Source organism: Lissotriton helveticus, chromosome 2_1 (genome assembly GCF_964261635.1).
Source record: "Lissotriton helveticus chromosome 2_1, aLisHel1.1, whole genome shotgun sequence".
NCBI classification, from domain to species: domain Eukaryota; kingdom Metazoa; phylum Chordata; class Amphibia; order Caudata; family Salamandridae; genus Lissotriton; species Lissotriton helveticus.
Genome location: NC_136059.1, coordinates 2,004,659,169 through 2,004,803,347, shown reverse-complemented (window position 1 = coordinate 2,004,803,347; position 144,179 = coordinate 2,004,659,169).

Below are 144,179 nucleotides of genomic sequence, written 5' to 3'. Positions count from 1 at the left end.
ATCAGCAGTGGATTGCGGGCGCGCGATATATAGTTAGTGCAACTAACTATATATGCGAATTTCAATGGTTTTGTGTGAGTAAAATAAGGTTTTGTAAATGCTAATTCCTAACTATATATAGTCTATAACCTATGGTTTTTTCAGTGAATTTTCAAGGTTTTGGAAATGCTAATTCCTAACTATATATGGTCTATAACCTATGGTTTTTTCAGTGAATATATATATATATATATATATATATAAATATATATATAGATATATAATACATATATAGATATATAAATACATATATATATATATATATCTATATATCTATATATATATATATAGATATATAGATATATATATATATATATATATTCCTTGGATTCTCCACACTAATCCTCACACGGCGAAGTCACGGCACAGCAGACAGGTAAAGTTTACAACATTTTTTTCTTTTTTATTCACACACCATGTGCAAATATGCGTGCGTAGATATGGACGGCCTACGTGTTTTGGCTACTGCTAGCCTTCCACTGGACCATGGTATATATATATATATATGTATAAAAAGTGTGCGTGTGTTGAAAGGGATTCGTGATGGATTACATCCTTCTGCTATCTTGCTGGATAATGGGGTTTGTTTCAGGCAAAACAAAAATCGACAGTAACACGCAAGGATTACCAATTCACCTGACTGCTTTTATCGAAGACCCCACACCAACAACAGTGGTATTGTCAAGTAAGAACTTTGAATCCACAATAATGGTGAAGTAAAATGAGACCTTTCAGATGTTTCATCTGTAATGATTTTACAATGCACTGTGGGACTTTTATTTTTAACATCCAGTACTATGACTATCATTTTAGAAGCATGCACAAACGCACTTTGCAATTCAAGTGTCTCTACTTACAGCTGTGATCAAGGCCATTACCGCCGAAACGTTAGATAATTGAAGCATGTTGTGCTGCTGAATGCCTGAATAAAAGCCTCATTTCCAGTATTGGGCCTCACTTTTTGTTCTACACTTGATGGTATTTTGATGGGTTACTCCGAGCAAATTGTCTTGAGGCTGCCCTGAAGGGTCGGGGCTCCAGTATCGGGGAATGATATGTGTGTGTATATATATATATATATATATATATATATATATTACCTACTGGCGGTCGCCAGTAGGTATATATAGTTAGGATTTTTTCTCTATGGGTTTTTTGAAAATTCTATGTCTAATAACTTTGGCGTTTGTGGACGGAATTGGCTGAAATTTTCAGGAAAATGGCACATTTTGTTTCTGAGCAGCCCTTGAAAATTTGGGGGGGGGTTCGTCCAGTGGGGGCCGAGAAAAAAGGGGGGTCCCAAAACGTGTTTTTAACATTGAGTTTTCCATAGGGCGGTTGGCCTCACTTTTAGCCCGAACGGCTGAATGGATTTGCACGAAACTTGGCAAAATTGTAGGGACTGGTAGCCCGATGTGCCTTTTGTAGGTCTCAATATATGTGCTCCAGTGGATTTTGAGAAATGAACGTTTAAAAAAAGATATATATCTGTAACAGCGGACCGGGCAGCGCACTGGTTCGCGGACTTTTCGCGCAACGGAGCTTTGTGAAGCGAAGCTGATTGGTTCTCCGGCGTCTGTCAACATTCCAAACAGTCCGTAGCGGCCGCCATCTTGTCTCTCGGTAGGATCGAGAGACAAGAGGAGGTCAAAACAAAGGGGGAAATAACTATAAGGGGGCATAGTAGATCCTCGCTGACCCCCTAGGTTTGATGTGGAGGTTTTAAAAGGGCCCCGCGGGGCAAAAAAAAATAATAATAATAATAATTGAACGGCTGAATGGATTTGCACGAAACTTGGCAAAATATTAGGGACTGGTAGCCCGATGTGCCTTTGCTAGGTCTCAATATATGTGCTTCAGTGGATTTTGAGAAATTAACGTTCAAAAAAAGATATATATCTGTAACAGCGCTCCGCTTCGCGTAACGGAGGTTTGCGAAGCTGATTGGTCATTCTGTCACTGGGCTATAGTTGGGCTACATCTGGCTGATATTTGGGCTACATTTGTTTTTTTGTGTGTCTGGCGGCCATCTTTGGGCTACATTGGGCTACATTGGGCTTCATTGGGCTACATTCGGCTAATTAGCAAATAGCTCATCGCAAACTAGGAATGGTAAAGAATCGCTATTTATTCCTTAAAGTTCGCTATTTAGGAAATGCAAATAACTTTGATGATACATATGGCGGTTCATCTCTAACAAGATAAGAAGCATAGGGATACATTTATGATGACTGGCGCATCACCAGGGATGTGTTAGTCATTTTGTGCCGCTGTTCCGTCACCTATGGTGTGCTGCATTTACAATGCGGCGCATCATGGGGCAAAAACAGCACAGATGCGTGATGTATCTGTGCCGTAAAGGTGGCGCATTGCTGGAGTTGTATCGCAAGTGTGATGAAGCTCCAGCAAGGGTCGGGGGTGCCCCTGTCGCAGGGTTTCTGTTCTCACACAGAACTGTGGACAGAGGATTGGAACCTCGGCGAATTAGGGTGTCCCAAAACTCACGTTAGTAATCAAAAACTCCTTAGCAAGCTAGGTACAGTGTCACATTGGATATAACAAACTCTCAATGTTTAGACAATCCAGAATATGAACTTATAGTACCTCAGGATACGTGGAACTCATGAACAGTCGGTCGTTATAGATTTCTTAGAAACCAGAACATGGAGTTAAGAAGAACAGATGTGTATTTGAAATGTTTATTTACTAATGCCGTCTTCTCAGGCGTAGTACCTTAGATAATAAAAGTACACATATTATCAGTAGCAAAATTACCAGCATAGTTACTAGTACATAAAAAGTGAATGGTGATAGTATGTTAACATGCTGTAAATGAATAAGAGTTAGCAACACTTATAAGCAGCCGCGGGCCGTGGAGGGAGTTACGGTGAGGCAGGGAGGCGGGGAGGGGGAGAAGCAGGGTGGAGAATACAAGTACACATATTATCAGTAGCAAAATTACCAGCATAGTTACTAGTACATAAAAAGCGAATGGTGACAGTATGTTAACATGCTGTAAATGAATAAGAGTTAGCAACACTTATAAGCAGCCGCGGGCCGTGGAGGGAGTTACGGTGGGGCAGGGAGGCGGGGAGGGGGAGGGGCAAGGTAGAGAGGGCTCCACCCTGCTTCTCCCCCTCCCCGCCTCCCTGCCCCATCGTAACTCCCTCCACGGCCCGCGGCTGCTTATATCTCACCCTCCCTAATACACATATTATATTATTTGCTAAGAAGGTCTCTTTGTGTTGGTTTAGGGCGTGCCCATACTTTAGTGTCTTAGATTTGAAGGAATCACATCAGCATACACCAGCTCTCTCTTCATGTGAACCGCATCAACTGTTGTGTATGTGTGTTCGGCAAAGCAATATAAAACCCGCCTCATGCCCAGAATTGGCAGAAGTTGCACTTATGTTATGAGTATGAAGTCGTGGAGATCAGACCTCATAACAATTCTGTATCGTGTTGTTCTTGAAACTTTAGCACTCGCTGTACAGATATAGTTTAACAAGTAAAGCAGATAGTAGACCAATAACATATTATTCTCATGTAAACCACGATGAACTACTAGGTGGAAAGCTAAAGCAACAACTAAGTGTCGTGTGCAGAAGTTGCAAAAAAGGAAAAATGGCGTTTAAACCGGTAATGAGCCCATGCTAACTTAACACGGTGTAAAGATATCCAGGACCTAGATGACACCTCCTCATGATCCGGAAACGAACTGAATAAGATAATAGAAGTGCCATCTCATGAGAGCAGATTGCAAGTTTATATGTGGACGGTCCGCAAGGTAAAGCATTAAAAACTAGGAAAATTTAATGCTAAAGAAAAATAAAACAGCCAAGTACTTTATCGAGTCTTAAGCCAATAGGCAAGGTAAATAATAAAAACTTGACAAATAAGTCAATGAATTGTCAATGAAATGCTAGTACTCAGCATATCAAACATGAAAAAGGTCTATGACATAACTGTGTATGCAAAATAAGCTGCAACAGCCTCCAATAGGAAGTCACCGTCTTCATCCGAAAACAGTTCAGCCATCCAATTTAAAAGCGGAAAAGAACATACGTGCTCTCCCAGCACCGGATCCTCTATCACCATCAGAGGACAGCTCGGTGGGTTTTCAAGAAAGCTCTGTTCCAAGAAAGACTGTGCTGCCGCCAGTAAATTCCAGGGACCAAGTAGTCCATGCATCAATGCCACAGCCATAATCCTTTCGCCAGGACAAACCAACTCGTGAGTAATGATAGGAGTCATCAGCTGATTAAAGTCGACGTCAGGAGAAACCGGTCCGCAGAGACACAAATCAATGGCCCAATCGAAATCACAGGTCAGGCAGTGAAATACAGGCTGGACACAGGTGAAGTAGGAGAACCGAAAAGATAATCCATATGCCGTGCTTAATATCGCCAACGGCATTGTGCCATAATATTCTAGCATGCGATTGCGGAACAGTGTCAGCAGCTGCAGGGTCGGAGGTTGCATAGGAGGGACATCCATATTTAAAAATGTAAAAAAGCACAAGAGCGTCCGCTGGTAATGCAAGTAAAAATGCCAATCTACGAACCAGAGTGCAGAAAATACAATGAAAGGAAGCAGGGATGACTCCAAAGATTTTCTCAAATGAAGTCACGAGACCACTGGTAACAACTTTAAAAAAGTGTGCCAGGGACTTTGTGGAGGATGCGTTAAAGATAGTCGGAAACATGTTGCTGAAATTGAAAGGCAAATCTTAATTGAAAAGGGTGTGCACCTCTGTATGGGTGTTCGCTATGTGAAGTACGAAAGTTTCACGGGCCGAACTCAAGGCCACCTCTCTCTGAGACAAAAGAGCTCTTATTCTTGCCATGCCGTTGAAACGTGTCCCAAGGTTGGTATTTGTGGCCAGATTGAAAACTCCCTATGTTCATGTGTGGGAGGAAATAGAACATTTCTGCAGCAAATAACCCGTTCACTTACTGTTACGATAAAAGGAATACTTTTAATTAACTCAGAACAATCTTCATTATTGAGCATCAAATAACTACCATTTTCCAACAACTTGAACGTGGGGATGATAGCAGGAACTGGCGTGCCTTGCAACACGCAAGCCATATTTGGTCGGTGTTTGTTGCATGAACCGTGTAACTGTATGTGCCTACACATTAGTGAATGATCTGGCGTCTCAGTGCATTCCTCTCCATTCAGATAAACTTCTTGATCATCTTTGAAACATCTGTATGTGTATGGAAGCGACCAGACCTCATGAAGAAAAGCACTACCTAAAGGTTCATAACGACCTATTGGTATATATTTCATACAATTTGAAAACTTATATAAAGCAAAAGGCAGCGTTATTAAACCGTGGATAAGGCATGTTGCCAAAAAACCCGCAATCCTCTGCTGATGATGTCACTGAGCATGTCATGAATGATGTAATATGTGACATCATCAGCAGTGGATTACGGGTAATGGTATCTCTAGTTTACTCCCTTATAGCTGTGTTTCTTTTAACATAAGTGTCTGTTTCCTTCCCTTATACTTACTGTTTTTGGTTCGCTTCCGGTTCGCGTACCAGCGAGCGAACTAGGAAGCGAACTAAGAGAAATAGAGGTTGGCACAATTCCAAATATTGTACCAATTTTTTAATAACGGGGAGGTAGTTCTGAAAAGAACTTTTTTTTTTATTTTTCTGAACATTTTTTTACTGTTTTTGAATTTTTCGGAACAGTTTTATATTTTTTTGGGTTTTTCTTGGAGGGGGCAATGAAAACGATTCATTGTAAAGGGCTCAACAGGAGCAACAAAACAAAAAAAAGAAGTATTTATTATTTTGGGCGTTTCGGACAAACTTGCATATGATAGTCAATAGCTCTGTTGAGAGTGATGCTTTTTTGTCCGTAGGAAATGAATCCATCGCAAAATGCGCAGATGTGTTTTACATCACCAAATCTCATTTGTATATTTGGCACCATCTCCCTGCCCTCTGGTCCCGTTACTTCCGGTACAACAGATCTTCTGGCCATAATAGGGAGATTATCTAGGTCGTTCCGAAACTGTGCAGCACTGTAGTTGTTAGGATGCCACCTAGTCATATGGCGATGCATTGTGTAGTTTCCGAAACTGTATTTTTTGTCGGTCCCTCTGGACAGTCTATCTTGACATATAAGGCAAGTTACGTATCTTGCATTTACTTTTTTCTGACCTTTGGGAATTTTAAAAAATTGCCAAATGAAGTTTTCTTTCCGGTGAGACGTCCTGGGCTGCTCAGGCAAAAACTGCCTATCTTCGTGCTCGTCCTCCTGTTCCTCTTCTTCTTCTTCTTGTTGAATTAGAACTTGAGCAGGTGGTCCACTCTTCCTTGGATGTGGTGGAGGTGGTGGGGAAGCACCAGCTGAAGCTACTAAAGAAGCCATTGCTCAGTGATCACAAAGGGTCTTTCTCTCACAATGATGAAAGTCAGAGTGAGGAAAGAAGGAGGGATTTTCATCATTTGGGAAAAACAAGAGTTCTCAACCAATCAAAAGTGTTCATTTTAGATTATATGACCTAGTCTTACATCATTAGGAAACCAAAAGTGAAATGAACCAATGAAAAGTGTTATTACCAAGTCACATGACTTGCTGTGTTTACGTTAAGCGCTTTGCAGGGCCTCCCGGTTTGCTTCCAGAAACCTGCGCTTTGCGACTCGCTTCGCGTACCAGTTCGCTAACGTAGCACGTCATATGACGTATTACGCGACAACGTGAAACGTCATGCGGACGGGAGGCGTCACGATGTTGTTTTCTAACGCGGCACTTGCGGTAAAGAAACGTTTACCGGCTCGCGGTCTATTTCGCGGCATCAAGGTCAGCTAACGGGAAGCTTCCCGATTCGCGAAGCGGGAACGAAGAAAAAAAAATATTTAAAAAAAAAATTATTCATAAACATATAAAATATATTTTTGGATTTAAAGAAGAATACATTTTACAGCTACAGATATTAGCTGTTAAAAAACCAATGAAATTCACAGAAAAAAACATAGGTTATAGACCATATATAGTTAGGAATTAGCATTTACAAAACCTTGAAAATTCACTGAAAAAACCATAGGTTATAGACCATATATAGTTAGGAATTAGCATTTAGAAAACCTTATTTTACTCACACAAAACCATTGAAATTCCATATATAGTTAGTTGCACTAACTATATATCGCGCACCCGCAATCCACTGCTGATGATGTCACATATTACATCATTCATGACATGGTCAGTGACATCACTGATGACATCACTGATGACATCTCAAATGACATCACTGATGACATCACTGATGACGTCTCATTTGGCATCATTCTTGTGCTAATACGATAAACTTCTTCAGACTCTAATATAACCTTAGATACACTCAGTGTATACAGACACTCACACACTGCCACTCATCCATGGAGTTACTCACACACCCAGTCAGTCATGCAAAGAAACAATCTCACCTCCATTTCTTCAACTATACAGTTATACACACCTTACTTATTGAAACATATACTAACACATATTTACTCTCTTATACAATCCCTGATACAAGTTCACAATGATCGATACAACCACTCACACAGTGGCTCTCATGCACAGTTATTTATATATGCCAACTCTCACATGTACTGTGTTTTACATATGTACTTACTATGACATGTAGCATTGAGATATCCATTCACTCATCAATACACTCATGCACACAGTCAACTGCCCATGTAGCTGTTTCCACATGCACTCTTGAACTCATACACCTAGTGAATAAACTGCTCACACATCTATGCAGAGAGTCATACACCTCCCAGCCACCCACACACACACTCAGTCTCCCATACAAATGCTTGGGCAACCAATCAATAACCCATACAGTTAATCATATAGCTAATGATCAACACATGCAGCAGTTTACAGAACAACAGACATAATGATGCACAAATTAAGACAGTTTAGTCACTAACCCGTGCATTCAGTAAGACGCATTTAATCACTCACTCATACAGTCAATCACGCACCTACTAAAACCTTCATTCAGACACTTATACATCCACTCATTCTTCAATATGTAAAACATATTTAAACTTTACAGAAACACATAATCACTGGATGTTGTCATCAGTGATGTCATCAGTGATGTCACTGACCATGTCATGAATGATGTAATATGTGACATCATCAGCAGTGGATTGCGGGTGCGCGATATATAGTTAGTGCAACTAACTATATATGGAATTTCAATGGTTTTGTGTGAGTAAAATAAGGTTTTCTAAATGCTAATTCCTAACTATATATGGTCTATAACCTATGGTTTTTTCAGTGAATTTTCAAGGTTTTGTAAATGCTAATTCCTAACTATATATGGTCTATAACCTATGGTTTTTTCTGTGAATATATATATATATATATATATATTTATACTGCCAAATAGTGCAAGCACTGTAAACACCGTTCCCCTATCTCTCGTGATGGCGGCCCGCGGCGAGGAGGCGAGCCTCGTAACTCCAGTATCGGGGAATGATATATGTGTGTATATATATATATATATACATATATATACATATATATATATATATATATATACATATATATATATATATATATATATTCTTACTGCCAAATAGTGCAAGCACTGTAAACACCGTTCCCCTATCTCTCGTGATGGGGGCCCGCGGCGAGGAAGCGAGCCTCGTAACATCAAATAAAAGCCATAAATCCTTCTTCTAGGTAACAGCAAGCCTTGGACAACAAATGCTTTAAAGCGGTAATTTATTTCAAAAGCAGCAAACCAACTCGATGCGTTTTGGGAAAAACCCTTGTTCACGGGTTGGTTTGCTGTTTTTTAAATAAATCACCACTTTAAAGCATTTGTTTTCCGCGGCTTGCTGTTACATAGAAGAAGGATTTACGGCTTTTGTTTGAAATATATATATATATATATATATATTACCTACTGGCGATAGCCAGTAGGTATATATAGTTAGGATTTTTTTCCTATGGGATTTTTGAAAATTCTATGTCGAATAACTTTGGCGTTTGAGGACAGAATTGGCTGACATTTTCAGGAAAATGGAACATTTTGTTTCTGAGCAGCCCCTGAAAATTTGGAGGGGTTTCGTCAAGGGGGGGCCGAGAAAAAAGGGGGGTCCCAAAACGTGTTTTTCCCATGCAATTTTCCATAGGGCGGTTGGCCTCACTTTTAGCCTGAACGGCTGAATGGATTTACACCAAACTTGGCAAAATTGTAGGGACTGGTAGCTCGATGTGCCTTTGCTATGTCTCAAGATATAGGCTCCAGTGGTTTTTACGAAAATTAACTTTGAAAAATATATATTGGGCTACATTGGGCTATATATATGTTGGAGCCCAAATGTAGCCCAATGTAGCCCAATGTAGCCCAATGTAGCCCAATGTAGCCCAAAGATGGCCACCAGAGACAAAAAAAAACAAATGTAGCCCAAATATCAGCCAGATGTAGCCCAACTATAGCCCAATGACAGAATGTCCCAGAGTGTTCTAAAGAACAACTAGAGTGCTAACAGTCCTACTTATTACAAAGGTATGGCACACCTGAAGCCATCTTGATTGGAATAAAGTGGTAACTCTTAAAACATTTAATTTAAAAAGGAACAAAATGAGGGGGTTCATTTTGCCATAGAAAGTATGATTAGCGAATATATGACGAAATCCCGCATACCATCAGTCCGCAAAAAAAAAAACGCATGTACTATTAGGCCGCAAATTAAAATAACGAAAACTTTTAGAACGAATATGCCTTTAGCATACACTAAACAACTAAACTACCCTAAACCCTAAAACACTACCCCCAGCATGACCCTACACTACACAAACACTACAACACAACCCTAAACCCTAAAACACTACCCCCAGCATGACCCTACACTACGCAAACACTACAACACAACCCTAAACCCTAAAACACTACCCCCAGCATGACCCTACACTACGCAAACACTACAACACTACCCTAAACCCTAAAACACTACCCCCATCATGACCCTACACTACGCAAACACTACAACACTACCCAAAACCCTAAAACACTACACCCCAGCATGACCCTACACTACGCAAACACTACAACACTACCCTAAACCCTAAAACACTACCCCCAGCATGACCCTACACTACGCAAACACTACAACACTACCCAAAATCCTAAAACACTACACCCCAGCATGACCCTACACTACGCAAACACTACAACACTACCCTAAACCCTAAAACACTACCCCCAGCATGACCCTACACTACGCAAACACTACAACACTACCCAAAACCCTAAAACACTACCCCCAGCATGACCCTACACTACGCAAACACTACAACACTACCCAAAACCCTAAAACACTACCCCTCCAGCATGACCCTACACTACGCAAACACTACAACACTACCCAAAACCCTAAAACACTACCCCCAGCATGACCCTACACTATGCAAACACTACAACACTACCCAAAACCCTAAAACACTACCCCCAGCATGACCCTACACTACGCAAACACTACAACACTACCCTAAACCCTAAAACACTACCCCCAGCATGACCCTACACTACGCAAACACTACAACACTACCCTAAACCCTAAAACACTACCCCCAGCATGACCCTACACTACGCAAACACTACAACACTACCCAAAACCCTAAAACACTACCCCCAGCATGACCCTACACTACGCAAACACTACAACACTACCCAAAACCCTAAAACACTACCCCCCAGCATGACCCTACACTACGCAAACACTACAACACTACCCAAAACCCTAAAACAATACCCCCAGCATGACCCTACACTACGCAAACACTACAACACTACCCAAAACCCTAAAACACTACCCCCAGCATGACCCTACACTACACAAACACTACAACAATATCCTAAACCCTAAAACACTACGCCCAGCATGACCCTACAATACGCAAACACTACAACACTACCCTAAACCCTAAAACACTAGCCCCAGCATGACCCTACACTACGCTAACACTACAACACAACCCTAAACCCTAAAACACTACCCCCAGCATGACCCTACACTACGCAAACACTACAACACTACCCTAAACCCTAAAACACTACCCCCAGCATGACCCTACACTACGCAAACACTACAACACAACCCTAAACCCTAAAACACTACCCCCAGCATGACCCTACACTAAACAACCACCACAACTCTACACTACACTAACACAACACTACACTACACAACACTACACTACACTACACAATCACTAACCCACGAAAAAATTAACACAAACCCACTTACCTCTCTCGTCATCGTGGTTTTCACAACGCAAATGCATTTACCATACATGCCTTTAAAACGTAATTCTTTGTAAAGGCATGCGCGATAAATGCACATGCGTTTTGAAAAAATGCGGGATAATGGTATGCGAGGTCAATGACCTTGCGGGATAATGGTATGCGGACTGAAAGTCTGCGGGATAAAAAATGCGGGAAAATGGCTGCAAACCATGATTAGCAGCAGACTTCCCTGGTGAGCACTAGCTTTACTACAGTGATCTAATGAGCAACTAGAGTGCTAACATTCAGAATTTATGGCAAATGTGTGACACATCTGAATGCCTTCTTAATAGAACCAAAGTAAACAAGCATTGAAAATGCAATAGATCTCGCCCTAAAGCCATTCTGTTTGTAATGAGGTGGCTTTTTAGCTTTGCTTTTATTAGTGTTTTTAAAACTTTCATGTAAATAACATGCATATGTATGCATATATGTATATGTATGCATGCATTTATATTTATATAGATATGCAGATTATATATGTTTATATATGTATATTACCTACTGGCGATAGCCAGTGGGTATATATAGTTAGGATTTTTTCTATATGGGATTTTTGAAAATTCTATGTCTAATAACTTTGGCGTTTGTGGACGGAATTGGCTGAAATTTTCAGGAAAATGGCACATTTTGTTTCTGAGCAGCCCCTAAAACTTTGGGGGGGTTTCGTCAAGGGGGGGCCGAGAAAAAAGGGGGGTCCCAAAATGCGTTTTTCCCATTCATTTTTCCATAGGGCGGTTGGACTCACTTTTAGCTCGAACGGCTGAATAGATTTACATGAAACTTGGGAAAATTGTAGATATGGTTTGCCCGACATGCCTTTGCTATGTCTCAATATATGTGCTCCAGTGGATTTTGAGAAATTAACGTTTAAAAAAATATATATATCTGTGACAGCGCTCCGGTTAGCGCCCCGGTTCGCGTACCTGACGCGTAACGGAACTTCGCGAAGCGAAGTTGATTGGCTCTCCGGTGTCTGTCAACATTCTAAACAGTCCGGAGCGGCTGCCATCTTGTCTCTCGGTACGATCGAGAGACAAGATGTGGTGAAAAACGAAGGGGGAAATGAAGGAAAGGGGGCAAGGTAGACCACTCCTGAGCCCCTAGGATTGATGAGGGGGATATTAAAGTGCCCCGCGGGGCAAACAATAAAAAAAAAAAATTTTGTTGCGATTTTACGCCGTAGAGGCGCGTCCCGGTACGCGAACCGGGGAGCTCACCGGGCAGCTCACCGGGCAGCTAACCGGGCAGCTAACCGGGCATCTAACCGGCAGCGTAGCTGTCAACATTGTAAACAGTCCGGAGCGGCCGCCATCTTGTCTCTCGGTAGGTTCGAGAGACAAGATGTGGTGAAAAAAGAAGGGGGAAATGAAGGAAAGGGGGCAAGGTAAACCCCTCCTGACCCCCTAGGATTGATGAGGGGGATATTAAAGTCCCCCGCGATTTTTCGCGGTAGAGGCGCTTCCCGGTACGCGAACCGGGCAGCTAACCGGCAGCGTAACGGGAGTCCCCCATCTTGTGTTTTTGGAGCGTCCGGTTCGCGTACCGGGTAGCGTCCCAGTAAGCTTAACAAGGGGAAAACCAAGAGAAACAGTAAAAAAAAAATTAAGGGAATAGATTTCCAGCAAACTTGGCAAAATTGTAGGGACTGTTTGTTTGATGTGCCTTTGCAAGGCCTCAAGATATGTGCACGTGAGGATTTTGTCTAATTAAGGTTAAAAAAAATATATATATCTGTAAGCGTGCTCCGGCACGCTTACGTTACGGGTTTTGTTTGCGCTGCAGAGCCGATACGTCGCGGTTATGCGACGCGTCATGAGGCGTCTCACGTGGCTACGTGATACGTCACGTAATAAAGAATATATTTTACAGCTATAGATATTAGCTTTTAAAAAACCAATGAAATTCACTGAAAAAACCATAGGTTATAGACCATATATAGTTAGGAATTTGCATTTACAAAACCTTGAAAATTCACTGAAAAAACCATAGCTTAGAGACCATATATAGTTAGCTGGACATTTTATTGACATAAAACCAATGAAATTCCATATATAGTTAGTTGCACTAACTATATATCGCGCACCCGCAATCCACTGCTGATGATGTCACATATTACATCATTCATGACATGGTCAGTGACATCACTGATGACATCACTGATGACATCTCAAATGACATCACTGATGACATCACTGATGACATCTCAAATGACATCACTGATGACATCATCTAGTGTCTGTGTGTTTTTGTAAAGTTTAAATATGTTTTACATATTGAAGAATGAGTGGATGTATGGAGAACTGAGTGTGTGTGTGGCTGGCTGGGAGGTGTGTGACTCTGTGCATATCAATGTGTACTTGTATCAGTGATTGTATAAGAGAGTAAGTATGTGTTAGTATATGTGTGAAAAGTATGGCGCGTCCCTGGGCGTGTTTCGTAAGCGCATCAGGGCATTTACGTTGCGCGATCGTATGCGCTTCCGGGTGCGCTTATGCGGTGCGTCGTAAGACGCATCTCGCGGCTACGCGATACGTGTCTTATGACGCAAGGCGTGGCGGCTACGCAATACGTCACGATGTTGTTTTCGTTCACGGCAATAGCGCTATCGGGACGCTCATCAGTACGCGCCCCGGGGTGCGCCACAAGATTGCGCTTACCCGTGCGTTCACCGGTCCGCGCCCCGGGAGCGCACCAAAAAGAATATAAAAAAAAATGACATAATTATACAATATAAAATTCGATTTAAAATGTATTATTTTTTAAAACTATAAAGATTTGCTATTAAAAAAACCTATGAAATTCACTGAAAAAACCATAGGTTACAGACCATATATAGTTAGGAATTAGCATTTACAAAACCTTGAAAATTCACTGAAAAAACCATAGGTTATAGACCATATATAGTTAGGAATTAGCATTTACAAAACCTTATTTTACTCACACAAAACCATTAAAATTCCATATATAGTTAGTTGCACTAACTATATATCGCGCACCCGCAATCCACTGCTGATGATGTCACATATTACATCATTCATGACATGGTCAGTGACATCACTGATGACATCACTGATGACATCTCAAATGACATCACTGATGACATCACTGATGACAACATCCAGTGACTGTATGTTTCTGTAAAGTTAAAATATGTCTTACATATTGAAGAATGAGTGGATGTATAAGTGTCTGGATGAAGGATTTAGTAGGTGCATGACTGACTGTATAAGTGAGTGATTAAATGTGTCTCGCTGAGTGCATGGGTTAGTGACTAAACTGTTTTAAATTGTGCATCATTGTGTCTGTTGTTTTGTAATCTGATGCATGTGTTCATCATTAGCTATATGACTAACTATATGGGTTATTGATTAGTTGCCCAAGTATTTGTATGGGAGACTGAGTGTGTGTGTGGGTGTCTGGGAGGTGTATGACTCTGTGCATAGATGTGTGAGCAGTTGATTCACTAGATGTATGGGTTCAAAAGTGCATGTGGAAACAGCTGTATGGGCGGTTGACTGTGTGCATGAGTGTATTGGTGAGTGAATGGATATCTCAGTGCTACATGTCAAAGTAAGTACATATGTAAAACACAGTACATGTGATAGTTGACATATATAAATAACTGTGCATAAGAGCCAGTGAATGTGTGAGTGGCTGTATGGATTATTGTGAACTTGTATCAGGGATTGTATAACAGAGTAAATATGTGTTATTATATGTTCCAATAAGTAAGGTGTGTATAACTATATAGTTGAGGAAATGGAGGTGTGATTGATTCTTTGCAAGACTGACTAGGTGTGTGAGTAACTCCATGGATGAGTGACAGTCTGTGAGTGTCTGTTTACACTGAGTGTATCTAAGGTTATATTAGAGTCTGAAGAGGTTCATTGTATCATCACATGAATGATGTCATCAGTGATGTGATCAGTAATGTCAAATGAGATGTCATCAGTGATGTCATCAGTGTTGTCATTTGAGATGTCATCAGTGATGGCATCAGTGATGTCACTGACCATGTCATGAATGATGTAATATGTGACATCATCAGCAGTGGATTGCGGGTGCGCGATATATAGTTAGTGCAACTAACTATATATGGAATTTCAATGGTTTTGTGTGAGTAAAATAAGGTTTTGTAAATGCTAATTCCTAACTATATATGGTCTATAACCTATGTTTTTTTCAGTGAATATCAATATATATAGATATATATATATTACCTACTGGTGGTGGCCAGTAGGTAATTATAGTTAGAACCTAGTTTCCATAGGAAAAGCGATTTTTGATTTACTAATAACTTAGGCGTTGTTTGACAAATCTTCGTGAAATCCTCCAAAAACAAAGTCTATCCAAGTCAGCTCCTATCCTGAAAGTGTGGGGTGATTTATCAAGCGGGGGCTGAGAAAAAAAGGAAATTTTTAGACAGGCTACAGCCCGAGCTGCTGAATGCAATTACCCCAAATTTGACAAAAAGGTAGTACTTGGTTCAGAAAGCAACCTTTTTTGAAATGGTGTAAATCTGTTCAGTAGTTGCTGAGAAATTAAAAAAATAGGAGTCAAAAATCAATTTCCCATAGGAAACTTTAGGTATCAGTGTGGTCAATTCTGTTAGGAAAGATGCTATCAATGGCACGTTGTGAGTAGCACAAAGCGTCTTTCCGAATGCACTGTGCTACCTTTCTTTAGATAATTAGTGTTAGGGAAGGGTCCTGCTTGGCTACCCATCTAAGAAGTATTTAATTAATTTAGATAAACCTCCACCTCTTCTGTTTCCTGTATCTCCTGAGCCTGCCCCAAGATCAGATCTTCCATGGATGCATGGCTTGGTTGAACCCGTTTCTCTGGGATACGAATATTCCCCCTAGTCTAACAGTGCAATTAATACACTTTGTGGTGGCCGTTCATGGTATGGTTTGGTCTTTTTCAGCCAAGGAAGGAGATTTGCTGCCACTAGCCAGTACCAGCGCACTAGTGGATGCGGCAGTCTGGTATATAAGGCTGTTACCATTATTTCCGATGGGGTGATGCTGTCCACTCGACCAGAAGGTGGAGCCCTGTGAAAATACTTGTCCTGATGTAAGTGTCCGACATGGAGGAAATTTCAGCTGCACTGGCACACTTTTCTGTTTTGTTCTGGGCAACAATGTCAGACGGGTCAGAGACTGACTGGATGCCTTGTGGCACTCAAGGGATTAGCAGGCCCTCCTTTGAAGCAGCAGATTAGATGGCTAGGTTCTCGCCACCTCTTTGGATGATGGGGGTCCAGCCATATCTCAGTTGGTAGGGGCCCTGCACTGCGAGCACACTCAGAAGGCATGCAAAAAGTGCTTATGACGTACAGCGTCTTTGTGCATCCAGGGGGAAAGAAAGCCCCCCCTCCTCTTTGTTCACCGAAGGCTCACTCAGGGCTGCTTGCAAGGGTGGAGATCACAAAGCAGGTTGGTGCCTTACGCATCATTAGATGGTGTTCGGTTTTCTTAGCCAAGTTGAGGGGAGGTAGATTGAGGGCAAATTCTCTTGGTGAGGAAGACCCTAGCGGGATGCATTTTGGCTATTCCCCACATACTGAGCAGTTCTTCGATAGATTGACAGTATTTTCGGCCTCCTGTTTTGGGGGCAGTATTAGGGGCCTTGCAGAGCGATTGAATTGGTAAGGGCATTGCTAGGTTGCTTCACCTACAATAGGTACAGTCTAGCAGTAGCAGTGCAAGTTTCCTTCACCTAGAACAGGTACAGCCCGGCAGCAGCAATGCAAGCTTCCTTCACGTAGAAAAAGTGCAGTGAGGCAGCAGTGCAAGCTTCCTTCACCTAGTAGAGGTACAGCCTGGCAGCAGTGCACACTTCCTTTACCTAGAACAGGTACAGCCCGGCAGAGGTGCAAGCTTCCTTCACAAAGAGCAGGTACAGCCTGGCAGCAACAGTGCAAGCGTCCTTCACCTAGAACAGGTAGAGCCTGGCAGCAGATGAGCAAGCTTCCCTCACATAGAGCAGGTACAGCCTGGCAGCAACAGTGCAAGCTTCCTTCACCTAGAACACGTAGAGCCTGACAGCAGATGAGCAAGCTTCCTTTACCTTGAACAGGTACAGCCTGGCAGCAGTGCAAGCTTCCTTCAGCTAGAACAGGGGCAGCGTGGCAGCAGTGCAAGCTTCCTTCACCTAGAACAGGTAGAGCCTGGCAGCAGTGCAAGCTTCCTTCACCTAGAACAGGTACAGCCCGGCAGAAGTGCAAGCTTCCTTTGCCTGGAACAGGTACAGCCTGGCAGCAGATGAACAAGCTTCCTTCACTTTGAAGAGGTAAAGCCTGGCAAAAGTGCAAGCTTACTTTACCTAGGACAGGTACAGCCTGGCTCCAACAGTGCAAGCTTCCTTCACCTAGAACAGGTACAGCCTGGCTGCAACATTGCAAGCTTCTTTTACCTAGAAGAGGAACAGAGGTGTTTGGAAGCCACGCTTACCTTTCTCCACCACTCTGCAAATGCGACTGCTACGTTATAATTATTAATTAGCATTAAAAAAACCTTTGAAATTCACTGATAAAACATAGGTTTCAGGCACGTTATAGTTAGAAATTAGCTTTTAAAAAACATTGAAATTCACTGAAAAAAACATAGGTTTCAGGCACGTTATAGTTAGAAATTAGCATTTAAAAAAACATTGAAATTCACTGAAAAAAACATAGGTTTCAGGCACATTATAGTTAAAAAATAGCATTTAAAAAACCTGAGAAATTCACTGAAAAAACCATAAGTTCCAGGCACGTTATAGCTAGTTGGACATTTCACTTGTACAAAACCTGAGAAATTCGGTGTTATAGTTAGTTCAGATAACTATAACTCGCGCCCCTGCAATGCACTGTTGATGACGTCACATATTACATTATTCATGACATGGTCAGGGACATCACTGATGGCATCACTTTTCATTTCTATTTCAGGATGGACTTTTACTTGTATTGCTATCATTTTCAATCACTTAGGCCCATATGTACAACATTTCCATTTTGTGATTTCCAAATACCGAATCTGTAGAAATCGCTATTTGGGAATTGCAAAAGGGAATGTATGTAATTTCCGATTTGAGATTAGGAAATTGCAAATGTACCCCTGGGCATGTTCCTTATTGCAAGGGAACAGGCTTGATGAAAGTGTAACTATGGGCATCCCTTTACCCGTATGTACTCATGGTGCCTGAATTAGGCTGATAATATTTTTCCAAGTAACAGACCAATTAGGTGCTGGATGTATATTTCTCTTGATATTTTATTTGGTTACCATACCACATAAAGTAAACTTTAAGACTTAGAGTAGCAACAGGGATTAGTTTCCCTAGGACTTGAAGAAAACCCTTGGGGTAGGGCTTGAAACTAATTGACCAAAGAAACCCAGGGACATCACCCCGTAAAGTTTCTTGTTTTCCCCTCATTTTAACCATCCCAGTTAGAGATGCTAATGATAAAAAAAATCCTACTAGCCAGGTATTTTTAAATCCTTTATATTAAACCCACTCACTCAGAACCCTATGATGAAGCATGCCACAAAGGGGTAACACTGGTGAGTGAGGGTTATTTAAAGAAATTCTTCTTTCTCCTTTTAATACTTTGGGAGTCTATGAAGAAAGAGCAGAATTCCCGTTGGTCGTATTGGCTCTTGATAGTTTTGTAGTACGACATTTTGGAAGATGAACTCTACACACAGAAAATTGGACGCAGGTTGAGCCAGATAAATCAGGCAGGCTTTCTCAGAAAATCCCTATCAAGGATGGCCTTTGGCAGGGGAGTGTCCCAGCCCCCCTGCTTTTTAGCTTATTCCAAGCTGACCTCCCAACATCTATAAACCAAGTAAAGGCTTTCTGCCCTAAAGATGGGGATCAGCATATTTGTTACCTGCTTTATGCTGACGGCAGGTGCTTCTGGAATCGCCCAATAGGCTTGCAGAGGAATTTGTACTCTCTTGAAGCACACAGTAAGTAGAACCAGTTGAACCTGTGAAAGAAACAGTCTATTTGCTTTTCATCAAGCACACTTTGCCTTGATACGGTCTTCCTCTACCTGGCACAGTTACCCAACCCCAGATTGTGAAATGGAATGACAAGGGTGAAAGTGGGATGTAATCCTATCTACTCGTCTCGTATCCAAGCTGCTATGATCCAGGATAACAATGGTCTCTGCCTTTGTCCTCTGAATGTAAATTATTCCTTATTAAACATACTTATGGATTGTGCTTTTTATATTTCTATCCGGTTCAAGTTTTAAAGGCATTTCTTTTTAAAATATAGAATAGTACAAACGGTTAAAGCAAAAGAGCTGCTGTCTGAAATGCACTATTTTGACGTGGCAGTAGAAATTGCTTGTTTTATACTTATTGTCAAACAGAGCTTTAATGATGGGATATAGTAGGGCGGAAGGTTAATGGAAGGGATATGTAAATTGTATATTGCATGGATGTTTGTATTGTTTTAGAATTTTTATGGACAATTGTCCCAATAACCTTGTTTTTCACCTACCTACCTACCTACCATAGTCTAGCTGGCAGAGGTGTCGCCTAGAGCAGTGACAGGGATCTCATACACTGTGACCTTGTGGAAGGGATCCTTCCCAGCCTGAGGGATAATACCTCACCCTTTGAGTCTATCTCCCAGCTAAAGGACTGTAGGGCATGTTCTACGACCTTCACATAGGGACTATTTCCCGCTAATGACACATTGGCCTCCCCCTTAGTGATCCCATCAGTGGGTGGTTTATTATGACAGACAGAGTACCCCTGCTTGTGTCCTAGCTCAGAACAGTCAAAGCACCAAGGCTCCAAGGACTTGACCCAACCACCTCCGCTGCATACTCCTCAACACCCCCTCTGCAAGCAAACACGCCGTCGAGCTCTGGGATCTGCTCAACACCTCTGCCCCAGTCGTTGCCTTCCTGACCGAGACCTGGTTGAACGACTCCTCAGCACCCGACATAGCCATAGCCATCCCGGATGGCTACAAGATCACCCACAGGGATCGCACCAATGGAACCGGAGGAGGAATAGCCATCGTCCACAAGTCCACCCACCAGGTCGCCACCCACGCAGACGACACCCTCAACACCGCCGAACACCTACACTTCCGGATCCACACCGACCAGAACACCACCCTCAGAGGAACACTCATCTACAGAACCCCCAGACCCCGGGCTCAGTTCAGCGACTCCATCGCCGACCTCGCCAGCACCCACGCACTCGCCTCCATGGACTACATCCTCCTCGGGGACCTGAACTTCCACCTCGAGAACAACAACGACGCTAGCTCCGCCACCCTGATCGACAACCTAGCCAACCTCGGCCTCAGAAAACTTGTCACCGCACCCAGCCACGCCGCCGGCCACACTTTGGACTCTGTCTTCTCCACAAGCACCCACGTCACCTTCGACCACACCACCGAACTCCACTGGACCGACCACCACTGCATCCATTTCACCTTCAAGAAACCAACCACGCACCACAGCACCCAAAAGCTGCCTCGCCGCTGCTGGGGCAAAGTCACCGAAGACCATCTGATCACCAGAACCAAACCACCGACCCCACCAACCCAGATACGCAGCCCCCAACCTCAGACAGTGGATCGACGACTGCGCCAACACCCTCGCCCCGCTCAAGAAACCCTCCAACAGCGATGCCAGCAAGAGAGCCACCTGGTTCACCGGCGAACTCCAGACCTCCAAACGCCCATGCCGGAAACTGGTGAAAATATGGCCTCACAAACGCAGACCGGACAACCACGCAGCTCACATGAACGCCACCCGCAGACATCACCACCTCATCAGACTAGCCAAGAGATCCTCCTTTAAAGATCACCTGGATAACAACGCACCCGACAGCAAAGAGCTCTTCAGCATCGTAAAGGAACTCTCCAACCCCAGTGCCAACACTAACGACATCCCGCCCTCGCAAGAACTGTGCGACTCACTAGCCATCTTCTTCCATTGCAAGATCGCTGACATCCACGGCAGCTTCAACACCACGACCGCCCTGACTACGCCAGACTCCACCTCCCCTGTGAACACCACCAGCCCCATCCGCCTGACCACCTGGTCCAACATCAATGACGACGAGACACGCAAGGTCATGAACTGCATCCACTCAGGGTCTCCCTCAGACCCGTGCCCACACCACATATTCAACAAAGCAGACGCAGCCATCGCACCCCAACTATGGAAGGTCATCAACATCTCCTTCGAATTAGCGACATTACCGGAAAGCTGGAAGCACGCCAAAATCAACGCCCTCCTCAAAAAGCCCAAGGCTGTCCAAAAGGACCTCAAGAACGTTCGGCCCATCTCCCTGCTCCCGTTCCCGGCAAAGGTCATCGATAAAATCGTCAACAAGCAACTGGCCCGCCACCTGGAAGACAACATCATCCTGGACCCATCTCAATCCGGATTCAGATGAAACCACAGCACCGAGACAGCCCTCATCGCTGCCACAGATGGCATCAGGCGCCAACTAGATAATGGTGAAACATCAGCCCTCATCCTCCTGGACCTGACGGCCGCCTTCGACGCGGTCGTCCATCGCACTCTAAAGACACGCCTCCTGGAAGCCGGAATCCAAGAGAAGGCCCTTGATTGAACCACCTCCTTCCCCTCCAACAGAACCCAGAGTGTCGGCCTCCCATCCTTCCAATCCGAAGCCACCAACATCATCTGCGGCGTCCCCCAGGGCTCATCCCTCGGCCCGACTCTGTTCAACATCTACATGGCCCCCCTTGCACAAGTGGCCCGCCATCACAACCACAACATCATCTCCTACGCCGACGACACCCACACATTGCCAAAACCAACCTTCACGAGGGAATGAAGGCCGTCGCCGACTGGATGAGGAGCAGCTGTCTGAAGCTGAACTCAGACAAGACGGAGGTCCTCATCCTCGGACCCACCCCCTCAGCCTGGGACGACTCCTGGTGGCCGACCACACTGGGAACAGCACCAACACTCACCGACCATGCACGCAACCTAGGAGTCATCCTTGACTCCTCCCTCTCCATGTCTAAACAGGTCAACGCCGTCTCCTCCTGCTACAACACCCTCCGCATGCTCCACAGGATCTACAAGTGGATCCCGACCGAAACAAGAAAAAAGGTTACACAGGCCCTCGTCAGCAGCAGACTGGACTACGGCAACGCACTCTACGCAGGAATCCCAGCCAACACCTACAACGCATCCAAAACGTCTCTGCCCGACGATCGTCAACGTCCCCCGCCGGAGCCACATCACCCCCCACCTGAGAGACCTACACTGGCTCCCCGTCGATAAGAGGATCACCTTCAAGCTCCTCACCCACGCACACAAAGCACTCCACAACACCGGACCAGCCTACGTAACAGCAGACTCAGCTTCTACACCCCCACCCACCAGCTCCGCTCCACCAGCCTCGCACTCGCCACTGTCCCCCGCATCCAACGAACGACCTCCTGTGGCAGATCCTTCTCCTACCTCGCCGCCAAGACCTGGAACACCCTCCCTACCCACATACGACAGACCCAAGACCTACTCGCATTCAGAAGACTCCTCAAGACCTGGGTCTTTCAGCAGTAGCAGCACCCCCCCCCCTCCCCTCAGCGCCTTGGGACCCTCACGGGTAAGTAGCGCGCTCTACAAGTACTCTGATTGATTGATTGATTGGAAAGGGGGAAACCTGGACCACTGCCCACCAGAACCTCCAACCTGTTTCTCAGAAGGTGCATAGGAACCTTCCTGTGTCTCCATGGACCTTCCTCCAACTCTGCTTGGATAATCATAATCCACCCTTCTTGGGTTCTCTACCAATTACTTTCTTAGACACTCTGGTAGTAACCCACAGGATTGCCTCCTTTGCAAGCTCCCTGCGGTCAGCCAGCTTGCTGTCAATCAGGTGTTGGTGCAGCTTTGCAAAGCAAGCACTGAGCATCTGCTCTCTCAAAATTAGATTGTGTAGCTCATTACAATCACTCACTTTACTGCCCTTCACTCACTCACTCAGTGCCTTACTGGAGTAGCGCAGGATATTCACCCAAGATTGGTTTGGCAGGTTATGGCTGTCCATCACCTGATACAATATTCAGAGGTCACCCCAAACTTTGAAAGTAAAATGGCTTTCATGGGAATGCACCTAATATGATCCCTCCCCCCTGATGTAACAGTTGTATCCCTCTACACTGGAGGGAATGTGTTTCCACAGGCTGACTCTTCAGTCCTCCATTCAGACCCTGTACATCTTCAGAGCTATCTCGTAGGCAGAAAAACATGCATAACTGGGCACCAGGTCTTGTGTTATGCAGATTATTCTCTGTCAATGGTACACTGGATGAATGCTCCCACCTTTGGTGCTGTCCCCAATATCAGGTTCCTTCAGGTTCCTATCATGAGCCAGTGTATTTTCCTCGACGGAGGACAGGCCTGGAGAGAATATACTGCTCACCGCCTTAGCTAAGTAATGCATTTTTTGCCCCACCTTGTCCTCATTCACCTGCTCAGGCTGCTGCATTTCAGGGTCTATGGCCAGGCCCTCCTCCTCCCTAAAGTCCGCTTCCTCCTCCTCAAGGTTGTCATTCCCGCACTCCTCTCGGGTGGACTGCATCCTTCTGACCTCTTCATAGGCATGTTGGGCTACCTAGAGTTTCACCTTTGTGGCCTTCCTTCTTGCATCCAGCCACCTCTTTTTCCAGACCCTCTGCACCTCAGTCTTGCTAAGGTCATGCACCTTCTGCAGCTCCATCTCCTTTGAAGCAAAAAGAAGATGAGGGAAACTTCAATTTTAAAATAAGACAACAATATCCAAATACAAAAATAAGGGGAATTTAAAAAGAGGTTGACTCTGGTACCAAATTATTTTCTGGAATTGCAGTGTTGCACCAATCACTGTATGGTGCTGTATCCCACCATTGCCACCAATGTGAGACAACATGCTTTTGGTTGAGGAGTGTGTGAGCCATCCCCAAGCAACAACCTCAATCCCTGTCAGGGTGAACCAGAAAAAGTCACCTAATCAACCTTTGCTTAACCCTCTAGTAGTTTGGCACACAACAGTCATGCTTAACAAAGGGGCAATGTGTAAAGTACTTTTGGAATACTTAAACAATAAGTTGACTGCCTTCTCCTACTACACGTGTCCTACTTATACCACTGAACTAGCCTTAGAGACATTTTTCTTTTTCCAAGTGTACTGCAGAATGCAGCACACTTGGAAAGAGGATCCAACGAAGGGAAATACATATATATCTCCTTGTTGTGCCTCTATCAGGAAGGCATACAAGTCTGACACATACCCAAGCCGACCAGTGTTATTAAGTTGGAAATGCTTCAGAATGAATGGATGGATGCGTGGAAACACTGACACGCCATCCATGTAACTCCTTCCAGGCGCAGTGTAACACAAAGCACCGACTTGCACTGCCTTGCATTACACCAGATTTATCAAGCCATGCAGGGTGCATCTGCGTGACGTGGTAAATCTCATTCTGGTTTTGCATCACGCTGTGCCTCATTGCATTACTGACACAAGGGCGGAAACACCTTGATAAATCTGGGCCCCAATTTATAATACTGGGAATTAGTTATTTTATTTAGGTCTGACACAGCTATTGGTTTGGTCAATAAGGCCAAGATTTACTTGCACCATCACAAAGTGATGCAAACTGAAGCCAAAGCAACGCCTTGATATTTTACTTTCTAGCCCATAAAGTATTTTGTGCTGCAGAGGTGCTATTTTCTTAACAATGAAAGGGGCATATTAACAAGGAACAGGGAAAATTAACTCTAAGGTGGTTTAGCGTAAAAAATGTTAACGCCCGCTATCGCTGGATAATATCACCTGGTTATCGCGTTATTAACAACGCTAACCGCCTAGGCGATAAAAAATCCAGCGATAGCGGCATTTTGGGAGGTTATCACTGGTAATGCAGCGATAGAACTACAAGGATAGGGATATCCTTGTTGATAGCCCATGGTTGACTTAGCCATGTAATCCACCTTCCATTGGATTACATGGCTAAGTCTGAAAATTAGCAGACGTAAAAAAGCAGCGTTAACCGTGGTTAGCTCTGCTTTTTTTGTCTCTAACTGGGTTAGCGTGAAGCTTGATAATAGGAGAAATGTTGCTTAGCTACATTTCTCCTATTACTTTGCTCTGGAACGCCCACTTTGCATCTCATTAGAGATGCAAAGGGAAGCGTAGTGAAAAAGGGTGCTAACATGTGATTTTGCATGTTAGCACCCTGTTGTTGATAGGGCGATATTTTTATCTCCGCTTCTTTGGCTTTTAAAGCCAGAAAAGCGGAGATAAAGCCTTGTTAATATGCCCCAAAGTCTTTTGGCATGTTTTGCTCCACTTCCCGAGCTCACTGTGGCATTATTTGGACAGGGCAGCGAAAACGCCCATAGGTTAACATGTGGATGCCATGCCCGATCTGCTTATATAGTCAAATCCGTCTTTGCGTCAAAAATTAAGACCACATTGTTCCATGCATCACATGTTTACTGAAGCGCACAACACACGTACAATGCATGTCATACTTTTAAAATGGGCCTAGGTATAGTGTTCGCCTGACAGAAGGCTGCACATCCAGTAAAAATACTATGCCAGGTGCAGTGCACACTCACCCTTGCACCATGGTATGAGGGTATGTGTTCGTTCAAAGCAGCCTTCGGGAGCACCAGCGTGGAGATGACAGCATCAGCAGACCAGTCTCAATAGATATTGCTCTGCACTGCTTCCCCCGTGTTTAACACCGCACAGTAAATTTGGTTTCTCTACTGTGTTGCGTGAAAATGTGTAAATGTGCAATGAGATGTCCATATTAATTTCAAATTAGACTGTGGTAAATTCCCAAATGTGAAAGGAAAAATAATCCTTTAAATGAACGTAACACATTAACGCCATCATGCACATCAGTAACTCTAAAACGTTGTGGTCACTTGTAACCCAATATTACTTGAGATATATATATACAAAACAGGAAAAGATGAACGAGGATATTTTTTTAATGTAAGTGTGCAAAGCATGTAATTTTTTATTCTGTCTGTTATGCTCCTGCTAGTTTTTAAGTCTTAAACAATAATATTCACATACGATTTGGCATTTCTAGTTTAATTTGTCATTTTCTCTGTTTCAGTGAGATGCTTAAAGATCAGAATAAAACAGCATAACCTAATGTTCTCATTTGCACAAATATGCTTCACAACGCTGTTCAGTACAATGGCACACATATATGGAGCCAATCTGCTACTCCTTCATAACTCAGTGAAGGATGACGAACAATGAAATGTTTTAAAATACTGATGGAAACAGCCCTGAAGGAAAATAAACATCTAAAGATTTCTAAAGCCTTCATGAATCGTTAAATCAAGATGAAGCATTGTGTTTAGGGAGAGGAACCTTGCACACTCGTTTTGACAAAAGTTAACAATAGTAAATAAAAATAGTATTAACTACTCTTTTTTCATAACACATATGTTATAGCAAGAAAGCATGGCACAATACGAATATGTAAAGTTCCAATATCATCAAATCGTCAATTTCCCAGATTAGAGTGCTACCAGCAACAAGATTCAAAATATATACCCAATGTGACCCTCGTTAGTAAAAAACCTCTATACAGATATCTCAATTGGAAATATTTGACTTTTATTCCATTACAAAGAAATGACATAACATATAAGTAGAATAGTAGACAACGTTCAATTCTTTTAGGAATCACACAGAGTATGACCTCTTGATAATGTAAAAAGGGAAGAAATTAAACAATACAAAACTGTGACAGGTGTTGAGGCATATAATAACTCCTAAGAGGTAGATCCTGCAACTTTCTATTACACAATCCCCATAGCAATTTAACAATGGTTCATTCTTCATTTCTGAGCCTTTTTCACTTAGTTCTCTGTAGTATACAAAGCAGTGCAATAGGTTCTAGTTTTGCATCAATAGGGCTCTTAAAAATTCCTTCTCGCTCAAGCATGCTTAAGTATAATGGCAGAAAATACCTAGTTGATTGATTGATTTATTAAACCGTTCGATTAATCAAAATCATTACAGTAAAAAAAATGAAATACAATTAGAACCCCACCCACCCTTTCCACCCCCCTCCCGGTGCCTCCTGTGAAAAAAAAAAAAACATTCCAACAGTCAATCTTGTGTTGCAGAGACCTTTCAGCTTTCTATCCTGGTACTTAATTTTGATGCGGCTGGGTTCCAGGCAGAGCACTTGAAGTGGTAGGTAGGCTCTTCTTTGCCGCTTGGTGTTTGAGGGAAGCCATTACTTAGCACGTTTATCAACTCTGATTTTGAGAGCTTTAGGCCAGACCTTTTTTTTGTTCTATTGCACCTAGACCTTGTCCGATTTGAAGAAATACGTTTTGCTACTCTTGCAAGATGGTGTGTTTTTGTTTCCGAGAAGCACCAATCTGAAGCCTCCTTGCAAGTTCTGATACCTTGGGCTCTTAGGATGGGACGGAGAAGCCTCTGTCGTTCATTGATGAGTTTCGGACAACAACACAATAAATGGAGCCAAGATTCCCGTTGGTAGTTACATAGGCGTCATGAAATGGCTTCATCTGATCGTGTCCATGCTGGATTAAAGTCTCAAATTCTGAGAACCTTTAGCCTCATGAACAGAATTTTCTTGCGGGCCTGGGCCCATAGTGCTTCCATTAGGTATGGTTGGACTTTCCCCAGGATGTAAGATTCGTCCAATGCCTTCGTATGGTTGTTATTTCGGAGTGCGGTTAGATCCTTTCATAATTAACGGAGCGGATTTGCCGTCTCATGATGTTCAGCCAGGCCTTATACGGGATTTCTGTTAGGGGAAGACTGTTTCGATCTGTTTAATGTCTCTATTGTCCAACTTGGTGTGCCAGGGGGAGACCGCTTCTTTGAAGATTGTTGCCAAATTATGTTTTAGGGAGTTGTGGAATGCTTTAAGGACTCCAATGTAATACTTTATTAAGTCTCCCTGGAGGGCCAGTTCCGGTCTGGCAAGCCCTAGTTCCAGCCGTAATCTCATATTCCTAGCATTCCTGGGTGCTTGCAGCATGATCTTGTGGGCTTTGACCTGCGCTGCTGCTATGAGTTTGTCTAGAGCTCCTGGAAATGCCAGGTGTCCGTAGTTGATGGCTGGAATTAGTTTTGCCCTGAGGACCTTTAGCATGGGTTCGGCTGTGGGGCTGGTCAGGCATGGCTCAGTTGTTTTATTGAAAAAAATACTCTGTTGATTTTCGCAGTTAGATGTTTTGTGTGAGCGGCCGATGTTGCCCTCTCATTTAGCCAAACTCCGAGGTAGGTGTAGGCTATGGTGGTCCCAATTTGCTGGTCTCCAATCTTCCAAACTGCTTGTTTTTTTGTGCGGGTATCTGCCAAATATCATTATCTTTGTTTTACCTTGATTAACTGTCAGGTGATTTTCCTTGTTGTACTTTCCCAGCTCTTTAATGGCTCTTTGGAGACCTACCCTTGTGTGGTCCATGACTACTGTGTCATCTGCATACTGTAGGATTGCCAGTCTCGCCTTGCCCAGTCACGGTGGAACTAAACTTGCCTCTTTCAGGGCTGCCATCATGTCTGCTGTATAAAGATTGAATAGAAGGGGGGCCAGGACGTAACCCTGCTTCAGTCCGTTGTCTTGACTTGTACCCAAGTCTCCTCATGAAGGGCCATGATGGCCTTCAGTAGCTTAGGAGGTGCCCCCCAGGATGTCTGTCAGACTCTAGACTGTATTTTTACACAGGAACAGAGATGCTAATTCCCAAATCCACCCCAACAGCAACTTGGAGCTTGATGTAACAAGTCTCCACAGAGGCTATTATGGGGGAAGGGGGATATTGGATAAAATAACAAAAGAGAAAGAGAGAAGAGACGTTTCTGGTGGGTTCCTTCGGTAGTCCGCCCTGCAGACCTCTATGCCGAAGACCTGTGAACAAGAATTACATCAATATAATTCTACTTCTTCTATGGCTTCTAAAACTCTTATCTCTCACTACCTTACCCTATGACTTCCAGAACTCTGCTCCTCTTCAAGTTGTGTGTGTGCGTTTTTAATGCGTGCTGTAGTCTAATGGCAGGAGATTTCTGTTTGCAATTACAAGATAACACCTATTAGATGACCCTTTATTCCTATTCTGCCTCTTATTTCCCTATTGACCTTTACTTACTTATTTATCTATCTTTTCCTTGTGTCTCCTTTCTTTATCTCTTGCCCTCTGCCTTAATCTGGTTATGGTCCTTTCTGGCACACCTGTAATGTATTAATATTTATTAGTTACCTAACCTTCTTATTAATCCTGTTGTTTTTTCTGTGCTTGCTATCTACTAACTTACTGTGCTTGTCTTTGGGGCTTTTCTTATTAGTATTAATCCTTCTGTATTTCTTTTATTTTCTCTTTCCAGTATTTGTTCGTATATTGTTCATGAAGCTTGACTGGAAAAGGATTACTTCTTGCCTTTGGTAAGTATCTGTCTTGCTTTAATTACTTTGTCGATTTGCAAACAAACGTGTTCCTTTTACTCTATATATTTTACTATTCCTCGATTTCTCTCAGATTGTACTAGACTTGACTAAACTGCATATTGATGCAATCTCTTCCAACAATGAATTAGTTCACATGCAGTTCATTTACGCCTTCTTTGAAATACAAGGTGCTTGTGATTCTATGACTAGATTATCTATTAGTCACTTAGCTCTGGTTTTCGTCTTCCTCGACCTTTCCTCATGACAGCTGAGGGAAACGCTCGTGACTCGACATCTTCTCTTCAAATCACGCAGACACGAGCTTTCTTCAAACAACCACTCGGGTTCAGAATTTGGTGTGCTTCGAAATTCTTTTCCTCTCAGAATAATTATTTTAAAATAACAAACTTGAACTCTCTGGCTATAAATTACGGACACTTCAGTATCGCTTCAGTTCACGGTCAAATCCTCGGTGAAGTGCGCAGTTCTCAAGCAGTGCGCGCGCCTCACCAGGATTCGCCAGCGTTCTCTGCAGAGACTAGAACGCTAATGGCTACTCGATTCTGGCGGCCTTCTCAGGCGCCATTTTCGAGTTAAATCAGTCCAGGTCTTATTCCTAGTATGGAAATTGTCATTCCTGAGCCTTTCTTGCGTTAACGACCCTATCTGCAACTGAAGAGGCCTGACAATGACAGTTTTCTCCAAAGTTTGCCCCTATCAACTCTGTCAAAAGCTGTGCTGTAGTCGATGAAACAGCAAAACAGTGGCGGCTGCCTGACTTTCAAAGCATGTTTTGAGAGGTAGGCCAGGGCCATGATGTTTGTCTGTTGTTGCACTGTTTTTCCTGAAGCCAGTCTGGTAGAATGGGAGTAGATCGTTGTTAGTTACCCATTCCTCTAGATCTCTCAGTAGTAATTTAGGCAAAAGCTTTGGCTTCTACATCCAGGAGGGCCACTAGCCTATAGTTTGAGTGGTCTCCTTTCTTGTGAATTGGGAACAGGATGGATCGTTTCCATGAATGTGGAATTAAAAACCTTGGTTGGAATGCCGTTTGGGCCTGGCGCCCCATCATTCCTCATTTTCCTAATCTCCAAAGTTATTTCGGCTTCAGTGAAACCAACGCACTCGTACTTCATTTTTCCTGCTTCATATGGGTGCTTAAGAAGAGTAGCTCTCTGGATGCTTGCTCCCCGATTGCTCTTCGCTTGGACTTTCTCTTTAACTGGAGTACCTCTGGTATATAAATCCCTTACATGATCCTCCCACTCGTTGCTTGCAATATTGTTCTCCTTGCCCCTAGGTTGGGAGCTCAGACGGTTGATGTACCTCCATAATTTAGCAATATTCTTTTCCTTTAGCAGGGCAAATACTGTAACCCATTTTTGCTCCATCTCTTTCCTCTTTTGATCACCTACTTTCCTCCTAAGGGTGGCTCCCAGTGCAGCTATGGAGGATTCCTCTGCTGATTCTCGCCCTTTCTTCCTGCTACTAAGTGCCTTCATTAGAGCTCCTTTGCATTGTCTCAGGCACTTCGGTGGCTGTGGGTTCTTTAAAGAGTGGGCCTTGAGAATGAAGGTTTTCTTGCATTGATTTTTACCCAGCTTCCGCCATTTATCTTCTGTCAGTTCTTCCCAGAGACTGATCACATCTGATTCGGTCTCCCATGGTCCCCTGACCTGCCACGTAGATGCCCACTCCTGTAGATTCTCTTTGAGAGAGTTTGTTCATTTTATTCTTCTAATGGCCCTGAAACGTTCATCTCCTGTGGTTTCTCCTAGCGTTTTCAGAAGCTCTGCTGCTTCCATTCTTAAATTAAATCTTGCGCGTAGAGGCCTAAGATAACTTTCTCCTCTATCATCAACCTGGAAATCTTCCAGCCTGTCTGCTGTTTTTTGGTTGATTAAGATGTAGTCTATGGTGGATATGTTCCGAAAGGATGGTTTCGAGCACCACGAGGGTGAACGTAATTTCTTCAGGAAGTGGGTAGAGTAGAGTCTGACATTCTTAAGAAGACAAAGCAATTGGCTTGCCTTGTGCCCTTTCATTTGTTTTCCCGGGGCGCTTTCCAGAGCCTTCCAAATTAAAATCTCCTGCGATGATTACGTGGTAGAGATCGTATTTTATCAGTTTGTCTTCCAGCGTGTTAGTTAGAGATTCCATGCTGGCAATAGTCAAAGATGGGTTTATGTAGCAGTTTATGAGCAGCAGATGAGTAGCAAGTGGCCCTCCCTTAGCCCAGCAATAGTCATGGCTTGCAGGTCGGGGGATTTTACTTTTATTTCTCTGGGCTTGAGTTTTTTCACGTGGCTTATAAAAATGGAGAGACCCCCCAATGGACAACCGAAGATGTTTCTTTTTGTCCCAATAATACGATGTTCATGAAATCCCGCTATGGGTGTTGCTGTCATTGACCAGGTTTCTTGACAGCAAATGATGTCCCCTTTTGCAAAGTAATCCTGTACTTCCTTGATCCCTACTTTTTTGTTTAACCCTGCGATGTTCCATGATATAAGGGTTAGTTATTCTGAGGGGTCCAAATAGTGGCCATGGGAGGGACCTTCCTGCACCACAGTTGCCCTTCCTTCTCTGGTGAGCTCTTGATTTTGGCTAGGGGTGCTTTTGCAAGCTGTTGTTTCCTGTGGTCTGTTTCAGTGGGCCCGTTAGCACTCTTCGCAGGTTGTCACTTTGAAATATAGAAATGTTTAGTGGAGTTTTCAAGTGGTCATATATATGGTCTCCTTGTTTCCTGTTGTGGGTGGTGCCTTTCAGGATTGATGTGGGCCCCAACTTCTCCTTTTGAGGTATAAGGACAATGGGATAATTGGATTGGGTGGGTTCAGATGCTTCTATGCCCCAATTTGCTAATTGTTGGGCTTCTCCAAGTACTGCCTGTTGGAGTGGGCGCTCGCAAAAGGCCAGGACGGTTGAGTCACCGTGGCTGTCTCCCTGTGTCCTTCTAACCTTTACCCACTCCATATTTTCCGATATAATCTGAGACAGTGATTTGACATGTCCAAAGAGTCGGAGGATATTAGTTCTGTTTAAGATGCCATGAGGCCCTTCCATGTGGTACCTGGGGGTAAGCACTACCTCGTGTGTTGTGGCTGGTTCCATAGAATTTATTATTTGTGTGTCCCTCCCATGGCACATGCTGTTCGAATTTGGACTGTGAGGGGGTTTGATATGGATATGCCAATGTTGTTCCTCTTCCACCCTGTTGTTCATTCCCTGCGCGCTAGCCGTGTGTGTTAGCTCCATTGGTGGAGATGTGGTGTACTCCATTGGGCCTTTGTGGCCCTCCAGTTCCAATAGGTCATAGAGCCAGATTTGTGTGGTGGCGTCCTCCTTACCCGTGCTGACCCTGTTTGTTGTCGCCTGGACGGCGGTTTGTACAAACACTTTTTTAATTATTTGACCTGTAGCATGGAAGGGAGAGAAATGTCACTATTAAACCAACAGGTGGCTAAATAGAATAAATGATGTGCTGTATTGTCGCTGGCCTTGAAAATAACTTGAAAAGAAACTTCATTATTTGCCTAGGGGCTGGCTAAATAGTAGACAGTGAGCACAATTTGGTAAGTAGCCATGCAAATAGCAGAGAAACTTTACTATTTACCCAGCTGCTATCTAAACAGCTTGAATTGTGTTTTATTATGTCTTATGCACATTTTAACAGGTGTTTACCCTGCCTAAAACGTTTTGTATATAAATGTTAAGCACTTTAGTGTTTACAACAGTCTGAGTTTGCAACATGAGGCACATAGTGCTAAAACTGGCTTAGATGCAGGCACTAAGTTATAGGTCTAAAGGTAAAAAAAAACTTGAATGTTATCAAGTTATTTTGTTGGACATGACACAGAATGTCATTCCATTACACCATGGGTCAAGCAATTGATGAAATAGTGGCAGCTAGGTATACTCAGTCACTACACAACTCAATATAGTCACAAATACGTTTCTTAACACCAATATTGCCCTCCTCAAATGGCGAGCTGCCAAATGGTCATCAATCATACATTACAGAACAAAGGGGATGCGAGGCAACACACAAGCAAAGAAGATCAATTTAACATCAGGTCAACTATTGAAATCATTTCCAAAATTACACTTGCGTAGACATAGACACGGCAGGCTGGACGGCATTGCCAAACAACGTACTTATCTAACTGGGATTATTGTCTCCCGTATTGAATATCCATTTGTGCAAACCGAGACACACATGGCTCGTTAAATGCTGCAGACCTTCGAAAATAATGGTTTGAATGTAAACAGTGGTTAGTAAAGGATTTGGGATTCTGGTAGGACTTTTGCCGCTTACCAACTATATTGCTACCAGTACAAGACTTTTCTTGCCCTAAAGAAGCACTTGTCTGGAGCGAAACGTGATTATTGCGTCTGCTTGTAATACTTTACAGATTGAAAAAAAGAAATAAAAAAGAGCATTCAAGCACAATTTAGGAAATGATGTTGATAGTTGACCTGATGTTAAATTGAACTTTGCTAATGTGCTGCCTCTCATTCTTTGTGTTCTGTAATAAATGGGCCAAGAAATAGTGATTAGCAAGGCCCTTTAAGAAACTGCCTTGTGCTCTACAAATACTCCTACTCCTGTATGCTTAACTGCAGAGGTGACGATGGATAAATATGATTAAAACCTATACAAGACTAGTTATAGCGGTTTACTGTTCTAAAGCTATGTACTCGCTCTCACTCACAAAGCAGTGAGTATGTACAGGGCCAAATATAGGATTACCTAATGGCTCCATAGTATCAGAACAGCATCTCTTTTTCAGCAGCAAATCAATGCATTTCAGAATTACTGATTCTGGTTCAGTTCAATTAAATGAAAATGCCTGAAAACAATGAACTTTAAAAGCAAGAACCAGAAATGGAAATGTTGTATCATAGGGGGAGATCAAGCCATCTAATATTTAGGGTAATTTAATTAAAGTAGAAAAATTGCATATGACCCCTTATAAGGTAACCAACACAGATTGAGAGCCTTATTTCCAATCTTATGACAGAAGGAAGAAAAACTATGGTTTGATTTAAAGTTTCAAGGACAGCGTTAACTCCGTTTGGATGGCAGAGGACACTACCTCTGCCATCCTAAGGGACTTCCGCCCACCTTATTTCAAGTTGTCTACTGGATTTGTGGACAGCTCTGTACATTGACAGGAACTGCTGTCATGCCTGTTCCTGTCTATGTACAAAATGTTTGAAGGACAGTACCATCAGACATGATATCCAGCCAGCAAACTTTGCATAATTTTTTTTATTTTTCAATAAGAGAACCCAAAGTGGGAAAAAGCGAATGGTTCCATACACTGGGAGTTTTCTTCCAGGATGACGTGGTCACTATTTATTATTCCTGTCCCTTACAGCCAGGTTTTACTTTAAATAGGATAGATTGTAATAAGTCCTTCCTTCAAGGCCCATAATCTGTCAGGCCATCAGTAGAAATATTCTGTTGAGGAGTCACAAGCAAAGGAATAGTACTATAATTAATTGAACTAAATATAATTGGAATATCACTTTTTTTTTCTTGTGTCCTCATACTGCCAAAAACTCTTGATGGGATTCCTCCAATCGATCCATGCCATCCTTTTCCAGCCCTTGGGAGAGGCAAAAGGAGAGAAACAGGAGCTGTCCCTCTAAGATCATACCGTTACCCTCTTCAACTTCTGTTCACATTTCATGGGGCGCCAGATGTTACTTAGGAGACCGGGACCGACGGTACATTGGCTTAATCATAGGACCCGCTCTCCTTCTCCTCCAGTCTACCAGAGCTGCCAATATCTTACTTTTGCTACTTTGATCGCAAGCCATATCTGATTCACTAGTATAGATATTACTCTTCAAACATTGAGCAAAAGTCGGGGGATTTCTGATTTCCATGCCCTGCGGTTTTCCCTCCTTGCAGGAATTACCACAAAAAACACAAATTTGAAAGCAGATGCATTAAAAGGGTAATCGTTCCGAAAACCGAAAAAAATCATACTGAGACTTACTTCTATCTGTTGATGCAGCACGGCTTCCAAAAAGTCACATACCTCCACCCAATTAGGTTTAATTCTTGTACATTCCATAAAATGTGAATGTCGTTGGATGCAGGGTACTTGCACCTGGGGGAGCTGTATTCTTTCCCTGTACCTTTAGATAACTTTTTTGGGGACCAATAAACTCTGTGGGCAGTGTACAGATGATTCCTCCTAAGTGCGGCTGGCTTAACTATAGCCTGCAACATAAGAAAAGAGTCAGACTAGATTTTATACACATCCTTTTCTCTATCTCCAAATCCTTCACCCCACAGTCTTATGACTTCAGATTCCTCATCCTCCTCAGCTTCGAGGAGGGCCCTGTACCAAAACAAAACTTCCCTTTTCCATATACCTGGTCTAGTAACTAGATTTAATTTCCAGTTTGCCTTCTCATTGCACCAGGTCTGCGTCGCCCACCAGGAGGATAACTGATAAAACTTAAACCTTGTCAGTGTCCCTCCAGTTAATCCGCTAAGCACCTCCCAACTTATTAGCTTCGAGTCTTCTTGCAAGTCACCCCAGCATCTTAACCTGTCGTTTTTAGCGGCTGATAAAGTTGATCTTGTAAGCATTCCGGAGTGCCGAGGGAATCCCAGACTGGAGCCTGAGCTGCATAAAATGGAATTTCCATTCTTTTTCTGATGTACATCCAATTCTTTAAAGCAGCCCCTAGAATCTTTAGTCTGACTTTTTTATAGAACTTCGGGTCTCCGTACCTATATAGGAAAAATTCCTGCCCTTGCTCCACATCCTTTAACATTGCCTCAAACAATAAGCCTAGTGATGAGGAGTCGGTTTTATTGGCCAACAACCTAAACATTTTTAACTGGAAAGCGTAACAGTAAGTGAGTAAGTCTGGTAGCGCTAACCCATCCACTGTAAGGCCTCTCCTTAACTTTTCCATGCTATCCTGGGGCTTTTCGTAGCCCAAATGAAGGTACCTATTTTACCTTGAAATTTAGCAATATCCTCCACCCTAAATAGCAATGGAACAGAGTTGTATAGAAAGGTGTTTTTTGGCAAGATTATCATTTTAACAAGATTAGCCCTTCCGCAGATGTTTAAAGGTAGATTCACCAATTGTGTTAGTAGACTGACAACCTCTTATGAAACCCTCTTCCAGTTAACTTTAGGGATATCTTCTAAACTCTGAACTAACTGAACCCCTAGGTACCTCATTTGACTCTTTACCCTCTGACTTCCAATGGCTTGATTCCATTCCATTATTTCGGTCTTTTCCTTATTAATTTTATACCCTGAAACTTCTCCAAATTTTTCTGCCTTCTCGAATAACCTGGGTATTGCCTCTGCTTGATTTGATTTAAATTTAAAGAGGAGCAAGTCATCTGCATAGAGAGCAAGTTTTTGCTCTAACTCAGCGATTTTGAAAGGGTGAATGATGGGATCTGTCCTGAGCCAACTGACAAACGGCTCAATGTACAGGTTAAATAAAAGTGGTTACAAGGGGCACCCCTGCCTGGTACCTCTTGAGATACTAAACCAATCGGTCAGAGCTCCATTTACCAAAACATTTGCATTTGGGTTAAGATATAGGCACTTCACGGCCTGGACAAAGTTGTTAGGAATACCAAAGCTCTTTAATGTCTCCCAAAGGTATACCCAGTTGACCTGGTTAAAAGCCTTTGTGGCATCTATTGCTACATCTATTGCTACAATCATTAGAGGGACCTTCTTTTCTTCAACTACATCTTTTGCCCCCATTACCTGAAAGGTAAGCTCGTTTAACTGTCTCCCGGGTATGAACCCTCTCTGATCCGGGTGAACTATAGACTTAATAACTTTTGCCACCCTTGCTGCCACTATTCCTGCAAACACCTTATGATCTGAGTTTAATAAAGATATTGGTCTGTAAGACTCAATCTTCTGTGGGTCTTTGTTTGATTTTAAGATCAGAGTCACTGTTACTTCTGCCCATGAGCCTGGAGTGCATTCCTCCTCTATGTATATTTTAATAAACAGGTTGTTTATTACTGGGACTACCTTATCCAAAATACCCAAATATACCTCAATTGGAAGCCCATTTGGGCCTGCAGCTTTACCCCAGGCCATTTTTTTTTACATTGTGCTCTAACCTCTTCCTACTCCAGACCCTCTTTGAATTAGGTTCTTTATCAAGTTCCTTACCCTATTCATTTTCGCCTTTCAAGCTAAAAGAGAGCTACATTTCTCTCCGTATGCAAAGTGCTGGAGCTTACTAGCTTTCCACCTATCCATAAGTTTCTTATCTAAATTGGCATGGAACTCAGCCTGTAAGCCCTCCAACTCTTCTTCCAAACGCGATACTGTACTCTCAGTTGCCAATGATGCCTTCTGTAATTCTATCTCTTTTTCCTTTATCTTACTCATCTTATCTGCTTCTTTTTTAAAAGCTTTCCTTTTGCTTATCATTATAGTAACCCTCTTATATAAGCTTTGAAGGCATTCCAGACTATCTGATCTTTAGCTGTGCCTGTGTTAAACTCAAAATACTCTTCTGTTTTGTCTTCTAACTCCAACATCACTCCTTCATCTAATAGCATGGTCCTATCAAGAGTCCAACTTCTTTGAATCTCTTTTTGCTTAAACCCCAATGTGACTTACTGATTCAACTTCTGAGAACATCACCTGAACAACAACAAAAAATCGATTCTTGAATGATGCCTATATTTCTTGCTGTAAAAAGTAAAATCCCTAGTTTTCCCAATTTTACATCTCCAAATATCGAGCACGTTGAAATCTTTAATCATACTTTTCAGCGAGGCAGACATTTTTGTTGGGGTATTATATTTTGCTTTTTAGGTACAATCTATCTTTTTATTTAACGCCTGATTAAAATCTCCCCCAATTATAATCAGTGGGGTAGTGTTCAGCAAGCTTGCCTCTATTTTTAGGTGCGCTTCCGGACTATCTTCATTTGGCCCATATTATGCTACACAAACTAGAGGCATACCCCAGACTGTCAAGGTGGCCGCCAACGATCTCCCTGACTGATCTGTCTGTTGTTTTACTACATTTATGCCTACATTGCCTCTAATAATTAGAGCAACTCCCCTTGTACTTCCTTTTTGGTCTGAACAAAGACTCTCTTGGATCCATCTGACCTTACTAAAACCCTGCTTACACTCATGAGCCTCTAAAAGGGTTTCTTCTAAAAAAAGATGTGAGCCTCGCTGTTCTTCAGGAATTCAATGACCCGGGATATATTCCTCCTACTCCTCAGTACATTTACGTTCCATATTATTAACATAACCTTATTTGACCTGTTCATTTTCACAACTCCCTGAGCTCTTCCCCCGCAGCTCTAATGCATTAGACCATACGTGGTAGGAAATGGGAGGAACATGATGGCGGGCTGACACCGGACGCTAGACCTCCCGACGCAGCGAGGCAGAAAAATCTAACCGACAACGAAATGACCTACAGCGACGCGCAGAGAAAACATTGTTAGGTATATAAGAATTAGGATTCTTTTTTAAGATACTCCTAGACTCTAAAACCTTTTTTGTTTGTTTTTTTCCATTACTTTCTTGCCGCCGTGCCGTGCTGCCAGTGGAGCCCCTCTGTATTCCCCGCATCATCGTCTTGGCGCATGGGGCAGGAAGTGGCGGTATGCGGTGGGTTCGGAGGACGCTGAACAAAGCTGTGGCGGAAAATACATGCCACTGTTGCCCGGATCAGTTTCAGGGTTGTGGAGGGCAGAGACAGCACAGTACGCCGGCAGGCGGCCACGCTGTAGGAGGTCCTCGCAACACAGGACTTCTCCGGCTCCCTGACTGATGGGGTAAAGCGGGCATTAAGCAGGGGAAGGTTTGGCCCATGAAAAAGGAACCCTGCATTTCCCACCTGGTTCTGTCTCCCGGTCCCTTTGAGTCAGCTCTAGGAAAAAAGGCAGGAAGAAGAGGAGAGGATACCAAGCCTGTATTATTACAGGAGCAGCCTGTGCGAGGGGTTCTGGCTGGGTCTGGCAAATCTCTTAATACTCAATCTAGTAAAGGATTGTCAGCCCCCCCAACAAGAAGCAGATATCAGCTGTGTTCGCACCTTGAGACAAAAAATAAGGGAAAACCAGTTGTGGAGGGGAAAGATGTTGGGGAAGTACTTCCAGTTGCCCCACCAAAAAAAGCTGATAAAATCGGGGGAAAGTAAAAAGCAAAGGGAGACCAAGGAAGCATGCCTACCAGTCAAGACTACCCCCTCATTGAAAGCTTATTTTAAAATAATGGAGCAGGTTGTAACTTCGAAGGGGCCGCTGCTAGGAGCTCGGCAGACCTCTCCCCCGCTTCTGTTGGGAAATTGCTGCACACCACTAATGTCAGATGCTGAAGCTGAGAAAGAGGTCTGTCAGGCTTCACCCGTAGAGATACCTAGGGAGGGAGACACCGCTCGCACGACAGATCAGCTTTGCAACACACCATCAAGGTCTGTGTCGGCTAGCAGGTAGGCAGACAAAATATCGAAATTAAAATATCGATATGCGATAATATCGAAGTTTTAATATCAATGGTATAGTATATCGATGTGCCATAATATCGACAGACAGAATATCGAGATTAAGGTATGTATGTTAGTGATATCGATATTTTGTTGTTTAGTGTTATGTATTTTCTTTTGTTGTTTATATGTTTGCTAAATATGTTTAGAAATGTATGTTTGAAAATTAGTAATTTTGTTAACATTTTGCGTTTTAGTATTAGAGCGGGTTGTGGGTTTATAGGGGAATAGGGTGGGAAGTAATGTAATAATAATTAATTAATTAATATATGTGTGTAAATATTTTTAAATAATAATTAATTGGTAATTAATTAATATTAATTAGTCAATTCATTAATATAGTTTTGTACATATTTTTAATTAATAATTAATTGGTAATTAATAAATATTAATTAGTTAATTACATTAATTAGAGTAATTTTTTAATATATATAATTTTTTTATTGTTAATTAATTATTTGGGAAAAATTAATATTAATTAGTAAATTAAATTAATTATAGCTAATGTGCTAATATATTTACTTTATTGTTATTGTCAATTAATAATTAATTGGTAATTAAATAATGTTAATTAATTTGGGTAAAGGAGTATTTTTAGGGTTCAGGGTCAGTTTTCAGTTCTTGGGTAAAGGGGTATTTTTTGGGTTCAGGGTCAGTTTTCAGTTTTTGGGTAAAGGGGTATTCTTAGGGTTTAGGGTCAGTTTTCAGTTTTTGGGTAAAGGGGTATTTTTAGGGGTCAGGGTCAGTTTTCAGTTTTTGGGTAAAGGGGTATTTTTAGGGTACAGGGTCAGTTTTCAGTTTTTGGGTAAAGGGGTATTTTTAGGGTTCAGGGTCAGTTTTCAGTTTTTGGGTAAAAGGGTATTTTTGGGGGTCAGGGTCAGTTTTCAGTTCTTGGGTAAAGGGGTATTTTTAGGGGTCAGGGTCAGTTTTCAGTTTTTGGGTAAAGGGGTATTTTTAGGGTTCAGGGTCAGTTTGGGGTTTTTGGGGTACAGGGGTATTTTTAGGGTTCAGGGTCAGTTTTGGGTTTTTGGAGTACAGGGGTATTTTTAGGGTTCAGGGTCAGTTTTGGGTTTTTGGGGTACAGGCGTACAGGGTAAAAATACAATAAATTTAAATTTATTTTAAATCAATTAAATGAAATAAAAAAAAAAAAATTACATTAAATTATTACGTTTTTAATTTATTTTAAATGTGTATGTATTACTTTTAATTTTTTAATTATGTTTTAATGTTTTTATTTAATATTTGTTAAATTATATGTATTTTAAAATTATTTTTACATTATTATTAATACATTTAAAAAACAATATTTTTAATTTCGATATTTTTGTACTACGATATTATTTTTTCGATATTTTTGTACTTACCATTATGTAGATATAATTTCGATATTTTTGATTTCGATATTTTTGTGTCGATATTTTTGTATGTAGATATTCTGTCTGTCGATATTATGTCAGACATTCGGCTAGCAACAGCGCCTTGGATGGAAGATATACAGATATTTCTACAGGAGCAGAAGCTGGTCAGACTCAATTAGAGTCAATGCTCTTAAGTCTAAGAGAGGATATACTCTCACAATTTGAGATCTCTGAGGCCAATCAGAAAGGGATACATGAAAAGAGTGAGACTTTAGAGGGGAAACTGGATGATATAGTATTAAGAAATGGAGTTCTTGAATCTGAAGTTAAGACCCTCTTGAAAGTTGTTCTAGGGAATACTAAAGACCTAGAGAAATTAAAAGTCCAAAATAAAACTTTACAAGAAGACCTAGAAAGGTTAGAGATGCGGGCAAGGAGAAATAATTTGAGAGTTCTCAAAATACCGGAAGGTGCCGAGGGAGGAGACATTAAGGTGTTTATATGTAAAATTCTAGGAGAGGGAATTCTGAAGGACAGACTGGATATAGACCTGGACAAAGAGATTCAGAGAGTCCACAGAGACCCGTTTAAGTTGCATCCTGAGAGAAAAGCCCCCAGAAAAATCTTGATCAATTTTCATACTTACGCAGTTAAGGAATTGGTTCTGGGGAGAGCATTAAAAGAAACGGCACTTCAATTTGAATCGGTTAATTACCAAATCAGATCAGACCTTGGCAAGAGAACGGCGCAAAGGCAATGGGATCTTGGATCCAGAATGCCAGATTTAAGAAGCCAGGGGGCCCAGGTTCAAATGAAATTCCCGGCCTTATTAATGGTAATGTGGAAAAATAAGATGCACAACTTTAGCTCTCCCGAAGAAGTAGATGTTTTCCTGGCAAAAATGAAGAATTAACCTTTATTTAGATTAGCACATACACTGAAATGTAAAGCACAAGATAGATAGTTAGGTAATATAAAATGAAAAAGTGTGTACATTATAGTGAGGAAGAGGGGAGGAAAAAAGAAAAAGGGGAGTAAACAAAGGCAATAATTTAACAAGGATGGGTGAGTCTTCTCTTTTTCTTTTTTTTTCAGGGTAGATGCCTCAGCTGCAAAGGGAGGGTCCTGAAGAGGTCATCACCAAGGGAATAGCAGGAGGGTTCCTTATGGGTGGGAGGATGGGTGGGAGCACATGGTGTTGGGAGCAAGAGGGAAAAATAAAACATGTAGTCCTCATACAAGTCTTAAAGTGTTAGAGTTGCGAGGGAAGAGCTCAGGGAGTTGTGATTGGAATATGAATTATTGTTTCCAGTATATCAGAGAAAGACATATATTTATTACGAATACTGTAAGAAATTAAACACCGAATAAACAGACATTTAGTTACCTCCTTTCTTGTGACCTACAGAGTGATAATTTCACAGTTACACTTTAATATTCATTTTCCAGACAGGGGATGTGGATCCACTACTAAGGTTTTAGAACTGATATGGGGTGATTCTCTTTCAAATATCATTTTTTGGCTGTAGCTCAGGCACATCTGTTGTGCTAGGGGATGGCTGTCACAGCAGTAGTGCAAGTGCAGGCTCCAAACTGATATTTTTAAAATAGGGAAACCTTTAACTGGAGAAACCTATGGCCTACCCAATACTCCTACCATTTACCCTATGTTGTCTATCAGAAATAAGTAATCAGCAGCCCGTTGCTAAAAATGACCTCAAATAATTTTGCTGGGTATAATTTTCTCCATTCTTCCTCACTGCAGTTTTGGGTATCCACGGGGATGCAGTCTATATATTTGCCACTGTGTAGTGAAGCTGTATCTACTCTCCATCACGTTGTGCAATATAATCCTATCTTTGCACAAGGGGACTCGTTTATGAGGTTTTGCAGTAGGGCAGCACCACAGGTCTTCCTGCTGCACTGTCCTACGGCAAAAGAAAAGGGCAGGAATGCGCTGTATTTATCAGTTACTGCTCATGAATGTCATTTTCCCCTGCTCCAGTGCTCAATGGGCTGCTGTGGCCAATGCAGGTATCTTAGCACCATGTTGCAAGAGTGCCTGCATTGCTGGATGATTATTTCTACGCAGTAAGGACAACCTTCCTGCACAAAAAGTATCACAACAGCTTTTATCCTCTCACATTGTGTGCTGCAGAATGCAGCACACATAGAAAAAAGAAAAATGAGGAGAAATAAAGATATTTCTCCTTGTTGTGCCTCCCATATGCCTTCCCTGGGGAGCTTTAATTAAACTCCGTGGTAAAATGTGAGGCTATGGCAGTCATTCACATTTCTTAATTTTTGGGGATATACCAACCCTTGTCCCTGCCCAGGAAGCATTCTGTGGCTGGCAGAACCTTCTCCCTAAGCTACCTTTAGTTGCCATTTCACTGTAACCCTACCCCCAGTGCACAGGTTCAGTTCTCTGAACAAGCAGAGTACTAATGGGGTGAGCGTCTAACACACTGACCCACATACGAGTAATGAAAAACCATTTGATTACTTAATGCATACTTTGTCATAAAGTTCAGCAAGCATTTACAATCTTCCCCCACCACTGTTTAGTCAGGGTTACTTTGCAGCACAGTAAGTGATAAATAAGAGCTGAGGAGAAAGGTATTTTCAACTAATATGTGCAAATAAGGATATTTGGATAACATTTTTAATTCAAGCGTGAAATGTTTTCTGCGCAGGCCGCCTTGCTACCTGGAATCAAACTAGAACTTGATTTGGGGGCCTCATACTAACAGAGAGCAGAATGCAACTCTTAAAAAACAAAACAGAAGAAGGACAATTTCAAGGCATATTAGATGCAAAGATAAGAAGCATTCAGCAACTAAAGTAAGTGTCCATAAGATATTTGGATCAACTGTACAAGGGAATAAAACCCTGCTTGTCTTTTTGATCAATTTTACGGGGAACAAATACAGCAGCCCCCTTCTAAAGGGGCCAGTAGAAATGTGCAGCCAGGGTCTGGAGTGTCACAGTGGGGAAAGTTAGTGTGGCGCGGAGACTGTGGACAATAAAGATAACCCAAGATTAGCATTATTACACTTACTATTCCCAAAGACAAGGCATCAAATCACACATTCTTGCATCCATTCCTACTTGTGACGAATTGGAAAAGGTGGGATCAATGCCTGTGAATGATGGACAACTGCCTTCACGCAGGGATGAAGGCTCCAACGCCTGAAACCATAATGCTAAAAGCCTCACTGGCCTACAGTGGATACTGCCATAGACTACAATGAAAATGAGAGGCTTCAAAACTGTAAGCCATGCGTCATGCATCACAGTTCTTCATAGCTGTCAAGGTTTCAGATTGCTATGTGTGATATTTTCATAATTTCAGTGCAATTATGAGTGACATTTTAATGATTATGAGAGACATTTTCTTGCTAACAGAATCAAGCAAACAAGACAAGGGAAACATACAAATAATAGAATTACACCCCGTTGAGCAATGAGAAACTCGAAAAAGACACTGAACTATTCCTATGGGAGGCAGCTGAAAGCTGAGCAGAACAAAGTTACACTGTGTGATGCTATTTTATGCACTTGAAGGCACAGGGTGTAATAAAAATTAAGGATCCCAGTTTTCAATTTTTTGTGAATTATACGGCTAAATGCAGACAGAAACCATTGTGTTTACTGTCTACTTTTTTAAAAACAGAAAAATACTGAAAATTGTGCTTCTTGTAGGATACTCTCCATGCTACTTTTAATAGACTCAAGGCAAAAGCTGAACAGATAGACAGCATAGGAAGTCAAAAAACAGGAAGAGATCTCCTTAAATACAGGCATACGTTAAGATACATTTGTAGAATAATGCTAATATGTACTGGTGGGTGTAGTGCTATGTTATATGTGGCTTCTTTACTTGCTAAAACATGACAGGCATCCACATATGAGTGCACTTGTTGGCGCTAAATTAATGTGGAAATATACCATTTTGCGACTCCATTAAGTCTCAAAACACAAAATAAATATGGATTAATATCAGTAAGATGGCCAAAAAATAAATATGGATAAATACAGACAGAAATGTTAAAAGAAAATACAATAAAACCTTAATAATAATGCAGACAGTGATGTCATCTGTGTGGTTCTTTAAGGAAGCAAGCAGACTACTTCAAAGGGTTAATGATCTTGAGGAAAATTGAATTTTGCCTTGTCATGTGTGCCTACGTGTTCCCCATCCTATGATATATGTGCATGATCGATATGCATATATCCCCCTATGATCGATTAAAGACGCAATTATAGTTGTGTCCAACTCTAGTATGCCAGTTTCCAGTTCTCGTGAAAGCAACAAGTATTAGGCCTATGTTGCCCACGTTGTACAGTATGCACGTTATATTCCCCGCATTGTCCCCGTTTTTAGGCCTCAAAGGGCCTGAGCGCCAGATTCAAGCTCCAGTCTCCTGAACCCACTCCGAGGAGCGATGCAGCCCCCACCTGCATCCCTGACCCTTCACTTACTTCCTGCCGCGCAGCGCGGTGCCCAGCCTGGCTCTGCCTGCCTGTCTGCCAAGAATATGCTATGCCTCTAGTTATCAGTTCAGCTCTCAGTCTTCACATTCCTAAGCTACTGAACCACATAAACAGCTTCAGCTATAGTCTAGTCTTTCTGTCTCCATGCAAGAGAATTACTGAATTAATATTCATAAAAGATTCATAGCACACGCAATACCTGTAGAATATATGCATGCACCAGCCTTAGTGTCAAGTAGCCTTTGCCCTGATAACTTTTAGATTCTATCAACATGTACTCCAAACACCAGATACCAGATATGCTATAGGTACATGTCGTCCTGACACCGCAGACTTTAGTCTCCTCTTCTAGTGCAGAAGTCATAGCCCCCAGTTCTCCCCGGTAACACGTCATGGCCCGTTTGCGCGCACCACTAGGTTAAAGGTTCCAGCTGCTCAGGTAGCCCCCTCTATGTATCCACCCACTTTATGACACTTCTGTGACGTTCTCATCACATGTCTACGTGCACGCCCTGTGCACGCCTTCTTTTCACACCCATGTGTTCTTATCTTACGCTTGTCACCAGTTACGCCTACTGTATGTAATGTAATTGTGATGTTTTACTATATATACCTTGTACTGTTGATGAAACGTTGCAGCTGCCTTCTATGCCATTCTATTTCAGGCTGTCCCGATCCTGTCCCTTCCCTTATGCCTGAATAAAGCCCGTTCGACTCAGATACATCGGATCCTGCCTCTTATTTATTGAGCTATCTGTTTTATTAATGTATTCAAAAATAGTACCGGTAATTAATTATTTATTTACCACATAATGGCGCCCGAATAGGGACGAGCCCCTTCCCCACGCGCCGGCGATGTAACGCAGGCCCCCTGACCCTTCTACAGCCGTGACGGAACTCTACCGTGCACGTGCAGATATTTCTGCTTCAAGTCTCCCTCAGGCCCACGGAGGAGACGGAAACTGCGGTCCGGCATCCAGACGAGGCGGTGAGGAATGCGGTTCGTCCCGACCAGAGCCCAAGCCGAGAGAGCAAGGTCCGAGGAATCCGGAGGCCCACCTGTAACCGAAGACAGAGGTCCGAAGCGCATGCGTAGCAACCAGACGTCGTAGCAGTCCAGTCCAGTCCGAGGCCTTCAGTTTCTGCTTCCCGGTGAGTACCGTTGTGGGGGAAGTATCTAGACAGGTTCATTAGTTTGTTCCTGGTCCGATGGGTTTGGGTACACAGATCCAGTCCGAAGTATTCACCTAGGTGGATACGGTATGACGTGTCTCTTTATGACACCGGTATGTTCTGTACTGTTTTAGCAGTGCATCCAGAAATTCTAGTAAATCCGTTCTCGAGAAATTCAAGTATTATGTTTTCAGTGTATCAGGTAGTAGTCTGTTCGAACTGTTATTAATGTTATTTCTATGTCGTGGTATGAGTGATTTGTTTGCCATTTTCATTACTGTGATTATTGTGTATTGTGCTTAGTTCAAGTAAGGCTCCGAAAAATGCCTCTGTTTTCGAAATTACGTCAGATCAAAACCAGAAAAGGGTTACTCGAAGAATCAGTTCCTGTCCCTCCTAGGGACAGTCCTGGACATTTTATGTATCACAAGCATGGCTTAGATGCCATATTATATCTAGACTTATGGGTGGATTACACGAAGGATCTCAAAGAGAAATATAGATGGCCTGTATCAGGTACATGGGATGCCGAGTGCATCATGCGAGTAGAAGACGCATTATGGAAAAAGAAAGCCAGACAATCTCAGAAAGATGCCATCGAGTTATGGCGCAAAGAATCTCATAAAAGAACCAAAAAAGAATTCAGAAAAGCAGAGTTAAGTAGGGAATCCGCAGAAAAAGCCCAAGAAAGGGAATTAATTGAAGAAGGTGAACGAGTTAGAGCAGAACAGTCAGACAGACAGAGAAATGCCCTTATTAAAGGTATGTATCCTCTTCTTGCCGAGGGCTTGCCGAAGGCAACCCCGGAAGCACCCTGTAATTTACCGCCACCATTGGTCCCGATTAAGCTACGTCATAAACCGACCGCAGCTGAAATTTTTCTTTCGTCCTACTTGGACGACACAGTCCCAGAATATGCAAATCGTATTCCGCCTGCTCACGCTCAGCATCCTGTAAATAATGTAATTCCTGTTCCTCCAGCCACTGGTCCCGGGGGTCAAGTTAATGTGCCAGTACCCCCGGACCAGCCCACAGTAAGTGTACCCGTTTTGCCAGCCACTCTACCAGCACGTACAGTATTAACTGACGATTCCAGTTCAGGAGGTGCAGGGGGAGGTGCTCCTATCACCCCGCCTCAAGTAAGACGACTGACGCCGCGAGACGCAGCGTTACAGCGTACGCCAAAGGTAGCTACATACGCAGACCTCAAGAGATTTCTTAACGACTGTATATATGATCCAGTCCCAGGCGAAGATCACATGGTATTATATTCAGTACGTTTAAGACGGGTTGCCAACTTTTTGGTCACCCTGCCTGACATGAAGGAACATCTAGACAGAATATATCGTTTTGTCCGTACAGGAGAAAATCCCGGAAGTATTCACGAAGCTATGGCACAAAGAAAAGCCGAGATTCAACATATGATTTTACAGTTCTTGATTAACTGTTTAATAAGAGAACAAGATTATCCTGATAAAGACCAAGACGAGATGAAAGGCCTGACTAGGTGGAGTGACAATATAGCCGAGGGAAAACACAAGACACAAGGTAGTGTAGAAAGTATGTACAAGAAAATTCGTAAAGAAATTATAGGTATACACCAGAAAGAGGAAGCAAAAAGAGCAACCGAGAAAGAGAATGACTCTTCTAGTGAAGAGGTAGACAGCGAGAATCCCGCCAGAATAGCGTATGTAGGTAGAACTAGACTTCCCGACCGACATTCACGCCTAGATTACAAGAAAGTTTTTCCTCCTCCCGTACCAGAACAGTGTTCTCTTGAACAAGTATTCCAGGCCACCGATCAAATTCTGAAATCACGAATAGGTTATAGCGAGCTCAGTACCATGCATGAACAAGAACTAGCCCGATCAGCAGTCCGTTGGACTAGTGATTCCACCACGTTTCCAGATGAAATAGTGGCCCAAATGTTTCTAAAACTGCCCCCAGCCGAGCAGCGTCTGGTGGGTACGTATATGATCCAACACCTCATTACACTGTATGAGGATCAGCATTCTGATCCAGGTCCTTTACATGATGTACTGAACGAGTTACTCTTAAACAGATGGAAAGGTCTAGGTACCGATTTAATTAGTGTCATATTAGAACAGCGCCATAAATACAGAACGTTCCTGAATCCGCATTTTGTTCCTGTTCCACCCCAGAAAGAAAATCATTCTACATAGACAGACAGAATCCGTTAAGAGAAGTACATCCAGTTAAGGGAGAGGGGGGTGGTCTAGAACGAGTGTTTGTTTACACCCCTATCACGAAAATAGAACTTCTGGAAATGAAAAAGTTAATACCCTGTCACGATAAAGATCCAGCAGGGTTCCACCGTGAATTAAAGGACATGCTCCGTATGGGAGAATACACGTATCCTGATATCATTAAAATGTTAAAGGTCCTGTTGCCTGCGGGCACATATGAAAAACTCAAAGAAAAAGAATGGGAGGTGGGAGAGAAAAAGATAGATTGGACCGCATTAGAGACTGAAGATAATACACGAGTTCCAGGTACCGGTCTTGGGGATAAAGCTAAAGCATTGCCCGAGTTACTGATACAAGTTTTGCCAAGATTACTAGCCACGAAAAACGAAGATTGGGATGCTATCTCAGCCTGTAAACAGAAACAAGATGAAGACACTAGTGATTTTCATTCTAGATTTGAGAAATGTTTCATTATTAATAGTGGTCTGAAAACAAGTAGTGAATCGTATCCACATCTTTTTGTTACCAAGCTAGTTGAGAATTCAAGTCCACAAGTTAAAAACCGAGTACTGAAAGTCGAAAGTACCTGGCAAGCTAATACTCCGTCACAAATGCTCCAGATGCTCCAGTATCACCAGAACAGAATTAGGGAGGAGCAGGAACATGAAAGGAGACGTATGAAAGACACGAAAATGAAAGTACTAGTTGCACAGTCTGTTCCGCAAGACAGTCAGAAGAGGGGTACGAATCAAGCCAGTCATTCTGCAGCTCCCGTTAAAGGGACCTGCAATTACTGTAAACAGCCAGGTCATTATATAAACGAGTGTGCAGTTCTGAAACACAACATAGCTACTGGTAAGACAAAAGAGAGACCACGTCCGCCTAGACAAGAACAAGTTTCACAGAATTCTCAGTCACCGCAGAATGCACAACAGACAGTTACAGTACCGCAGCCTATAGCTGCAACGTAACACGTTACACAGCAGATGTACCAGTACGCACAGTCAGAGTATCCAGATTATCAGCTGTATTCATGAAACAGCCTAGAGAGGGAGGTTGGCTTGCCTCTCATCGAGATTCCTGTAGATCAAGAGGGTCCCTATGTGCATAGTCAAGTATTAGGGAAAGACAGAAAGTTTCTGATTGATACAGGGGCAAGTAGGACTACCATCAGTCATGACGAGGTTCCAGGGGCTCCACTCTCAGGCTCTAGAAATGTTTCCCTTGGATTTTCAGGAAAGCCTATTGTTAATGAAATATCGAAACCAGTTACTCTAGAAGTTGGTCCATTGTCCCGAACTACAGACTTGTTACTAACGAAATCATGTCCAGAGAATGTATTAGGCATTAGGACCCTGAAAGAATTAGGAGCAGTTATATGCTGCTCCCCAGAAGGGGTGCGACTGTTTTTGAGAGACTTTAAAGGTCATTATGTATTACGTGATTTTGATCCAAGATTATTGAATGTACCGCAGCATTTATGGGCGCAAGGTCCAACTGATGTAGGTTGTATGCACATCACACCCCATCGTGTCACTCTGAAGAAAGGTGTTGTATTACCACGAATCCGACAGTACAAATTGCCACCTGAGGCTGTAGCAGCCTTATCCAAAATTATTGACGAGCTCATTGCTCAAGGAGTAGTTGTAGAAACTGACTCCAATGTATGTAATTCTCCTATCATTCCGATTCTGAAACGTACTGATCCCAATGCACCTCCAGTTTATCGATTAGTGATTGACCTTCGAGAACTTAATAAATGTATCATACCCCAGTACCCAGTGGTTCCAGATATTTCTTCCCTATTAACTGCCATTGATTCTGAAGCTACGTTCTTCACTGTTATCGATCTCAAGAACGCATTCTTTAGTGTCCCCATTCATCCAGACAGCCAATTCCTTTTCGGATTCTGTTTAAATGGAAGGAGCTATAAATTCACACGAGCTCCTCAAGGTTTCACAGAAAGTCCTAGCATTTACAGTCAAGCACTTAAAAGACAACTAGACAATATTCACATGCCAACTGATACTGCTCTGCTCCAGTATGTCGATGATCTATTGATCACAGCCCGTTCCGAACGTGACTGCGAACGTGCGTCACTTACAGTTTTGTATTTCCTGGCCGAGATGGGGCACAAGGTGTCCCCTTCCAAATTGCAATTCTGTGTCCAGCAAGTGGTCTACCTAGGACACTTACTGTCCAAGAGGGGTAGACAGTTGACACCTGACCGTATCCAGTTAATAGCACATCTTCCACAGCCCAAGACACAGAAGGAGGTACGAGCTTTTATCGGCCTCACTTCTTACTGCAGACAATGGATTCCTCAGTACGCATATCTAGCCAAGCCACTGATACAGTTAACGACACAGGAGGCAGCCGTATCGACTGTCCTCCCTTGGACCCAAGAACACACACTTGTTTTCAATGAGTTAAAGAAAGCTTTATGCCAAGCACCTGTTCTAGCAACGCCAAACTACAGTAAGCCTTTTACACTTTTTGTCACTGAACGTGATGGTACTCCATTATCTGTTCTCACACAAGATCAAGCAGGACAATACAAGCCCTGTGCTTATTTTTCTAGCACATTAGATCCAGTGGCCCAGGCTCTGCCTGCGTGCCTCAAGTCAGTTGCAGCCACAGCTCTAGCTATCAGACAAAGTGATTCCATAGTGTTAGGACACTCCCTGACAGTACAAGTTCCACACTCCGTGGAAGTTCTTTTAAACCGAACACAGACTCAGCACTTGACAATTGCACGTTTAACAGGTTATGAACTGACACTGTTCCAGCCACACATAGAAATCAGACGCTGCAACATTTTAAATCCAGCTACACTGTTACTGTCAGTTACTTCAAATCCTGCCACACATGACTGTGTGGAACTTGTCAACACCATGACAAAGCCAAGACAAGACTTGACAGACATTGCATTACCTGATCCCGACCTGACACTTTACGTGGATGGTTCATGTATGAGAACAAGTACAGGAGAACTAGTAGCCGCGTATGCAGTGACTACTGAAACTGAAGTTATAGAAACACATCGTATTGACACCCTGTCTGCTCAAGCAGCAGAGCTCGTCGCTCTGACCCAAGCCTGCATACGAGCTGAGAACCTGAAAGTAAATATATACACAGATTCACGTTATGCATTCGGAGTCGTACACGACTTTGGAGTGCTCTGGCAAGAAAGAGGTTTTATGACTTCTCATGGAACCAAGATTCAGCATGGCCCCCTCATTCAAGCTCTGTTAGATGCAATACATTTACCGACAGCTATCGCTATCATGAAGTGCAAGGCACATACGAAAGTCACTGACATCATTTCCCAGGGTAACGATCTAGCAGATCGAACAGCCAAGCTTACAGCTCAGACTCCAGATATTTCAGTTAACACGACACAGACAGACATTCCAGATCAGACTACTTGTATGACAGTTAAGGACCCTACACAAGACGTAATAGATGTACAGTTACATGCTACTCCTGATGAAATCAAGAAATGGTCTGAACAAGGAGGGGTGCAGACAGATCAAGGATGGTTGACGAAGGGAAAAGCCACATGGTTTCTCCCCGACTCTATGGTTCAAGTCATTATTAACACCGCACATAGTCCAGCACACTTAGGAGAAAAAGCCATGTTAGACAGTATTCAGAACCTCTGGTTTAACAAGCATTTACGAGCAGCAGCCAAGCAGAAAGTGCGTACCTGCATGATCTGTTGTCAGTTCAATCCAGGTAAAGGTGTCCCGGTGGAACAAGGTGGATTCCATCCTCCTGACCACCCTTTTGAAGTCCTCCAGATGGATTATATTCAGATGGAGCGATGTCGAGGTTTCAAGTATGTCCTCGTAGTTGTATGCGCTTTGTCCAGGTGGACAGAAGCATATCCAGTCCCAGATTACACAGCTGCGACCACTGCTAGGCAGTTGGTTCGTGAGTTTTTCCCCCGCTACGGATTACCTAGGGTCGTGTATTCAGATAACGGCCAGCCATTTTCATCCGAACTCATGAAACAAGTATCCCTTCTGTTAGGGTACCAGTGGAAGTTCCATTGTGTACGACATCCTGAAGCAGCCGGTCTCGTAGAGAGACATAATCAGACTCTGAAAATCCGCATTGCCAAAGTATGCGCAGAGAAAGGCGTAGATTGGATAGTAGCACTGCCAGTCGCTCTTTTCTATATGAGAATGGTCGCTCACTCCCGCTCAGGTCTGTACCCTTTCGAGGTAGTGTTCGGTCGTCCCCCACACATGTGGGGTACACCTAGACCACGTACAATTACAGATGTTGACAGTAATATGCTGACAGATTACCTGGCCTCCTTGATGTCTGCACTACACTCTTGTCGTTCACAGGTTGCCGCTGCTTTTCCAGACAACACCGAAGTGAAACCGCATGAGGTCATACCAGGCGACCTCGTTTTGATTCGTAATTTTGATCGTTCAAGTCCGCTGGAGCCCCGCTGGAAGGAGCCAAGACTTGTATTGCTAACAACCAGGACCGCCGTGAAGATTGAAGGCAGGAAGGGGTGGTTGCACTCCAGTCATGTAAAAAGATTCCATGGACTTCGACCAAAGACTGTTTTCAAGGACTGCCCCGTTCTCAAGGACTGCCCAGACACTGAATCTAAACTTCCCCTGTTAGAGAAAACTCCGCAGCAGGAGTATAAAGAGAAATTAAGGTCTAGTAAGTCAGCCAGTTTAATTGTCTAAGTCCCTCTCGGGTGAAACGGTTAGACAGGTTCCTGACATGTATGAGATAGACCCACACAGTGAGAGAGTTAGTCAAAACTCTAAGAGAATACGTTATCAAAAGAATCTTCGAAGTCGATGTATTATTACTTTATTCTTCATGCTATTTCTGAGTCTTATGGTTACCTGCATAAGTTATGCTTTACATTTATGTTTTCTAATTAATTCACATGTACATATGTTTTCTAATGTTACAGTAGAACACACTTTTAGTGACCTGCTTCCTCACGAGTTGTCCTATCGTCTTGCTATGCGAAATAATACGTTTATTCGAATGTTACACTATTCACACCAGACCAGCAATGCCACTAATTGTTGGGTGTGTGGTCGACTCCCCCCTTTCCAGACACCGAAGGGAGTTCTGCCACTTTTTCCTTATCCGTTTTCACATAATGGTTCGTGTGGAGCATGGTCCACGTTAACGTCATCCTCAAATGATATGTCCCTTCTGAATCAGACATGTTTCCCAGACAAGGAAGGTCTTTCCCATAGAACAGGGTTAGATCTAGAAAATGAAGTATATGATCTAGGTAATTATTCCTCGAATTTCATGGTTTTGAATGTTCAGTCCGAAACTACTCCAGATTTGCCTGCTATTTCAGTTCTACCCGTTAAAGGCGAATTATGTGTCAGAAAGAATGGTTCCGCACATGTAGGACATAGTGATTGTACTACTATGGTCGAGTATAGTGACAGTGGGAAATCTATTTTCAAAGCCTCACGTCATTCTTATTTTGTATGTGGCCAGACCGCATATGTTCGTCTGCCCCTCGATTGGGATGGAACATGTTACATTGCCTTCCTACTGCCACCAGTTTTTCTAGCTCCATCTGATTATCACAGAAACACACATCTAGTACACGTTAGACATAGAAGGGAGACTGAGTCCCCAATTGTCGATCAAACTGAAACTGCCTTAGAACAGTATCAAGACTTCAATAAAGGTTTCTTTTTCTTCATAGGTCCTGTCCAGAATAGTAAGCTAATACGTAGGCTAACCAGAACCCTTGAAACAGTAGTGAATGAGACTACTTCCGCTCTAGGTAACTTAACTGAAGAGCAATCTGCTATGAGATTTGTCGTGCTCCAAAATCGTCTCGTCCTTGACGTCATACTGGCCGATAGGGGAGGAGCTTGTAGAGTCATCGGATCTAGTTGCTGCATTTTCATTCCTAATAACGCACCGTCTGTTTATTCAGCTATAACCAGACTTCATAAAATAGCCCATCAGTTACACCAGAATCCAGGCACCTGGACATGGTCCGGTTGGCTCTGGAGTATAATATCTGCCTGGGGATGGAAAGTATTGTCATTCCTAGGTATAGCAGTAATGATTATATTCAGTTGCTGCCTATGTTTACAATGTGGCCCTGCGATTTGCGGCTTGTGTGCTACCTCTTGTATTCCTAGTCCTAAGTCCAGTTCCAAGAAAATTCGAGACGAGCAAATGATGCTATATGAACAGATAGATGGTATCATGAATATTGATGTTTCCTGATGGAAACGTAGGGCACAAGGAGGGAATGAGGAAAATTGAATTTTGCCTTGTCATATGTGCCTACGTGTTCCCCATCCTATGATATATGTGCATGATCGATATGCATATATCCCCCTATGATCGATTAAAGACGCAATTATAGTTGTGTCCAACTCTAGTATGCGAGTTTCCAGTTCTCGTGAAAGCAACGAGTATTAGGCCTATGTTGCCCACGTTGTACAGTATGCACGTTATATTCCCCGCATTGTCCCCGTTTTTAGGCCTCAAAGGGCCTGAGCGCCAGATTCAAGCTCCAGTCTCCTGAACCCACTGCGGTGCCCAGCCTGGCTCTGCCTGCCTGTCTGCCAAGAATATGTTATGCCTCTAGTTATCAGTTCAGCTCTCCGTCTTCACATTCCTAAGCTACTGAACCACATAAACAGCTTCAGCTATAGTCTAGTCTTTCTGTCTCCATGCAAGAGAATTACTGAATTAATATTCATAAAAGATTCATAGCACACGCAATACCTGTAGAATATATGCATGCACCAGCCTTAGTGTCAAGTAGCCTTTGCCCTGATAACTTTTAGATTCTATCAACATGTACTCCAAACACCAGATACCAGATATGCTATAGGTACATGTCGTCCTGACACCGCAGACTTTAGTCTCCTCTTCTAGTGCAGAAGTCATAGCCCCCAGTTCTCCCCGGTAACACGTCATGGCCCGTTTGCACGCACCCTGAGGTCAAAACTAGAGACCCCGGTACAGACCAGTCTCAGCACCTGCTTTTTAGAGCTGCAGGTGCTGAGCAACCGCACGACCCGGTCCACTTAAAGCATCACGGTACAATACCTGGATGTCCCCTCGTAGAATTGTGCTTCTTTCCAGATGTTCAGATTCAAATATTTGCGCACGGTCCAGTCAGTTCCAGATCTCCCTGTCAGTTCCCATGTGCAGAGGATCATATCATATCACTCAGAAAGAGGCAGGCCATTGTGCCTCTGAAGCCATTAATGACCTTATCTTCTTATTCAGCTATAACCAGACTTCATAAAATAGCCCATCAGTTACACCAGAATCCAGGCACCTGGACATGGTCCGGTTGGCTCTGGAGTTTAATATCTGCCTGGGGATGGAAAGTATTGTCATTCCTAGGTATAGCAGTAATGATTATATTCAGTTGCTGCCTATGTTTACAATGTGGCCCTGCGATTTGCGGCTTGTGTGCTACCTCTTGTATTCCTAGTCCTAAGTCCAGTTCCAAGAAAATTCGAGACGAGCAAATGATGCTATATGAACAGATAGATGGTATCATGAATATTGATGTTTCCTGATGGAAACGTAGGGCACAAGGAGGGAATGAGGAAAATTGAATTTTGCCTTGTCATGTGTGCCTACGTGTTCCCCATCCTATGATATATGTGCATGATCGATATGCATATATCCCCCTATGATCGATTAAAGACGCAATTATAGTTGTGTCCAACTCTAGTATGCCAGTTTCCAGTTCTCGTGAAAGCAACGAGTATTAGGCCTATGTTGCCCACGTTGTACAGTATGCACGTTATATTCCCCGCATTGTCCCCGTTTTTAGGCCTCAAAGGGCCTGAGCGCCAGATTCAAGCTCCAGTCTCCTGAACCCACTCCGAGGAGCGATGCAGCCCCCACCTGCATCCCTGACCCTTCACTTACTTCCTGCCGCGCAGCACGGTGCCCAGCCTGGCTCTGCCTGCCTGTCTGCCAAGAATATGTTATGCCTCTAGTTATCAGTTCAGCTCTCCGTCTTCACATTCCTAAGCTACTGAACCACATAAACAGCTTCAGCTATAGTCTAGTCTTTCTGTCTCCATGCAAGAGAATTACTGAATTAATATTCATAAAAGATTCATAGCACACGCAATACCTGTAGAATATATGCATGCACCAGCCTTAGTGTCAAGTAGCCTTTGCCCTGATAACTTTTAGATTCTATCAACATGTACTCCAAACACCAGATACCAGATATGCTATAGGTACATGTCGTCCTGACACCGCAGACTTTAGTCTCCTCTTCTAGTGCAGAAGTCATAGCCCCCAGTTCTTCCCGGTAACACGTCATGGCCCGTTTGCACGCACCACTAGGTTAAAGGTTCCAGCTGCTCAGGTAGCCCCCTCTATGTATCCACCCACTTTATGACACTTCTGTGACGTTCTCATCACATGTCTACGTGCACGCCCTGTGCACGCCTTCTTTTCACGCCCATGTGTTCTTATCTTACGCTTGTCACCAGTTACGCCTACTGTATGTAATGTAATTGTGATGTTTTACTATATATACCTTGTACTGTTGATGAAACGTTGCAGCTGCCTTCTATGCCATTCTATTTCAGGCTGTCCCGATCCTGTCCCTTCCCTTATACCTGAATAAAGCCCGTTCGACTCAGATACATCGGATCCTGCCTCTTATTTATTGAGCTATCTGTTTTATTAATGTATTCAAAAATAGTACCGGTAATTAATTATTTATTTACCACAATCTTCTCTGCTACTAGAAATACTATGCAGGAGTGCATGCAGTAAATCAACATGATCAGACAGAGTCCCTAAAAAAATGTTTATGTGCTTAAAGTCAGAGGAAAATATTGTTTCTAGTATTTTCATCAACAGGCTTAAAAGAAAGGGAATCCAATGGAAATAGTTTGCTTGGCAATGAGGGGGAGAAACCCATGCAGTGCTGCATTTTCATTCTATTGCTGAATGATGGTTACTGCCCTTCTCCGTGCAGCATGGAGAGTATTCTAATGCAAGCTCTATTTTCCTTTTGGGTAACTAAGTCATTTTCACTTGGAATTAGCCTCCCTGTTTCTTTAAAAACCAAATTCGTGAACCTTGAAATGAGATGCCCTCAGCAGCAGCTACTGTGTGACAAGGGAGTAACTCCACATTTTCAATGCTGGGGACTGCGAGGGAAGCCTGAAGGACCCCACGGTCCCTACCGGCTCACTGCCTCCTACTGAAATTTGATTGGCTGACAACACTTTAACCAGGAAGTGTTGGCAGCCATCTTGGGAACAGCTTTAAGCTGAGTCCCACAAACAAATTAAAAAATAAAGAAAAGTGGTCAGCATAGGAATATGCTAACTCCCCCAGATATGGTGGGAGGGTCCGTGAATCCATGGCAAAATTGAAAAAAAAGATGTGTGTGCTCCAGTGTGTCTTTTATAGGAAGCCTCCAGGTGGGCCAAATCCAGAGGATGGTGGGTTATAATTCTGCTAGGGGTGCCCTTGTGGCATCCCCCCGGCCCCAGGCACCGCCACCTCACTGGGACACACAGTAATAAACTGATGTGGGGGGTTGTACGCCCCCCGCAGCCTCCGGGACTGCCACCTCCCCGTGGCAATTTATTAAATTAGTGCAGGGAGGACCATATTGCCTCCCCCTTAGCACTGGCAATTAGGCTAATGCAATGGGGGGGGGCTCACAGACCCACCCTGCCCAGGGTACTACAACCTCCAAGGGGCCAAATTCCTTTTTTTGAAATGTAAGGGGGCCATTCTCAGCCCAGGGACCACCACCTTCCAAGACCAGGCCCTAAACACAAAAGGAGGGGTCTTTGGCTCCCCATTCTGGAGTCATACATGGCCCTGGGGACTGCTACGCCCTTCAAAGTCCAGGGGAGCCCGCTCCGGGACATAGCTGTTTGCTATGGCTTGGCAGGAGCTTTACTGCTCCCACAAGCCATAGCAAACTGTGCTCTGCTCCTAGAAAAAGAGAACAGAAAAAATGCTCTTGCTTGCTAGAAGCGGAGCACAATTGCTTTGACAGAAAGGGCACTGCATGTTCAGCAGCTCCCTCTCTGTCAAAGCAATGCCAGGTTCTGCAGGAGCCGGGGAGCCGGCAGGGACTGCAGGGGCCTTGAAGTTCCCCCCGCGATCCCCATCAGGAGAGAGTGGTTGCCCTGGGTGGGACCAGAGAACCAAACAATTTAGGCCGTGCCCTGGGGATAGGCTCGGTCCAGAAGGGGAGCTGCATGGTCCCCTCCCATTCTTTTTTTTAAAAGAGGCTGGGCCCCACACTTGGGGTCCCATAGAACAAAATCCATTAGGGAGGTAGGCCACTCAGCCTGCCACCCATTTACTTTTTTAAAACAAATTGGAAATAAAGGGCAGGACCAGGGACGGCCCCTTCTCTCCACCACTCTGCAAACATACATCATGGTACACTGCTAGTTGGGGGATGAAGTCCCTTTGACTGCTGAGGGTCCTTGGGGGCCAACCACCCCTCATATTATCTCCAGTAAGTCCTACAAAGAAGGATTGCAGAGAGGTTGTCAGAGGCCTCACCCTCTTTCTCCACCACTCTGCAAACACACATTCTGGTGCACTGCTGGTCGGGGATAAAATCACCTTGTCTCCAGTAGGGCCTTGGGGGGCAAGAAGCCCTCCTGTTACCTGCAATGAGTCCCTACCAGCGGGATTCCTGAAAGTTGGTTGAAGGCCTGCCCCCTTTCTTCTCCACTCTGCAAATACGACTTATAGTTAAAACACCAAAGAAATTCACTTAAAAAAACCAAAGGTTACAGGGATGTTATAGTTAGGAAATAGAATTTGAAAAACCTTCAAAATTGACTTAAAACAACAAAATTTACAGAAAATGTATAGTTAGGAAATTGAATTTGTTGATCGGTGTGTGAAAAAATTCAGTGGATGATAGCATCAGTGATGTAATTTGAGATGTCATGAGTGATGTCACTGACCATGTCATTAGTGATGTTATATGTGAAGTCAATAGCTGTGCATTGTGGGGGTGTAAGTTATAGTTAGCTCAGATAACTATAACTGCTGAATTTTACTAGCTATCACATTTTGTGGCAGCAACGTTCAGCTTCATGAAAGGCGGTCGCAAGTAGGTAGTTCTAGTTAGGACCAAAGTTTCCATAGGAAAAGCATTTTTTGTTTTGCAAATAACTTTGGTGCTGCTTGACGAATCTTCACAGAATTTTCTAAAAATTTCCCTTTTTTGGTTCAGCTGCTGTGGTAAAAATGTTGGGGTGAATAGCCAACATGGGGGCCAGAAAAACAGGGTATCCCAATTTATATCTATGGAGGATTTTTCATTCTTTGAACATGACTAGAGCCCGAACTGCTAAACGGAATTTACATCAAATTTGCCAGAAATCTAGATGTTGGTCCAGAAAGTATGCTTTTTCTAAACTGGTGTAAATCCGTTCAGTAGTTTCAAAGATATTTACGTTTAAAAAATATAGATATCTGGGGACGCAAGTCTTGCAGTGGACTAAAATTAGATATCGCCAACACAAACTTAGGACAGACTTAAGACAGACTTGAGACAACATTAAGTCAAACTTAAGACAGACTTAAGACAAACTTTAGACAAACCAAGGACAGACTTAAGACAGACTTAAGACAGAATTAAGACAAAATCCTAACTTTACTACTATTAAATGCCTTCTGTGAATTCCAAAAGTAGTAAGTTTAGTATTTTGTCTTACGTTAGTTCTGTGAATCGGGCCCCATGCCTTTACCAGTCTCCCCTGTTTTTAACCATAAGTGTATACTATCTGTTTTATTGTCTGCACTTTTATGGTCCCAGTGGCCGAAATAAAGTAATAAATTAAATGGAAATTATGTGATATGGTGAACAGATGGGAGTGAGAGCTGCACATAATTGGCAAAAAGGAAGATTGAGAGGGATAGGTAGCTTGTGCAGGAAGTGGTGAATGAACCCCAGACAGGGGAGCTGAAAGAGTGTGTGAGAAAGAAGGGGGAGCAGGCCACAGTCACATAAAGGAGCCCCTGTGTAAGCAGAAGACACCGATAGAAGAGGAGGATAGCGTGAGTTTGAGGGATGGAAATGTTTAAAAGGGCACAGAAAAGAAACGCTGCTTGAAGACCTGAAGTAAACCAATATGACAGACTGGCAGAGAGCATGAAAGCGCGACAGAGAGAGTGAAAGATTCCTTCCTTTAGTACAGGTAGGGCTGAAACAGTGCAAGCTTTCTTTCTACAGATGACTTGTGCAGGGAGGGCAGAAACAGTACATGCTTTCTTTTTATAGAGAACCGGTACAGGTAGGGCATAAACTGCAAGCACCCTTTCTATAGAGGACCGGTACAGGTAGGTCACAAAACTGTGTAAGCTTCCTTTCCTTAGAGGACATGTAGGGCAGAAAAAGGGCACACTTCTTTTTTTTTAAAGGACTGATGCAGGTAGTGCAGAAACAGTGCACGCCTCCTTTCTATAGAAGACTGTTAAAGGTAGGGCAGCGCTGGACACATTTCTTCACCACAGAACATGTACATGGAGCTCTGAATATCCTTGCACAGGAGTTGATTGCACCATCTGTACTGTTTCCTCCTCTCAGTAAATGAATCCTCCCCTTTGCACTAATGTGTGAGGGTGCCAGGCATCAATGCATGGGTTAGAACAGGGCTTTGTAGCACCAGGGTTAGTTGCGTAAGATAAATAGCAACAACTATGGCTATGTTGTATATAATACTAGCTTACCCGTCGCGCGTTGCTGCAATCTCCGAAGAAAGGAAATTCAAGGAAACTCGTTATGATAACATTCAATTTACATGTGTCATTTTTATTGAAACTTATTCATTTTAATATGTAAAACATTTCAAAGTGTCCTTTTAAATCTATTTATTTATTCAAGTGCTTGTGGATACATGATTTTTTGTTTTTCTACCTGGTGCGTACATCAGTATTCGAAAGATTATGAGGGCCCTGGGGGGCCGATATTTTAAAAAAATGTATGCCAGAAACCTTCGCGGGACTGTACTCAACAACTTCCCAGAGTTTCCTGGCAATCGGATGAATGCTGTTTTAATTCTATTTATTTATTCGAGTGCTTGTGGATACACGATTTTTTGTTTTTCCGTCTTGTGCATACATCAGTATTCAAAAGATTATGAGGGCCCTGGGGGGCCGATATTTGAAAAATGTTTATGCCAGAAACCTTTGCGGGAGTGTACTCAACAACTTCCCAAAGTTTCCTGGCGATCGGATGAATGCTATTTTAATTCTATTTATTTATTCGAGTGCTTGTGGATACATGATTTTATGTTTTTCCGTCTTGTGCGTACATCAGTATTCAAAAGATTATGAGGGCCCGGGGGAGCCGATATTTAAGAAAATGTTATGCCAGAAACCTTTGCAGGAGTATACTCAACAACTTCCTAAAGTTTCATGGCGATAAGATGAATGGTGTTTTAATTCTATTTATTTAGTCGAGTGCTTGTGGATACACAATTTGTTGTTTTTCCGTCTGCTGCATACATCAGTATTCGAAAGATTATGAGGGCCCTGGGGGGCCGATATTAAAAAAAATGTTATGCCACAAACCTTCACGGGAGTGTACTTAACAACTTCCCAAAGTTTCATGGCGATCAGATGAATGGTGTAGTAATGCATAAAGGACACACAGACAGACAGACAGACATTCGTTTTTATATATATAGATTGAAAATGCTTCAGTTCTGAAATGATGAGTCTGTGAAAGAACTATAACGAGTATCTTTGAAATGACCTCAGAGGCAGTGAAGGGTGGTACTGTTGCAGAGTTAAAATTTCTTTTACCCTGAGGTCAAAACTAGAGACCCCGGTACAGACCAGTCTCAGCACCTGCTTTTTAGAGCTGCAGGTGCTGAGCAACCGCACGACCCGGTCCACTTAAAGCATCACGGTACAATACCTGGATGTCCCCTCGTAGAATTGTGCTTCTTTCCAGATGTTCAGATTCAAATATTTGCGCACGGTCCAGTCAGTTCCAGATCTCCCTGTCAGTTCCCATGTGCAGAGGATCATATCATATCACTCAGAAGGAGGCAGGCCATTGTGCCTCTGAAGCCATTAATGACCTTATCTTCTACTCCAGAAGAACCGCCTCCTGGCGAAAACCCCTTGTGCACCTTCTCAATATTCGTTTAACCAGGAACATTCCACACGGCACCAAGCTCACAATAGCACCCTCCCCAACCTTACGAGCTGACCTCACCATCACCCTTTAGAAAAACGGCATTGTTCTAATCCAAGCCTCAACCTATAACCTCAATAAATTCTCAGACCTTTTCCACTCCTCAGAAACCACATGCACAAATCTGATAGCATAACCAACACCGGTACCATTGACCCACCACCCTGCCAACCTAACAGGTCTAGCCATCCACATACCAGCCTTCCAAGGGTCTCTCTCTCAGTTCATCCTATCCCCCCCAACATGTCTCCCGACCCTGGCTACAGAATCTCCCCTACACCTGTGATCTCCCCCCACCTAGTGCCCCCCACTGACAAGGAGACTGATACGCTCCCAATGTCCCCTGTCCCTGAGAGAGCTAGCCCTCTAATGGCTCCCACCACTGAGCATCCTGACCATTATAATTCATCCCCCGGCACCTATAACAGAACCACCCCTAGACCTCCGAGCTCCTCCCCACCAGCCATCCACCAAAATCGTGAGCTAGGTACTCCTCCTCCAAAGACCCCTGAGCCTGCTCAAGCCAATCCTTCTCCCCTCCCACCGCTACATGCCCCCTTGATTGGTCCTGAAATGTTGAACCTCCACCCTTTAGCACGCCTAGTTTATACTAATCTTGAAATTCTGCACTCCAGAGCGGCTAAACTCACCCAGAGCATTCATAACTCCATTCTAGACCATATGAACCTCCTTCACCTTGCTGATATCTCACTTGCTAACCTCAAGCCACCGCATACTTCCCCCCACCGAACTCCGATCCTCCCAAGCACCCACTCCCTCTACCTCTGAGACATCTTCGCCCACGCAAACAACCCTGCCTCCTCTCTGAAGAGGAATCCCGAGCTCTTGCACTCTCTTACAATGTTTCCACCACCTCCTCTAATCCTCTAGAACTCACGGGAAACAAAATCCTCGCCATCCTCCAAGACCACAACTCTATCCCAGCCATCCCCCGTCCGCTAAATACGAGTCCCGAACACCCCATCAGCACGTTCACCATCAACCCCAGCAGGTCAGCTACCCTTCACCACAGAAGTGTGGTAAAAAGCAACTTTGCGCCTGTATTTCTATCCACCCAGACTCCTGTCACTCCTCCAGACACCCCCCTATATGGTCTTTTAATCAACTGCCGTTCAGCAGTCAAACATGCCCTATATATTGCTGACCTCGTCCTGGACAAAAACCTATACCTAGCCAACAAACTGAATCTTAGCTAAATGAATACTCTTCCCCTTGCCTGGACTTATTAGTCCCACCCAATTACAACATCGCCAGCCTGGATAGACACCCCAGCAAGAAAGGAGGAGGTATAACCTGCATCTACCGATCCTCCCTGCTTGTCACAGAACTTGTAATGGACACTACTGACTCCTGCAAATGCCTCGCACTCTCCATCTGCAGCAACTCAATACACCTTTGTAACTTGCACATCTTTTACCACCCCCAGGTTCAAATGACTCTTTCACTAATCACCTCTTAGAAATCATGACAACAAAGATTTCCTCCAATGCCACAGAGGTTTTCCTGGGTGATTTCAATCTGCACTGGAATGACACTAAAGATCCCTACGTCAATGCCATCAATGACCTCCTAACTGACCAAGCCCTGACTCAAGCCTGCTCTATGCCAACCCACTCAAAAGGAGCCATCCTTAACTGGATCATTTCTAAGGATTCCGCAGTCAAGCTTATGTCAATAGACACGTGTGACTGGTCGGATCATCACTCTATCTCTTTCATTTTACCCGTGACCCGCAAGACAAAGTCGTCTCAATCAGTGATTCCCAAACGCAGGACCAGAGACACTAAGAAGCTCAACCTTAATAAACTCGAGGCTCGCTGCAAATCTGACCTACCCCCCCTCACACATAACCACAGTCAGCGATCTCAATGAGCACTACTCGTTGTCCATTTCAAACATTCTGGAATTCTCCTCCTTCTTTGCTGATAAAATCACGGCATTAGGAATTGAACTCAGTATCACCACCTACTCCCAACCACCTCCAGTCCTGCCCTATTATTCCGCACCAACCAACCTGGTGTCTCCTAAAAACCAAGCACACTGGACTGAATTCAAATACTATAATGAAGACTCCATTTCAATAATCCTCTCTACTGTAAAACCAAATAACCACTTCAGTGACCCACTTCTTTCCAACGGCCTCGCTGCTGACTCCCAATCCATCGTTCCTTGCTGGACTGTAATTATCAACGTTTCTCTCCAGCAGGGCTTGATTCCGTACACTTTGAAAGCTGGCCAAGTTCTCCCCATTTTGAAAAAAACCTTCACTGGACCCAGCCTCCCCTGACAATTTCAGACCTATCTCCAATATCCCGCTATTAGCCAAAGTAATGGAAAAGTGTGTACCACAGCAACTAAGTCAGCACAGCAACAACTTCCACCTACTTGATGACTTCCAATCTGGAGTCAGATCAGGGCACAGCACCAAAACTGCCATGCTCCACATCATGGGCAATGCCCTCCAAGCCCTAGACCAAGGCAAAACCTGCCTTCTAATCCTCCTTGATCTATCCTCCGCCTTTGATACGGTCAACCATGAAAAACTACTTGAACGCCTTAACTCAGGATGGGTCTGGATGGCGTGGTACTAGAAGGGTTCAGGTCCTTCCTCCACAACCGCTCTCAGAGATTCCTCATCAACGGCTAACTATCAGTACCCACCCTGGTCATGGTCGGAGTCCCCCAAGGTTCAACCCTGTCCCCCACCCTCTTTAATCTTTATCTAAAGCCCCTCACCGAAGTTCTCCGTTCAGCCAACATCTCCTACCATATGTATGCAGACGATACCCAAATATACATCAACATTTCTTCGCTCAATGAGATCCTCTACCTGAATGAGACCCTGAAACTGACTGTCCAATGGCTAGCCAATAACCAGCTCAAACTTAATGCAAAGAAAACTGAATTTCTCCTAATCTCCCCTTCAAAAGCCAACCCACCGACCATTGTGGACTCTGCCAAATCCCTGGGCATAATCCTCGACTGTAACCTGAATATGCAAGACCACATTAACTTGATGGCTAAAGCAGCCAGATTCCACTTCAGCTACCTCTGGAAGCTGAAACCTTTCATCGATGCTCCGGACTTAAAAATGGCAGTTCAAGCACTTGTCATCTCTAGACTGGAATACAGCTGCTCCACCCTCACAAGATTACCCAAGAGTCCTTAGCGCCTCTAAAAGCCTGCCTCAAAGCGGACGCAGGCCTACTTACAGGTACCAGGAAGTTTGACCACATCTCGCCACAAATGAAAGCATGGAACTGGCTCCCTCTAGAGGCCAGAATTCATCTGAAACTGGCATGCACTATACACAAGGCTCTATACAAAAACTCCTCTGCTTATCTGGCACATAAATTAGTGATATCCTGAGGAAGCTGCGTCTCCCAGTCCGCCAGAAACCTCCTACTCCAATTGACCACCTTCCAGAAAAAAAGAACCTACAACAGGGCGTTCACCGAAGTATCCCCAAGAATTTGGAATTCTCTTCCACCTTCCATCAGAAAAATACCTTCTCTAGCACGTTTCAAAAAGGAGACCAGAACCTTCCTCATGGGTAAATTCCTCGCCTAAGGCCTGCCCGCAACCACCACATTGTGCCAGACTGATCTAAGACTGATCACCAACTCCCCACGACGAGAACATTTGGGACCTTTGTTTTGTTACTGATTCTGACAGTGATTGTAACCATACATGTTGATCTTGTATGTTTCTGCACTTTAAACCTTTTGTTTATTCAACACGGTATACCGTGTAAAGCGCTCTGATACCCTCACGGGTCAAGTTTGCGCTCCATAAAACATATAAATAAATAAATAAATAAATAAAAATAAATTAACGGTAACCGAGACACAATTCTGTCTAGTTTGCCAAGGAGGATGGTTTCACCGTGCCCCTATTGCTCTGTAACTTTGCCCTAAATCTTTGGCAATGAGGATGCATTGATCCCATATTTTTGGGCCACGCAGCCTTGCACGTCCCTCACACAGCAGGTGCTGGGGCACCCGGTCACAGGCAGAAGCGAGCACTGCACACACACCGAGGAGGATATGCGGGTTGACAGGCAACCCAAGTGCAGATAAGAGAAGCGATGGCCCCGCCCACTGCCCTGCCAGAGACTCTCTCATCCCCATCGAATGTTGCATTTTAACCACTTCCATCCCGCGCCTTGATGCTCAAAGCTCACTCACATTTTTGCAGCTTAAGGGGAGGGCCTCTACAAACCCCAAGGAATGCATCACATACACACTGCACCGGTGACAGCAATATGCGCCGGTGAACAGAAAGTTTGTCACCAGCTTCTGGTCTTTGCTCCTTCCTTTTCGGGCCCCGCCAACAACCAGGCACGGACGCCTGACTTCTTAGTCGCGCTGCTTTCTCCGGCTCCTAAGTTCGGGTTAGGCTCCCACCTTAAACTGAGCACAACTGCGGGGTGGGCTCCCGCCTCAAGGAACACAGAATGCGGGTTGGGCTCCTGCTCAACCATAATACAGGGTGGGCTCCCGCTCACAGAGTGGCACAAACTGCACTACTTTAAAACAAGCATTTGCAATTCAATACAACTCGCATTTATGCGAGACATTGCATTAAAAATGGGAGTGCAGGCATTTAAGAAGGCATGAACTGGAGTAGAGGGGGTGATGGGGGGTGAGAAGTGATGAACTGCGGGAGGGGCCGGGGGGGACACAGGGCAGAAAATAGTGTCGGAGTAAAGGGGCTAATAGCCAGGGAAGGATACAAATGGCAACCTGGCCGTCAGGAGGAGGGACTAACAAGCCTAAAACCAATCAGAAGGCAGCATTTACAATGTAAGCCAATCAAAAAGATGGGTGGAGAGTGGGCGGAGCTTCCAGAAAACTTTCACTCTATAGTATATACTGCATGTCTCACGAGACAGCGCAAGCGCTGCCTAGGGGAGACCTAAAAAGGGCTCCAAGGAGGTGTTCTTTGATGGTTTTAGTTTTTACGGCCTGCTTATTAGAGTTAGATTAATTTAGGATGTTCTCACCTGAAAATTCACAGAACGTTTCTTTATCATTAAATGTATGTGTTTGTTTAAACTGTTTAATTCATAATACCTGTGCTTCACTTATGCATGCATGTGGCTCTTGTATATTAAAAAAGCACTTGAATTGCTTCAAACTTTAACTTCATGTTCTGGTGCTAGATTTAAGGACTATGTATTGCCACTTCTAGCACGAAATGTTAAATCCCTTAATCTAATTCTCAACATGTATCTTTGCTGATTTCCTGACTCGAATAAAAAGTCTTCCTGCATTTCCGTCATTGGCAGGTTGTCCTTCTCAATGTCATTCAGAACAACTAGATCATCCATCCGCATGCTTGCATTTGAAACCAAAATAGGAGTGTGCATGGTGCTCCAGACCGACCTAATCGGTGACAGCTGCTGCTCAATGCATGGTAAATCAAAGAATCAACACAAAATCCAACCATTTCTAAATGAACACAAACCTTTGTTTCTTATCCACAACTGAAGCCCTCATTATGGGCGGCCATTTAATTGCAGTGGGTGTGGGAAAGGAGGTACTGGCTCCATCGGAATTATGGGACCTGAGGGAACATTACAAATCTCTTAACTTGAAGATTTAAATTGTCAGGTGAAAGTCTGGCCCAAAATGAGAAATTACTGGGGACGGACACAACATTGCTCATTTCTTTTTGGACCCTCTAAGCATTGGTCCAATTTGTAAGGGGCTGGATTTCCCCCACCCCCAGAGTTACTGGTATAGTAACTCCAAAGGGGGTAAATCAGGTCCATTTACTGGACTTAGCCCACAATCAGGGCGCAATTGTTTCAGCTCAAAGTCATCTCTCAAATTCATCACCTGATACACTGGAAACAGAATCTTTTTCTTCCATCACTTTGATGTGGAAGCACATCTTTGCTAGAAAGCATTATAAAAAGTCTAGCCTAAGTGTGGAAAACGAATATTCTGTAAGCATTGTTTCTCCAGAAAGGCTAAGAGTGAAGAAAAATGTCGAGAAGCAATTTTTAGACTAGCCAAATGATATGCTGGAAACAATTTTTGGAGGGTAGGGAAGCGCAACGTTTATGCCCTTTTTAGGTCTCGCCTAGCGTATTGCGAAAGCAATCGCAATGCGAGAGATATAGAGAGCTGCTCCAGGAAAGCTTACCAAGGGGCTTTTGAATGCCGATTATGGACAGTGCATGTGCTCTGTGCGCGTGCACAAACCAGCCACGTCACAAACCACCATTTGTCTGTGCCTCAGAGACTTCAAAGCTTCCGCTCCCCGCCCCCGCATCAGACTTCAAAGGAATGCTTCCCCCCCCCCCCCCCCCGCCACAGCAATGCCGAGAACTTGTTTTTTTTTTGTGGTGTTGACCTTTATTTAATCATCTTTGGTAAGCTCTCAACAAGGGTGTTAGCATGTCTCTAGTGACTGCCAGCAATCGTCTCTTTTCCAGGGTAGCAGTTACACCGGACATTGCCTTATTGTGCGGACACCCTTTAGTTTACTTGACGTTTGTCCAAAATGTTGCTCAATCTTTTTATTTTTTTTAACCAAGTTTCATTGACTGTACAAGCATAATCTTGTCATGAACAATACTGGGATTAACAAAGTCCATTTGTTAAGTATACTACTTGCCTCCATGGACACGAGCTGGCATTTTGTCTGGGTTTTCCGAAGGATCTCAAAATAAACTCTTGGTTTCGCATAACATGTTTGTTAAAGTTAAGAGGTTTGACCACTATATTTGACTTTCTTATGCACCGTATTCATATTTTAGGCTTGTATTGCAATGTGGGCAATGCGTGTTGCACCATGTGACTCACCAGATGCTTCTGAGGGTGCCTGTTCCTGTTCCGTGCACTTCCTCCTCTTGCATTGGCACAAACGGCATTCGCATTTCAGCAGGCACGTTCAGAAGGCTCAGTGCACTTCCCCCTCTTGCTTGTTAAAGGTACGTTTTTTCCACATGTCGGCCTGAATTGAAACTAGTTCTGCGTCTGATGAGCCAGAAGTGGTAGTACACCCCAAACCAGTGAAAAGAGGGCACACAAATCGGAACATGTGTTCCTTCCCTTCATTTCCGCCTCTCCCAACACATTGCTTCTCTTCCTTTCGCTCTTTTTTCGGTTCCACTTCGCCGCTTTTTTTTCGCACTCTTTCCTCCATGCAATCTCCATCGGCACCTTCCGCTAGTACCTCCCTTGTCCCAGCCAGGTGCTTGTTTTGCCCTTCCCGGCACAAGTTGCTTATCAGACCGTATTCCGTGATATCCGGCTATTTCCTCGGCTATCGACCCCAATACAATCTTTTATTTATTCGCCGTCTACCGGGCCAACTAAACATGCTACAAAAACCGCTGACTGCTTCCACCCATCTGCCCGGCAGGGTCAGGTCAGGGGTAACATGACATCACCACTGCACACGGGCCAGTCATTACCTCTTTCGGGACTCATCGTTTGAATTGAAAAACGTGGATGCACAAGGTCACGTGAAATTACAAGGGATATTTCGATGTCATCCGTTTTGGCACTTTTAAGTTTCATAACGCAAAAAAGTGAATTATTTTGCCTTTAGGTTTTGAGCACCATATTGCAACCAGGATGACCAGCTGCGTGCGATTAAAGTCTGTGAGAGAGCGCAAACTGACCTAAATGTATGAGTGCATCACACTTACCTGTAGTAAGCACAAATCATGAGGAGAAATGCCATGAGTGCTAGTAGTATCTGCAATTATATTCTGAATGTATAGCTAATGTAGAGATTTAAGTAGAAATGGAACTAATACAGAAATGTGTGACACTATATGATTTTATTAGATGTGATTATTCCTGAATCTATGTCGTGTAGCTGTTAAAATGTAAGATGGCATGTGGTTAAACGCAGAATGTGGTAGGCCTCAGGGCCAGAGCTAGAAGGTGTTTCTTTTCACGACATAGATTGAACTAATGTTTTGGTCATTGCATTAATGGGCCATGATTTTTAGATGTGTTTACTGAATAATAGAATAAGAGTATTAACATGCTTTAATTAATGAAGAAGTTGAATGCTATAATCATTATGAGAAATGCTGTAGGCCTGAAATGTTTTAACATTGATTTACACGTACATGTCTGGGCCGAGAAATGTTGCGAACCTTTTTGGAAGTCTATGAGAGTTGGGTTCTTGGCTGCAGATGTCTGTCTGCAAGAGAAAAGGGAGGATCCGATTATAAATAATATGAATAGAGGTCTGTTCAGTAGACGGCCCAGACATGGAGGAGGGTTCCGGAATGTTTAAGGGGTATCAGCGGGCCGGAGAAGAGTCTGAGAAGCAAGGTCAACTCCAACGTATGAGGCCCAATACAAAGCAGCATGGAAAAAGCCAGAAGCTACGCCACGTGAGGGGCGTCTCACGAGGGGCGTCTCAAATGTTGTTGACTGTTTTGTATTAGGGACAGCACCCCTGGGTGGAGTTAGAGCAGATGCCTGAGGACCCTTTAGAGAGCGGATGGGTAGGCAGAGAGGGGTCATGACTGGAGAACTATAGGTTTTCACCAAGAGACTAAGAGTGAGTGACTTCCCTTGGGGGTCATTCACTGCTGACACCTTTGTTAGGTTGAGACTTGGTTAAGTAGGGATACCATCTAGAGCAGGGTAGGGACAGCCTAACCTGTGTGTTTTCCTCCAACTTAAATGAAGGAGAGATCTCAATATGCGTCAATGCTGATAGCTTTATTATTCTTAGAACTTGTGCTGGTAATTTCCGTTGCTCGTCTGAGGGCTTTCAGAGAGCACATGTATGTAGTTGGACCTGTGTATCTCGTGAATCTCATTCTGAGATGCCTGTATTTGCAGCTTATCCTAACCTTACAATAAACTTTTGAAAGCTAGAAGTTGTTTGTGATCTTTTGGAGCGGGGTCCTTATTGGGTGAACTAACTTGGTAAGAGAGGCACTTTCTTCCTTCAATGACAGGCAACAAAGGTTCAGTCGACCAGATCGGGGTTTAGATCAATAGTGATAAGGTATCGATCAAAATCTCGCCCTTCCAGTTGGTAGCTATAGAGGATGGTTGCCTTCTTGAGGACGGTGACCTAGGCCAGGTTAGCTTACCCCAAGGCCCCTAGAGATCGATGATCGGAAGAACCGCCCGCCGAAGAAGATCCGGATGACGTGAGACAGAAAAAGCAGCAGTATCGGTCGAGAGTGAGTATAAAGGGTCATGCGTGTTAGATTGCGGTGTTTTTGTATTGTATCTATGTTGTAATGTCTGGCGGAGTTGAATGTCTGTAGAGTGACTGTGGAACAGGTTGTGAGCGCGTGCAACCGGTGGAAATCTTAAGTGCAAGGAGAGCTTAAGTGGTTCGGGTGTATCGGACACCCAGAGTAATTGTCAAATAGTGTGAAGGGGGTCATGAGGTACCATTGATCACCCGAAAGACCGAGATAGGGGGAACGTAAGAGTGAGTGCGTGAGTAACGGACGCTGGTCGGAGGTTACTGTGTGTGTAAGCAACCTATCAGAGAGACGATAGACATTTCGTCAGTTGTGTTGACAATTACATATAGACTGTGGACGTACAGTCGAGGGAAGTGACCGCTTGGTCGGAAGTAGTCATTTTTCGGTGTATGAATGGGACGCATGCATGACCGGGAGACGAGTTGAGAAAGGAGGGGTGCTGCTGCGAAGCGGAGAAAAGTGACGTCAGGAAGTGTCGCGCAGTGATTGGCTGACCGGAGAAAGACCGCGCTGTGATAGGCCAGCTAGCAAAGACGTCAGAAAGTGTCGAGCTGGGATTGGCCGACCGGAGAAAGACCGCGCTGCGATAGGCCAAGTTAGCAAAGCCGCGTTAGGATTGGTGGATTGTCATCAGGAAGTAAACAGAGTAGCGAGGCTGGATATTGTGCGCATAATTATGAAGTGTTTTAAATGGCTGAGAGCGGCGTTTAAAAAAGAGAAGCGGGGATCGGATGAAGGGGAAGAAGCCCCGCCGGAGGGTACGCCGGCTCGTTACATGGCAGTGAATGTTGGGCTGCATACGATCCTTTGGATATCAGAGTGGAGTAAGATTACGGAAGGAAATGAGGAACTGACGTTCCCGAAGTACGGGACGTTCAGATTAGAGGTGTTACATCGATTAAAATCAGTCATGACCTCAATGAGACCCTTGCCTAGACCGACCCAGTTTGAAGCCCTTGATGCATGGATTAGGGCAGCGCATGGAAAAAATATGAACAGACGACAAGAAAGGGTGAAACGATCGGTAAGGGCAGTGCAGGATGCCAGGTGGGATGCGGATGCTAAAAGATGGAGAGTGCATAACATGGAAGTAAATAAACTGTACCCAGTGTTAGAGGTGCCCGGAAATAAAAGCCCCCTAGAAGAAGATGATGAGAGCGAAACAGAGGACAGCCTGATAAACAGATTATTGACAGACAGGCCACCCCCGTATAATAGAGCAGGGGGAGAGGTCGAGCATAGTGAAAGAGAAAAGGGGGGCAATGCAGGGGAGCATGGACCGCTTCCCAGTTCAGAGTGGGATCCTGAGGCAAAGAAAGAGCTGTCCCAGCCTAGTCAGGTGCAACAGGTAGTCGGGAGGTTTGTGGTACAAAGAGCGCCGGAAACGGAGTGCGCCACATCCTACGGATTACCAGCTGCACTACAGGTACCTGTTACCATAGGTCCTATAGTATCGATATATGACCCAGAGAGAGCAAGAGGGGAAGAACGGGTACGGAAGGACGGAGAAAGAGCAGAGACGGCAAGGAGGAACGATACGATCAATTCCCCAAGTCAGATGCCGATACCCAGAGAGTGGAGCACCCCGATGCACACAGCAGGGGATCCAGGAGGGGATCCTGGGGGCCCTAGATGGCCAGTGGATCTGAGGGGATCTGGACGAAAATCCTTTCAAGAGCTAAATGAGTACATGAAGAAGTGGGATGAGGCAGTGGAGGCTCACAAGAGCATCATAGCTGCAGAAGCTGAAAGGGAAAGTCAGGACAGCAGAGCTCGGACTCACTGCGGGGCTGGGGAGAGCAGCCCGGAGTGGGACTGGAGAGAGAGAGATAGTAGGGGAGTCACCCATTGGGCCCGGAGTGGAGATAGAACGGACCTGGAAAACGGGGGCCCCGGGAGTGGAGGGGTGGCGCGCCCAATACTCAGTGAAGGGGAGAGGAGAACGCAAGAGTATAGAAACAGCTTTAAGTGTACCCACTGTGTGCCCGGCACCAGAGAACTGAATGGGAGTTGTGAGAGGTCGCACCATAGTCCCTGTGATGACGGAAACGAGCGCAGCCCAGGGAATATGGGGAACCAGGAAGGATCGTATCGGATACTGAGAGATACTAGGCAAAGGGAGAGTAGCGACCAGAGGGAAAATAACAGAGAGGAGTACGGTGAAAGGAGAGAAGCAGGAGAGAGTGGGCAGAGCAAGAGTGGGGGTAACAGGTCCGTGTTCCATCACCTTCCAAGATCGGATGGCCGAGCATGGGACCTGGAGAGATGGGAGCAAGGGAGAGCACTCATTAACTCTCCCGAGCCCAAACGTAGAGCTCGGAGTTGGGATGGTAGGGAGACCAGTGAGCCCCCTTCGAAAGACATATTGCGAGCTGAGATAAAAGCTAAGAGACTCGATGTCGCCAGCTTAAGGTCAGACCTGGATGACATGATAGATGGTACCCTGCCTTTAGAAAGAATGGAAATGTATGAGCAGGATGAAATACTGTATATGGCAAAGGACATCACTCGAAAAGCGAGAGCAATCCATGAGAAGTTAGTCGAACTAGCAGGCAAATATATGGTGGACCTGTCAAGAACCAAAGCATTACAGGGTAACCACAGGCTACATTATACAGATCGAGACCTAGATGAGAGGAGAACGATCGGGCTGAAAACGCACATAAGGGAACTGATCACTGGAATAAGGACATGGAGGGCACTAGATAAGTGGGAAGAGAGGTGGTCCAAGAAAGGGACCGTCAGGAGAAGCACGCTTGGTACGACACCAGGAAGGCTGCAGGGAATAGAAGCATACCCTTTGCGTGAAGTCGCAAATGGGAATTATGTACATGTCCCTTGGAGTAGGGGAGATTTAGCTGCTTTTACCACCTCCTTCCCCAAATTGCGGGAAAGCCCAGTGGAGTGGTACAAGCAAGTTGAGAGATTTGTAAAAATCTCAAAGGTCCTATGGATAGATCTGAACACGCTGTTTGACATTGTAGTACCAGGAGATCTGTGGACAGCATGCAAGGTTAGCGCTGAGTGGCCCACAACGGAGCCGGAGAGAGATGCTAAGACTAATGGGCCGTCCGAGATTGTGATGGCAAAATTCGAGAGAGTGATGACTTGGCTGAAAGAGAAAGTGCCAATGCAAGACATAGATTGGGTCAAAATAGACCGAACCAGACAGGAACCCAAAGAGACAGTTCACGAATATTATGAGAGATTGCTGAAGGCGTTTAAACAGTATAGCGGCTTGGATGTAATGGATCCAAAAGACATAGGGCAATTTGTGTCCAAGTTCGTCCTGGGACTGAGACCGGATATTAGTTTAATGATTCAGCAACACTTGATTTGTTGGCAAAATAGACCCCTAGACGAAATACTGAGATATGCCAGGTACTGCTGTGATGAGATAGACTCCAAGGCTAAGAAACTAAAGGAAAAATTGATGGTGGTACAGATGCAGGCAGCAGGGAAGGGGGGACAGCAGCAACAGCAGCAAGGAACAGGTACAGGAGGAAAGAAGCAGTACAGTCAGAACAGGGGCAATGAGGAGAGTTCCACCTTTAGACCCAGAATAGACATAGCTGCCTTGAAGAAAACGACTAGGTGCCACCAGTGTAACGAGGTGGGGCATTGGAAACGCGAGTGTCCCTACAATGTAGAGATAGGAGAACAAGAGGAAGAGGAGGAAGAGGTCCAGAGCGCGCCTACGAGAGGGGTGACGCCATACCAGGGAAAGGTGCTAAAAGGGGGGGGGGCTCCTCCCCGAGCCCAGTTCCCGCAACCTCCCCGAGTAGGGACTATGGGTAAGACCTATAGACAGATGCCCCTGTTTGTAGAAGGAGAAGAGTGCTATTATGTGGACCCATTAACCGGACAGAGAGTGGAAAGAGAAGACTGCACCCTCGGGGCAGCCTTGGAGGTGGACCAGAGGGGACCCTATGTCGAAGCAGAAGTAGCAGGGTGCCCCACGACATTTCTGGTGGACACAGGAGCCACTAGGTCCACGATCAGATCAGCTGCAGTTCCAGACCTGCCCATGTCTGGAGAGACCATACAAGTGGTGGGGGTCGCAAACAGGAGAATAACCAGCCAATTGACAGAACCGGTACAGGTGAAAATAGGGAAGTACAGCGATGAGCACCAGTTTGTGGTTTGCGATTCAAGTCCTGTGTGTCTGCTAGGCAGAGACCTGTTGTGTAAATTGAATTGTACAATATACTGTACACCTCAGGGAGTGGAGGTATTGACCAATGATGATGACGCAGACTTCAAAGTTGCAAACTCAAGAATATGCGTGGAGCTGTACCCTACTTTGACAGTAGATGAGCTCCCCTGGGACTTGAGAGAGACAGTGGCACCAGAAGTATGGGACTTCACTGGGGAAGAGATTGGATTGGTCAAAGGGGTGGACCCAGTGAAAATTGTAGTGAAACCGCATGCTGAGTTCCCAAGAACACCCCAATATAAATTGACTCCAGAAACGATTGCAGGCATAAAACCCGTGATCGAGTCCATGATTAAACAGGGAATACTGAAAGAAATCGTGGGTAGTCCATGCAACTCCCCGATTATGGGTCTGCAGAAACCAAATGGGAAATTCCGGATAGTACAGGACCTTCGAAAGATTAATAACATAGTCGTTTCGTGTTGTCCAGTGGTACCGAATCCATCAGTGATACTGTTTCAGATTCCATTCCAAGCTGAGTGGTTCACTGTGATTGATCTTTGTCAGGCTTTCTTTTCGATCCCTCTGGACGAAGAAAGCCATTTTCTTTTCGCATTTAAGCTGGAAGGTCGCGTCCTAACATGGTGTCGTATTCCTCAGGGGTATACAGAGAGCCCATCGATCTTCAACCAGCTTTTGAAGAAAAATCTTGAAAGTCTAGTGCTGCCCCAGAAGTCAGTTCTGGTCCAGTACATAGACGACCTCCTCGTGGCGTCAGAAACAGAAGAAGCTTGCAGGGAGGACTCCATTGCTTTGTTAAATCACCTAGCTGCCAATGGGCACAAGGTGTCCCCGGGAAAGTTGCAGTACTGCCTGACAGAAGTGCAGTACTTGGGACACAGAATAGAGAAAGGCAAACGAAAGGTGTCACCAGACAGGATAGAGGCGATCATGAAAATGAATGCGCCTAAGACACAGAGAGAGGTCAGGATGTTCCTAGGGATGGTGGGTTATTGCCGACAGTGGATCGCGAACTTTTCACTGAAAGCAAAGCCCTTGCAAAAACTGACGCATAAGGAGGTGAGCGATCCGGTACCATGGGACAAAGACTGTTTGATGGCATTCCTACAGCTGCGAGAGGACCTATGTCGTGCTCCGGCATTGGGAATGCCTGATTACAATAAACCATTTTTGCTTTACTGTTGTGAGAGAGAAGGTTGCGCGTTGTCTGTGTTAGTCCAAATCCATGGGAATGCCCGTAGACCAGTTGCTTATTTCTCGGCTACTTTAGACCCAGTAGCCGCAGCGTTGCCCGGATGTCTCAAATCCGTTGCTGCAACGGGTGTCAGCATTGAGAGATGTGAAAATATCGTCATGGGGCACCCGTTAGAGGTGTGCGTGCCCCATTCTGTTGAACTGTTGATGACCAGGACCAAAACACAGCATCTGACCAACAGCAGGCTCACGCGCTATGAGCAAGTTATTCTTGCTGCAGAGAATGTGACCCTCAGGAGATGCTCTGTTTTGAATCCTGCCACCTTGATGCCACTCCCAAATGATATCGAGGATGATGATGAATGTACAGACCATGACTGCCTCGATGTGACTGAACTATGCACCAAACCCAGACCCGACATCGTAGATGAGCCACTGACCGACCCAGATGAAATTTTCTTTGTCGATGGCTCATGTGTAAGAGACGAAGTTGGGCAGTTGAGAGCAGCTTACGCTGTTTGTACAATTACTGGAGTTGTGGAAGCTGGGTGCCTGGAAGGAGTACACTCCGCTCAGGTAGCCGAGATTATTGCCTTGACACGTGCTTGCTTGGCAAGCAATCAAATTCGAGTCACCATATACACAGACAGCCAATATGGTTATGGGGTGGTTCATGATTACGGGCAGTTATGGTCTCAAAGAGGGTTCATGACCTCTTCAGGCTCTCCCATTCGCAATGGAGAGTTTGTGCGCCTGTTGTTAGAGGCGTTGCAATGTCCAGCAGGTATCGCAGTTGTAAAGTGCACCGCACATACCAGAAATGAGGACTTCGTCTCGAAAGGCAATAGATATGCCGACGAAGTCGCGCGGTATTGCGCAGAACAAGGGTACTCTTTCACAGAGGTGGAAGTGGGTGGAATAAATGTAAGGACTGAATTAGCCATGATATTGGAAACTGTTGATACTTGGGACGAACTGGCAAACATGCAAGAAAATGCTCCTGATTTTGAAAAAGAAACATGGGAAAAGGCAGGATGTGTAGTGGGTGAGTCCCATTTTTGGGTCTCAGCAGATGGCAGAGCAGTGTTGCCCAATGAGATGGTGAGCCCAATGGCCAGACACATACATGGTCCCGTACACCTAGGGAGAGACGCTATGCTGAGAGTGTTTAGACAGACTTGGTACAATCCTAAGTTTAGAATAGCAGCAGAAGCAGTGTGCCAGCGTTGTGTGACCTGTCAGCAGCTGAACGTAGGGAAAAGAACACCAGTTGCACTGAGTCACATAGGAAGGTCTGGAGGTCCATTCAATCGAATGCAGATAGATTTCATTGAAATGCCGAGGTGCAACCGCCTCCGCTATGTCCTGGTGGTTGTTTGTGTATTCTCCAGATGGGTTGAGGCATACCCTACACGTAGGTGCGACACCCTCACAGTGGCCAAGTTACTGCTTAGGGAACTCATTCCGCGCTTCGGGGTGCCGGCCTCTTTGGAATCAGATAGGGGAACGCATTTCAACAGCGAGCTTGTGAAGATGATTTGTGCGGCTCTGAACATAGATCAGAAATTGCATTGCAGTTACCGACCAGAAGCCTCAGGAATTGTGGAGCAGATCAATGGCACGATCAAAGCCAGAATTGCAAAAGTGTGTTCTTCAACGACCCTGAGTTGGCCTGACGCCCTGCCATTGGTCCTCATGAGCCTTCGTAGTACCCCAGACAGAAGAACGGGGTTGTCACCACATGAGGTGTTAATGGGGAGAGCAATGAGGCTGCCATCTGTCCCAACTACTGCACTGTTAAATATCACAGATGATATGATCCTGGACTATTGTAAGGGGCTGTCTGACGCCATTCATTCTGTGTCCCTTCAGGTGCAGGCTGCCGAGGTTCCATCGTGCCAGGGCCCGTGCCATGACCTGTACCCTGGGGACTGGGTCCTGGTGAAAAAACATGTGAGAAGAAGCTGCTTGGATGTTCGTTGGCGTGGGCCCTTCCAGATCATCCTGATCGCGAATACGGCTGTGAAGGTGGGAGGCCTGCCCAATTGGATCCACGCGTCACATACGCGAAGGGTTCCAGCACCTCGGGAAGAAACAGCTCCTCTCTCGGATAGACGTCCAGCAGAGGACCGAGAAGCCATAGAGGGGGCTAGCCAAGCTGTAGAGGTGCCAGCGGAAGCAGGGAACGAGTCTGACCAAGCTGAGGACGGTCAGTACAACAGCGAAACAGACGACGCTACAGAAGGAGAAAGTAGCTGGGAGTACGAGTCAGACACTGACAGGTCTGACAGAGAGCGAGAACAGACAAGAAGGAGAAGGAGTAGAAGGGCACGTGGAGAAGCTAATTGGCCGCAAAGAAGGAGCTCTAGCCTGAGGTCAACTCCAGAGATAACCCTCCCTCCGATATCAGAAGACTCAGACCCGGAAGAAAGTGCTCAGGGCGCTGAAGCACCGGACCGAAGAAGGTCAAGAAGAGTGCGTGTGCCTAGCAGAAGATACTCCACACCTGAGTGGACATATCTGGCGACAAATGTCTTTGAAACAGGAGACAGGGAGGATTCGAGCGGTGGTGGTGTCCAGTTCTGAGCCCATCGTCACCGTGGAAATACGACTGTTGGTACCCGGAGTCGAACAAGAAGGGTCACTAACATTCATGCTCCCCAGACCTCCCCGCCTCAGCAAGTTAAAACACATGTTTCTCTCAGAATTGCAATTCCCCGACTTTGGTACAACGATAACAGCCCATGAAGAGCACAATCTTCGTTTGGAAATACTGAACTTTGCTATCGAAGCTGCAGGCACAAACCTGATAGTAGATGCTTAAAGGACTTTGTAAATAAAGCGAGCAGAAAAAAAGAAGATTACCTAGCGCCCAGGAAGCAGAGAATATTAGGGACTTTCCCTTGAGTTGATGGAGAAGGGCTAGGGTTGTCTTTATTGAACTGTTAAAGGACTTTTGCGAAGAAGGTTGTCAGCTTCCAGTTGTGTGGATTTTAAAGACAAAAAGAGTAAAAAGAGACTGTAAAGGAACGAGAAGAAAAGAACTTTGTGCCAAGATAAGAGAGAGCTATATTGTCTGACGAAATGGAAGCCGGCACCCAGAACCGCAGAGCTAAATGTATAATAGGTACACTAATAGTAGGAGTGATAATATTAATAGCTTTAGTGGTAACAATTTCTTATGTAAAGGGACATGAGGAAGAGGCGAAGGTAACTGATGTGAAATCTGTAGAAACGCTTACACCCACTGTTGCTGGTGAGAAAAGGGAAAACACTCAAGAGAAAGCGTTATTAGCTGCAGAAGCCCGCAGGTTACACGTAGATGAGTCCCAAGGAGACTTTAGGTCAAATGCTTATGCTAAACTCTTATATGAATACGTGGATGCCATGGAGGTTAAGGACTGTTACGTCTGCATGCAGTTGCCGGCGTCTGTAGATGAAGGCATTAGATATCATCACCTCCCGCTGACATATGGCATTACATGTAGCTTATTGCTTAGTATATTTTATGGGAGAGATAGTTTTGAATACTATTTCTCCAACTATGATTCAGTGTTGCCAGAAGTCCCAAATTATAAGCAGATGAACAAATGGGACTACTGGAAGAGTGAAGACAGATTGGCCAAGTTCTTCATTCCTTGGATTACCTTAGATACTTCACATGCCCGTAGAAATAACCTGACATGCAAAGTGTCAGAAGTCGAGAAGAAGTTCATAGGGCAGGTGGATGATCGTTACAGGAGACAAAAGATTTTGAAAAAATCAGGACAATGGAAAACAGATTGGACCGAGGAAGAGAAGGCACACAAGAGAAAGGGTAGTAGTGGTCCAATAGCTTTAGATAAGACGCAGAAAGGAAAGCTATGTCTTCACCGAGCCAAAACGTATTACGAAAATGTATACGTGGGAGAAGTCAGCTGTGAACATGCTTTCAATATAGAGTACTATACTCAGGATTTCCTGAAGGGAATGCAAGTGATTCCAAATGTGTATTTTGTATGTGGAAGAAATGCCTACGTGAGACTACCTGACAACTGGTATGGATCATGTTACCTAGCAATTGTCTTCCCCAAAATATATCATGCACAAGACTTAGAGATCATCGAGGGCAAGACATCATCGAGGGGAAGGAGAGATATAGGAGATGCAGAAATGGTTGGAGATGTCTTTGGAGCTATGTTCCCTCTTTTGGGACTAATCCTTAATGATGTTAAAATTAGACGATTGGCAACAGTCGTCGACAGGTTGTCTGCCAGCACTGCTCAGTCCTTAATGCTGGTAGAGGGAGAGATGCAATCGATAAGGGCTATGGTTCTTCAGAACCGTCTTGCGTTAGACGTCCTACTAGCAAAAGAGGGCGGAGTCTGTAAGGCTTTGAAGGTCCAGGAATGTTGTACTTACATTCCAGACAATTCGAAGCCCCTTGAGAAAGTTATTAGGAACATAACTGATATTCACAAGGAGATCGAAGACTTGAGTAGAGAAAATGTCTGGGAAAAGGTGGGCCACGGAATGAGTGAAGTTGGAGGGTGGATCTCCACCCTAGGCAAAAGCTTTGTGTGGTATATACTAAAACCTATCATCATAATATTGATCTGTGGGATCATATTGTGGGGATTGGTGAGGGTATTCAAATGGTACAGAGCAAGAAGGTCAGAAAGGGCCCAAAGAGAGCAGCTGCAGAGATTGGCTGCCATACAAGATAATCAGTACCGGAGTCTGAGGGCTCTGGAAGCGCAGAGACAAGTTATGCTAGCAATAACTGCAGTTTAAATGTTAGTGATGACCCCGAGAGGTCATCAAAGGGGGGAACTGAGAGAGCGCAAACTGACCTAAATGTATGAGTGCATCACACTTACCTGTAGTAAGCACAAATCATGAGGAGAAATGCCATGAGTGCTAGTAGTATCTGCAATTATATTCTGAATGTATAGCTAATGTAGAGATTTAAGTAGAAATGGAACTAATACAGAAATGTGTGACACTATATGATTTTATTAGATGTGATTATTCCTGAATCTATGTCGTGTAGCTGTTAAAATGTAAGATGGCATGTGGTTAAACGCAGAATGTGGTAGGCCTCAGGGCCAGAGCTAGAAGGTGTTTCTTTTCACGACATAGATTGAACTAATGTTTTGGTCATTGCATTAATGGGCCATGATTTTTAGATGTGTTTACTGAATAATAGAATAAGAGTATTAACATGCTTTAATTAATGAAGAAGTTGAATGCTATAATCATTATGAGAAATGCTGTAGGCCTGAAATGTTTTAACATTGATTTACACGTACATGTCTGGGCCGAGAAATGTTGCGAACCTTTTTGGAAGTCTATGAGAGTTGGGTTCTTGGCTGCAGATGTCTGTCTGCAAGAGAAAAGGGAGGATCCGATTATAAATAATATGAATAGAGGTCTGTTCAGTAGACGGCCCAGACATGGAGGAGGGTTCCGGAATGTTTAAGGGGTATCAGCGGGCCGGAGAAGAGTCTGAGAAGCAAGGTCAACTCCAACGTATGAGGCCCAATACAAAGCAGCATGGAAAAAGCCAGAAGCTACGCCACGTGAGGGGCGTCTCACGAGGGGCGTCTCAAATGTTGTTGACTGTTTTGTATTAGGGACAGCACCCCTGGGTGGAGTTAGAGCAGATGCCTGAGGACCCTTTAGAGAGCGGATGGGTAGGCAGAGAGGGGTCATGACTGGAGAACTATAGGTTTTCACCAAGAGACTAAGAGTGAGTGACTTCCCTTGGGGGTCATTCACTGCTGACACCTTTGTTAGGTTGAGACTTGGTTAAGTAGGGATACCATCTAGAGCAGGGTAGGGACAGCCTAACCTGTGTGTTTTCCTCCAACTTAAATGAAGGAGAGATCTCAATATGCGTCAATGCTGATAGCTTTATTATTCTTAGAACTTGTGCTGGTAATTTCCGTTGCTCGTCTGAGGGCTTTCAGAGAGCACATGTATGTAGTTGGACCTGTGTATCTCGTGAATCTCATTCTGAGATGCCTGTATTTGCAGCTTATCCTAACCTTACAATAAACTTTTGAAAGCTAGAAGTTGTTTGTGATCTTTTGGAGCGGGGTCCTTATTGGGTGAACTAACTTGGTAAGAGAGGCACTTTCTTCCTTCAATGACAGGCAACAAAGGTTCAGTCGACCAGATCGGTGTTTAGATCAATAGTGATAAGGTATCGATCAAAATCTCGCCCTTCCATCTGTGAACTTGACTTCATAGAGGCATCTCGGGTCGGACCCGGAAACGAGCCGCAAAGCTTGTTAAGGTCAAATATTAACATCTGAGACAACGAGTTCATACGCTGAGACGTTTTTTGAATCGGCCATCTATCTGAACATGAAATCCTTTTTTTGTATTTCAATTCTCTATCAAACTTTAGCAATAATAATCAAACAACGATCAGTAAAAAAACCTCTGCATAAAAACAGAAACTGTCAAAGATACAATAGGAAACATAAGCAGAGAAAAATAACAAGAAGAAAAGGAAAACAATATAAGTAAAAATGTCACAAGTACCACAGTAAAGGTCAAAGATGATAAGTTGAAACATCAAAATTTAAATCTATTATTTATTACAAAAAACGAAAAAGTAATTCGTAAATGATACATAACAGATTTGTGCAAAAGTTTGTTCACACGTGCTTAAGTCCAATATAATTTTTTTAGGTCTGCACTGTGCTGCCAGCCAGCACTGCGCTGCTGCTGGCTTCGAGGCACCTAGGCGAGTGCACATGATGTCACTCAGTCACACTCTTCCCCCATTTTATCTTCTCTTCTCCATTTCAGTCTCTTCTCTCTCTGTTCCTCCTGCCTCTTGTGGACCTCCTCGGGTTTGTGTGTTTTCTCGTTTTTTTTTTCTTTCTCACCACAATGGTTGTATCCGTGTCCCACCTTTCTGCTCATTCCGTGTTCTCCCTTTTCCGTTCTACCATCTCCACAACCACCCTTTCTTCACCCCCTAACCCTCTCTATGCCCCTCACCCTACCTAACTCTCTCTTCATGCAATCTCCCCATCCTCGAACTCCACCCTCCACCCTCGAACTCCACCCTCCACCCTCCAACTCCACCCTCCAACTCCAACTCCACCCTCCAACTCCAACTCCACCCTCCAACTCCACCCTCCAACTCCACCCTTCAACTCCAACTCCACCCTCCAGCTCCACCCTCCAACTCCAACTCCACCCTCCAACTCTACCCTCCAACTCCACCCTCCAACTCCACCCTCCAACTCAACCCTCCAACTCCACCCTCCAACTCCACCCTCAAACTCCGCCCTCCAACTCCAACTCCACCCTCTGCCCTCCAACTCCACCCTCCAACTCCACCCTCCCCCCTCCAACTCCACCCTCCAACTCCACCCACCAACTCCAACTCCACCCTCCAACTCCACCCTCCAAATCCAACTCCACCCTCCAACTCCACCCTCCAACTCCACCCTCCAAATCCAACTCCACCCTCCAACTCCAACTCCACCCTCCACACTCCAACTCCACCCTCCAACTCCAACTCCACCCTCCAACTCCACCCTCCAACTCCACCCTTCAACTCCAACTCCACCTTCCAACTCCACCCTCCACTCTCCAACTCCACCCTCCAACTCCACCCTCCACCCTCCAACTCCACCCTCCACCCTCCAACTCCACCCTCCAACTTCACCCTCCACCCTCCAACTCCACCCTCCACCCTCCACCCTCCAACTCCACCCTCCAACTTCACCCTCCACCCTCCAACTCCACCCTCCAACTTCACCCTCCAACTCCACCCTCCAACTCCACCCTCAAACTCCACCCTCCAAGTCCACCCTCCAAGTCCACCATCCAACTCCACAATCCAACTCCACCCTCCACCCTCCAACTCCACCCTCCAATTCCAACTCCACCTTCCAACTCCACCCTCCAACACTCAGGAACACCCCCACATCACTCAGGGACACCACCACATCACTCAGGGGCACCACCACATCACTCAGGGGCACCACTACATCACTCAGGGACACAACCACATTACTCGGGGGCACCAACACATCACTCGGGGATACCACCACATCACTCGGGGACACCACCACTCATCACTCGGGGACACCACCACATCACTCGGGGACACCACCACATCCCTCAGGGACACAAGCACATCACTCGGGGCACCACCACATCGCTCAGGGGCACTACTCAGGGGCACCATCACATCACTCAGGGACACCACCACATCACTTAGGGACACCACCACATCACTCAGGGGCACCACCACATCACTCAGGGGCACCACCGCATCACTCAGGGACACCACCACATCACTCAGGGACACCACCACATCACTCGGGGACACCACCACATCACTCGGGGACACCACCACATTACTCGGGGACACCACCCCATCACTCAGGGACACCACCCCATCACTCAGGGACACCACCCCATCACTCAGGGATACCACCACATCACTCGGGAACACCACCACATCAGTCGGGGACACCTCCACATCACTCCGGGACACCACCACATCACTCGGGGACACCACCACATCACTTTAGGGACACCACCACATCACTCGGGGACACCACCACATCACTCGGGGCACCACCACATCAGTCAGGGGCACCACTCAGGGGCACCATCACATCACTCAGGGACACCACCACATCACTCAGGGACACCACCACATCACTCAGGGGCACCACCACATCACTCGGGGACACCACCACATCAATCAGGGACACCATCCCATCACTCAGGGGCACCACCACATCACTCAGGGACGCCACCACATCACTCGGGGACACCTCAACATCACTCTAATACACCACCACATCACTCTAATACACCACCACATCACTCAGGGGCACCAGCACATCACTCAGGGGCAACACCACATCACTCAGGGACACTACCTCATCACTCAGGCGCACCACTACATCACTCAGGGGCACCACTCAGGGGCACCACCACACCACTCAGGGACACCACCACATCACTCAGAGACACCACCACATCACTCTGGGACACCACCACATCACTCGGGGACACCACCATATTACTCATGGACACCACTGCTTCACTCAGGACACCACCTCATCACTCAGGGACACCACCACATCACTCGGGGACACCTCCACATCACTCGGGGACACCACCAAATCGCTCAGGGCAACACTCAGGGGCACCACCACATCACTCAGGGACACCACCACATCACTCAGGGACACCACCACATCACTCGGGGACACCACCACATCACTCAGGGACACCACCACATCACTCGGGGACACCACCACATCACTCGGGGACACCACCACATTACTCGGGGACACCACCCCATCACTCAGGGACACCATCCCATCACCCAGGGACACCACCACATCACTCGGGAACATCACCACATCAGTCGGGGACACCTCCACATCACTCGGGGACACCACCACATCACTCAGGGACACCACCACATCACTCTGGGACACCACCACATCACTCGGGGACACCACCATATTACTCTGGGACACCACCACATCACTCAGGGACACCACCCTATCACTCTAATATACCATTACATCACTCTAATACACCACCACATCACTCAGCCCAACCACATCATCACTCAGCACCACAACAGCACTGTCCTTGCTTGCTACCAACAAGCATTGCCATAGCCAATAGGACTCGCATTAGGAAAGTGTAAGCTATTGGCTTTGTGAATAACAATGCTATTAATTTCTATATTTTCATAGCCAACACATATTAAAAAAAATTGTCATTTGCAATACCAATAGCTCACACTTTCCTAATGTGAGACCTATTGCATTGCAAATGCTTGTTCTCTCTTACTTTCCTGTTTCTAGATGTAATTGCTATCCAAATGGTATGCGTATTTTCCTTATTTGTGGGATTAACAAATTGGTTTCTGTAGGAAAACAGTAATTTATGAGATCAGGGGATATTTTGGATGACAGCTTTCACCCGCAGGGAACCACATCCTACAGCGTCTAATGAGACTGGTCCTTTCTTCATTGCTGGAAGCCAACGCAAGAGTGGGAAAGAATGCCACTTCTGGACAGCCTACTAACCCAAATGTGCGCTGCAACTCTAGCAAATACATCTTGGATATTCCCAATTAAAGGCTTTCTTCAAGTGTTCCCTCACCAGGGCATCCACATTAGTGGCCAAACAAGCTAAGAATGACACCTTGTAGGCCCTGGGACGAGTAAGAGTCTGGTCTCACCTATCTTTCCCCTACACATTTAGTTGCTTCACACCTGCATATGCTGTCTTGCATTATTAATGCGAAAATTAACATGAACAATAAATACGAGTTGATGAAAATGCAGAGGCAATGATAACGGCCGCTAGGGTAGCTTCAAATCAGGATTATAGCAGCCTAGGACACGAATGTCCAGAAGGTAGAAACTCTAGTCAGCTCTAAATTGGCCTGTGCCTTATCATGCCACACTACAAGTACCACACCACTGCACCTTACATCATAGCATATATGACACTGAATAATGCATACTCCATGATAACATAGTAAGCCAGTCCACCCTCCATTACACGATACACAGACTGCATCAAGCCAGAACACAAATGAGTAAGGGATTTAGATACTGCTAGAGAGTGGAAGAAACAGAGAACACTTTGGGGACTGTGGGAAAAAAGGTGTACGTGCTTTGTTTAGTTCTTGTCATCAGGCCAGGGGATGTCCAGAAAACAGTCTGAGGGATGGGAAGTTTCACAAATGATCAGATGTTTGGCATGTAAAACACAACTATAAAACACAATGAGTGCGTTTGTGTCTCTGAAGTCAAAGCTCAAGTAGCTGTTGCCAGCAGTTGTAAAATCTCTCTAGCTTCCATCTGCTTTCTAAGGAACTTGACAGTTTTATTTAGGGGGAAGATTCGCAAAGCCCATCCAATTAAAGTTGAAAAAATCATTTACTATCTTCTACGTGTGGAGCATATTTGTACCTTTTTTCACAAAAGAATCCAAAGAGAGTTCCAAGAAGACAAGTCGGTGCCATTTTTCCTTCAGTAGTCAATTGTGTGAACTTTACCGTAGGTGAAATTCTGCATGTGTAAATAAAATGAATGCAATTTTCTTTTCCCCAAAGTATCACATTTGTATTCCCCTGACAACAGCGCTATCGCTTCTTCCTATTAAATAAGATGGTACCCTTTTCCAATTCCCACTATGGAAAATGTTCCTTTGATTCCTCCCAAGCATATCGCAACAAAGTGAAGCACCTGACTTTGAATCGTTATCTTAAGGAAGGACATGTTGATGCAACTGACTGAAATAGAACCTGTTCCATCATTTCAAAGGGTGACCAGACCAGAGAGCAATACTTGGACAAAAAAGGTGGCCTAGAAACCTGGCCTGGTACTCACACCCCATAGAAAGACTGGCATCATGCTCCTCCCACGTATCCTGTGCATTTGTTTACCTACCTGCAATCCCATATGAAGGTAGCTGTGCAACTTCTAAATAGTCCATGGAACTGAGACCAACCAAAAGTAAAATGTGCAAATTCGTTCCTGCTAAAAGTTTAGTGTGAACTTTAAACTTGATTGAGCATTTGAAAAAGACAACTTCCCCAGGATTGGATGGATATAAGTTGGCCCCTACAACATATGCAGTGTTCACCTTTTCAATCAAATTCCGCATGCCAGTGCAGATGATGGTAAGGACCAGAGACAGAATCCCTTTTTGGGTTAAGGACCATATCCCTGCGGCTGAGAAGAAACTCTGCTAATGCTACTGGTGAAGGAACCTGGGGGTAGGTTGAACAGCAACAAAATACCCTGTCTGTCCAGCCAGAGACCAAGTTTATCATGGTCACAATTAGAAATGGGGTCTCTAGTTGGCAATGGTTTGCACCTTTGTCCAAGTAGGGACCATTCTTCCTAGTCAGGGTAAGGGAGTTACACTCCTAAAATAACTCCTGCTTACCCACTTTGTAGCTTGGCACGAGCAGTTATGGTTATCCAAGAGGCAGTGTGTAAAGCATTTTCACATAACCAACAGTAACACAGTGAAAGCACTACAAACGGACACCACACCAGTTTAGAAAAATATCCAATTTATATATTTAACAAAAGACCAGTACGATAAAAGTCCAACACACAGTACTTAAAAATTGCACTTTGCAAGAATAACACTGAAAATGCAGGTCCTTGGAGTCGGTAGCTCCGTTGGGTGCTACTGCAGTACTGAAAACAACAGAATCCAACTGTTCCGTCTGACTGCATCGGTCAAGGTGTCAGCAGACTCATAAATAGTACCTTTTTGTTGCAGCCAGCACATTGGTGCTAGCCGGTCAAGGCAACCATCACGGTTGCATTGCAAAGCGTAGCAGTACAGCGTGTGGTGCCCTCAAGGTGCGGTGCAGGCAGCGGCTCGGTGACTGTCGTCCCGCGGCATCGGTGAGACCAGGGCTGCGAAGCTGAGTGAATGCGGTGCTCGTTGTGGTGCTGACAGACCATGGTGCTGGCGACAGAGCCGGTTACGGGGATCTGGAGTCAGTCAGTCCAAACTGCGGTGTGGGACGGGGTGGTGCATCGTGAAACTTACGAGCGGTTCCCTCATACCACGGTGTGGTCACTGATGTCGAAGTCAGCAGGCAGCGACTGAGTCAGTTGGACCAGGGTGGCAAAGTGAAGTGAGGAGGTGCGGAGTGCGGTACCCACAGGTCACGGTGCAAGGAGCAGCTCGGTGGCAGTGGCAGCGGTTGTCGACATCAGTGAGACTAGGCTTGCGGTGCGAGAATGCACCCTGTGCGATGCCTTCAGAACATTGAGCCATTTTAATTGTTGCTTGCCGCCTATGTCTTTCTGCCCGTGTTTTTAAATGTCGGGTTCACCCTATGGGAGTTCATTAGTGCTGCTAATTAACTAAATTCCATCGGCACATCCACCCCTTCTGCACTCATGGGTGTCTGCAGGGGGGGCAAGGAGGGGCGCTTGCCCCCCCTGGAGCGCCCCTCCTTGCCCCCCTGCCAGGGCCGGCTCTAGGGCGGTGTGACCAGTGCCATCACACTGGGTGCTGGCTTCCTGGGGGTTTACAACTTAATCATGATTTTAAAAGCACCTGCTGCGCCTTCCTTTCCTCCTGCCATTAGGGGGCCCTCACAAAAATGTCAAGATAACTCCTGTGATTAATGTTCTTCCTGGCCAGAGATCAGAGTTTTGTGTAGTTGAGGTTTTTGACATATGTGAAGGTAGTAGAGAGGGTTAATATGCCTGCTGCAAAGAACGTGTACCAAGTAGATTAAAGAGTGCATTTAATGTAAATAGATCAGCAGGTTACTGCTTTTAAAAGAGCCATCCTTTTCTTACTTGCAATTTATAACTTAAAGTCCTAATATAGAATAGTGAGGTATTAACTTTCATCATAGAAGTGCATACACTCTGCTAAGTACAGAACATTGATTAATGTTGCAAAAAGGGTTAATTTGGGTAGGAATGGAGTCTTATTATTAAAGAAAACTCCCAACTATGCTGTTTCTTTTTTGACTCTGAGTTTGTGCTTCTCCACACCAAGCACTCCTAAACTATACTGCCTACCAGTATGGATGGCATGTGACTCCTACACTTTTAGGGGCATATCATCAACGGCCAGCGATAATTATCGCTGGCCGTGTGTAGCGTTCAAAAAATTAATGCCACATATAGCCGGATTCTATCGCCTGGTGAGCGCACTATCAGCAAGGCGCATCGCCCAGGCAATAAAAATAGAGGTAAACGCGGCGGAAAGAGTCGAAATTGCCGGAATTCCAGCGATAGAAAACCGCGTTAGGGAAAACCTAATCTATAATGGGAGACGTGGACTCAGCATAACAATCCATCTCCCATTATAGATATGGCTTAGTAAGGAAAATAGCAGGTGTTACAAACCAGCGAAAAACCCGGTTAGCGCTGACTATAATATCGCTATGTGTGTTAGCGATACACTTGAAAATAGAGAGAATCAGGGTTAGGGATGATATCCCATGTTGTTTCACGGGACACGCCTCCCTTGCTTCTCATTAGCGATGCAAGGCGATGCAATGTTGAAACAAGTGCTAATCCCATTGAACACACGTTAGCGTGCTATTGTAAATAAAGCAATATTTTTATCTTTGCATTTCGTCCGCAAACGGACACAAACGCGGCGATAAAAATATCGCTAGGCCTTGATAATATGCCCCTTTGTCCTTTGACTTATGTAACATTTCCTATACACTGATTTACACAAGTATGATTGATTGTCTGAATAATGTGTGTGTGATGCAAAGTGCTCTGACATACTTTAATGGTATGAGTAGCGCTATATAACGAATTAAATGCATCTGAGAGAGAGTGATTATGGAGCCTCGGTCACTGTTAAAGGGTGCTAGTGAGAGAATCCGTGGTGGAGGTGGTCATTGGGGGCGCCAACTAACATTGTCGCACTGGGTGCCACCAGCGCTAAAGCTGGCCCTGCTCCCGGCGGACGCCCATGCCACTATGCATTACACATGGTGCTCCTGCCACAGTTCCTCTCCAGCTCGCACTCTCTTTTCTATTCTGAAGTTCCTCTGCGTTTCAGGGCTCAGTAGGACAAGACGCGGGCTTCATTTGTAGCACCGTCCCTTTGGCACTCTCTTCTCCTGTGCATCTCATAGCACGTCACATCTAGACAACACCTGGAACTCTGCTCTTTTCTAGATCCTTCTCAGTACCCTCTGCCCCCCCTCACTTCCATCTTATAATTTAGTCAGAAGCACCAGGAGACCTCAGACTTTATAGCGCGCTCTGACACCATAACAAGATTGAGGCAAAGTTTCTTCAAATAATTATTGGATTATAGTGATGGACTGCCTAGAACAGTTGCTGTTAAGTAAATTACTAAGCAAAAAGAATAGTCACATTTGAATAAAAGAGTAGCGTCTGCCTCTTGCTCTGGTGTTGTTTTTCTCCTCAGGCTGCTCCCCGTCCCGTCTCACCTCTCTGAGAGCCAGTGCCCCCTTTGACCCTATTCCTGCCGCCCACCCCTTCCCCGTCTCTTTTCCCGGTTCACACCTTGGTGCTTTCACACTTAACGTCACCTCCAGCTCGTATTTTCAGAGAGGGCCCGGGCCCCCTATCACCGACATGAGGAGGAGGAAGAGAGAGGGGGGACAGAGGAAAACTTGGTGGGGTCGGGGAGACGGATATGGTGGGGGTGAGAGTGAAAGAAGAGGGGGGGAGAGAAAGAGAGAGAGAACCAGTGGGGAATGAGAGACTGAGAAGAAGGGAGGAAGGAAGATGCGAGAGCAAGTGGAGGGGGAGTGGGGGGTCTGGGTGAGGGAGAGCAGCTTCAGAGAAGTGAGACCTGTGTTCTAACTCCGCCAGTGAAGACAGCGGGTCCAAAGGAGAAAGAACCAGGCCAGACAGAGTAGGTCCAGGCAGTGTGCACGGAGGCAGGCTCAGTAGGTCCGGAAGAGGGACAGGGCAGGCAGAACAGCTCCAGAGAAGTGTGAGCAGAACCGGACCAGGGCGAGCCGATCTGGACCAGCAGATCCTCCCTGAGCAGGGAGACGGCGCGATACACAATCAGAATGTAATGTTCAGGTTTTGTGGTGCCAGGGGGTAACTTGAGAGTTAAGGGTGGGTGTGGGCTTTAAGGTGGCAGGGAGTTATTTTACGGTTCACGGTGGATTAGGGATTGGGTGCCAGGGGGATAATTTTAGGGTTAAGGGTGGGTATGGGTTTTGGGGTACCAGGGGGATAATTATAGGGTTCAGGGTGGGTACGGGTTTAGGGGTGCAAGGGGGGAAATTTTTGGGTTCAGGGCGGGTGTCGGTTTTGGGGTGCCAGGGGGACAATTTGAGGAGTCAGGGCGGTATGGGTTATGGGGTGCCAGGGGGGTAATTTTAGGGTTCAGGGTGGGTATGAGTTTTGGGGTGCCAGGGGGACAATTTTAGGGGTCAGGGTGGGTATGGGTTATGGGTGCCAGGGGAGGAATTTAATGGTTCAGGGCAGGTATGAGTTTTGGGGGGAAGGGGTAATTTTAAGGTTCAGGGTGGGTATGGGTTTTGGGGTGTTAGAGGGTAATTTTAGGGTTCGGGGTGGGTATGGGTTTTGGGGTGCCAGGGGCGTAATTTTAGGATTCAGGGAGGGTATGAGTTTTGGTGGGGTGGGGTAATTTTAGGGTTCAGGGTGGGTATGGGTTTTGGGGTTCTAGGGGGTAATTCTCGGGACCAGGGCAGGTATGGATTTTGGGGTGCCACAAAAGAAAGAGATGGCTGTGGCACAACAACCCTATGGTGTATGAGATCATATGCGGCCTGCTTCCTGCCCCCCATGGCTCCTTCTGCGCCCCTGTGTTTCTTGTGCCCCACCTGGCACACATCATTTCAGAGGATGGTGATGACGTTAACATTTTGCCCCCCCCTGGAAAGATTTCTGCGGACGCCCATGTCTGCACTCACTTTTAACAGCACATCCACCCCTTCTGCACTCCAACCCTCAGGGAGGAGCCTCTTTAAACGTGTGCACGACATTGTTGTCATTTTATTAAATAAAAAATAAATGCCTGTATTGCACGTTTACTTTTTCAGAAACTGACTCAGGTCACCTACTGATATGGCAGGTATCTTAAATGCCAACCCTTCAGAATCAATTGGGAGGTTCAGGGAGCTTGCTTTTGTTTCCTCAAACTTCGCTGTTTTACCCCTGCTGCACCGATAGAGGTAACACTGCTCCGGATGACGGCCGCCAGCCGCCTATGAGCCAAACAAGACCATCCTATGCATTACTAAAAAACAAAAAGTCTCCCCTGCTGCATCGGAAGACACAACATTGCTACGGATAATGTTTACCAGCCACATGAACATAAGCTGACTGAGCCAAGTAGGTGCCTTTCCATTATTAAACAGTATAGCAGATGCAAAATAGGTTATTCCTGGTCTCGTTATATCGGCCATCAATCACAGTGAGCCCCGACAAATTAATTTCATGCATTCAATGGCCTTTCTAAAAGCACGTTCACCGAACGGTTTTTAAAATAAACTAACAGGAAGGATTTCTGTTTTGCTGTTCTTTTTTTTACCAACATGGAATGCATTTTTAGAAAGCATTTTTATTGGTACTTAAAAAGCGAAACAGAAATCCTTCCTGTTAGTTTATATACAACAATAAACTCCCATCAAGTGACAGACTTCTGTTCAAATGCAGCTTTAACAACATTAGGTATAAAGGGCCTCATTTATGAGGCCCTGCGTGAGTTTTGCACTTCCGATGCGTCACTTTTTGTGACGCATCGGCAGCGTAAAACATGCCTCCTGATGCGCACTATTTACAAAGTGACGCATCTAAGCAGATGCGTCACTTTGTAAACCCCTGCGCTACATTATACCTGCGTCAGATATAATGTATGCAGAGGGGGCGTTCACCCGCAAAAAGCCTCGTAATAGTGACGCAGTGAAATCTGTGAGATTTCACTGCGTCACTTTTAGGACGCTGTTGCGTCAAAATCTTGCGCCTGCCTCACAGCAGGCGTAAGACTGATGCAAGCCTTTTCACATGGGGCTTTCCCCATGTGAAAGTAAGCATTGCTGGAGTTGCGTCACTTTTGTGACACACTCCAGCAATGCGTCACTTTTGCGCCTACAGACACATCAGAAATACTGACGTATCTGTAACTCCTTGCGACATGATGCGTCATAATATAAATATGACGCATCAATCATGTCGCAGGGAGAGCGCAGTGAAAAGTGACGCATCGCTGTTTTCACGCAGCGATGCGTCACTTTTCATAAATGAGGCCCAAAGTGCCTGCACTATATCTGGACTCCTTATACCTGCCATCAATCACAGTGAGCCCCTGCAAATGTATTCCATAAGCTTTCTAAACACATCAGGGCTTATTTATGAGCCCTTGCGTCACTTTTGCGCCGCCGGTGCATCACTTTTTGTGATGCACCAGCAGCATAATAAATTAGCTTTTTTGCACCATATTTACAAGGTGACACATCTACCTAGATGCATCACTTTGTAAACCCCTGCGTCACATTATACCTGCGCCAGGTATATTATATGCAGGGGGCATGTTCCAACACATGAAAGGGTCGTAGAAGTGACACAGTGAAATCTATGAGCTTTTACTGCGTCACTTCTAGGACGCAAATGAGTCAATATCCTAGGCGTAAGACTGACGCAGGCACATTTCACATGGGACTTGCCCATGTGTAATGACCCATTGCTGGAGTTGCATCACTTTTGTGACACAATCCAGCAATGCGTCATTTTTGCACCTACAGATACGTCAGAAATACTGACATATCTGTAACTCCTTGCAACATGGTGCGTCACACTGTAAATATGACGCGTCATTGATGTCGCAAGGAGGGCGCATCACTGTTTTCTCGCAGCGATGCGTCACTTTTCATGCATGAGGCCCTCCGTGTTCACCCAACGGCAGTATTTTAACAAGCATTTGGAATGCAATAGGTCTCGATTTTGTGAGCGTTTAAGTTATTGCCATTGTAAATGACAATCCCTTTTATTTATGTTTTAAAAACCAAAACATAAATAAAAGGCATTGTCATTTACAATGCCAATAGCTCAAACTCGGGGAAAATTCGAGACCTTTTGCATTGCAAATGCTTATTAATGTTAGGTGACTGTGAAGGGTAGTATCAAAGCATTCCTAGGGGTGGGATGGCAGAAACATGGAACAGATGGTCGCTATCTTTAAAGTTGTTTTCTTCCTTCAGGGGAAAAACATTTCTTGGAAAGGTCCTGTCGAGGTCAGATGGACTTTGATAGCCCTATGATATGCAAAGAAATGCTGCCATACTAGTGTATCCATTCCTGACAAACATATCACTGAAGATTAGGGGTGTCAACACTCACAATGACAGGCATCTAGTACTGACTACATTCAATTGGGAAAGTCATTTAGTGACAGAAAAGTGAGGTAGCATGGTGTTGTCACTATTAATCATTATTGTGTCCGTTATTGGTAGATATATATATATTTTTTGTGAAACACCTAGAGTAAGACATTTGTTTAAAAAAAACAAAAAAAATATTTTTAGTTTGACTGCGGCAAATTATAAAGACAGCATGCAACAATCTCAACGTATAAACGAGCCATGTCACCTGAAAAGGTAACAAGCATCAAGTAGCAGCCACACATTTTCTATAAAATCATGCATCAATTTCACCCATTTAACCCAACATGGTCTCGTTTGTGACTTGGAATTTTCCTTCTCTTACTGACCTCCTCTTAAAGAGGAACAGCAGTTGCTATAATATGTTATGGTAGATGGCATTTCACCCTTATTTCAGAACCATTGCCCATCTTTGGGAATAAGCCAATCTGGTAGGGTCCCTGGAGGAATTCCATTAGGTAGGGGCCAGTACAGTGAAGGCAGGGCCCCGCCAGGAGCAGCAGCAAGGCACTCAGGAGCAAGCGAAGGAGTTTGAGTGTCATTCATAAGCCGTTTCCCAAGCATGAGCCTCAAACAACGCAACTGGCTAGGACTCAGGTCATGGGCACCAACTTTAAGGTCTGTGTGAGCGTTATAAGAGTTCGCCTTTGGTAGTGGGCATTCTATGCTCATTGGGATGTAGAGGTTTTGCCCTCCCCTCTCACTGCCATGAGCACAACCGATGCCGAGGCCTAAAGAGGGTCCCTTTCACAAGTTCAGGAGATGGACTTGCCTCACTGTGCCATTGCTAGCAGAATACTTCTGGTTTACATGGATGGCATGGACAAGGATTACCTTTTCAGCGTACCAAAGGTTGTTTTGTAAAACAACTGTGCTAGTGTGCTATTAATCAAACTTAAAAGTGATCGTTTAAAGAAATGCTATTGATCTACATGTTGCCTAAAATGAATACTGTTGGTCTTCAATCGGTGTCGTCATTGAACACGGTTGTTCCTTTTTTAGGACCCAACGTTTTAAAGCCCTATTCTTAAATAAGGTGGATATTGCACACTGACCGGTTTGCGAGCAGGGCTGTATTTTGTGAGGCGACTGATACACTAATAATTTGCATTGCAAAATGATATTCACAGGAGGTTACACAACATTTTGCCTCTTAAATATTGATGATGTAGGAGAAAGGCCTGCAAGCAAGAGTAAACTGTAGCATCGTGCTACAAAGAACCACAGACACAGGTTCTACTTTCAAGGAGCTTTATTCACTGCTACTTGTCTGTACCCTGTCCCTACTCTAACTGCCTCTCCCTCGTCGGTCCCCTCCTCTTCCTGTCCACCTCCTAAGCTCCACCCACAACCACTAGACTGCTAACTTCACAACAGCTCCCCCCTTTGTAACAAAACAAATAAACACACTGACTTCTTAGTCCATTTCTTCAATAAGTCTTTTCGGTGGACGTATATCACGATGAGGTCGTGGTGACCTGGTTCTCAGATTAGTGTCACTCCGTGTTTCATTGATTGGACCAGTGTTCTCACGACTGACTGAAGGTGGTTCTTCCGAACCAGGAGTGTCCATTTCACTCATTGAAACCTCGGTGGCGTCGTGTGGCAATTTCTTGAAGTGCGAGATATTTCTCGTGATTCGTCTCTGTTCTGATTCAGCAGTCAACATAGTTCCGTTCCTTTTCGTGACCAGTAACGGTTCGTCCTTGAACAGGCAGTCAGTCTTTTTCTGCTGTTCTTGCTTGACAAGCACCCGGTCTCCTTCATGTAACGAGAGTGACCTCGCTCTTCTCCTGTGATCTGCATACGACTTCATTTTGTCTTTTCGGCGCTGGTCTGTCTTCATCATTTCTTGATGATCTTGATCGGGTGACAATGACGGTCGTAAGGCCCCTTCCCACGTTGGGATGCGGTTCCTCATGGGACGCCCCAGCATGAGTGTTGCCGGGCATTTTCCTGTGGTAGCGTGAGGAGTTGTCCGGTAAGCTCGGAGGACCTCGTTGAGGGCGACTTGTAGATCTTTCCCTTCCGCTGTCGCATGTTGAAAAGTCTTTTTGAGCGTGGCAATGAAACTTTCAATTGTTCCATTGGCCTGTGGCCAGAAGGGTGTAATCTTACGATGATGGAAATCCAGGTGTTTCGCAAAAGCTGCAAAGTCATTTCCATTAAACGGGGGCCCATTGTCTGTCTTAACCTTGGATGGAACTCCCCAGGCTGCAAAAACTTCATCTAATACCTTTAGAGTGCTTACGGCATTTGTAGATGACACAAAACGTGCAATGGGGTATCTAGAGTGTTCATCAATGATGGCCAGCACATACTTGACCGATGCCAAGGGTCCATAGAAATCAATAGCAATTTCTTGCCACACTCCAGGTGGTAGAGGGGTCATGTTTAGGGGTGCTGGAGGGTCACTCTTGCTCGTAAGTTGACAAAGATGACAGTCCCTCAAGGTAGCTTCTGCCATTTGGTCGAGATACGGAAACCACACTCGCTCTCTCAATGCGCGTTTGGTTGACACAATACCCCGATGTCCTTCATGGGCAAGGGCAACCACTCCTTGTCTCAGTTGAGTGGGAATCACGATTCTCTGTTCTCGCAGTATTATGCCATCCGTGGTGGCTGACAGCTCACTGCACACATGCCGGAAGGCCTGCATTTCTTGTTTGAGGACAGGATCAGTCTCTTCATCCTGAGAATCATGCCTCCACCTGTTGTGTCGAATCATGCGCAGGACCTTCTGCAGGACGACATCTTGTGCTGTACTTCCTCTGATGGCGTCCATTGGGCTCGCGGGAGGAAGAGCCTGATCGGTCACGAAATGTATGTACTCTTCCGCTATGGACGATTTAGAGACTGATGATGTAGCCGGGTGTCTGGACATATCGTCAGCTGGGTTTTCTGACTTCCCTGGCTTGTGGATGATGGTGAATGTGTACTCCTGTAGCCTTAGGCCCCACCTTTTGATTCTCGGGGGCATCTTGGACCGTGGGTTTCCGCAGATGGTAACAAGAGCCTGATGATCTGTAATTAAAGTGAAATGTTTTCTATATATGAAGACATGAAAATTTTCACATGCCCACACTACGGCAAGACTTTCTTTTTCAGGCTGCGAGTATGCCCGCTCCGGGTCGGTCAAGCTACGACTCGCATATGCGATTATTCGACGTGGATCTGAGTCGTTGTCATACTGTGCCAAGATGGCACCAAGACCAACAGGGCTGGCATCCACAGTTATTTCAGTTTTTCTTTTTGGGTTGAAATAGGACAGGTGATCCGCAGATGCTACCGCCTTTTTGATTTCCTTGAAGGATTTCTCACATTGGGGAGTCCACTCAAACGGCTGGCCTTGTTTGGTCAGCAGGCGAAGGGGATGGCTGATTGTTGCGAAATGACCTGAGCTCACTGACGTCTTGGGGACTCTTGGTGTTGTTTAGAGTCCCAATCTTATCGGGGTCAGGTTTCATGCCAGCGCCTGAGAAGATATGACCAAAGAATTTAAGTGTGTCCTGATGGAATTCGCACTTCTCTTTGTTGAGAGTCAGGTTTGCTTCTAGTAGTGCGTGGCAAACACGATTGAGTGCAATGTCATGTTCTCGCAGATCTGAACCATAGACAAGGATGTCATCGCTATAGTTGAAGGCATTGGGAATGTTCTGAATGACCTGCCGAATGGCTTCCTGGAATATTTCGGCTGCAGAGGAAACCCCAAAACTGAGTCTCTTATATCTGAACAACCCCAGGTGGGTTGCAAACGTGGTGATGTATCTCGACTTTGCCTCTAATTCTAACTGGTGGTATCCCTTATTAAGTCCAACTTGGAAAATATCTTCGCTCCGTTTAGGGCCGAGATCATATCACTCAAGTGTGGCCCCGGATGTCATTCTCTTTCGATTGCAGTGTTGGGCAGGCGCATGTCGACACAGAGTCTGACTTTGTTGGCCGTGCCCTTTTTGGGAACGATAACTACTGGGGACACCCACGGTGTTGGACCCTCAGTGCGCTCGATGATATCAGCAGCTAGCAAGTCCTGGAGTTCTTCTTCTACAGCGGTTTGGAGATGGAATGGTACCCGTCGAGGGTGTTGAGCGACAGGTCTGATTTGCTCATTAATGTGTAATTGTACTTGGCAATCCTTTAGCTTGCCTAGTCCTTGAAATAGTCTGGGAAACTGGCGGGTCACATCTTGGTTTCCGCTGACCTTGAAAAGGATTTCCACTAGATGAAGACGTTCAGCTGTCGGGAGACTCAGCAGACAGTCCGCTTCCGGGCCCTTAATGACATGGATTTCTGCTGGGATGGTTGTGTCCTCATGTTGGAGGGTCGTCGAAAACTTCCCGAGGCTAGGAAGTGGCTTCTTAGCCATCCATGTAAAGACTCTGACTGGTGCAAAGGTCAGCGGAGGACGCGGCTTCATTCTTTCATATTCGGTGACTGGAATATAGTTCAGGGATGCACCTGAGTCTAGTACAAATTGGGTGTCATGATTGCCAACTTTGATGTCCAGCCTGGGATATGTCTTAAGCTGGTCTGGATCTGCGGCTAAGTTCAGATATTCAATGGTATATGTTGAGTCTCTGGATGACGGTCTAGATTCCTGGGATGGTGACCTCCGTTCCCACCTGGACCGACGTGACTCTCGGCTGGAGTGTGACGACCCAGAAGACTGTTCAGCTTGGTCTTGGACAGCTCGTGCATGGTGTCTTCGGGTGCCGGATCGGGACGTTCTCGGGGTACCTCTTCGTGAGTCGGGCTGAGCTGTCTTTGTGGCACCATTTCGTCTCTCCTTATTGTATTCCCCACACATCACTTCAAAATGATTCGTTCAACCACTCTTCCGACATCTTTGACCCATGGCAGGACAGCTGTCTACATGGGGGTAATCATACCCACAACGGTAGCATTTCTTCATGTTCTCGGATCTCCTTTCCTTCTTCCACGGTTCTCGCCGCTGATGTCTTGATCGCTCTCGACGTGATGACGGACGTGACCTCCAGTGTTTGTCACTCGAGCGTCTTCGATACTCATTCTTGGCGTGCACGCGTCGCACTTGTTCGCGACTTCCTTTGTGTCCCGTTTCGATGTCTGCTGCATACTCTTCTGCTTGATCAAATATTCGTGTCATCTCCTCGATATCGTCAAGGCTATGTTCCTTTCTTAATAGTCTTCTCCTCAATTGGTCGGAGTAACACCCATCAATTATTTGTGACTTAATTGCAGCATCTGTTGAGAAATTATCAAATGCACAATGCTTGGCTAGTCTCCTCAGTCGCATCATGAAAGCGCTCATTGGTTCCTCCTTCCCTTGACGAGCCGAGTGAAATGTATGGCGTTCATAGTCGACGTTCTTTTTGTGAAGGAATCTCTTGTTTAATGCATCACGCACTTTGTCATAGGTGTCCGCCTCTGCGGCAGGAAGGTCTTTGATTATTTTGACTATCTCCCGCCCGCCAAGTTGCGCAGGGCAATCAACTTCTTTTTGTCCTCAATCACTTCTGATCCTTCGATATAATCTTCGAATTCTTCGAACCATCCTGCCACTTGGGACCCATGGTTCCCCCAGTGGTCACTTTGAGGGGTTCGGGCGCCCGCAGGTGCGATCCACCTAGAACCTTAGGCTTGGTATCCGCCAGTGGCGGTGGATGTCTATCATCATCAGACATCTTTGCGGGGTTTGTTTGTGTCCTTTTTACACTCCCTTAGTCTCACCAATGCTTGTTTCTTTGTCGATTCTTGTTTCTTTTCAGGTACCAATGCTTGTTTCTTTGCCAATGCTTGTTTTATTTTCAGGTGCCAATGCTTGTTTCTTTTGGAATGCCTGACTTCAAAATGGCCGCCTACAGTTTGCACAGGGAAGGTGTCCCGAAAGTTGCCTGACTCAAAGATGGCCGCTGTGATCATCCACAGGCACTACTTTCTCTCTCTTCATTCAACTCTTTTCCTTCACCCAGGACTCACCGGCGGTCGTATTCAGGAGCAGTATTCTCAGGATTCAGCTCCCTCAGGTCACCGCTACCGTCAGGTGAGGTTGGGGTGGGCTCCCGCCTTACTTTGCAGGGTCCTCCGCGGTGGCTTGCCAAGTCTCACGTATCAGGCGTGAGATTTTCCGACGTCGGAGTCACTGAAGTTCCGATTATTTCGCGCTCAGCAGCGCTTAGCAGCAGGCCTTTTGTGGGGCGATCTACCCCAAGATTTACTCTCCCCCGACCACAGCAGGCATCAGGTTGGGTTGGGGTAGGCTCCCAGCTCACTTTCGACGCTCCCGCTTCTTCGGTGCCGATAGCGTGCCAAAGCTCACGCATGAGGCGGAGCTCGCGCTTTCGGCGCGAAAACTTCTTCTTGGCTCGAGCGTTCCAACGCTCGTGGTAGTGGCTCCCTCGGACTCCCACACTCACAGGAGGGGCAGGGTCACCTACTCTTGCTCTCTTCTTCGGCTGGCAGCCTCATACAGCAGCGGACCTTCTTCTTCAAGCTGCAGGGGACAGGGTGCTTCCATTCAATTCTGTGGGCTGCAGTCCTGCTTATCCCACCCTCGTCGCCAGTTGTAGCATCGTGCTACAAAGAACCACAGACACAGGTTCTACTTTCAAGGAGCTTTATTCACTGCTACTTGTCGGTACCCTGTCCCTACTCTAACTGCCTCTCCCTCGTCGGTCCCCTCCTCTTCCTGTCCACCCCCTAAGCTCCACCCACAACCACTAGACTGCTAACTTCACAACATAAACCTCCATGCGTTCATATTTCCTGCTTGGAAATAGTAAAAAGGAAAAAAAAGCTGTTATTGTCTCTTACAGAAGTGCTGCTTTAAGAAAATCACAAGCAAGGAAGGCATTAGGAGGGCATGCAGTGGTCCCCTGGACAACTGTCTGTTTTCCACGAGGTCAACCACGTTTCCAAGAGGAGAAGCTATCCTCTGGGGACATGTTTTTAGGGGAGAGGAGTTGGCCTAACGGCTAGGGCGGTCGACCTCGCATCTGGGGAACTGGGTTCGAGTCTCAGCAATGACGCTGAACATCCTGTGATTCTTCGCAAATCACTTAATCTGCCTGTGCCTAACACAAAAATTAATGTGTCCTCATGCAATGCAACTGGTGCTATGTAAAGTGCTCTGATACCTGATTCGGGTCGAGTTTGTGCTATATAAAACTCTGTAACAAAAATAAAAATATTCCCTCATGTGAATCAATTACCTAGCACCCCAACTTTGGGGTCAGTAACTTGAAAGGGTCGGGCCCATAAGTTTCTAGACCTATTCTAGAGTCACAGTCCGATGGTCCTTTTAGCAGCATGAAAGAATAGAGGGGAGAAAGTTTGTTAGTATTGCCAATCATTAATGTAGACATCCTTTGGATGCCTAATAGCCACAGACAACTCAGTAAGGATAGTTGATTTATTACAATGCAAAAAAAACTGAACATAAATACACCTAAAGATGAGCAATACATCGTAATCAGCTTGAAGCGAAATCTGCATATCTCATTGAGATGATGTAGAATAAACAAGACAATTATCTCAAGAAGCAGGATGCAGAGGATCAGAAAGCATGAGGCCAAATGTTTCTGCATCGAGGGTTGGGGAGTAAAAGCATTAATCTATCCCTACTCTTGCACTAAGTGACATCCCTAACTCAGCATCTTCAGAAAGGAAAGTTAAAAGGTGTCAGCCTGTGGAGTCTCCCTAAGAAGTCTCTCCACAGTTAATGGGTCATGTAGCACAAAGCTACCGAGACAGGGATTATTCTCAGATGCTTTCTCTATGAAGCAGAAAAATTGGTCACTTTCCCTACTCTCAACATCCCAGTATCTCAGGTATCCTTCCCAAGAGTCTTTGCTGGTCGTGCCATCTGCTTTGAGTACGATCTTAAAGGTAGTTTTCCATGGGACCACAGTGTTCTTGATATGAAACAAGTTGACCTTTGTTTCCCAGACCTTCTTCTGTGTGAAGCACAAAAGTCTTCCCTTATCGACTCAAGTTTACGATGTAACTTCTTCTCTCCTTGCCTGTCTAGTAAAACAACGACATTATTTTAGTTAACAAAAGCGCTTCTTTCACCTTCAGTACAAAACGTGAGAAAGAACAAATTCCACAGCACACTGAAATTCAACTATTAATTCTAAAGCGAAACCAGCATATGAACTTCACAATTTTGCATAGGGAAATAAGGCACATTCAATTATTACGTTTACCCATATCAAAATGACACAATTAATAAACACTTTTTAGTACATGAATAAATGTCAACACCACAACACGAGCTCTTCACGTTAATGTTTTCTGCTAGTTACATTCACTTTCTACGTTAATTCTCCATGTTACTTTACAAATGCCTTGGCACATCACGATTCAGGTTAATATGTTCCAAAATCATACCACTATATGTTATTACAACAAAAGATATATGGGGGCGCGCTCTACACGTGTGAATACAATAAACCCCTACAAATAAATATGATTTCCGCAACATCAGTTCCCCCCTCTGTTGAGGTTGAGTCATCACAAAACATTTTAGATCCCTGTAGAGTAGACCGATCTTAACAGATGTCGTGACTAGTCTCCTCTGTCTGAACTTTCAGATTCTCATAATGACTGTCCTGAAGTCTTTCTATCCTTCTCGCTCTCTCCCTAAAGGAATTTTCCATTTGCTTTGCCTTGTGCTATTTGTATGCCCTTAACATATGTAGCAAGATGATACTACAGACTACAACAATTATGACTGGCTTCAAAATATATATCCAATAATTCTCTTTCCTAGGTTAGCAAACCAACTTCCAACTGCTCCAAATCCTTTCCAATCTTGTCCCAAACTCACTTGGATGCCAGATCATGTATCTCATGATATGTATCTCAGTAATGTTACTTATATAACTCCTGAGCTCTATTCTTTTGTCAGGGAAATAAGTACAACACTTTTGTATCTTCAGCATCTGACAGACTATGCCCTCTTTTGCGCATAACACATCTAAAGTAAGACGGTTTTGCTTCACCATCGCTCTTATCGAAACCATTTCTCCATCTATGAGTAATAATGACTGAGCTGTTACCCACCAACCTATCTACAATGGTAGACAGCCTTTTGATTTTGATGTTATTCACCAACACACCCAAACTAGGTATCATTGATTAAAAAATGTCTCCTATTTTTCACCAGCAGTCAATCTATGGTTCTCTCTATGGTTCGATTTTATTTCCAAACCTTCAAATCTTTCACATGATATATATTTGGAAACACGACTGCCACATAATAAGTTCCTTACCAATTGTTCGGAAGCCTGACATATGCATTCTTCCCACACACAAAATATACTCCTGGCACCACTTGCACAGCTTCTTGAAGAAACTTCTTTGATGAACCATCAATTAGCAAAAGATGTGGTCACACACACTCTGTCCCTCAAAAACAGTGTCATAATGACTCTACACCTGACAAATGCAGAGCTTGCCTTGTTGTTTCCAATCTGGAGCTATAGGACCATAGCTTTCCTTAGCCTTGTGAGCTGGCTTCTCCTTGGTCAACTCAAAGTTTCCTTCCCTATTATTAAGCTTAACAGTTAAGCCTCTATGTCTATCCTCTACATGATCTACACATTTCTTTTATATGTCTGATAATGTGCAGATTAATCAATCAATCAATCAATCAATCAGGGATTTATAGGCGCGCTACTCACCCGTGAGGGTCTCTGACCACTAGGTTGGGGCCGCTCTGGATCAGTTGAAGAACCAGGTCTTCAGGTCCTTCCTGAACGTGTGCAGGGTCGAGGAGCGTCTGATGTTTACTGGGAGCTCGTTCCAGGTCCTGGCCGTGATGTAGGAGAAGGCTCTCCCACCTGTGCTGTTCCTGCGGATGCAGGGGACCTCAGCCAGGGCAATATCGGCGGAATGGAGGTTCTTCTTGGGTACATGGAAGGATACTCTCTTGTTGAGGTATTTGGGTTCGATGTTGTTGAGGGATTTGTAGTCGTGGGTGAGGCGTTTGAAGGTGACCCTCTTCTCAGAGGGGAGCCAGTAGAGGTCTCATAGCTGTTGGGTCATGTGTTCGTGAAGCGGTGTCCCGAGGACGAGTCTACCTGCTGCGTTCTTGATGGTCTGGAGCCTGTGTAGGAGAGTCCTATTGATTCTTACGTATAGGGCTTTGCAGTAGTCCAGTCTGCTGGTTATGAGTGCATGGGTTATGGTCCTTCTGCAATCGGAGGAGGTCCATTTGAAGGTCTTGCAGAGGATGTGCAGGCAGTTGAAGCTAGTGGAAGCGACAACGTTGATCTGGCGGTTCATAGAGAGGGAGGAGTCGAGGATGGTGCTGAGGTTTCATGCGTGGTCTGTAGAGGTTGGTGGGTTCCTGAAGGTGGAAGGCCACCAGGTGTTGTCCCACGGCTCCTTGTATCCCTGCATTGTGGAGTCTGGTTGCGAGGGTGCGATGTGAGACGGTGTCGAAGGCTGCAGAGAGGTCTAGGAGGATGAGGGCTGTAGGGTGTCCCTGGTTGAGTAGCATGCGTAAGTCATCAGTGGCGACAAGGAGGGCAGTCTCAGTGCTGTGGTTGCGGCAGAAAACGGACTGGGAGGCGTCTAGGATGGAGTTCTCTTCGATGAAGGCGGTCAGCTGGGCGTATCCGAGTCTCTCTGTGACATTAGCTGCGAAGGGGAGGAGAGAGATGGGCCGGTAGTTTTTCAGGTCTGTTGGGTCGGCTGTAGGTTTCGTGAGGAGCATTGAGAGAAGAATTGTTACAGCAAATCATTGAGGAGATTGGCTCTGATAAGTTAAGCTGTGTCTATGTGTGTAAGAAGTATCTAATGTTAATGTGGGTACAAAATAATTTCCCATTCTCTCTTCTTGCTTGTAATAATCATATTTGCTCAGGTGTTGGTAGACTGGTATCTCTGAAAGTACCACATCATAATTCGAGAAATAGTACTCATAATGACCCTTTCCATAAAACATGTCAAGGAGCAAACTACATGTAATGCCATACCTCAAGGGCAGATGATGATACCTAATACCTTTCTCGACTGAAGCAGGCAATTGCATGCACACATAACAATCTCTCACATATATAGTATTCATGTATTCCCACAGCAGCTTAACATAAGCATTCAATGTAAAATGTAAATCCAGTATTTGTAAAGCGCACAGACACCCATGGGTGTCCCGGCGCTGGGGGCCATTGGGAAGATTAAGCGAGCTATTTCCCAGAGTCACATGTTTCTGGGCAGACTCCTGCCACCGGTGCCGGGGATCGAACCATGATCCCCAGCATCCGGTGTCAGTTGCCCTGGCCATTGCGCCACACCTCTTCCCAATGTGTAATCACCTTTAGACAAATATACATGCAGTAAGTGACTAATTTGCTCAATTAAACCTTTATAAGATCCTAATATACCCTCTTTTAAGCCAGCATTGGTAGGTGTGGAGGTCCCGTGTTTCCCCACTCCCTGTTTCTCAACTTTGCGTGCGCTTAAATTGGACTCAGTAATGACTACAGCTATCACTATGATTACTCCTACAATAAATGGACCTGTAATCCATTTGTGTCTACGATTCAAATTTCCAGACTCCTTTTTCAAAGTGGTTCGTATTGTAGCTGTAAGAGGATCAACACGGAGAGTCACTTTTTTCCACCTCGTATGCACTATGCACTGGCAGCAAAGTCTTTAAGCAACTTCATTTTGGATCTTAGAAAGTTCTTATAACAGTCTTTGGCACATTGTTTACACTGCTTGGAAGACTTCCTTAACCCTCTTTCTTCCTCTAAATGAAAAGTCCCTATTTTTATTCTTCTTCCACTCTGGTTTAGGTTATCTTCTTAAAGCAGTTTTTATTTACAGTTCAAAAGTTCAATTTACATCCCTTTTGAGATCAGAGCCAATCTCCTCAATGACTCGCTGTAACAATTCTGCTCTCAATGCTGCAATCTCCTGAGGAGACGATTATGCTCTAAAGCTCGGAAATTCAATGTCTTCCAGAGTTAGAGTCTGTAAACCACTCAGTCTCTATTCCAGGAACTCTTAGCAGAATCTCGACAATCAGTATCTTAGTCTCTGACCTAGCTCTTCCTGGCATTGATAACTAGATAAGTTCATTTGGGGGAGGAATATCTCTGACACTGCACTCTTGCCCTCCTGGACCTCCTTACGCTACCTGTGGTTTGCTCAGACTCACTTAGATCAGACCCAGATGATCACTTATTGGTGCAAGTTCTCTTTCAGATGGCAAGTTTCAGGTTCCTTCTTTTTTGTCTCACAGGCCACATTTCATCTGCAGCATGCTTTTCTTTTCACTGCACACAACCGATTTCCACACCAATCTCTTCTGCTGAGTCAGAATCTATACCACTCGCAACGTTACCGTCTCTATTAGAGTCTATACCTGGGTATTGTGTAGCTTGACCCCTCTCAGCTTGTTCTGGTGGGTGTACTGCCTCTTCAGGAACCTTCACAGCTTGCCATCTCCTGAGACCCCTCAGTCACAGCTGGAATTAATTCTGGTTGAGGAGCTGTTTCATTGGCGGGACATGTGTCTCTTCGGGTGTAGGAAGCATGGATCCAGTTTGGCACTCTCCACACTTCACAGCAGTATTCGTCACCAATATCACCTGATTGGTCCACGCCACCAAGAGTCAAGACAGTTTTTCTTACATGCTTTTGAACAAACACCCAATCCCCTGGGCTCAGGTCATGGCAGAGGTCTTTTGAAGTTGGTGCAGTTGCTGCTTCAACCTGATAGACACATAACGAATCACATCAGCCAATCCTTTACAGTAGTCAAGGATCAAGTCATGTGTGATATTGACCAAAGCAGTCACTGGCACTGCAGGAAAGTGCATCACACTTCCCATAAATTTGAATGTGGAGATAACCCAGTTCTCCTGTCAGGAATTCTGCGCAAACTCATCAGAATCAAGGGCAATTCATCAGACCATTTCAATGATGTTGAAGCACACACTTTCGCTAGTCTTGCCTTTAAAGTTCCATTCATTTGTTCCACTATGCTAGATACTTCCAGCCTGTAACTACAATGCAACCCAATTGGATCTGATTGAAAGGACCTCCTGATCTGCCAGTGTGGCTCAGTGCAGCATTCATCTGTTGACACGTGACACACCGATGGCACACTGCTTTCGCAGTCGCACGAAACCTTTGTTTCAACCAAGTCTGTCTTAACCGTCTCACCATTGCATCCTATCCTATGTGAGCTGCTCCATGAATCTACCTTGCCATTGGGTTCAACCCCTTCGCTGCCGGTGTCGGCCAACGGACGTCGCACACTACCTTCATAGTGCTGCGCACGTCTGTTGGCCGACACGGCCCACCCACTGTGCTAAATCGCCGCACTGTGGCGGAATTGCCATTGCGGTTGAGCAGTTAAGAGACAATCCAGCAACACTGCCCTACCATCAGTTGAAACCCATATGTCACCTTCTCCCTTCTTACAACCTGCTCTGATCCAGCCCGCTTGTTCCTGGTCTGTGGCTTCCATTTGCAAACGCCTGACCGCATTCCAAGTGTCTATGACAGCTAGTATCATGCTGAATTGGGTCTTCTCTGCACTCTAGCCAACATATTGCCCATTAAAAATTTATGCATGTGTAGCACAAAAATGAGCAACTTCATCCACATAGCAGTTTTCTGTTGTGACAAAGTTGTCCCCTATTCCAATGGGCTGCACACTTAACGACAGACACTTTCTTTGCTAAATGCAATGCTTCCAACAGTTGTGTCACATATTTCCCATTCCGCAGAGCCTGATGACGTTAGGATCCCTCTCTGTGATCATAGCTGTCCACAGTCATAAACCACACTGAAACCATACTGGCTAGTGTAGATGGTGAGTCGATTCTGCTCAGAGATAAGACATGCACGGATCAAAGCAACGATGTGGAGAGTGTACTCCCTGTAAACAGGTGGCTTCCACCACTCCTGAAATAGTGCAAACAGCAATTGCTGCTCTCAGGTTACCCTCCTTGTCTCTCAGACATGAACCATCAACAAAGAGGACTTGATCAGGATCAGACAATGGTTCATCGACAATGTCAGGTCTTGTTTTGGTGCAAAGCTCAGCAACATCCAGACAGTCATGGTCTTCACAAGAATCCCCATCAGCATTTGGAACAGGTAACAAGATAGCAGGATTTAGCACAGTACAGCGCTTCAGGGTGACATTCTCTGTAGCGAGCAACATCTGCTCAAATCTTGTCAACCTGTTCTTAGTCAATTGCTGTGTTTTGGTCCTCATCTTCAGAAGCTCGACTGAGTGTGGTATGTACACAGTAAGTGAATGACCCATCACAATCCACTCACTTCGTTCAATACTGACACCTGTTTCAGCGGCGGATTTGAGACATAAGGCAACGCTGAAGCTACAGGATCTAATGTAACTGAGAAATAGGCCACTAGTCTACGGGCACCTCCATGCTTCTGGATGAGTACAGAAAGAGTACAGCTCTCCCTTTCATGGCAAAGCAGTGAAAAAGCTTCATTGTAATCAGGCGTACCTAAAGCTTGAGCGCAACACAGGCACTCTCCCAACTCCAGGATAGCAAGAAAACAACTGTTATCCCAAGGTACCGGATTACACACTTCCTTAAGGGTCAACATCTGAAAAGGCTTTGCCATCAAGAAGCAATTTGGGATCCATTGTCGGCAGTAGCCAACCATTCCCAAAAAACATCCTGACCTCTTTCGGCGTAGTAGGTGGATTCATTTTCATGATTGCCTCCACTCACTCTGGTGACACCTTCCTCTTGCCACTCTCAATTTGATTACCCATGTAATGAACTTCACTCAGACAGTACTGCAGTTTGTTCAGAGATACCTTATGTCCATTGTCAGCCAGATGGCTCAGTATCGTCCCTACAAGCCTCCCTTGATTCAGATGAAATGAGGAGATCATCAAGGTGCTGGACTAGCACTGAGTTTCGAGGCAGAATCAAGCTCTAAAGATTCTTTTTCAAGACCTGGTTAAATATAGATGAACTTTCAGTAAACACTTGAGGGATACAACACCAGTTTAAGCCACATTTCTCCAGACAGAAAGCAAAGAAAAATGGGATTTCCTTGTGCAATGGAATGGAGAAAAATGGTTGACAGAGGTCAATCACTGTGAACAATGCCACCTCACAAGGAATCTGAAATAGGATCACAGATGGATTCAGTACTACAGGATAAAATGCAATCACAATGTTATTCACCTTTCTAAGGTCCTGAATAATGCAATGTTTTCCGCTCGGTTTTTGCAATCCCATGATAGGCGAATTGCACAGAGTTCCTATGATCTCATTCAGAATGCCCTATGCCATCATGGACTCAATTATGTGTGCCATCCCTGCCACTGTTTCTGGGGTTCAGGTTGTACTGAGTTGTTCTCAGGAATTCTGTATTAGGCTTAATCTGTATGTGGACTGGCTCAACTCCTTGAATCAGTCCGATTACCACTCCTGTGAAGTCCCATACCACTGAAGAGACAGTGTCTCTCAAATCCAGCGACATGTCTTCCGTTGTCAGTAAGGGAAACAAAGCTGTCTAAAGGTTCCAATTTGCCAACTTGAAAGCAATGTCTTCATCATTAGTCTGCTGTTTCAATTCCCTTTGGCATACACTAGATGTTACAATTCAATTTGCACAAGAGGTCACACCCTAGTAAACAGACTAGACTTGAATCAAACAACACAGACTGGTGGTGAGCCTGAAAGGTTCCGATTTTCACTGGTACCTCTTCTGTCAAAGGTTCTGCCATTCCTTTGTTAGCAACTCCTACAACTTGAATTGATTTTCCAGAGAGGGGTTGGTTGGGGACTACTGCAGATCTCACAGAAGAACAGGTAGCACTAGTATCAAGCAAGAATGTAGTGGGATGACCATCTACGTCTGCATCGACATATGGTCCCTTCTGGTCAACCTCTAAGACTGCGCTAAGTGCACAGTTTTTCTCTCCTCTCAGGCACTGTCATAAGGATGGGTCCTGATCAAATATAACCAGTGCTTTCATTAGGGGCATCTGATGATAACTTTGATTGCCCTACAAGATTCTTGAAGGTTTTGGGCACTTGCACTAACTGGTTCTGATTCCCTCCCGCATTAACAGATCTTGGCCTAGTCACTGCCTGTAACTGTTTTACCACATCTGTCACTTTCACAAGTTCTCGCTCCTGCACCTGGTTCACCGGATTTAAGAGACAAAAATGACAGGCAGTGGTCTTTTTCAGCGTAGCACCATCAATCCCCATTTTAGGGATACCGCTTCCTCTTCCCTGTTCCGTCTGCCATGCAACTGATGTAACTTGAACTCCTGCTGAGACAGTCCCTTGATTGCGAACTACTGTTCCTCCGATTGCTTGTACCTGTTCTCCCTTCTGTACATTTTCAATTTGAACCAACATGAACTTTTTTTTTTAAGCATGGGCGTAAAATCCGTTCCATTCGCGGAATTTGTGGATTTTCTGCAATTTCCCGGTCCGCGAATCTTGCGAAATTGCAGAAAAATCCGCGAAATCGCATTCGGGACGGATTTTCAAAAACTGAAGTACATGAAGCACTTACAGAGTTACAGCAGGTGCAAAAGTTGAAGCTAATTTCTTTGTAACCCTGTAAGTGCTTCCTGAGGCGCCTTGTTGCCTACTTGCAACTATTCTCTGACCCTTGAAGCATGGTCAGAGAATAGTTACAAGTATGGCACAATGCTCCAGGCTGTCACAAAAATTAAACAACAAGAGGAAGCACTTACAGATAAGGAAGCAGGTGCCAGACTTGAAGCTCAAATTCAGTAACACATTAACCAGCCCCTAGTTGAGGCTGAGCAGGTAAGCTTTCTCCCCATAATCTACAGTGGTGAACCAGAGGGTGCTGTGATGAACCAGAAGGTGCAGTTGTGAACCAGAGGGTGCTGTGATGTACCAGAGGGTGGCAGTGGTGAACCAGAGGGTGGCAGTGGTGAACCAGAGGGTGCTGTGTTGAACCAGAGGGTGACAGTGATGAACCAGAGGGTGGCAGTGATAAACCAGAGGGTGACAGTGATGAACCAGAGGGTGGCAGTGGTGAACCAGAGGGTGGCAGTGGTGAACCAGAGGGTGCTGTGATGAACCAGAGGGTGGCAGTGAGTAACCAGAGGGTGACAGTGATGAACCAGAGGGTGACAGTGATGAACCAGAGGGTGGCAGTGATGAACCAGAGGGTGGCAGTGGTGAACCAGAGGGTGTCTGTGGTGAACCAGATGGTGTCAGTGATGAACCAGAGGGTGGCAGTGGTGAACCAGAGGGTGCTGTGATGAACCAGAGGGTGGCAGTGATGAACCAGAGGGTGGCAGTGAGTAACCAGAGGGTGACAGTGATGAACCAGAGGGTGACAGTGATGAACCATAGGGTGGCAGTGATGAACCAGAGGGTGGCAGTGGTGAACCAGAGGGTGTCAGTGGTGAACAAGAGGGTGTCAGTGATGAACCAGAGGGTGGCAGTGATGAACCAGAGGGTGGCAGTGGTGAACCAGAGGGTGTCTGTGGTGAACCAGAGGGTGTCAGAGATGAACCAGAGGGTGGCAGTGGTGAACCAGAGGGTGCTGTGATGAACCAGAGGGTGGCAGTGATGAACCAGAGGGTGACAGTGATGAACCAGAGGGTGGCAGTGGTGAACCAGAGGGTGGCAGTGATGAACCAAAGGGTGGCAGTGATGACCTAGAGGGTGGCAGTGATGAACCAGAGGGTGTCAGTGGTGAACCAGAGGGTGCTGTGATGAACCAGAGGGTGGCAGTGATGAACCAGAGGGTGGCAGTGGTGAACCAGAGGGAGCTGTGGTGAACCAGAGGGTGGCAGTGATGAACCAGAGGGTGGCAGTGGTGAACCAGAGGGTGCTGTGATGAACCAGAGGATGGCAGTGATGAACCAGAGGGTGGCAGTCGTGAACCAGAAGGTGGCAGTGATGAACCAGAGGGTGGCAGTGATGAACCAGAGGGTGGCACTGGTGAACCAGAGGGTGCTGTGATGAACCAGAGGGTGGCAGTGATGAACCAGAGGGTGACAGTGATGATCCAGAGGGTGGCAGTGAAAAACCAGAGGGTGGCAGTGATGACCCAGAGGGTGGCAGTGGCGAACCAGAGGGTGGCAGTAATGAACCAGAGGGTGGCAGTGATGAACCAGAGGGTGGCAGTGATGAACCAGAGGGTGGCAGTGATGAACCTAAGGGTGGCAGTGATGAACCAGAGGGTCGCAGTGGTGAACCAAAGGGAGTCAGTGGTGAACCAGAGGGTGGCAGTGATGAACCAGAGTGTGAAGGTGATGAACCAGAGGGTGGCAGTGGTGAACCAGAGAGTGGCTGCTAAACTGCCCGGGAGCCCCGTGGGTGTGAGCCCCTGCACTGCTGAGCTGCCCAGGGGTTGTGAGCCCATGTGCTACTGAACTGCCCCGGGGCCCAGTGGGTGTGAGCCCCCGTGCTGCTGAAGTGCCCCGGAGCCCTCTCAGTGTGAAAATCATTTGTGCTCAATTGCCTGGGAGCCCTCTGGGTGTGAGCACACATTGTGCTAAGTGTCCCCCTGCCCCCAGTACATATACCCGTACCGCACAGCACCATTATGCTCTTGCACCATGAAGTCTGGTGCCTGGATGCTCCTGATCCGTGTAGGTGGTACCACCGTCTGGTGCAGTCAAAATGTAAAGTCATAACTTGCTACACAGCACCAATAAACACGTGTCCCCCTGGCACCGGTATGTGCATGTACCATGCATGGAGCACCCGCATGCCACTGTACCCTGCTGCCCAGCGCCAGCATATGCCTGTACGGGGCAGTTTAGTATGAGATGGGACATTGTCCAGCAGCAGCAACTGCATGCGCCTGAACCCACTGAGCAGGATCAGAATGGCTTTGTACCAACACGCGCAGCAGAGCTATCTTGGACATCTGAAGGGTTCTTGGGTCCTGTGCCAAACTTATTTTTGCATCCATGAGTTTACCGAACGCCATCCCCGTGTAGCTCCTGTGACCAGGAGGCTGCTTACTCCTCATCTGCTGCTCTGCTCGGTCTCTGACCCTTTATAAACAAGATGCATGTGAACTCGCATAGAAGTCCCGCCCATTTGGTCCCATCCACCACACACTAGCGGTATGAAACGTCTTCCCGCCCGTCCCCACTATAATGGCCAGCTCACTCTAGGGACCTCGGCGCCTTTTGGCGCGCTGGCAAAGTTACAGGCACACTTGGTCACATATTTGTGCAAATGGCACAAAAATCCGTGAGTTCACGGGAAAATTCGCGAACTCACTGACTTTTTTTTGCAATTTCGCACGAATTCGCGGACCCCGAATTCGCAAATTTCGCCCATTATCCTCCTATGTTTGGAACCCACCTCATCACTGCAATACCTGGCATACTGTAGAATTTCATCCATGGACTTATTTTGCCAGCAGATCATGAAGCTGATTTCCAACCTCCGTCCTGGCACAAATTTTGAGACAAATTGGCCCTTTAGGGTCGAGCATGTCCAACCCGCTGTACTGCTTAAAGGCTTGCAAGTGCCTCTCGTAATAGGCATGCACCGACTCTTTAGGCTCCTGGGTCGCTTGATCTATCTTAAACCAATCAATGTCTTGAGGGGCTATTTTGGATTGCAACCTTGTGATCACCTGTTCATACTTCTTCATAACTAAGGGCGAAGGACCATGCATATCCCTCTCTTGCTCAGAGGCAGGCCACTCAACAGCAATTTTGCAAGAAGACCATAGATCACTAAAAGCCACAATTTCAAACAGGGTGTTAAGTCAGTCCACAACACCTTCGAGATCTTGATAAAATGATCAACTTGTTTGTACCATTCGGCAGGTTTCTCTCTCAACCTTGGGAAATCATTTGTAATGCAGCTTGGTCACCGCTTCACTAGAGGGATATGCACTTACCCTCCACTAGGTGCCACCCTTAATGCATATGCCTCAACTCCTGAAATTTCCCCTCCTGGAGGTGGTGTTTCCTCTGTCACCCTCCTTGGACTCTTCTACTTCTTAGACCTCCTTTCCTCCCACTTATCCAGCATACTCCAAACCCTTATTACTACAATCAACTCTTGAATATGTGTTTACAATCCTGTAACTCTATTTTCCTTCATCTCCTGGTCACTGTAGTTAAGCCTATGATTTCCCTGTATCATTTTCATCCAAGACTAGTCTTCTCCGTACCTCGGAGCTAGCTTTTACAACTTCTCATGTACTCTTCTTGCCCTGCGAGTGACATCCTTCACTACAAACAACAGGTCAGCTGGCTCATAGGTCTCTATTTTTCCAAATGTAAATTCCCACTGATGATCTTGTCTACCTCACCCTTCAACTTCATCACATCCAATAGCTTTGCATTTACTGCAGCCTTGGTAGTTTCCTAACTTGATGCTTTATTCTGAGTCCCCTTGCTGTTATTGTGTTTACTCAACCAGGATTCTAGTTCTGACACATCCAAGACATGTTGATTTCCAGTGACTCCCTGACTTGCACTTTCTTCTGAGACTGCACCAATTGGTCCTCTCACTGGAGTTCCCCACATCCGTAAGTCTGAACTAGTGCTTGCCATGGGTATAGCCCGTATAGTACTGGATCCAGTGCGTACTCCTGTAGTAGGTGCTAAAGGGGAACTAGACTCCCTAGGCAATAAGGATGGACCATTCCCACTCATGCTCCCTGACCTTCCCAATCCAGTTCCTTTCACATGCATGGACTGTCATTGACTAAGGTTTCCCACTGAGCTCAGATCATACACAGGAACAACAGGACCAATAGAGACTGGTACTGTAAGAGCTTTCAGTAACCAAGAAGCAGCATTGGCTCAATTTTGTTCCATATCTCCTAAGGTAGACACTCTTGTCCCCCTCTCCTCCTGCAGAGATCCTTCCTGTAACTCTTGTACTAGGACGTACTCTACTGTGGATTATACTGTGGTAGAGGACACTCAGATAACAGTTCATTCAACAAGCTGTCATCAGTGTCACTACCATCGTTTCCATTTACCCTTCTCCTACTCCTGCCCCGAGAATCTCCATCTCCTACCAACACTGGATAAAACCTTTCTCCGCCAATATTATCCACTCTCCATCTCTTAAGTTGCAGGTCCCATTGTGCATCCTGGCATGCCCTCAAAGCTTTCCTCATCTTCCATTGGTATCTCTCCCTTCTCTTAGCATGTGCTGCATGCATCCAAGAATCTAACACCTCAAACTGTGCTGGTATAAGCAAAGGTCGCAGTGCAAACATTACTCCTCTCAACTGGTGCAATACATCCAAGCGAAATGAACCAAAATGAGGAAATTACAATTCACCCTCTTTTTCAGTAATTTTATGCCAATTTTGGAGCCAAATTATAGTATGAAGCTCTACTTTTGTTGCCAAATAATGTGCTGGAGTATCCTCTGGTGGCACCTCTTCGCCCACTCAAGTAACAACGTCGTGATAACCCTTGAAAGGATCTGGCAACACCCTAAAACAGCACAAGATTTCAATTGCAATTTGTTGTTCAAAATATTATAACAGAACAGATATTTTCCAACCGCAACTTCATGATGACTACTAACCAATCCCAGCGCGGCATTACACCAACTGACCTATCCCAGCGCGGCACACTCTAACGTCACCTTCACTCCTCGCAGCGGCTCACATCCCTTCACAGTTTCTCCATACACATTCACTCACACATTTGTCTTAATCTCCGCAATTGTCTGCCATCTAAAAAATCTATAGAATTCCATGATCCAAGAGCATTCACACAAGGTGACCCTCGACCTGCTCTGGTCATCCGAATATGTATAGCTCACTTCTATACACAAGGTCCACTAAACGATCCCATTAGTCCCATTCACACAAAGTTCCCTGTCTTAGGTGAAAGTGCTGATGACATCTCATGACGTCTCATGACGACTCCTCAGTTCTTTGGTCAGATGATCACAATCAATCACCTGATGTGTATATCCTGGGATCTTAGGCCACTTCGGTACCTGAAACTCAACTCTCAATCCTTGGACCACATCTGACCTAAAACCACATTTACTCGGCTCCCACACCAACTCCACAAGGCACCACAAAACCAATGAATTCCTGCAATCTAGCATACAACATATACCCTATTGACACTCACTTCTCTGTTCGCCGTTGATCTCGCCGCACCATCAAACTCGGTCAGTCTCCAGCAGATTCCGTCGCCTTCCATTCTCGGTCATTGGGCTCTATTTTGGGACTTTTGGGTTCTAGGTTCCACTTTTCTAGACTAATTTTGGATTCACCCCTCTCTTCATGAGTGAACCATCCTGCTCTGCAACCAACTGAAAGGGCTGGGCCCCTATGTTTCTGGACCTATTCTCGAGTCACAATTCGACTGCTCTTTTTTTGAAACTTGAACGCGTAGAAGGGAGAAAGTTAATTACTACTGCCAATCAATCATCAAGTAATCCTTTAAAATACCTAATACTCCGTAACATCAGTTAATTTATTACAATGAATCTCTGACAAAATATGGTTTACAAAAATATATACCTACATAAATATCGCAACAAAAATATCAATTACAAAAATATCGATCGACATGCTATCTCTAACAAGTACAAAAATATAGAAAAAAAAATATTGTTGTCAAAAATATTTTTATTAAAAAAACAGTTTTTTTAAATGAAAGAAATATGTAATATAAATAAAATAATACTTATAAATGTAATAAACATAGTTAAAAATATGTTATATTTAAAATTAATAAATAATACATAATTTAATATAACAGAATTAATAATATAAATATAATACATAGTATATACTGCCTTGATACTAACTTTTAAAAATAATTAAATACAAAATATATAAATTACAAATACATGTATACACATAAAATAATAATACAAATAAACATTAATAAAAATGTAAAACAAATTAAAAAAGTAAGTAAATGTTGGATAGCGTAGGGGTAAAAATTACTATTCCCACTCCAAAGAGTGCAACAGTAGGGAAAGTGTTGGATAGCGTAGGGGTAAAAATTACTATTCCCACTCCAGAGGGTGCAACAGTAGGGAAAGTGTTGGATAGCGTAGGGGTAAAAATTACTATTCCCCCTAAAGAGAGTGCAACAGTAGGGAAAGTGTTGGATAGCGTAGGGGTAAAAATTACTATTCCCACTCCAGAGAGTGCAACAGTAGGGAAAGTGTTGGATAGCGTAGGCGTAACATTTACTATTCCCACTCCAGAGAGTGCAACAGTAGGGAAAGTGTTGGATGGCGTAGGGGTAAAAATTACTATTCCAACTCCAGAGAGTGCAACAGTAGGGAAAGTATTGGATAGCGTAGAAGGTAAAAATAACATACTTATAAATAAATTAATAATTTAAATAATACAAAAATAATTATTAAATAAATATAAACTATTTACAAATACCAATACATAATTATTAAAAACATTATTAGCAATAAATAATTAAGTAAAAATAAATTAATAATGCATACCAATTAATAATATTAAATTACACATTAATAATTAATTAACAATAATATAATTAACAAAACAATGAATTAAAATACACTTTTACTTAATTACATTTAAATTACTTCCCACCCTATCCCCCTATAAACTCATAACCCGCTAAAGAACATAATTATCAATTAATCAATTAATTACCAATTAATAAAAACGAAATACCAATTAATTACAATTAATTAATATTTCCTAAAAATTAATAATTAATTTAGTATAATTAAATTTCTTCCCACCCTATTCCCCTATAAACCCATAACCCGCTAGAGAACATAATTATCAATTAATCAATTAATTACAATTAATTACCAATTAATAACAATTAATTTCCAATTTAGTAAAATTAATTTATAATTCCTAAAAATTAATAATTAATTTAGTATCATTAAATTACTTCCCACCCTATTCCCCTATAAACCCATAAACTGCTACAGAACATAATTATCAATTAATCAATTAATTAAAATGAATTAGCAATTCATATACATTAATTACAAATTAATTAAAGTTAATATATAATTCCTAATAATTAATAATTAATTTACTATAATTAAATTACTTCCCACTCTATTCCCCTATAAACCCAGTACCCGCTACAGTACTAAAATAGAAAATGTACTTAAATTACATAAATAAAAATTAAATACATAATAAATACATAATAATATACATAAAAATCATACAAAAATTGATATTAGTAACATCGATATTACTAATATCGAGATTCGTAACATCGATATTAGTAACATAGATATTACTAACATAGATATTAAACATATCGATATAACTTACCTTCTATATTATGTCCCTTCGATATTTAAACATTGACATTATTGTATGTCGATATTTAAAAGTCGATATTTTGTCTGCCTACCATTACAATGCCTAAAACAACTGAACATAAAGGCGCTTCAAGATAAGCATATAGAAATACATCAGAATCAGCACAAAGCCAAATCTGAGTATACAAATGAGACAATGTAGCATAAACAAGACAATTATTTCAAGAAACAGGATGCAGAGGATCAGAAAGCATGAGCCCAAATTTCCCTGCATCGAGGGTTGGTGAGTAAAAGCATTAATCCATCCCTACTCTAACGCTAAATGACACCCCTAATTCAGCAACTTCAGAAAGGAAAGTTAAAAAGTGTCAGTCTCCGAATTCTCTGTAAGATGTCTCACCACAATTAATGGGTCATGTAGCACAACATTACAGAGATAGTGCTTGTTCTCAGATGCTTTCTCTCTGAAGGCAGAAGAAGAAGTGGGCCCTTTCCCTACTCTCAACATCCCAATATCTCAGGTATGCTCCACAAGAGTCTTTGCGGGTCACGCCATCTGCTTTGAGAACGACCTTAAAGGTAATTTTCCATGGGATAATGGTGTTCTTGATTTGCAAAAAGTTGACCTTGGTTCCCAGGCCTTTTACTGTGTGAAGCACAACAGCCTTCCCTTATTGACTCAAGTTTACAATCTAACTTCTTCTTTCCTTGCCTGGCTAGTACAAAAAAGACATTATTCTAGCTAACAAAATTGCTTCGTTCACCTGCAACACAAAATGTGAGAAAGAACAAATTTCACAGCACACATAAATTCAACAAATAGTTCAAAAGCGAGAGTTTCCAGGCAAATGCATTTCTGACCTACATGATTCAGTTAAAATAAGAAACCAGCATATGAACTTTACATTTTGCATAGGGAAATAAGGCACATTCAATTAATACATTTACCTGTATTAAAATGACACGATCAATAAACACTTTTTAGTACATGAATAAATGTCAATACCACAACACAAGCTCCTCATGTTAATGTTTTCTGCTAGTTACATTCACTTTCTACGTTGATTTTCCATGTTACTTTTCAAAGGCCTAGGCACATCACATTTCAGGTTAAAACATTCCAAAATCCTAACACTTTGGGGTCGTTTCCGATTCGGGAAAAAAACGTCCGTACGATTTGTATCCGGAGCCCTCTCTGTACAAATCGTAAACATGCCATACGACCCGCGAGTACGATCCAGAACGGGGTATGAGGATGCGATTCGTACGCTCCACGTCAGGTAAGGGCGATTCGTACGGAAAAGCACACAATCACATAAACACCTTACGGTGCGTACACCCCATGATCGCGGTGTACAGTGCGTACCCCTGCGATCATGGGGTGTACGCACCGTACCCCTGCGATCGCAGGGTTTACGCACTGTACACCCTGTGAACATGGGGTATGGTCCGTACATCCCATGATCGCGGGGTACGGTCCGTACACCCCATGATCGCAGTGGTACGCACCGTACCCCTGCGATCATGGGGGGTACGCACTGTACCCGGGGGAGGCGTTCCGTACCTGTTTTGAGGCGAACTCTGCTTTTACGGCTGTTTTCAGCTCCCGTAGATAAAGGTTCGTACGGTGCATACCTGACACGAATCGTACTTGCTGGGTCAGAAAAACCAGCAGCGAACCATACGGATGTTGCATACAGCGGGTTCCGAGGGAGAATCGTACGGGGATTTGATTTGTACGGTCTCTGTACGAATCGAGCGGAGTCCAGCTCCTGGTATGAATCGTACTTCGTTGTACGTATGGGGGACGTTGCAGGGTACGATTCGTATGGAAAAAAAAACGCTCAGAACGGCTATTCGGAGCGTTTTTTCCCGAATCGGAATCGCCCCCTTTTATGTTATTACAATAAAAGATATATGCAGGTGCGCTCTATCCGTCTAATTACAATACACCCCTACAAGTAAATGTGATTTCCACGTCAACAAACTGATCAGTGGTTTGGAACCGTAATTGCTGACTCCAGCCATTTATAAGTATTTTTGTAAATTGTTCATAGAAGTGGAAGATCTCTTTCACGCCCCTCCTATTTGCAATTCAGAAAGGGTCACAGCAGCCATTTTGCAAGTTGTAAATACATTTATGACTGCAAAATAGTGTTTGTACATTTCACAAAGGTATTTTGCAGTTGCAAAGGCTTTGTGAATCAGAGGGTTTGTGATCAGCAGTAACTTTCTTTATCTGACTGCTAGTGATCATAATCAGTGCTACTAGTCCTCCTTTAGTGCTCACATACAGAGATACTAGTCTTCATTTGCTGCTCATGTTGAATGGTAATAATCTTAATTAAACATTCATATTGGAAACTACTAGCCTTCATTTAGTGTACTGAATTGATGTAACTAGCCTTCAACTCATGTTCACAATAAACATTACTGGTTTTCCTTTACTTATCAAACTAAATAGTATTGATCATCCTTCTTTACATTAGAATATTACTTGAGTAGATGTAGTATTCTCTCATTTATATATTTCAGCTAGTGGGAATACTTCATAATCCTAATCTATACTAAATGAATACTACTTTTGAGTAGTAAACGAGCACTACCAAAAAGCATTGATGCCATTTAGGGGTTGCCAAAGGTCGAAGCTGCAGACCTTGTCTTCCCCCTTGGGACCCCTGGTGGTGGAGGTGGTAAGAGCAGTGTCAGAAACAGAAGCTAAACAAGGCTCTATCGAGCCTTGTTTCCTTTCTCTGCAACTCAACTACATCATGGGTGGATCTCAGTAAAAAGGCATCTGTCTCTGTGTCTTAGCATGTGGAGGGATCTTGAAATACAGGTGCGAAAAATAGAGAAGTGGGGAAGAAGGAAAAGACTGAGGAGAAAATAACGAATGGAAGAGCAGGAAGACAAATACAGGAGTGTGGGAGTAAAAGACAGGGATGTGACAGGTGTGAGAGATTTAGACAGGTGTGAAAGAAAGTAAGATAGGTGGGAGTGATGGGTGTTAGACACATAGGTGGCAATGACACAACGGACAGAGGAGTTGACTATATAAGATTTCTGATGTTGATAAAGTGATAGGTAAAAGAGGCAAAATTAGAGGGATCGACAGGTGTGAGATAAGTAATATTGAGACAGCTGGCGAAAGACAACTGAGAGGTAAAGGGAGGCAGAGAGTGAAAGTGGTGATTAAAAGAAAGAGACAGGTTAGAAAAAAACAACAGCTTGAGAGGTGAAATACAGAGGTGAATTTGAGAGAGAGAGAGAGAGAGAGAGAGAGAGAGACAGAGGGGTGAGAAATAGACAACAGGTGCAAAATAGAGATGCGAGACAGATAGAAAAGAATGGCAGTTGAGGGGAAGGTGACAACAGGTCAAAGGCCATTTGACATCACTTTCTGTGATGTAATTGGGGCCAAATGACATGTGATGTAATTTCCGCTACCCCTGGTAGTTTGTTGACTCAACATCCTTGAAAGAAGATTACAAAAAGATTTGCTGAGGTCTGCGGAAGATATATTCCCTGTGTTCAAATGATTCAGCTGGTCCATCTAAGATGAATATGTCTCCCTCCTCCGTGTGCTTAATAATCTGTAGTCTATGCTGATGAATTAATGAACATAGTAAATGGAAAGTGCAACAGAAAGGGAGGATCAGAAGAGTGTATGCTGCAGCTCAGCACTACCCATTCTGTATATTTGGTGGCTTCATGAAAACTCTATTTTAAAACAGATTCAATTTATTCCTTTGTGGTTTGCTATATTTTCTCCTATACCCATATGTCAATGGATATAGATTATCATACAGAAGAGAATGTATGCAGTTGCCCACCACACGCAGTGACAATATTTTAATATTTTTTTTATGTTTTACTGCTTAGCAGGCCTCTTCTACTTCTGCTTCGCATCTCAAAACCCCAATCCCAATAACTTATGTGAATCCCCTTGTGACCAGTTAAATCTTCTTGATAGATTTGTCATGACCTAAGACTCTGATGGAAAATGTGACTTTTCGATTGAATCTACATCCAACCCATGGGAGGAGGCAATGTTTCTGCAGGAATGTCCAGGAGACATCTATCCTTCCCCACAGGACATCACAAATAAATGAGGAAGCACTGCTGTGCAGGATTACTGACCTCACCTATCATAAAACATGATTCACTGCACTGAATCTAACAATCCTTTCAGGGCTCATTGAACTTTGAGTCACCTGAAATTTTGGTTGATTCAGGTTTTTTGTATATTGTTCATCTTGACCCACAGTACATTACCATGGTGTTCTTACTTGTTGCTCATTCTTCCATCATGAGCTAGAAATCTGAGTTGATCTACTGTATGGTTGTCAATAGTCAATGGCTTAATAACTTTTAAATGATCAGTAGCTACAGTGGTAAAAGCATGTGGGTTACAACATGGAATGGAGGGGTAGTGGCTGTTGGTCTTAATTCCACCTTCTGGATTCCCCTGACTGTATAAAAAGAAAGTGGCTAAAACAAAATGCTCACAAACAGAATTGTCTGCAAAGGGTGAATGGAAGCTCCTCTTCCTTCATTCATGGGCCTCATTTATCTATGGTACACCAGATAAATGGTGTAGCTGAGTCAATAAAAGTATACCTTTGAGCTTGCCTTATACCAGTGGTCTTAAATCATTATACTGCAGAGCCCCCCTGTAGTGTAGTTCCAATATTCCCAAGAGGCTCTGCGCATTGGAATAATATATCCTATAGATATGACATGGGACTGAGGTCAGTATGTCTCTATCGAATAAACTAAACTTAATTGTGAGTACCAGCTAGCTCAGAGGTCACTAGAAACTTTCTGGAATACACAAGAAGGGATACGTTTCTGACAACCGCATAAACATGACAACTTTGTTTCCCTAGGACTGGAACAAATATCTTCAGAGTCGTGGAAACAATAGATAACTATTTTACTCAGTCAATCGAGCATGCTTCGTTTTTACAGATTTGCAGAGAAAATAGAGAGACAGGTGTTTCAATATAAGGTGTTTATTGAACAGTCTTCTTTCTCATGCAAGAGAGGTGAACTGCTACAATCGTTAAGACAGAATGAAAAGTATAATGCGTACAGCATAAACAGTAGTATAAAAAATACTGTATTAGCATTGTCTAGTGCTATGAAATATAAAAATACATACATAAATAACACAGGCTAAAAATACTCAACTGGTGCTTCTAAAATACGCCTACCCCAATGTACCTAACCTAGGTCTAGTACCAGGGAGGAAGTAAGCGTGGTCTTTAGCATAGGTTTAGTTTTTGCCCAGAATTGCCCAAGGTTTCTCTAGGTTGTAATCAGCTCCATACCTTAGAATGAAGGAGGTTGGTATCTCTGTCTCAGACTCGATTTCCCAACACCCCGCAAGGGGAGTCAGAAACACTGGAGCTGGATTCTCGGCAGAGGAGGACAGCTTCTTGTTAGTGCATCAGCTGGAGAGTCTGCTTCCTTCTGCACTTTCTATAGCGAGCTGCATCGGGCAAGTAGATAGTCGAACTGCACCGAACCACACAGTGCTTTGCTATAGCAAGTGAAGGTATGTTTCTACCTTGAAGGTGTTTAGGAATGCCTAAAATGTCAGTCAGTTCTGTCCCAAGCTATACCACCAGGTATAGGAATGGCTGTGATGTTCACTTACGACAAGTCTCTTTGTTCACGATTTGATGATTTGTGTGGCTTGAGGTGTAAGTTGATATTCTTATTTGCTGTGTCCATTTTGACATGTCTTCCATTTATCAGCATTCCCAAGGTTATAACCATAGTCAACCACAGTAGAAGAAAAAGCACACCCAACACAATCCAAAGTTCAATCTAGGGTGAAAGCTGATAAGTCTTTTCCAGGTGATGAAAAAGGTCAGTTGCCTGTTCTTTCAAAGTTCTTTTTACTGGCGTCGTTTCAGCTTCACTGGGATCCTCGTAAAATGTATCAAAGTTAATGAAATAGCCAGAGGCAGTTCTGTTGATTTTCGGGATTGCATCAGGATTCGTTGAAATCACTGGAACCACTTGATCACTTGTTACATTTGTCTAGTCAGACGCTACTTCGTTGTAGACAGGTATTTCTTGACGAACTGTTATTTGGAGGTACAAGTTGCATGGCTTTGTTGCTTAGTCCTTCTTTTTGCACTGCAGATTCTTCAAAGGTGATGAGTCTCTCAGTTTGAACCTCTTGGATAGTAGCTAGATTAGGGCATCTGCTACATTTGCGGAGTCCACTTAGCCTACTGCTTATTAACGGCCACATGATGTCGTTTGACCAGGTCGGTGGACACAAACCTGTTCTCCTTTTTACCAGCAAGGGTCGGCAATAATACTGATCTTAATTCGTGGATTGCTAGGACAAGTACTGGTTGTCTGCAAGAAGGCCCAAATTCCTTCTTGTCCGTGTTCTTTTCTCTGACTACATCTCCAAGCTCTGGGATCCAGATAGGCCTTGCGGGGACAGTCATTTTTTCTTCAGTGGAAGTTGGCTTCAGGAACACATTACTTTGTTTCGCTATTATATCTTTTAAGTCCTGTAAAACAGCCAAACAGTCTTTGATATCAAATGTTTTTTGGTCTACCACTGAAGTCTGACAATTGAGGTCCGCTACTAACATTCTGGTCCCAAAAAGGTATTCATATGGAGTGGTTCCTCTTAGAGAACTTCCTGGCAGATTGTTAAGACTACCTTGGACACTTATTAGATGTTTGACCCACCCGTAACCCGAGCCTAATACCCTAGCTGTTATAGATTGCTTTATGCCCTGTTTTCTTCTCCCCACAACCAAATTTTCCTCAGGATGGAATGGACTAGAGTACCGCAAAGCAATGCCCAAATTGGCCATGGCCTCTTCGTAAGCTCGAGAGCTAAACGCAGGACCCTGCAAAACTTTTATCACAGTTCGAGCATCAGTCGAGCGCTGAGGCCACATCCAAATGAACCTTGAGCACGAATCCACTGCAACCATGATATATTTTTAATTGCCATCCCTCTGTAAGGGACCGCAGTGGTCCAGGTAAACGCAGGCTAATGGTTTATCTGAAATTAACAAGGGCGTCTTCCCAGGACTTTTCACAGTAGAGACTTTCATCATTTGGCATATTTCACATTTCAAAACGTAGTTTCTGGTTTGTTTCCTCATGCGTAGCCACCAGTATCTCTGTTTTAATAATGACACTTTGGCGGAAACCCCTGCATGTGTAGAGGCAAGCCTTTCATGGGCTGCTAAGATTAGTCCTAAGCTATGTTCCATGTTTGGAATTACCCTACGCCCCACTCCAGGGAATCGAGTAAATGGAACATCAGTTCTATTTAAGTATTTGAGTGGAAATCTTTAGGTAAAGTTTTACCACTGTCTTTGCTTGAAGCATTGACAGCCAGCAATATTTTGCTGTCTTCTTTCGTTTTTTAACGAGTGATTGCAGCTACGTAAGCCGTTTGCACAGCTGCCTTCGAGGCTTCATCAGCCAATGAATTCCCTGCAACGTGAACGCCATCACGATGATGACTCAGCGTATGTATCACATGAGCGTTTTTAGTCCCTGTCGTAACTGAACTACGTGTTCCCAAAGCAGTTTATGCTTGATTGTGCCACCTTTTGCATCTTTGAAACCATTTTAAAGCCAGTTTTGCAAGTATTTATTGTAAGAATGAACACAATAATACAAATTGCACACTATGGGGTCGATTCCGATCCGGTAAAAAGCGCTCCGAATCGCCGTACGGAGCGTTTTTCCCCGTACGAATCGTACCTGTAAACGTCCCGTACATACGACGAAGTACGATTCGTACAAGGAGCCGTACTCCGTACGAATCGTACAGAGACCGTACGAATCGTATCCCCGTACGATTCGCCCTCGGAACCCGCTGTACGCGACGTCTGTACGGTTCGCGGCTGCTTTTTCCGACCCGGCAAGTACGATTCGTGTTGGGTACGCTCCGTACGACCCTTTTGCTACGGGAGCTGAAACTCCCGTAGAAGCAGAGTTCGCCCCTGAAACAGGTACGGAACATTCCCCCCCCCCGGGTACGGCTCGTACCCCCCATGATCGTAGTGGTACGGCTCGTACCCCCCATGATCGTGGGGTATGGCTCGTATACCTACAATAATGGGGTACGGCTCGTATACCCCTTGATCGTAGGTGTAAGACCATACCCCTACGATCATGGGGTGTACGAGCCGTACCCCTACGATCTTGGGGGGTACGAGCCGTACCCCTACGATCATGGGGTGTACGAGCCGTACGGTGTGTATGTGAATGTGCGCTTTTCCGTACGAATCACCCTTACCTGACGTGACCCGTACAATTCGCGTCCTGATCACCCGGGCTGGATCGTTCTCGCCGAGTCGTATGGTGTGTGTACGAGTCATACGGAAACGGCTCCGGTTACGAATCGTACGGACGGTGATTTTACTGGATCGGAATCGACCCCTATGAGTGCAATCTGTATTTTCAAGTGCCATCTTGAAGGCTTGTAGTTCAGCTTGCTGAGCTGTACAATCTCCTAGAGATTGAGTTTAAGTGACCATTGGTCGGAATTTGCCATCGCGCCAACGACCTTTAATGACCACGCTTGCCGCACTATAGGCTTGTTTACACCCGTAAGGGGTTGAGCTGATCCGTCAGTATAAATTATACATTCATACAGTTCTAGAGTTTGAAGTTCAGTAGGCAGAGGATATTCTTGTTTGTATTGTAGAAATGCTTGTGTTTTCAAATATGGGTCAAAAACGTATTCAACGTCTGTTGCAGCAAGAGAATTAACCCATTGTATCCATCTCAGATGTAAAGCTTTAGCATTTGGAATGCTCGCTTTTGTCACTGCCTCTAAGGCAGGTACAGGTGTAATGACCATAATGCGCTTACCCTGCGCGAGGGCTCTCTCTTTTGCTACAGCAGTCTGAACAGCTATCAGAATTTTTTCTGTTGAAGTGAATTTCATTTCAGCTTGTGTGTACAAATGTGATTTGTAAGCTATTGGTACTTTTTCACCTTCGTTAAAAGTTAAGTACGTGAATCTGCATTGTCCTGGAATGATTCGGATCACTAAGTTGCGTACGTTTACGCGTGTTTGTAAATGGTTAGCTGCTAACATGTCTGTTTGCAATGAACGCAAAATTTCAGTGTGTTTTTGTGTCCAATTTATTGATTTAAAATCAGGTTTTATTTATTCTTAGAGAGGTTTAACCTTTTCTGCGTCGTTTAGAATGTAAGTTCTTCCGAAATTCAGGAAACCTAAAATCAACTGTAAGTTTTTCTGCGTTTTTGGAGAGTGCAGCAGCGCACATTTCTCTAAAAAGTTTGCTGCCAGGCTTACCAGCCAGATCAGCAATAAGATCACAAAACAGACAATAAGGCACGTTAGCAGCAGGAATTTAACACCTGCTCTGACCTGGTGTAAAGTCGCATGACAAGCTGCACCAGAAAAGAGAGCCCAGGCCAGAGCCACACCAGAAGAACAACAGATGCAATGGAGCTACTTATCATGCAGCCCAGAAGCCCAAGAGGGCAAGAACACCCACCGCTACCACCCCCAGGCCTGCACCCCTGATCCCCTGTCCCCTTGACTACCACAGAGGCAGTGCAGACCAAGACAGAGGTCCGACAGAAAAAGCACCAGCCTCAGAGACCCAACACCGGAGGATGTCATTGCCCTCTACAGGCTCAAAAGTACAACCATCCTTCGCATCATTGCCCACAGGCTGAGGGTACCCACACAGCGGACAACTAACATAACTACGCAGATAAAGCTGCTGGCTGTGCTGCATCTGTTGGCCTCTGGACCTTCCAACCAACAACTTCCAGTCAAAGTTCATCACAACTGTTCTGGATGCCTTCTTCAGCTTGGTACCTCAGCACCTTCACTTCTCCGACACTGCGCAGGAACAGCTGGAGACCAAGTAAGGCTTCTACGCCATAGCTGGCTTCCCGCACGTGTTGGGTGCAATTGACTGTACACATGTCCTACTTGTGCACCCTGCCGACACTGCCCACAATTACCGCTGCAGAAAGCACAGGCGTACACCATGCCAGCGTAGAGGTGTGAATAAAAAGCATTTAGCTCTGGGCGTGGTTCTCTTCTGGAATGCCCAATGTGTGTGCCAGGAAAAGGAAAAGGAGTTAGGTCCCGGGACGTGTAGTCAGTTGGACCAACAGTATAAGGAAAAATATTTTTTACCAACGACAAGTTGTTTTAAACCTACTATTTATAGGAGAAAAAACTTACCATATGAAACTTATAGGTAATTGGGGCATATATTATTCGTGCCCTTTTATTTCATTATTTTCTTATTTTTTCAAAAATATAATTATGTCATGAGAATTGGGAAACTAAACGTTTTCTACACATTTAACAATTTCTAATCATATATACAAATATACAAGACATTTAGACAATATAATACAACATTTACTTTGCAATATATACAGACAAATATTTCTCTAAACAAAAGAATCAAGAGTAAAGCTTGCGACTCATAAGACAATTTGATCACAAACCTAATTGTAAACAATTTTTTACACAACAATGGACCCTAGATAAATTATATGGTCCAGTTAAGCAACTATTTGCTATCCTTTGTCCTAGTGCCCTAGGACAAAGGATAGCAAATAGTTGCTTAACTGGACCATAATTGTCTTATGAGTCGCAAGCTTTACTCTTGATTCTTTTGATTCTTTTGTTTAGAGAAATATTTGTCTGTATATATTGCAAAGTAAGAAATAATAATAAAATAATAATAATAAAAATAATAAAAAATAAGAAAATAATGAAATAAAAGGGCACGAATAATATATGCCCCAATTACCTATAAGTTTCATATGGTAAGTTTTTTCTCCTATAAATAGTAGGTTTAAAACAACTTGTAGTTGGTAAAAAATATTTTTCCTTTCAATGTGTGTGCCAGAGCAGCACCTCTCAACCCGCCAAAAGTCCGACGCGGTGTTGCCTGCGATCCTGTGCATCTGCTGAACCCCAGGTTTCTGTTCCCTGAACCTGTCTTGGCCGCCCCTGCGCACCCAGGCCTCACTGCTCACCTACCGGCACCAGCGTGTGTCAAAGAGGGCCCACCACAAGCTGCAAGTCCGAGGCCCGTGACCTTCACAGCCTCCTCCAACCATCACGGCCTCCGCGATACCGGCCGCAATACTCCTTTCTCGTTGACGTACTCCACCGCTGCCTCCGGTCTACACTGCAGTTGAGTAGGTCACACATTTGGAACTGAGTCTTGATTTATTTATGTCAGAGTTTATATCACTGTACTGGCCTCATCGCAGACTGCATCCCCTTTCAGCTCCGGTGCCCCTACATTCATGGACACTTTCTGGTTGAACTTGGTGGCGACTCAGTCTATGGACTGGGGGTTGTCTTCATCATCATGTAGGTGATACTGACTTGGTGGTGAAAAGAGGCTGTACCATTCCACTCCTCCATTTGCCGCTTTCTGCCCTCTGCATCATGCCCTGGAGGACACCTTTCACTGTCCCCCCGCAACCCTCCACTACATTCACCTTTGCCATCGACATGGACCCACTCAGCTCGCATGGCCCTACCTCAGTGCACCACAAGTCACCGTCCCGTGGCGGTGTGCCTGAGCCGGGGCCACTAACTCTGTGCTGCTCAAGTCATAGACACTGTCAGATTGAATATTGGATGGCCTCTGGGTCGATGGACTGGAGGTAATCACCGCCATGTGTCTGTGGCCCTGTGCTGTCTGCTGCCTCCAGCCTCAACTGCGGGCCACCTGGGCTCAACATCAAATCGAGTCCTGACTTGCCCGGACGTCGCATCACCGCAGGATGAACATACCACCACTGCCAGGACCACCTCCAAACAACAACTGCCAGAGTCGGAAGAGTCTTACTGCCAGACTATCAGAGTTGCTCACACCTGTTGTGGGTGCCATCATCAGCTTGATACCCTGCTCAGCCCTTCAGGTGCCACTAACTCAGTGCACCACAACTCATGGACCATTTCTGATTGAGTTCTGTGCTGTGGACAGCGCACGCAGCAATGTCCCTGCAGGCAGTGTGAAAGACCTGGGACGATGATGGGGAAGATGATGCAGGTGTAACACACCCCACCCTCAGCTCTGGTGCCCCAACCTCAGTGCACTGCAACTCATGGACCCTTCTGATTGCATATTGGGTGACCTCTGTACTTGCTCCAGCTACCACCATGATGCTTCGCCGCTGTTTCTGTTATGCTGGTGTTTTCTGTTTCTGCACCGTCTCCCCACTGATGACTGTGGCTACCATTTCCTCCAGCTCCTCCTGTGGCGCAGGACTCCCACCTCCAGTCGCCGTGGCTGTCTTCCTGTTGGCAGCGGGTTTCTGCTTGGTTTGGCTTTCAAATCATGCCAGCACCTCTTGGCCTCCTCCATCGACTTCCTCGACACTACGACTGCATTCACGATGGACTGGCATATTTCCGTTTGTGTTGCCAATGACACAGTGGAGGTGACGAACAGTTGTTGTTAGTGTTCTATCTCCTCTGTGACGAATATCCAGTTCTCCTGCGGACTGTACCCAATCTTCATCTTCCTCTTCTCCTTGATCTTTTCCGACCCCGGGTTTCCTTGCTGGTGGTCTGTGGGGCTTGTGGGCCTCGAGTTGGCCTCCCCACTTGATCCGGGTGCATCCATGGTGCTATGCAGTTTATTTCTCCTTTTTTTTGTTCTGCTTTTATAGTGCATTTTCCCACATGACGCATGGGATTTGCAGGCCTGACGCTGGTTATCGCTGATTTTTGTATCACGATTGGCCTCATTGCTATTATTTTTGCATTCGTGTTTCCTGTTTTTTCGGCATTGCGTTAATTTTACTGCAGTCATTTGACGCGTTATCGTGAGACTATCATATGGTATTGCCGTGTTGAGAATACCACTTTAACATGCCATTCTTTTCCCACGAAAGACTGCGATGTGAAGAGTGGCGTTAAGCTAATTTAGCGATAATCATCACATGTTCTTGAGAATATCCCCATAGTATCTTGGACAATATTGTGGTCCTTTGGACCATTGTAGAGAAATATGTTTTTTTGCGAGCCATGTCAGTCTATACTGCATACATTGATTTCTCCATGACGTTTGACAAAGTGGATTGCCAATTGCTGTGGAGAAAGCTCCTTCATCTTGGTATACCACATCACGTTTTGGGTCTTATTATGGAATTACATGCAGATACCAGGTGCCATGTTTTGAAGGGAAGTTTGCTGGGGTTATCATGTAAGATCAGAACATATATTGGGGTTTCAGCAGGGCTGCCTGCTGGCACCTTTTCGGGTCTCTCTTTATATATCCGATCTCCCTGGCATCTTGAACTCAGTGAGGGGGGATGCCCCCAGAATCGGTACAATGTCCGTTGGCTCTCTTTTATATGCAGATGGCGTGGCCATTTATGCTTTAACGGCCATTGGTTTGCAACGTCACCTGGATGCCCTGACTAAATATGCAGAAGCCTATTTCTCAAAAATGAACATTGCCAAAGGTAAAATCTTGGTTTTCTGCAAGAATAAAGATATGTTTTAGGTGGATGTTGAGGTCTGAAAAATTGGAATTGGCTGATTCTTATTTATATTTGGGGAAGGTTTTTTCAAAAACAGGTCGAGATTTAGAGCACATTAAACATTGTGTAAGTAGGGCTGTCTCCCAGGCTAGCGCATTAAACAGATTTTATAAGACTTGTGGGGGACGCCATTTTGACCATGTTCTCTCAGTGTTTAAGGTTAAAATTCCCCCTTCATTAACATATGCTGCTGAGGTATTGGATATGAACCATTGGCTTTCCTTTGATGAGGTCGAAGGTCGAAACCTGTGCCAAATTTGTAATTTAAACTCTTTGACTGCCCCACATGTTATACATCTCAAACTTGGCTTATTATCCTCATATATTTTATCCCTGGCAGCGGTTTTGAGGTGGGGTGACTCTCTCTGCTGGGAGGACGAGGGTACTCTTAGGGCTGCCTTGAGAATGGAAATCCTATGAGAAGTAACCGGTATTTGGGATAAAATACAGAGAGGGGAGAGAATTTGTGAAATGTGTTATTTACAAATCCAAGATTATAACCATGTGATATTTGTTTGTACAGAGTTACAAAGGGCCAGGCATATAATAAGATCAGTATTTATCAAATTTAATTTTCATTCTGCTCAGGAGGCCCCTTCATTTGTTTTGCCCAACCAAATGAAATAGTTTGCTATAGGATAGATCAATTTTGTAAAACGTTTGTGGCTATTATTAGGTAATTTTTAACTCTATTTTGTATGTCACAATATTTTGATGGTTAGATATTTGATTGAATACATGTTTTAATATTACTCTTCCTGTTCCATAGGAATGCTCTGATGTATTTATATATTTATTTTTTGTACACTACATAGTATGTTTGATAAAAATCTTTTTTAGGAGGCAGCTGTGTATAAAGGAAGGATTTTGTATTGTATGTAAAGTATTTTTTTGTTTAATATGCATGTGTATTTTTGTGGACCTTTGTAGGAGTTCCATATCAAAATAAAAACTAAAATGCAAATGGTTGTTCAACCTACATTTTTGTAATGGTCCCACAGCCCCCAAATGTAAAACGCAATGGAGAAGGGTAATAAGAATGATTCCCACACAATCACTCCTTACAAAACGTAATTCAAAAATCACCTCCCGCCTGACTACTCTTGACCAGTCATCACTTCATTCACAAGCTGAATGCCCTGTGCACAGGGTAATCCCTGATCGCCGGGTATCCTGCACTGAGCAGGGACCCCACAAGTGCACCGCCATTTACACACAAACACACACACACCCACCCACACACACACACACATGCATCTAGCAATATAGGTTCATCTCCTTCATACACTTTAAATGATAGAGCAATTATAATTAGCATATGTATGACCATCTTTCTGTGCACTTTCAGAGAGTCCAAAGATTGGATGAGCATTATAGTCAGAACATCCTTTATGACCCAGTGAATAGACCTGTGGAGCCTTCCCTTCCCAGATCTCAGTCATAGGTTCCCATCAACACCCATAACTCACCTACAGGCAATAGGCAACTGACACGGGGAAAAGGACATTTTATTTTTCTAAAATGGCATTCCACTGCTGAATCCTCATCCACAGCTGGGTTAATATGAAATTATGGGTGCAAAAAGAAAACTACAGAAAGTGTCTGCAGGGAGCTTGAACCAGCCTGGACAGCATTTGCTTTTACTGGGTGATGAAGAGGGACTAGATATCAGCCCAACCAGGAACCATGGCTTTAATAATTATGTTCTTTTTAAGTAGACTAAAAAGAGAGCTGACGACCATTGACATGTACCACTGCCATACATGTCAACAGACCAGATTCAGGCAGGATACTCATGATTTCTGAATCCAAAAATGGCATTATTTTAGCTGTCTGTCACGCAAAGATGCCTCTATTTAAATACAAGTAATTGGGGAAAATACATTCCACTGATTTTGTTTTCAAAGTATTCAGCTTTGTTCCTCTACAATGTTGGCATGTATGTACTCCAGGCCGGCTGAGTTAGCACCAATGTTTTTACTTGCTAAATTCTGCCTCTTACACTGCTCACTGTAATTATCACTGAAGTTCCACCGGCTCCTGCAGATCCCTCACTCGTCATTCAGTCTCCCTGGAGGCTTCCACAGCATCTCCTTCAGGGCTGCAGTTCTCTAGGCCCATATTCTAAGCCATCTCTGAACTATTTAACATGGACGTTTTCACAGAACAACTGCAACTGCCTGTGAAAAGAAGTCTATTGCCTTAATTATGAGTTTCAGTGGTCCTGGAACAGGCGGCACGCTACTGCTCTGCTCCAGGACCACCAACAATCACTGCCGCACACCCGCCAATTTACAAGTGATTTTGTGGTCCTGTGGCGGTGCTGTTTGAAGGCTCATTGTGAGACTTAAACACCACAGCTGCGGGACCGCCACTGCACGTGCCTGCACGGGAAGAAATGCGCCATGTCATGCATTCCTTCCTGTGCAGGTACTGGGGGTGCAAAACTACAAGAGGGTACAACCCTGTGCCCCCCTGCATGCACCCCCTGCACAGAGGCACAAGGGGACCCCATGGGATCCCTTTGTTGCCTCACTGTCACCCTTTTCATGGCTGCAAGGCAACTAAAAATATGCATGGCAGTGACGCTTCAGCAGCACCAGAATATTTTGGCCTAGAACTGCTGCCAGACTGTTGCAGGATCCTTGATCTGCGGTGGTAGCAGCAGTTCAGTGGCCACCACCACACTTATAAAACTGCGGGCGGTCCCGCAGTGTGTTTGTGGTCAGATCACCGTCAAGACTTTGGCGGTCCCATGGACCACTGTAGTCATAAAACGGCCCTAAAATAACTCCAAACCACATGGATGCCGTTAACACAGCCCCATCATCATGTGGCTTAAGCTTTCTTTTGTCTTTTTTCCACAGGCAGCTGTGCTTGTTAGCCTGTTCACATTCAGATGTCAGGAAGGACAGAGATGAATTAGTTTCTTTTAGTGTGAAAATTCATCCTCTTAATATGATGCCACAGACTCACAGGGGGACACACCCCACAGTTTGAAGACATCTGCCTAGTACAAATTATGGTACAAAAGGGGGTGGTGATGGACGGAGCAACTAAATCAATCAAACACTCACACCCAGTCAAAAGATCTGGGTTTAATCCATCACCGTTCTTTAGCCCACTCTGCCACCCCAGTTCAGACATGGCTATATGCAAATCAGTCTGACCCTGTGCCTCATGGGAACAGTGCAGCCCGAACTGCCAAGCCATGTCTTCCCTGGACCGGAAACAAGCTTCCGAGGACCGGTTTCTGGCATTCCAGCCGTCTTCAGCCCGGCTTGCTTGAATCCAGTGGCAAAGTGAGCAAGGGACTCATGTGTGAGCATACCCTGCCACACTTATGGCGGCCAAAAGCGGTACAAAAGGGGGTGGTGATGGACGGAGCATCTGAATCAATGCTTGTTTCCGGTCCATGGAAGACATGTCTTGGCAGTTCGGGCTGGACTGTTCCCATGAGGCACAGGGTCAGACTGATTTGCATATAGCCATGTCTGAAATGGGGTGGCTGAGTGGGCTAAATAATGGTGATAGATTAAACCCAGATCAGTTGAATGGGGGTGAGTGTTTGATTTGCTCAAACGCTCCGTCCATCATCCCCTTTTGTATCGCTTTGTTCGCCCTAAGTGTGGCAGGGTATGTTCAGACGTGAGTCCCTTGCTCACTTGGCCACTGGATTCAAGATAGCCTGGCTGATGAGGATTATGAATCCGAAACCGGTCCCAGGATGCTTGTTTCCGGTGCATGGAAGACATGGCTTGGCAATTTGGGCTGGACTGTTCCCATGAGGCACAGGGTCAGACTGATTTGCATATAGCCATGTCTGAAATGGGGTGGCTGAGTGGGCTAAATAATGGTGATGGATTAAACCCAGATCAGTTGACTGGGGGTGAGTGTTTGATTTGCTCAAACGCTCCGTCCATCATCCCCTTTTGTATCCGAAACCGGTCCCAGGATGCTTGTTTCCGGTGCATGGAAGACATGGCTTGGCAGTTTGGGCTGGACTGTTCCCATGAGGCACAGGGTCAGACTGATTTGCATATAGCCATGTCTGAAATGGGGTGGCTGAGTGGGCTAAATAATGGTGATAGATTAAACCCAGATCAGTTGAATGGGGGTGAGTGTTTGATTTGCTCAAATGCTCCGTCCATCATCCCCTTTTGTATCGCTTTGTTCGCCCTAAGTGTGGCAGGGTATGTTCAGACGTGAGTCCCTTGCTCACTTGGCCACTGGATTCAAGATAGCCTGGCTGATGAGGATTATGAATCCGAAACCGGTCCCAGGATGCTTGTTTCCGGTCCATGGAAGACATGGCTTGGCAGTTCGGGCTGGACTGTTCCCATGAGGCACAGGGTCAGACTGATTTGCATATAGCCATGTCTGAAATGGGGTGGCTGAGTGGGCTAAAGAATGGTGATGGATTAAACCCAGATCAGTTGACTGGGGGTGAGTGTTTGATTTGCTCAAACGCTCCGTCCATCATCCCCTTTTGTATTGCTTTGTTCGCCCTAAGTGTGGCAGGGTATGCTCAGACGTGAGTCCCTTGCTCACTTGGCCACTGGATTCAAGATAGCCTGGCTGATGAGGATTATGAATCCGAAACCGGTCCCAGGATGCTTGTTTCCGGTCCATGGAAGACATGGCTTGGCAGTTCGGGCTGGACTGTTCCCATGAGGCACAGGGTCAGACTGATTTGCATATAGCCATGTCTGAAATGGGGTGGCTGAGTGGGCCGAAGGATGGTAATGGATTAAACCCAGATCAGTTGACTGGGGGTGAGTGTTTGATTTGCTCAAACGCTCCGTCCATCATCCCCTTTTGTATCGCTTTGTTCGCCCTAAGTGTGGCAGGGTATGCTCAGACGTGAGTCCCCTGCTCACTTGGCCACTGGATTCAAGATAGCCTGGCTGATGAGGATTATGAATCCGAAACCGGTCCCAGGATGCTTGTTTCCGGTCCATGGAAGACATGGCTTGGCAGTTCGGGCTGGACTGTTCCCATGAGGCACAGGGTCAGACTGATTTGCATATAGCCATGTCTGAAATGGGGTGGCTGAGTGGGCTTAAGAATGGTGATGGATTAAACCCAGATCAGTTGACTGGGGGTGAGTGTTTGATTTGCTCAAACGCTCCGTCCATCATCCCCTTTTGTATCGCTTTGTTCGCCCTAAGTGTGGCAGGGTATGCTCAGACGTGAGTCCCTTGCTCACTTGGCCACTGGATTCAAGATAGCCTGGCTGAAGAGGATTATGAATCCGAAACCGGTCCCAGGATGCTTGTTTCCGGTCCCATGGAAGACATGCTTTGGCAGTTCGGGCTGGACTGTTCCCATGAGGCACAGGGTCAGACTGATTTGCATATAGCCATGTCTGAAATGGGGTGGCTGAGTGGGCTAAAGAATGGTGATGGATTAAACCCAGATCAGTTGACTGGGGGTGAGTGTTTGATTTGCTCAAACGCTCCGTCCATCATCCCCTTTTGTATCGCTTAGTACAAATTATGGCATTTTCCTTCATAGTGTCATGTCCTCATAGTTCATAATTGACTCCGAGCTTTGGAAGTACTGCAGTTAATCTAGTCACAGCTGCATACAGGTGGGTCCCCATCAGCTCTATTGATTAATAATGAGACATACTGCTAGTTGTCAAAGGTTTGACACTTTGACCATTATTATAATCACAGAATGTTTCACTCTTCAAACCTTTGGAATGTCCTTCCAAGCTAAACTAACAAAAATCATGATTAGACCTCTTAGAGGCTTTTCCAGTTGCTGAACTTCTCATTAATGTAAGGTCCTAGAAATGTCTTCAAAAGCTCCTCCATTTAATGAAGTACTCATGAATTCCTGCAACCACACTAACCTAAACAACTTCAAAATGCTTAATGTTCTAATCCCAAGATCCATCAGGGAGAACACTTCTGCACCCAGAGACCTTTTACACAGCCTGAGTTAGATAATACAAACATGCTACTCCTGTTTCGATTTGCAATGAGATATCAGGAGATCTACATTGTTGACAGCAAATTCTAAAGGGCTCAAGGCATTCAGGCTGAAAGGATCCAAAAACCTTGCCTCCATTCAATAGTCTCCCTCCCTCAACTTCCCACTGGGTTGCCCTCAATGTAATAGATAATCTGCTGGGGTTGTTAGATGGCCACACATGTGGGAAGTACAGCATGGGCAAATCCTTTTCTCTGGTGAGATGGTGCAGGGGAATAACCGACAAATGGGAGAGACTTTGCACACCATCCTAAGTCACCCAGAAGGGCACCTAGGTTGATAGACAGACCAGAGTATTGGAAGATGTTAAAACATCTCTACAAGACATGGCAATGTGGCATTGGGAAAATCTTTGTTGAGGGAGAAAGATTAAATGGTGACCATGCAGCTGTTACCGGCGATATCAGACAGGTGCCTCTGAGTTATTTGCACATGCAACACATGTTTAAGTAAATTGGGGCAAAACAGCATCTTGAAAGCCCTGTCCTTTCCACATACCCTACCAATAATCCATCTGTATCACCCACAAACCCACCATTTCCCACTGTACAGCATCAATCTCCCTCCCCATAAAACACATTAAAAAAGCACAATGTTATGCTTAAACTCACCCATCCCATAATGTTTGATATATGTGGAAATACTTTAATTGTTTCAATAAATATTTCGTTTATTTACCTTTAACCTGTATGTAATACCTTGTATGCCTAGTCATGAACATCTGTGTATTAGAATCATGTACTGCAATGTGTCACACACGGTGGAACATTTAACAATACCCTTTAGAAAAACACAATTACACACATGTGCAAGCATTCCCTCTCCACACCTGTAAAAGGAAGAACACAACAACTTTTATGTTAAAAAGTTTTTTAAAAAATGTGTGTAAAAAATTGAAACTTGACCATGATCTCTTAGGGGCAGATTTATGTTAACTGGCGCATCCCCAGGGATGCGCCAGTTAATGTGTGCCACAGTGCGCCACAGCTCCGCCACCCATGGTGCGCCGCATTTATAATGCGGCGCACCATGGGGCAAAAACGGCACAGATGCGTGACGCATCTGTGCCGTAAAGGTGGCGCATTGCTGGAGTTGCGTCGCAAGCGCGACGCAGCTCCAGCAAGGCTCGGGGGTGCCCCATCTTAACAATGTGGCGTCAAGACATACGCCTGCTTCAAGCAGGCGCAGGCTTTTGACGCAGCATTGGCCTGAAAGTGACTGAGTGAAATCTTATAGATTTCACTCAGCCACTTTTGCGAGGCGCACCTGCCCCGGAATGCCCACCCTGCTCCGGAACGCCCACAAGCGGCGCAGGGCTTTACAACGGGGCGCATCTGCCTAGATGCGTCACGTTGTAAATCGTTCGTAGGGATGTGCCACATTTATGCCGCCTTGCGTGACGCAACAGCGGCGTAAACGTGGCGCAAGTGCCTCATAAATCTGCCCAATAATGTGTGAAAAATACAACTGTCTTTGGGAAGAAAATTCCCCCTGGAAAGCCACAACACAGGAAGGATAGGTGTTTCTGAGTACCCATCTGCTTACATCTGCATTCGGATGGCTTGCCTGGGCAGGATGGAAAGAAGGGGCTAATACTTCATATGAATAGGCTGTGTCCTGTCCCCACACAAAGGACTGATTAACCCCCCCACAGATAACCTGACAGACAGGATGGGGTTGAAAGGGATCCTTGTGCACTTCAGAGGGCTACATTAAAGTCATCCCTCCACATCAAAGGCACTTTTGGGTATAAGTACTGGGTCTCTTCCTCCTAAAATAAGATACTACCGGTTCCTTTTCTTACGTAGCCACCAGCTCAGCTTTGCACCTCTAGAGACGTAATGTATTTCAAGATACCCCTTAAGAGCAGACTCTTTCATTCAGCTTTCTAGTCTCACTGTGTTTAGGAATTAGATTTGCTTTATAGCACTGGGACACTCTTTGAAGTAGCTGTCATGCTTCATAAATTCCTAACTTATTATTATTATTATTATTATTATTATTAATTGTGATTGAGCTCTGCCAGAAGAACAGCTTTCCTGCTTAAGGGGCTCAACTTGGCTGCTGATCTGAAAGGCCAGCTATTCTGTTTGTTGCATTGCTGCCTGTCTAGCACTAGGCTACGAAGGTAGATTTAACTCAGAGAGGTGGTGGATAATTTAAACAAAGAAGTCCGAAAACACGTGTACATAGCCAAATAAGGATACTGATCATACAGTAACACTAAAAATGGATTGAGGAACAACATTACTGGCCATCTTCTTCTTTTTTGGAGACAAGGAATAACTGATCTCATCCACAGGTGTAGATATTTGAGGGATGGGATGACACACCACATGAAGGATCGCTGGACTCTGCTTTCACTCCAAGTGATCTCCAAGAGCTTGTTGGCTTGCCTCCTGTTGCTTGAGACTCAGGGATATCAAAGTCTCTACCCTTGCTCGTGTGCCAGGCTCACTGGAAGTGGCCCAGAGGCTTTCAACACAGATTGATTTCAACGCATCTCCTGTCTATGTGTAACAGAACCTGTGAATCAACCCAGTTGCTGGAGTAAAATTTGCGCATCACGTTGGAACCAGTGCTTTGCCTCCAGAGATCGATGCATCAGACAGAGCATCACAGCCGCTGCCACTTGCTGAGATTGGTGCATCCCCTTGATTGCGTAGTAGACTCTGGCAAAGCGCTCAATGCTTCTCAACTCCGGCATCTGTCTTCGCAGAAGATTAACGCATCTCGCTGCTTGTGACCAGGAAAGATACTTTGTTCACCGGGGCCTGCATGAATCCTGTAGCCTGTCAGCGCTCCATCGCGGTCGGTCCAAACTTTGACATTGCTTGGGTCCATCATGACCTGCTGTAACCTTTTTTGCGCTACTTGCTTTTAAGTGTATATTTTTCTAAACCTGTGTGGAGTCTTTTTGTGGTGTATTAATTGTGTTACTGTGTGTATGTGTTTCACAAATGCTTTACACATTGCCTCTTTAGATAAGCCTGACTGCTCTGTGCCAAGCTACTAGAGGATGAGCACAGGTTTATTTAGTATGTATCTAGCTTACACTGACTAGACTGGTGGTT